Below are 112,239 nucleotides of genomic sequence, written 5' to 3'. Positions count from 1 at the left end.
CACACACGTGATCATTAGGGCACAAAGGCCTGAATAGAATATTCCCATAATGCTGGTTGTCAGGTTGCATGCTTCATTCCGGCATGGATTGTCTGCGCAGTATCTTGTGTATTATCATTAGAGCCCGATGGGTCCGATGCTGATTTTAGGGAGCCAAAAGTCACCGATTAGCGATATATCTGCCAATATGTTGTTTTTATAAAGGTTGAATGAAAATCATACCTATTATTTTTTTTACACAAGAATGAACAAATATTCTTAATGATGATTTATCAAAATATTAAACTGAACATTATTTTTAAATATTTTATTTGTTGTTTACAGGATTTTCACCGAAAAGCAACTATATATCCTCTATAAATACGACAGTAAATACAAAACTTGTTTAGTTGACCATTATTTTACCTTTATTTAACTAGGCAAGTCAGTTAAGAACACATTCTTACCCCGCTGGGCCGCCATACTTAGACACGTCTTTAAGTTGTACCTATCTATGGCAGTGGAGAAGAAGTATGCAAAGGAAGGTTTTTGTGCTAAACCACCACAAGGGGTGGCTGGTTGAATTAAATCAAATTAGTCTCAGTCAATCTGAAACTGCACTGTTCACAAATTCACAAATAAGCGTTGACAAGTTCACAAATGCCATTCGTAATGTCACCACAAGGTGCCATCATCAGCATTTGTCTTGAGTAGATTTACTAGTGTTTAGAAAAGGTCATGTAAACAAACACTTAATGCCATTACTAATGGCAACCTATGAAGGGCATAAGCTAGCTGTTCATTACAACAATGTTTTCTGACAGTAACCATCAATACTAAATGTATTGGCTATACACTAACTCCAAATGGCATGTGCTGATGGCTGAAAACTTTATGCAGGGAAATGCTTGGCACTGGTTTTAGGCACACCTAATTTAGCTTGCTAACGTTAACTTAGCTCACACCATGAACGCAAGCACATGGCCTGAAATGATAGATCTGCGCCAAATGTCTTGCTTTTTGCCGATTGCATATTTCGGAAAACTAAACAAATAAGCCCACTAGCAAACATAATAGGCCGAGACAATAACAGCGTTATTTTTGTATCGAGGAGCGTTCACTTTGGCAGTGTTAACACATAAGTAGCGCAGACTGCTAGCTAGCGAGCTAAGGTAACAACTATCTTCCTGGCTAGATAGCTAAGCTAACTATCTTGCTGGCCAGCTAACGTTAACTAAGTGAAAATGTGATGAGGACAGGGCTGCTTGCTTGGTTAAGTCGACTTTTGATTATTTACTTATTCAAATACGCTCGCTACGGCAAGTTACTCACCTGTCAAACCAATCATGTTGTGACCTAGGGCTGGATGATGTTCAAAGTTCTTCAGGCAACCATTGAAAATGTCAAAAAATTAACGCAAAAGAGCAGAGGTATTTGTTTATTATATGTATATAATATCGGCGCTTTATCTGTGGAATAAAGACCGATACAAATATTTATGTGAAAGGCTAGTATCAGTCAATCGATGCATCGGGCGGGCTCTAGTTTTCTTTATGCTATGCTTTATCCCTCTCCTTTTGCATTATATGCACTTTGAAAAACGGGGCTTTATGGATTTGTATATCTTGCGCTCTAGGTGGGAGAATGTTGCCCCACTTACATAATTAGAGTTTGAACAATCCCCTTTGAAATACTCAAATACTCAATACCCCTTTGAAATACAGGTTTGTTTTACAGTGAGAAAACATGAATTATAGAATAGATCTAGAGATCAAATAAACTACTCTAGGCCAAAACCAAAACTGTTCTTGGAATGAACCTGGTGTTGTCACAAGGCTGCTCTCTGCTGGTTGAAGGTTGACATAACAGAGCAGAGGGTGGAGATGGGGGAGGTGCACCTGTCCGAATCCAAAGGGGCAGAACTTGTCCCATACAACCCAAATAGGTGATCGATGCAACTGTAACTTGAACATTTCGTTTTCAGACTCACAATAATAGTAAACTTGTCAATCTACATATTTCATTCGAGGAGTCTTTGTAACACTTTTTGAAAGTCTTTGTGTTATTATGCTTTTATAGACTAAGGTATGCACGTGGTGAAAGTTATCACCTTTACTATAGCCCATCATTCATCGCGTATTTGAACATTTTCCTGTGTGTTTTGGAATAGTTTGGCGGCCAAAGGGATTTTCAAGGCGTTTATTCGAAAACTTCCCTGGCCAATCCCATTCAAGCTTTGGTACGTTACCTCCTCGGCTCCTCCCCATGGACACATTTTTCTTGATCCAATGTAACGTTATTTACAGCATTGTTACGTCGGGTCTATCGTGAACATCATTTGCATGAAGTACTGAATGGTCGGACACAATTGGGTGATCATAATACGAAACCAAAATTGAGGATTAAGATGGAATATGGTTTGATCATCTCTTTAGTGTCATACATTTGACTCTTTAGTCAACGTGCTTCAATGTAATATGGCTTAGATTTAATTAAGTAAGCTAGGCTATTTTGCCAACGAATCATTGGTTTAACTGAGCGGGAGGATACAATGTTACTATATTGTCGATCGTGAGAACCATATGTTGCACTGACTTTAGCTGGACCGTAGCCCATTGTCATTGAGACTGAGCTCCTAGTCTAAAGCGCCCCGGAATCAGCCTCTACAATGCCTGGCCGCCGCAGTTGTGTGAATTCGCTCTGGTCTGGCACGGAGCGGGTTCGGATTGGCGAGCGGCTGAAAGCGACCCTGGCTGGAATCCTTGAGCTGGATTTGCTCCGGGGCCAACATCTGGACATGATCGATGCGGCGCTGGACCTCAAAGACACCAGTAGCACCGGTACCACGGTGACTGTCATCACCGATCAACAGGAGGAAAACCTCGAGAGCGCAGTCTCGGATGGCTCTGCGACATCCCGCAGGCAACAGGTCAGTGCGTAGCCCCAGATCTCTTGACAAGATTGGTTGCTATTAAATATGAATGCATTCAGATCTGCCAGTAGGGCATTTTTATCCCGTTGCATCAAACAGACTGCTGCGCTTCAATAGCCTCGATTGAGCGATGGAGTCATAAGCACGGAGCTATAGCTACTGATTACACAATGGTGTTTGACCTGTCTAATAGAATTGACAGTAATCCATCCGCCTCCACTGCTTCTAATTCCGTTTTGTATCAGTCAAGGTTATGTAGAATACAAAGGGTGTTATGGTTCTGTCCCCTTTATGGATCTCATATGATGAGATTGTCAACATCCACATCTTTTCACAGTCCAGTTTTCCCCAAGGACGTGACATAGAATGTATCTGTGTAAAGAATGTACACTTGGTACACACCCTGTAGATACAAGCATACACCTAGGTCAGGTCATACTGTAGATGACAGATGCCTACAGAGTTCTATATTCTGTATTGGCCAAAAATCTTCTGTGTAAATAGGCTACTGTAGTATGTGAATACATTGATCTTTTTGTGTGAGATAAGATCATTTGATTGGGAAAGTCCCATAGTAAGACAACTTGGTACACACATTGAAGTAGACCTATTGAATAAAGACCCTATTCATTTTAACTCTCACCATGGATGCAGCCTTCAGCTTTCATTGTTACCATTTGGACAACTGTTAGGCCTAGTTGGTACAATACTAAGAATAGAATTCAGAAGGCCACAGAGCTCTAGATTTCCTCATAATGGATTTGGAAGTCTGAAGCTTAACCTGAGTGTGAACACTGTCGGGTAGGTTAACATACTGGTTTGTTGTTACAGTGTTTGGTGAACAGTCACTTAGCTCCAGTAATAGGGACAACTCAAGTCATTCCCTTTTTATTAATCAATTAGAGAATGGTCAAATGATCCCGAGGTAAGGAACCAGCACAACATTCTACTTACTGCTTTTTCCTTCTCAGAAACACTGCACCAATTTATTCTCTATAGATTCCCTGTGACGTTCAGCAGCTATGCTATGTTAAATGGTATTAGTCATCACAAACACCATAGAGAGTAGCTCTACTTGCCCTTCCATCCGCCAACGCAGACCCTATTAGCATATTAAACAACAGATTGAGAGACAAGTTGCTTCTGCTGTTGTTGTTTCCAACGTGACCAATGTTATCACCGACCCAATTCTGCCCACTGGGAAGAGGGGAGAGGAGAGAGGAGAGAGGGAAAAGGTGATATGGAAGGTGGTAGAGAGGGAAGAGGAGAGAGGGGAGAGGGAAAAAGTGATATGGAAGGTGGTAGAGAGGGAAGAGGGAAAAGGTGAGATGGAAGATGGTAGAGAGGGAAAAGGTGAGATGGAAGGTGGTAAAGAGGGAAGAGGGAAAAGGTGAGATGGAAGATGGTAGGAAGGGGAGATGGTAGGAAGGGGAGAGGGAAAAGGTGAGATGGAAGATGGTAGAGAGGGAAGAGGGAAAAGGTGAGATGGTAGAGAGGGAAGAGGGAAAAGGTGAGATGGAAGATGGAAGAGGGGAAAGATGACTGGAGATAAGACTGCAGTGTGTCTCTCTCTCTCTCTCTCTGGCTATTTTAACTATCACAGTGGGGTAACAGTAGGACAGTACTGTTGTACCCCATCAACACTTGATTTGCTGCCAAAGCCCACACTGTGATCACCCTCACCAGCATTCTTCTATGTACATTTGGACCATGACATGTATTGCTGGCCCTATATCAACCCCAGGCCCATACAGAGAAACATGATGTCAGAGGGCATTATCTTGGATTGAAACGTCAGTCTCCTCTGCTTCTTCAGTTAAAGTAAACAGAATTAATCAATAATGCATAGTGCGCAATGCATAAGCATATGTTTATCAATAACCAATGTTTGCCTGCTGGTGCTGTTGATAATGTAGCTTACCTTTCCCAACATGACATCTCAAAGTATTTAGCGTTATCACAATGATGCGCCCCATTCTGAAAATAACAACTTAAAGGCTTTATAGAGCATTCGTAAAGTGTTCGTAAGCCCTACATACTGTAGATACCTAATGAAAGTACGTCACAAAAGGATGTTATGTACATTCATATTATATAGTCCTTCATTCTAATTGGAGTATTTGCTGTGATTTGTCTGTGCATTGTGTAGATATATTGTTTCTTTAGGGTAAATGTCTGTGTCTCTCTGTCTCACATAGAGGGATATCATATTACAGAGCTCTTAGCGCTGAGGGCCTCCACCTCTCTCTCCTCCTGATTTGATCACAACCATCTCACTGTAACATTACACTGGGGTAACATGGTTCACATTATGTCCATGGAAGAGTGTGGGGGGTGAACATGGCCCTGACGGTTATCAGTGTGTTTGTGTGCTTGCGCAAGCTAGTGTTAGTCTTAGTATTATTTGCTATTTGTGTTTTAGTATGTGGCAAGCAGGCTCTGGGTGAGTTAGATATACTTCTGCTACGTCTGTTGTGTGGGTGGAGTGAGCAGGAACCAGAGAGCAGCTGTAGCTATGGTGAGGAGGGGGTGGCTTTAACTTATTATGGAGTGGGGTTGGGGGTTGGTGGGGTTAAGATGCCACTCTCTGCCTCTCACAGGCAACCCCCTCCCCCACTACCTCTTTCATATACTTGCTCTTTCACTCCACTTTTCACTCACCATTACCTCTCCCACTCTCAAGCACCCACTCACTTCCCCTTAGAAAATACCTTTTCTAACTTCATCAAATGTGGAAAAAGTAGCGAGAGACAGAGAAAACTAAACATGGCTGGTAAGCAGGATCAAGGTCTAACTTTTTTCCCTGCACCCACCCCCCCTGTCCTCCCCCTCTGTCATCCCCCCTTATCCCTCTCTCCTTCTGCTCTTTGTTACATCATCTGTCTTCCCCTATTCTTCCTTTAAGTCCCCCTCTGAGTGAGAATGTGTCCTAAATGGCACCCTATTCCCTATGTAGTGCACTACTTTTGACCATCGCCCTGTGGGTCCTGGTCAAAAATAGTGCACTACATAGGGAATAGGGTGCCATTTGGGACACCTTCCCTTCTCAGTTAGGCAGTATGAGTCACCTGTATTGTCTCCTGTTTATCTCCGTAGTAACGGAGGATTGATCAGGCCTGGCAGTGAACAAAGCCCCCTGTTGTCCCCCCCACCCCTATCACCCAATCAGGCTAATATTAGGGCATCACCGCAGAGGTCATGAGTAATCACGTTCATCTAAGTAAGAAGAAAGTCATGAATTGGCTATTGAGGAGAAAGAATACGTCATATTCTGTTTTTGTGTCTGAGTCTTGAAACACGAGTGTTCCAGAACTTCCAGTAAGGCTGATGACATCAGTGTTTGGTAAATAAGAACATTAGAGATCCATTCTACACCACTCTCTAATTATCATCTCTTTAAAGACATGTTGTGACTCGAACACCCATTTTTCTGTTTTTCAGGTTCCCTCTCCCCCTTCAGAAACAGTGTTGCCATGCCACACCAGCACGTTGGACAAGGACCGTGTGGGGAACTCTGGTGGAGATGGGCTGGTTCATTCCAGAGGTGATGGGGTTGGTGGGGATGACTCACGCTGGTCCACCCTCTCTTGGGATGCCCCGTCTGACCTGCTCTCCCCCCCGGACCTTGATGGTGCAGTCCAGGTGGACTATGACTCCAGGCCCAGCTCAGGTACTGGAGTGTGTGATCCTACCATGGGGGGTCTTTTGGGGGTGGTCTGTGACACTCATACGGCTTTGGCCAGGGCTGGACTATCACATCTGGAGCCCTGGGATACCTACCTCCAGGGCCCCCCCCCCCCCCCCCCCCCCCCCCCCCCCCCACCCGAATAAACAATGGCTTGTGACGTGTTCATATGCTATCTGGGGGGGCCCCGACCGCCATGTTCGTAATAGGCTATCTGGGGGGGCCCTGCGTGCTCGTTCGGTAATCTGGCCCTGGCTTTGCCCAACAACACTTCTCACCTCAAGTTTTGTTTACTTTGTGAGATACCGTGTTGCAAAGCCGTATTAAATATTAACCTTCAACTTTTCTGTCCATGTTCCTTTATTTACCCTCTCATGTTATCTTTTCAACACCACTTACTCACTCCTTTCTTGCAAATCACTCTTTCTCTGGACCTACACTCCCTCCTTTCTTTCTTTCTTTCTTTCTTTCTTTCTTTCTATTTATCTTTCTCTCTCCCCCTCACTTTATTTCTTCCACCCTTGTAGGCTTTTATTCGGTCAGTGGCAGCTCCCTATCAGACTCCTGCTACTCTGTGTCCAGTGAGGCAGTCCTGGCCCAGGGGGGTCCAGTACCAGGTGGGCAAGTCCGGGCCGGACCAGGAGCACCCTCAGGGGGAGCCTTCAGGCTGTGGGAACAACGGCCCCTCTCTGCAGACCACAGTGACATCCAGTGGCCGGAGGCCACGCAGCAGCCAAGAACTCAGCGCATTGAGGAGACCACAGAGATCAGTGATAGGAGACCAGTATCTACGGGTCAGATATAACATGCATATGGACATTCAAATGCACTCACATAAACACACTTACACTTCAGTACAGTTCATCTGTATTTAACCAGTAGTTTTCCAGAGAGTCCTGGACCATAGTCCTAGATAAATGTCACTGCTTTCCAGAGAGTCCTGGGACCATAGTCCTAGATAAATGTCACTGTTTTCCAGAGAGTCCTGGGACCATAGTCCTAGATAAATGTCACTGCTTTCCAGAGAGTCCTGGGACCATGGTCCTAGATAAATGTCACTGTTTTCCAGAGAGTCCTGGACCATAGTCCTAGATAAATGTCACTGTTTTCCAGAGAGTCCTGGGACCATAGTCCTAGATAAATGTCACTGTTTTCCAGAGAGTCCTGGGACCGTGGTCCTAGATAAATGTCACTGTTTTCCAGAGAGTCCTGGGACCATAGTCCTAGATAAATGTCACTGTTTTCCAGAGAGTCCTGGGACCATAGTCCTAGATATATGTCACTGTTTTCCAGAGAGTCCTGGGACCATAGTCCTAGATAAATGTCACTGTTTTCCAGAGAGTCCTGGACCATAGTCCTAGATAAATGTCACTGTTTTCCAGAGAGTCCTGGGACCATGGGCCTAGATAAATGTCACTGTTTTCCAGAGAGTCCTGGGACCATAGTCCTAGATAAATGTCACTGTTTTCCAGAGAGTCCTGGACCATAGTCCGAGATAAATGTCACTGCTTTCCAGAGAGTCCTGGGACCATAGTCCTAGATAAATGTCACTGTTTTCCAGAGAGTCCTGGGACCATAGTCCTAGATAAATGTCACTGTTTTCCAGAGAGTCCTGGGACCATAGTCCTAGATAAATGTCACTGTTTTCCAGAGAGTCCTGGACCATAGTCCTAGATAAATGTCACTGTTTTCCAGAGAGTCCTGGGACCATGGTCCTAGATAAATGTCACTGTTTTCCAGAGAGTCCTGGGACCATGGTCCTAGATAAATGTCACTCTTTTCCAGAGAGTCCTGGACCATAGTCCGAGATAAATGTCACTGCTTTCCAGAGAGTCCTGGACCATAGTCCTAGATAAATGTCACTGCTTTCCAGAGAGTCCTGGGACCATAGTCCTAGATAAATGTCACTGCTTTCCAGAGAGTCCTGGACCATAGTCCTAGATAAATGTCACTGTTTTCCAGAGAGTCCTTGACCATAGTCCTAGATAAATGTCACTGCTTTCCAGAGAGTCCTGGGACCATGGTCCTAGATAAATGTCACTGTTTTCCAGAGAGTCCTGGGACCATAGTCCTAGATAAATGTCACTGTTTTCCAGAGAGTCCTGGGACCATAGTCCTAGATAAATGTCACTGTTTTCCAGAGAGTCCTGGGACCATAGTCCTAGATAAATGTCACTGTTTTCCAGAGAGTCCTGGGACCATAGTCCTAGATAAATGTCACTGTTTTCCAGAGAGTCCTGGGACCATAGTCCTAGATAAATGTCACTGTTTTCCAGAGAGTCCTGGACCATAGTCCTAGATAAATGTCACTGTTTTCCAGAGAGTCCTGGGACCATAGTCCTAGATAAATGTCACTGTTTTCCAGAGAGTCCTGGACCATAGTCCGAGATAAATGTCACTGCTTTCCAGAGAGTCCTGGGACCATAGTCCTAGATAAATGTCACTGTTTTCCAGAGAGTCCTGGGACCATAGTCCTAGATAAATGTCACTGTTTTCCAGAGAGTCCTGGGACCATAGTCCTAGATAAATGTCACTGTTTTCCAGAGAGTCCTGGACCATAGTCCTAGATAAATGTCACTGTTTTCCAGAGAGTCCTGGGACCATGGTCCTAGATAAATGTCACTGTTTTCCAGAGAGTCCTGGGACCATAGTCCTAGATAAATGTCACTGTTTTCCAGAGAGTCCTGGACCATAGTCCTAGATAAATGTCACTGTTTTCCAGAGAGTCCTAGGACCATAGTCCTAGATAAATGTCACTGTTTTCCAGAGAGTCCTGGACCATAGTCCGAGATAAATGTCACTGCTTTCCAGAGAGTCCTGGGACCATAGTCCTAGATAAATGTCACTGTTTTCCAGAGAGTCCTGGGACCATAGTCCTAGATAAATGTCACTGTTTTCCAGAGAGTCCTGGGACCATAGTCCTAGATAAATGTCACTGTTTTCCAGAGAGTCCTGGGACCATGGTCCTAGATAAATGTCACTGTTTTCCAGAGAGTCCTGGGACCATGGTCCTAGATAAATGTCACTGTTTTCCAGAGAGTCCTGGGACCATAGTCCTAGATAAATGTCACTGTTTTCCAGAGAGTCCTGGACCATAGTCCGAGATAAATGTCACTGTTTTCCAGAGAGTCCTGGACCATAGTCCGAGATAAATGTCACTGCTTTCCAGAGAGTCCTGGACCATAGTCCTAGATAAATGTCACTGCTTTCCAGAGAGTCCTGGGACCATAGTCCTAGATAAATGTCACTGCTTTCCAGAGAGTCCTGGACCATAGTCCTAGATAAATGTCACTGTTTTCCAGAGAGTCCTGGACCATAGTCCTAGATAAATGTCACTTCTTTCCAGAGAGTCCTGGGACCATGGTCCTAGATAAATGTCACTGCTTTCCAGAGAGTCCTAGGACCATAGTCCTAGATAAATGTCACTGTTTTCCAGGGAGTCCTGGACCATAGTCCTAGATAAATGTCACTGCTTTCCAGAGAGTCCTGGGACCATAGTCCTAGATAAATGTCACTGCTTTCCAGAGAGTCCTGGGACCATAGTCCTAGATAAATGTCACTGCTTTCCAGAGAGTCCTGGGACCATGGTCCTAGATAAATGTCACTGCTTTCCAGAGAGTCCTGGGACCATGGTCCTAGATAAATGCTTTTGCTTCTTTATAAGCTGACTGACATTCATAAACTTTCACTCTCGTCCTTTGAACCCAGGTGACCTGGAAATGAACAGTCTCTTCTTCCTGTCTGACCTGTGCTCCAGCCTGGGTGACCCCCATCCCGGCTCCCTCCTCCCACTCGCTGACCCCCGACCCCAACTCGACCCCAGGTTCTGTTCTGATCTGGTGTCCCGGAGGACCAAGGAGGTGTACCATTACCCCAGCCCCCTCCATGCCGTGGCCCTCCAGAGCCCCCTCTTCACCTCCAGTCAGGACCCCTCACCCTCCTCTCGCCTCTCCCCGAGTCCGGACTCCTCTGCCCAGGCTGAGGAATCTCAGTCCACCCCCCTCTTCCGGCACCCCCAGCCTCCTCACCCCTCCACCTTCACCCAGCTGGAGCAGTACATCACCAGGCTGGCTCGTCAGTACCGCAGCCGGGTTTCCCCCTCTGACACCACCCCTACTGCCACCCCTGGGCCAGGTTGCCACAGGGGGCCCAGAACCCCTGGCCACGGCTCCACTCAGTCGCTGTTGGCCTTCGAGAGCCGCAGTACCCCCTCCAACCTGACAGGGGGCAGTGTGACGCCCTGCAAGTCTTTTCTGGGTAACTCTGCGCGGGTCAGCCTCAGCAATATCGGTAAGAAGGCCAGTAGGAACTCCATCAACCTGGGCCACCTGCCCTCTGTGACAGGAGAGGACCTCAAAATCAACCTCCACCTCAACCTCAGTCTCAACCTCAGCCCCAATCTGAACAAAAACCTGGGTTTAGACTCAAACTCCAAGGAAGGTATTAGCACTAGTGGTGTATTAAGGAGTGACCATGCTATCCCCACTGCCTCCCCCTCTCCTTCCACCTCCCTCTCCACCGCCGCCACTCCCACCCCTGCCCTGAGGTCTCGGCCACGCATCTCAACATGTCCCTCCAACCTCAATCACCGGAGCTCTCTGGAGGTCACCGGGTCAGGGGCTGGGTCAGGGCTAGGGTTCTCCCGCTCGCTGGACTGGAGTGGACTGGATTCTTCACCAGGGAAAGTGACAAGGAGTCAACCCAGCGTCAATGCCCCGGACGCCAGCCCTAGTAAGCTCAGCGAGGACTCGGCGATGGTGGGGGAGATCTCCCGTCTCTCTGGCCTGCCCCGGGCTGTGGTGGTGGGCCTGATGGAGCAGGGCGTAGAGCTGGATGTCGACTGCTTCCAGAGCGACGCCGAGAGAAGAGGTCAGGGGTCAGAGTTTAAAGCCCAAAGCTCCTCCCCTTCCTCCCACCAGACAGCCCAGAATGACCACCAGTCTCATCATCATGATTATTCCAGCGTCCATCACCTCCACGCTAGTAACAAGACTGACCTTGACCCCCAGAGGCCGATCCAGCTGTCCCTCAGTGTCACCCACTCCCCACAGTCCCACTCCGGCCTCACACCTCCCAACTCCTCCAGTCCACATTCCAGTAGCCCCAATCACCCTTACCAGTCCACCTCAACTCACCCACCTACCCATCATCATGTCACCCACCACCACACACACACCTTCCACTGCCAACAAACCCCTTCCACATCTGACCCTGCCTCTTCCCCCTCGTCCCGTGACCGCCCCAGGGTACGCTCCCCACCCCGCCCTCTCCAGCCCTCCCCTCTTGCCAATACTCCATTCTCTGTGTTCCGGCGGGATGACCCATTCCAGTGCTCCCTGCCTCGCGTCAGGGACAGCAGCTCACCACAAAGGGGCAGCATCCAGCCCAGAGGGGGGTCACTACGGCAGGGTGCAGGGGGTAGATGGAGGGTAGATGGGGAGGGAGAAGGATGGAAGAGGGTGGATGGGGAGGGGCTCTACCAGGGGAAGCATGCGTCCAAGGAGTTGGTGAGGGCATCGACAGTGAGCAGCTTCCACAGGAAACAGAGGTGCTACAGCAGCAACTGGGGAGAGGAACGCAGTCACGACACGGCCCAGACGCCAAAGAAGGGGGCAGCCAAACTCTGGAAGGGCTTCGAAGGACGTTCATGGGGGAAAGAGGCTGAAGAAGAGGAGAACAAGGAGAGGTGGAAGAGAGAGGGGATCAGGAGAAAGGAGAAAGATGACCAAAAGGAGAAGCATGCCAAGGCAGAGAGGCGAGAGAAAGAGAGCAGTGCCTCAAAACGCAAAGGGAAGGGTGGTGGTGGTGGTGGCTGGGACAAGCGTAGCTCCAGCCTGAGGCTGTCCAGACGGGCTCTGTTCCGCAGTGAGTCCCAGGGGGACGTGCTGGAGCCTCGAGCCCAGAAAGAGGAGCGTCTGAGGGGGACACAGTGGACCTCCTCCCTGGAGCTCAGCATGGAGCGGGTTCGTCCGTTGGCGTTGGGAAGAAGAGGGGAAGAAGACAAGCGCCTGTCCTCTACTGCCAGCCTCTTCCATCTCTCTCGCTCTCAGAGTCTGGAGGGAAGCTGTCCCTCCCTCTCTCCTCCTCTCTCCTCCCCATCTTTCTCGCCATCCCCCCCTCCTTCTCGGGCAACCCTCACACGTTCGCGCTCACTGAGGGACCTGAGTAGAAGGGTGTTTAGCTCAGTGAGGTCTCTGAGTTTGAAACACAAGACGTCTAGAAAGTGAGATGATCACAATAAATGAAATAGTGTTTTTGCCACTAAATCAAATGTATTTATAAAGCCCTTCTTACATCAGCTGATATCTCAAAGTGCTGTACAGAAACCCAGCCTAAAACCCCAAACCACTATACTATATCAATATTTCAGTCGGTTGTATTTTGGTTGATAAGGCGGTGCCAATGTTATGAATCTGTTGAACTTGACTCTCAGTAGTGTGTGACTGTGAGTGGTCCCCTCTGCATGCAACTCTGTGACTTATCTCTGTGCGCTATCATGGCTATCGTAAGCTTGTTCTCCTCTCTTGAGTGTATATCAAATCAAACCTTATATACTGTATGTTGCCTTTGAAGTACAATCATATTGGCCATAAAGACCAAAATCAACAAACAAATTGTGCTATAAATTGATATTGTGCTCAGGATTTTGAAATGGATCTCAATAAAGTAATACTAAGAATAAAATGTTATTTGAAACAAATGTGTGTATCTTGGATTATTATTAATAAAGAAAACTTCTCATTAAACTTTTGACTCTGTGAATACATCCATCTCCAACACTTCTACACTGAGGTATAAAACATTATGAACAGCTGCTATTTCCATGACATAGACTGACCAGGTGAAAGCTATGATCCCTTATTGATGTCACTTGTTAAATCCACTTCAATCAGTAGATGGAGGGGAGGAGACATGTTAAATAAGGATTTTTAAGCCTTGAGACAATTGAGACATGGATTGTTTATGAGTTCCATTCAGAAGGTGAATGGGCAAGACAAGTGCCTATGAACGGGGTATGGTTGTAAGTGCCAGGCGCACCGGTTTGTGTCAAGAGCTGCAACGCTGCTGGGTTTTTCACGCTCAAGTTTACCGTGTGTATCAAGAATGGTCCACCACGCAAAGGACATCCAGCCAACTTAACAACTGTGGGAAGCATTGGAGTCAACATGGGCCAGCACCCGTAGAATGCTTGACACCTTGTAGAGTCCATGCCGCAATGAATTTAGGCTGTTCTGAGGGAAAAACTCAATATTAGGAAGGTGTTCCTAATGTTTGGTATATTGCTGTAGTAAAGGCTGTAATTTCTAAATATATTTCTTAAGTTTAATCAAAACATTTTGTACACAAAAAGGAACATGACTGATTATGTGACCAGAAACAACCACTTTCAGAAGTCATAATAGGACTGAGTTTGAACAGTGCACAAATAGTCTCTCTTTAAGCACCCTTGCTTTGACCTTCAACCCTTATGCTGAACCTCCAACAATTTAGCTCCATCTCCTTGTTGGTCATCAGGCAAAAATATTCTCTATAGCATAACAGGATCTTCAATAGGATCAGCCTGATCAAGGCTCTGCACAGAATCAATGATCTATGTGTCCAGTCCAGGCTTGGTTCCTCTTCTCTTCTCAATCTTCAGGGTCAGAACAACAGAACATCCCTCCTGATGGGAACTTAATTCTGGGTGACTCCTCCGCTGGCCCCCTCCCCGGCTCTCTAACTGGAGGAGAACATGCCCCGGTACAGAGCCTTCTCCTTCTGGTACTCCGTGTTCAGCCTTTCCTCTGCTCGCTGCAGGTGCCTCCTCACATTAGTGTCTGTCAAAGAGAGACAGTCACAAATACAGTGATTTCAATTTCAATCAACATTAGGGGAATGGGAATAGCATAGAGACAATAATACAATATATTGTGTTCTACTTCATTCTGTTGGGGAATTGTACCGTATGCCTAGGCTTATAACACGCCCTCACAAAATCATCAATAATCTGTTTTGTTTTACTGAAAGGCTGTGGTAGGGACAGCAGCCCCTAAACAGGAAGATAGTAACCAAAAAGCTGAGCTACCATTGGGTTGTCCCTTGCTGGCCTGAGTGAGGTATTGCTTGGCGCTCTGTGCGTCTCCCAGCTCCAGAGTGGCCACTCCTGCTCTGTACAGGGCCTTGATGTCATCTGGCCGCAACTGCAACACCCGCAAGCTGTACTCCTGGACACGCGTGTAGTCGACACACTGCCTCTGCAGCAGACAGGCTGAGAGAGGGGGAGACCAAGTGACAGAAAAGAGAAGATAAAGGTAAGTCCAGAAAGAGGCGGATTGTGCATTATGCTTCGTATTATCCTCCTTTAAGTGGATAATTTGAAACAACTCATCTACTGCATGAAACATGTCAAGGCATGTAATACCTGCTAAATTGTTGTAGCAGTCGACCTGTGTGTTCCTAAGTAGTTCTTCCTGTCCTGGGGTGAGTACAGGAGCCTCAGGACCAAACCCCTTCACTGCCGCAGTGACATCAGAGTCTAAACTACGCAGAATGAGCAACGAACGGTGGTAACGTCCAATTGCAGACCGAAGCTTTTTCTCTTTGTAGAATTTGTTCCCCTCCGTTTTTAAGTGGACGGCATCTTGTAGCTGGGAGTCTACGTTGGCACCTGAGGGGCCAAGCTTTGTAGGCGTTCCTGAACAGCTTACCCCTGCAGCTCCGGACCTCCGCTCCATACTCTCATCTCCTGGTGTCTCTGGACTTGCCATGGAACTTGATGGCCGGTAGTGATGGGATAATAAGTACATGAGAAGACATGATATTAGATGACTGAACACATTATATTACATGGGTGGTCCACACCAACACTAAATGTTAAGACAAGACTAGATTATGATTAAAGACATGATGCTCTAAACCCGAAATCTGAGACCCCCCATCACGATTGCTTTTAAAAGAAGAACTAGCTAGTCATTTCAACTCATTCACTAACTGAAAAAGGGTTTTACTGGTGCTAGCTCTTGCGTGAACAAAATGCAAAGTAACTGCAATTGACATGGCCATATGTTAACCGTTATAAATAAAAGTGTAATGGCGGCTTACCTTACAGTCTATTGATCTTTACACAAAATACAAATACTTGAACTTGCCCACCTACTTACTGTAGCTAGTAAATAATGAACATGCAAACAACCACAGCACAGGCAGGCACTTCCTGCTTTTTCTTCTTCTGTGGTGAGAGGAACCCAACCCATTTCACTGCAACGGAACTTATTTTTAGTTTAGCGCTACATGCCTTAGTAACATGGACATAACTCTGTGACGCATTCATCAATGAAACTAAATTAATCAATACTGAAAAATAAAATTGTGTTGTCTATGTTTATCACTTTGGTGAATTGATGAAGAGCGTTCGAAGGTTGTAGAGGTTTGTTTGGTACAAATGCAATAGTTCATACATTGTGGATATCATAGGCTGCAGTATTTCTTATTTATAGGACAGCCTTCAATAGTTCCAAGGAAAAAGTGCAAATGAGCCTTTTGCAATTTGCAATGCCTTTTCCATTGTTAGGGGAGTCGACCCCGCCCTACATTCTATCTCATGCATCTTATACTGCATAATAAACAAAACAACTGGGAACTGTGAATTGGGAACTCGGGCATCTCTGAATAAAAAAAAATCGTTTGGACCGATCATCTAACTCGGAATACCAAGTTAGAAACTCGGGCATCTTTCTAGAGCTCCGACTGTCCGACCTGAAGATGATATGACCTCGTTTTTTTCAAGTTCCCAGTTGTCTCGAAAGCACCAATATCTAGGCCAGTTGGCCAGTGCTCCGGTATGTGTTGATTGCTAGTGCGTCACTGGCACATTTGTTAGGGGAGAATTGTATAACGGATTGCCAGCCATCATGCAGGCTGTGCTTTAAATATCCTGTGATTTCTTTTGGAAGTTTGACAGATGGTGGTTTAATCATTCCAGATAACACCGAATAAACGGGTAGGCACTGCCTGAAGATATCCTGTATTTAGTTAGTTCTGATCGATCTTTTGGACTATGGAACTTGATCGGCGACTGTTGGTGGCTCACTGCGCAACCCACACACCCTGTCAGTCCTGTTCGGGTTGATGGTGGTTGTCCCGCTTGCGCTCAACGGCTCAGTTTGTGCGCATTTCACCACGGGTTCATGGAGGACGGAGAATTGAACCGAAGTTATTGGGAACCGGGTGAGATTTCACACTTGGTGGTACAACAATGGGGCCCACCGGCTGCTAGCCAGTTCGCTACTTTTGTCGGGTTTTCACGGTGATGTACGGCGCAGTTCAGGGCTGGCGAAGCATCATCTATCTCCAGGGACGGCATGACAAGTGAATGCACTTTACATGGGCTTTGAAATAGTTCATCAATAGCACATAAAGTAGGCGTATTATATTTATTATTATTTCAAAAAACAATTATACAAATAAACATAAATTACATAAACAACCTGATAATAATAATCATGACCATTATGAAATATAAAATGGGTCAATGCATTCTATGTGTTATGGGCTAACTACTATTACATAGTTATAACAGTTTATGTCAAATGACAATGTTTCCACTTGTTCACTGTCACCTATGCTATTATTGTATTCCTTTTCCAGCACCTTGTTCTCTGCCTTCCTGACCCTGAGCCTGTATCTGGAGGGGTCATTGTCACCCTCTCCCTTAGGCTGGCCTCCTGGTGCAACACTGTCACTGATGACAACACTAGAACCTACAGGTCATGTTTATACACTGAGGCCTACATATCAACAGGAAATACTTTAGGGTATTCCATGTCATTTGGTCAGGAAAAGCTCTGGTCCCTAGTACTGTGCATCGACCATCAAGAAAAACTCTGGGCCCTAGTACTGTGCATGGACCATCAGGAAAAACTCTGGTCCCTAGTACTTTGCATCGGTCATCAGGAAAAACTCTGGCCCTACCACTGTGCATGAACCATCAATGAAAAACTCTGGGCCCTAGTAATGTGCATGGACCATCAAGGGAAAACTCTGGGCCCTAGTAGCATGAATGGACCATCAGGGAAAACTATGGGCCCTAGTACTGTGTATTGACCGGTGTGTTGCATACATTGTAGGGAGTGTGAGGGTCAAGCTGCAGGGGTGTGGCTGTAGCGTTGTTTAGTGTTGACAGTTTCCTGTCTCTCTGTCTTTGTGCAGCTGTGCAGAATCCCAGTCCGTCCCCATGTACCTGGATGTAGAGACGTCGTCCTTTTACACTGAGCTCCCCCTGGCAGAGGTAGTCCGCCATAGCTGGCCCATCTCATGCCAGTGGACTTCCCACACTCAAAATATAAATCTTCTGCATTGCCTTAACATCATCGGTGGAAAAACGATCCAATTGTCATATTTGAGTAAAAGAAAAGATACCTTAATAGAAAATGACTCAAGTAAAAGTGAATGTGAAAGTCAGTAAAAGTCTAAAACTATTTGGTTTTAAATATACTAAAGTATCAAAAGTAAATGTAATTCCTTTATTAAGCAATCCAGACATCACCATTTTCTTGCATTTTTAATTGACTGATAGCCAGGGGCACACTCCAACACTCAGACATCATTTACAAACAAAGCATTTGTGTTTAGTGAGTCCGAGGCAACAGGGATGATCAGGGATGTTCTCTTGATAAATGTGTGAATTTGGCCATTATCCTGTCCTGCTAAGCATTAACAATGTAACGAGTACTTTGGCTGTCAGGGAAAATGTATGGAGTAAAAAGTACATTATTTTCTTTAGGAATGTAGTGAAGTAAAATTAAAAGTTGTCAAAAATATAAATAGTTAAGTACAGATACCCCAAAAAACTACTTAAATAGTACTTTAAAGCATTTTTACTGAAATACTTTACACCACTGCTAAACATGAGTGAGTCAGAGTGTTCTTGTGATTCAGTTTCACTCTCTCTCTCCCACTCGGTGCTCTCTCTCCTCTCTCTCTATTTCTCTCTACCCCCTCCCTCCCTCCCTCTCTCAATTCAATTCAATTCAAGGGGCTTTATTGGCATGGGAAACACATGTTTACATTGCCAAATTAATTAATTAATTTATTTATTTTACCTTTATTTAACCAGGTAGGCAAGTTGAGAACAAGTTCTCATTTACAATTGCGACCTGGCCAAGATAAAGCAAAGCAGTTCGACAGATAAAACGACACAGAGTTACACATGGAGTAAAACAAACATACAGTCAATAATACAGTATAAACAAGTCTATATACAATGTGAGCAAATGTGGTGAGAAGGGAGGTAAAGGCAAAAAAGGCCAGAGCAAGTGAAATGGATAAACAAAGTATTTATGTAACCTTTATTTAACTGGGATAGTCAGTTAAGAACAAATTCTTATTTACAATGACGGCCTACCAAAAGGCAAAAGCCCTCAGGCCTTAAAAATACAAATAATATAAAAGGTTGTCTAAAAAGGATGAATTTGTTGTTGCCTAATTCTTTTTCGGGTGATTTCTACACTACTTTCCTTGCATCTATAGCATTTCTTAATATTATGTAGTTCCTTTAGCATTGATGTCTCATGATTGAGTATTGCTCTGTTCAGGAAGACTGTGATTTTGCTGTGATCTGATAGGCGTGTTAGTGGGCTGACTGTGAACGCTCTGAGAGACTCTGGGTTGAGGTGATAATGTAATCTACAGTACTACTGTCAATGGATGAACTATAGGTGTACCTACCATAGGAGTCAACTTGAAGCATTGACTATGTACAGACCCAGCGTGTGACAGAGCGGCAGGAGTTGTAACCCATTTTTGTTGGTTGTTTTGTCATAGTTGTGTTTAGGGGGCCATATGGGGGAGGGAATGTTGTCACCTCCAGGTAGGTGTTTGTTCCCCTGTGTGCTGAGGGTGTCAGGTTCTTGTCCAGTTCTGACATTTAGATCGCCACAGACTAATACATGTCCCTATGTCATGAACCCCGCTTCCTGAGTCTGTGTTTGCCTGTGTTTCTGTCCTGGAGTGTGTTTCCGGTGTCCTGGAACGCACCCTGTCTGGTTGCCGGGCAGATTAGCTTGTTGGGAGATCGATGTTCACCCGCACCTGTATCCCATCAGTAATCTGCACACCTGTCCTGATCATCACCTCTCCCCTTCAAAAGCTCTGACCTGACATCCATTCCCTGCCGGATCGTTAGCCATGAACAGTATGTTGTGCCATAGTATCAGCCTCAAGTTGGATAGAATTTGTTTTGTTGTTTTGTACGTCTTGCTTGCCTTCAACTTACCTCCGTTTGTTCTGTCTTCAGTTACTCACCCGGATCATTTACCCCATTCCCGCCTGGTCATCGGAGGATTCCGCTTCCCCATTGGATCCACCTATTTACTCCCATCAACTCACCACCGCTGCCCGCTACGCCACCTGGATGTATCTACCCACTCACATTCACTTGTAAATAAATACTCACCTTCTTCCTACTCTCCTTGTCCTGGTCTGCTTCTGGGTTCGATTTTGAAGAAACGTGACACCCTAGGCCTGGAAATTGTTGATCTCCCCCTCTAGGATAGAGAAGCTGTCATTGTTAAAGTATGGGGATTCTATTGAGGGGATATACTGTAGGTAGCACACATGAGGACATTTTTCTCTGTTGAGATCATTTCCTTATTAATTTCTAGCCAGATGTAAAATGTTCCTGTTTTGACAAATTTAATAGTGGGCTAGGTCTGCTCTATACCAAATTAGCATACCCCCTGAGTCTCTTCCCTGTTTCACACCTGGTAGTTTGGTGGATGGGACTACCAGCTCTCTGTAATCTAGAGGGCAACCAGTGGGTCTTTCTCCTCTATACCATGTTTCTTGTAGGATGACAATGTCTGTATTTCCAATTTCTTTGAAGTCTGCGTTCCTGCTCTTTAGGCCAAAGGTAGATGACCTAAGACCTTGTATATTCCAGGATGAGATGGTAAGAGCTTTGTGTTCCATAGTGTCTAGTGTTTTTTTTGTGTGGTTTAGGCCTGGACCATCACAGTAGGTGTGAGCAAAGCATGTTGAGCATCTGATACATAACTCTTAGGTCACAGGATGGAGCTTGGGGGGGTGCATTAGTGGGGATTGGGCCTGTTGCTATGCTCACGGCCTGAGCATATGTGCAGCTGTCATGCTGAGGTCCTTGCTGCAGGGACGAGGGACATGGGGGGCAGAAGGGGCATGGGTCTGATCTGGGAGGGCCTATATAGGGTGTGACCGGGGTTTGTTTGGGTTGGACTCAGCTGGTCGGGGTGTGGTTGGTGAAGCTCTGGTCTGGGTGCAGGTCCTCTTGGCGAGGGGTCTCTCAGTGCAGATCCTTCGGGAGGGGGTCTTGCAGGTCTGGGAGGGTGTCTCGCTGGTCTGGGCGGGGTGTCTGTTGCTCCTGTGTGAGGTGCTGGGGCTGTGGTTGAGGGTGACGTCCTTTAGGGTCCTGACAAAAGTTGGGAGGCTGTTCAAGTCCAGGGTGGAGTGGTGGGCCAGGTAGACATTAGGTTTTGAGGCACAGTCCCAGGAAATGCTTGCACTCACCCGCTGTATAGTGGCAAGGTGAATGTATTTTCAAATCAAATCAAACTTTATTTGTCACCTGCTCAACAAGTGTAGACCTTACCGTGAAATGCTTACTTACAAGCCCTTAACCAACAGTGCAGTTCAAGAAGAGTTAAGAAAATATTTGCCAAATAAACTAAAGTAAAAAATAATAAAAGGTAACCTAATAACATGACAATAACGAGGCTATATACAGGGGTACCGATACCGAGTCAGTGTGTGGGGGTACAGATTAGAGGTAATTTGTACATGTAGGTGAAGTGACCATGCATAGATAATAAACAGCGAGTAGCAGCAGTGTACAAAACAAATAAATAGTTGGTCAATGTAATAGTCCGGTGGCCATTTTTATTAATTGTTCAGCAGTCTTATGGCTTGGCGGTAGAAGCTGTTAAGGAGCCTTTTGGTTATAGACCTGGTACAGAGAAAACAGTCAATGACTTGGGGGACTGGAGTCTCTGACAATTTCATGGGCTTTCCTCTGACACGCCTATTATATAGGTCCTGGATAGCAGGAAGCTTGGCCCCAGTGATGTACTGGGCCGTACGCACTACCCTCTGTAGCGCCTTACGTCAGATGCCGAGCAGTTGTCATACCAGGCAGTGATGCAACCGGTCAGGATGCTCCCGATGGTGCATCTGTATAACCTTTTGAGGATCTGGGGACCCATGCCAAATCTGTTCAGTCTCCTGAGGGGGAAAATGATTTGTAGTGCCCTCTTCACGTCTGTCTTGGTGTGTTTGGACCATGATAGATCGTTGGTGATTTGGACACCAAGGAACTTGAAACTCTCGACCCGCTCCACTACAGCCCCGTTGATGTTAATGGGGGCCTTAATGTTCGGCCCGCCTTTTCCTATAGTCCACGATCAGCTCCTTTGTCTTGCTCACATAGAGGGAGAGGTTGTTGTCCTGGCACCACACTGCCAGTTCTCTGACCTCCTCCCTAAAGTCTGTCTCATCGTTGTCGGTGATCAGGCCTACCACTGTTGTGTTGTCACAAATTTAGTGATGGTGTTTGGAGTGACGTTTGACTACGCAGTCGTGGATGAACAGGGATTACAGGAGGCGACTAAGTACACACCCCTGAGGGGCCCCAGTATTGAGGATGAGGTGTGACAGACGATTTGTTGCCTACCCTGCTGGCACTGGTGGTACTGGGCCGAGGACACGCACAGGAAGCCTGGTGCGGGGAGCTGCCACCGGAGGGCTGGTGCGTGGAGGTGGTACTGGATAGACCGGACCGTGCAGGCACACTGGAGCTCTTGAGCACCGAGCCTGCCCAACCTTACCTGGCTCGATGCCCACTCTAGCCCGGACGATACGAGGAGCTGGTATGTACCGAACCGGGCTATGCACCCGCACTGGAGACAGCGTGCACACCACAGCATAACACGGTGCCTGCCCGGTCTCTCTAGCCCCCCGGTAAGCACAGGAAGTTTGCGCAGGTCTCCTACCTGGCGTAGCCATACTCCCTGTGAGCCCCCCCCCCCCCAAGACATTTTTGGGGCTGACTCTCGGGCTTCCATCCGTGTCGCCGTGCTGCCTCCTCATCCGCTTTCACCGCCTCCAGTTCTTCTTTGGGGCGGCGATATTCTCCAGGCTGTGCCCAGGGTCCCTTTCCGTCCAATATCTCCTCCCAAGTCCAGAAGTCCTGTGATCGCTGCTCCTCCTGCCGCTGCCTGTCACCACGCCGCTTGGTCCTGTTGTGGTGGGTGATTCTGTTACGGTTTTCTTCCGTCGAAAGAGAGTCGGACCAAAATGCAGCGTGGTATTCTTGATACATATTTAATAACGATGAAAAACGAACAATACAAAAACAACAAACGGAACATGAAAACCTATACAGCCTATCTGGTGACAACAAACACAGAGAAAGGAACAATCACCCACGAAACACTCAAAGAATATGGCTGCCTAAATATGGTTCCCAATCAGAGACAACAAACCAATTGAGAACCAAATCAGACAGCCATAGACTATGCTAGAAAACCCCACTAAGCCACAATCCCAAATCCTACGAAAAACCCCAATACTAAAACACACCACAAAATAAACCCATGTCACACCCTGGCCTGACCAAAATAATAAAGAAAACACAGAATACTAAGACCAGGGTTTGACACTGGTCTTTATGTTAGATCTTTTATCCAATCCTATTCAGCCATCATGTGTTGCCAGGGGTCTAAAATCTGCCCCCAGGCCTTCAGAATCAACAGTGCGGGCGCTTGTAGCTTAAAGTGAATGGAAATGAAAATTTAGTGTCAACCAATCAGCTTTAGAGTTGGCTATTGTACGCCTGCTGGCTGGCTCCAGTGTTACACAGGAGCCAGCTAGCAGGCGTAGTGCGTGTACGTCTTTTGATTGGATTACCAATATTGAGAGGCAGGTCTATGCAGAACCTCAGAACTAGGAAATTGAATTTGATAAATGAATTAATTTGCGTACTACTAAGCTGTTTTTTCAACCCACAATGGCGGAAGGAGGAGAAGATATCGATTTGGTCGAGGATATAATTATAACGCCATTCTCAAGACGAACTTTTCAAGAAAATTTAGACATTGTAAGGAGAGGTCGCCCGACACAGACGCTACAAAGCCTGTCACAGGCGGGAAAGGGGTTTGTTCGCCACTTTCAAAGTTCCAACTACGAGCGCTATCAATGGCTCACAGGCTCCGAGAAGCACTGCAAACTGTACTGCGGGAATGCCTATTATTACAATTGAGCGAGAGAGGCGCAGGTTCAGTCAAATCTATGATGACACAGCGCGCATCTCAAGTTCACCCAGGGCACGCAGAGGCCCAGCACAAGGAGACCCTCGCACATACTACCAACAACTCCACAGCAATATTCTGGACAACATTCTTTGCCAGATACGACACAGGTTTCAAGACCACGAAAAATGAATGTTTCTCTCCCTCCTGGACCCCCAGCACTTTCAGAAAAATCCCACAAACAGCCTTCTCCAGCTTAACAGAGAGTCACGGAACACTGTTCGACCTATCCAAGCTAAAAACAGAACTGACTATAATGTATGCTATGACTGATTTTGAAGGGAAAAGTCCCTCTGATCTCCTTGATTTCCTTAAGCAGAAAAATCTGAATGAGGACATGGGGTAACTTTACACATTGGCATGTGACTATCCCTGTGTCCACGGCTTCTGTCGAGCGGCCATTCTCGGCCTTAAAGCGAATCAAAACGTATTCCAGAAATGCTACTGGACAGACTCGGCTTTCAGCATTAGCCTCCATGTCGATAGAAAAGGACTTATTGGTGGAATAGTGTCCAGAGCCATGGCATCATAATGATGGTAATAAGAGGTGGATTAATTCGGGTGGGACTGTGTAGGACCTCACTGAAGGCCCAGGCCCCAGGCCCACGGCACGCCACTGGTTGCCTGTGTCTGCAATTGTTTATATATAGCGTCACGTTCGTTTTGTATAGTTTGTTTAGTGTTTCTTCGTTAATAAATTGAAGAATGTATTCACATCACGCTGCGCCTTGGTCTCCTCCATTCAACGAACGTGACACACAAACAAATATGAGAAAAGTATAATACAATATGCTAAAACAAGATGTAGATTTATCAATAATGGCTGTTGATGCCAAAAGGGCTTTCGAACCTCTTGAATGGCCTTTTCTATTCAAAACTTTGGAAGCAATCAACTTTCCATCTGAAATATGTTATATAAATATCTTAAAACAAAAATATACACTAATTATACATTATCTGATGAAATTGCTTTAGAAAGAGGCACAAGACAGGGATGTCCTCTCTCCCCCATTCTGTTTGCACTGGCAATTGAACCACTTGCAGAAAGAATTAACAGGACCCAAACATAACAGGTCAACAACGTTGAGGAAATTAGTATTGGTAAACAAGAATATAAACAACATTTATTTGCAGACGGATATTATTATTATTATATCTGATATTAAACCCTACTAATATTAAACTCAATGACCCCCTCGTTCAAAAATATTGTTGGAATACTCTAAAATTCCAGGATATAAAATTAACATGGAAAAAAATGAAATAATGGCATTTGGTAATAGGAAAAATAATAACTCATGATCTACAGCAATCCTTTAAGTGGACCACAAAAAATATGAAATACTTAGGATGCTTAACAACTGACAACAAACAACAAATATATAAAGATAACATCATCCCATTACTCAACATAAGAGCAGATCTAATTAAATGGAACAATCTTCCCATAAATCTTACAGGTAGAATAAACCTCTACATATCCCTAAGTCTTAGGTTGGTTTTAACCTTCCAGACTTGTAATTGTATCAACTTGCCACCCAGGGCTTTTATTTTTGAAATATTGTTAAATGCACCAGAGAGGAACAATGGGTGAAGATGTGCATTCTCATCCCCATAATCTTTTCATGTGTCTGTTTTCAAAGGATAAAGCTGAGAACATTAGCAATTTCATAGTTAAGAACATGGAAAAACATGAAACAGATTCTACAAGAACCAATATCACTCCCAAAAAACACTCCCCTATGGAACAATCCTTGGATAGCTTTTCAGAATTCACAGATAAATTGTCCCACATGGAAAACTAAAGGAATAGAAACCGTAAATGACTTGCTAATAGGAAATAAAATGATTTCCATGACTGAAATAAAAAGGTATTTTGGACTGACCGATGTAAACATTTTCAAATACACGCAACTTAAAAGTTTTATATCATGACTCCTGAAATCTTTTGTACATCAGAACAAAGTTGAGAATTATATTTGAGTCAGAAAAGGATACTCATATGATAGGTAAGATATTTATAACCTTGCAGAAAGCTGACTCAAATACTGACAATGTCTTAGAAAAAACGATTGGATCCAAGATCTAAAAATAAGTGAAATTGGCACAAGATGGAGGGAGTGTTGGAACATAATAACTGACAAAATTATAGTTGACAAAAATGTACTCTTAATCCAGTATGAAGTAATGTACAGAATGTATTATACAAGAGACAAAATTCACAAATTCTACAGCATAGTGGCAGAGTCATGTCTTAAGTGTAATGATTCATGTCTTCTGGGAGTGCTATAAAGTCCAAAAGGTATGGGTAGAGTTAGAAAGTTGTCTGTCAGAAATGCTACAATATAAATGTACTTTTAATCCATATACCTGCATATTTCAGACATGGAATATGAGGGTGCTGTGAGATACCCAATGGGGTCGCTGGACCGTACTTTCCTTGTCCATTATTTTGAAAAAATTTGTAAAAACTGGAAATCAAATGACCCTCTTTCATTTAAAGTGGATGACTCAAATGCATTATTGGGCTACAGAGAGAAACAAAATAGTACAATTTGAAGCCATATGGCATAAAATATTAGAAGCCCTGGAGATATTCAAAGGATGAGGAAGGAGAAAAAAAATATTATTTTGAGACGGGCAGGATGGGTGTGGATACAGTGGGAATATGTGGATGGCGGCGGAGCAGAAGTCAGATGTTTTACGTGCCCCCAACCAGTTGTGTTTTTTTGTTTGATTATCTGGCTGGTTATACGATGTACCGGCAGGACAGAACAGTGGCGTCTGGTAAGACAAGGGGTGGTGGACTATGTATTTTTGTAAATAACAGCAGGTGCACTATATCTAAGGAAGTCTCGAGCTATTGCTCGCCTGAGGTTGAGTATATCATGATAAGCTGTAGACCACACTACCTACCGAGAGAGTTCTCATCTGTATTCTTCGTAGCTGTTTACATACCACCTCAGTCAGAGGTTGGCACTAAGATAGCACTGAAAGAGCTGTATTCCGCCATAAGCAAACAAGAAAATGCTCACCCAGAGGCGGCGCTCTTAGTCAAATCAAATCAAATCAAATTTATTTATATAGCCCTTCGTACATCAGCTGATATCTCAAAGTGCTGTACAGAAACCCAGCCTAAAACCCCAAACAGCAAGCAATGCAGGTGGAGAAGCACGGTGGCTAGGAAAAACTCCCTAGAAAGGCCAATACCTAGGAAGAAACCTAGAGAGGAACCAGGCTATGTGGGGTGGCCAGTCCTCTTCTGGCTGTGCCGGGTGGAGATTATAACAGAACATGGTCAAGATGTTCAATGTTCATAAATGACCAGCATGGTCGAATAATAATAAGGCAGAACAGTTGAAACTAGAGCAGCAGCACAGTCAGGTGGAAGTTGAAACTGGAGCAGCAGCATGGCCAGGTAGACTGGGGACAGCAAGGAGTCATCATGTCAGGTAGTCCTGGGGCATGGTCCTAGGGCTCAGGTCAGTTGAAACTGGAACAGCAGCATGGCCAGGTGGACTGGGGACAGCAAGGAGTCATCATGTCAGGTAGTCCTGGGGCATGGTCCTAGGGCTCAGGTCCTCCGAGAGAGAGAAAGAAAGAGAGAAGGAGAGAATTAGAGAACACACACTTAGATTCACACAGGACACCGAATAGGACAGGAGAAGTACTCCAGATATAACAAACTGACCCCAGCCCCCCGACACATAAACTACTGCAGCATAAATACTGGAGGCTGAGACAGGAGGGGTCAGGAGACACTGTAGCCTTAGACTTTAATGCAGGGAAACTTAAATCAGTTTTACCAAATTTCTATCAGCATGTTAAATGTGCAACCAGAGGGAAAAGATCTCCACACACAGAGACGCATACAAAGCTCTCCCTCGCACTCCATTTGGCAAATCTGACCATTCCTGCTTACAAGCAAAAATTAAAGCAGGAAGCACCAGTGTCTAGATCAATAGAAAAATGGTCAGATAAAGCAGATGCTAAGCTACAGGATTGTTTTGCTAGCACAGCCTGGAATATGTTCCGGGATTCCTCCAATGGCATTGAAGAGTACACCACATCTATCATTGGCTTCATCAATAAGTTAATCGATGACGTCGTCCTCACAGTGACTCTGCATACATACCCCAACCAGAAGCCATGGATTACAGGCAGAATCCGCACTGAGCTAAAGGCTAGAGCTGCTGCTTTCAAGGAAGCTTATAAGAAATCCCGCTATGCCCTCCGACAAACCATCAAACAGGCAAAGCGTCAATACAGGACTAAGATCAAGTCGTACTACACCGGATCTGACACTCGTCGGATGTTGCAGGGTTTGCAAACCATTACAGACTACAAAGGGAAGCACAGCCGAGAGCTGCCCAGTAACACGAGCCTACCAGACGAGCTAAACTACTTCTATGCTCGCTTCGAGGCAAATAACACTGACACATGCATGAGAGCACCAGCTGTACCGGAAGACTGTGTGATCATGCTCTCCGCAGCCGATATGAGTAAGACCTTTAGACAGGTCAACATTCACAAGGCTGCAGGGCAAGACAGATTACCGGGACGTGTCCTGCGAGCATGCACTGACCGACTAGCAAGTGTCTTCACTGACATATTCATCTCCCTGTCCGAGTCTGTACTACCAACATGTTTTAAGCAGACCACCATAGTACCTGTGCCCAAGAACCCTAAGGTAACCTGCCTAAATGACAACCGACCCGTAGTACTCATGACTGTAGCCATGAAGTGCTTTGAAAGGTTGGTCATGGCTCACATCAACACCATCATCTCAGAAACCCTAGACCTACTCCAATTCGCATACCGCCCAACAGATCCACAGATGATGCAATCTCTATTGCACTCCACACTGCCGTTTCCCACCTGGAGAAAAGGAACACCTATGTGAGAATGCTATTCGTTGACTACAGCTCAGCGTTCAACACCATAGTGCCCTCAAAGCTCATCAGTAAGCTAAGGACCCTGGGACTAAACACCTCCATCTACAACTGGATCCTGGACTTCCTGACGGGTCACCCCCAGGTGGTGAGGGTAGGTAACAACACATCCGCCACACTGATCCTCAACACAGGAGCCCTTCAGTGGTGCATGCTCAGCCCTCTCCTGTACTCCCTGTTCACTCATGACTGCACGGCCAGGCACGACTCCAACACCATCATTAAGTTTGCCGATGATACAACAGCAGTAAGCCTGATCACCGACAACAACGAGACGGCCTATAGGGAGGAGGTCAGAGACCTGGCCGTGTGATGCCAAGACAACAACCTCTCCCTCAACGTGATCAAGACAAAGGAGATGATTGTGAACTACAGGAAAAAGAGGACTGAGTGCGTCCCCATTCTCATCGACAGGGCTGCAGTGGAGCAGGTTGAGAGCTTCAAGTTCCTTGGTGTCCACATCACCAACAAACTAACATGGTTCAAGCACACCAAGACAGTCGTGAAGTGGGCATGACAAAACCTATTCTCCCTATTCTCCCTCGGGAGATTGAAAAGATTTGGGTCCTCAGATCCTCAAAAGGTTCTACAGCTGCACCATGGAGAGCACTGCCTGTTATGGCAACTGCTCGGCCTCCGACGGCAAGGCACTACAGAGGGCAGTGCGAACGGTCCAGTACATGACTGGGGCCAAGCTTCCTGCCATCCAGGACCTCTATACCAGGCTGTGTCAGAGGAAGGCCCTAAAAATTGTCAAAGACTCCAGCCACCCTAGTCATATACTGTTCTCTCTGCTACCGCCCGGCAAGCGGTACCGGAGCGCCAAGTCTAGGTCCAAGAGGCTTCTAAACAAATCAAATCCAATCAAAGTTCATTTGTCACATGCGCCGAATACAACAGGTGTAGACCTTACAGTGAAATGCTTACTTACAGGCTCTAACCAATGGTGTGGAAAAAAAGGTGTGTGTGTGTGTGTAGGTAAGTAAAGAAATAAAAACAACAGTATAAAGACATTTGAAAAAAGAGTAGCAAGGCTATATACAGACACCTGTTAGTCAGGCTTATTGAGGTAGTATGTGCATGTAGGTATCGTTAAAGTGACTATGCATATATGATGAACAGAGAGTATCAGAAGCGTAAAAAGTGGGGTTGGCGGGTGGTGGGACACAATAGCCCGCACTGGTTGGTCGGGCCAATTTAGGAAGTATGTACATGAATGTATAGTTAAAGTGACTATGCATATAAGATAAACAACTTCTATCCCCAAACCATAAGACTCCTGAACATCTAGTCAAATGGCTACCCAGACTATTTGCATGGCCTCCCTCCCCTCTCCACACCACTGCCACTCTCTGTTGTCATCTATGCATTGTCACTTTAATAGCTATCTACATGTACATACTACCTCAACTATCCGGTGCCTCTGCACATTGACTTTGTACTGGCAACCCCCTGTATATATTGTTATTTTTTACTGCTGCTCTTTGATTACTTGTTACTTTTATCTCTTATTCTTATCCATATTTTTTTTAAATAAACTGCACATTTGGTTAGGGGCTCATAAGTAAGCATTTCACTGTAAGGTCTACTACACCTGTTGTATTCAGCACAACATTTGATTTGTTCTGAGCAAGTGTGATGTCATCAATGTTTGTAGAAATTAATTTACGTAAATATTAAGTTGTCTATTGTCTTTGTTTAAGTATGTTTTTTTAAGAAAACTCAAATAAAATTGTACAAAAAAAGGAGGTTGATGCAAGCCACCACTGACATATTTTCGCTTCTGACCAGCACAAGCCAGCCTGACAAAAACAGGGGGAAGTGCCTGAGTGCCAGATACTTGGGGTAATTGACATCAGTGTCCCTACCCCCTGAATCGAGTTACCATTGTACAGCAAACCCCACCCTCCGTGGGGATAGAAACGTGTGATAAGCGAGTGAGTCTAGCTAAAGACTCAGAAACAGAATGCGCTGAGATGGAGTCAGACAGCTTTTTTTCTGGTTTCTTATGAAACCTAGAGACTAAAAACGGGACAGTAGCATGGTTGTGTGCAACACTGCTTTCCCCTTGACTCCCCCGCCACCAGCCAATCGCTGTAATAGCATTCTGAATTTGTAGACTCCGAGGTGCTTGTAGGCCTAGAATGGGACGCAAAGTCCCGTCCCTTTTCGTAACCAGGAATATCAGCTGTACCAGCAGTCCTGGATCTTTGACATAGCAACCACTCGGACTGCTTGCTTCTGGAAAAAGGAGGACATTTCCTCCCTCAAAACGAGCACTGAGGCCTCGGGAACTGTAGATGTGATGAAGCTGTAGTAGCCTCACTCGGTTTAGGTGGTAAGATGTGTTCCGGTAACCAGCTGGCACCCAGCGCTGGGCTGCACACATAAAAAATAGCACACATTAAAAATAGACACAGGGAACTTATCATGGAGGTTAACCTACCGACCAGTCATAGGTACTGGCGACAAAGCACTTTGTAAAATAGCTGGGAATGGGACAGACAGCTCTGAAAAACTGACACCTTCGGTTGTAACAGAAAGGGCCGATTTGTGAATTAATCTAATTCCCAGGGACGAAAAGTGTTAAACTGGAGACAGACGGCTCATTCGGAGGTTAATATGAACCATAGAGACTGCGTGTGGGATAATAGCGAGGGCATGTCCAACCCTGCTCGTTCCCTCAAATCCACTACCAACAACTAATCGCCTATGGAGCCCATAACCTGTACCATTAGACACTTCATAGGGACTAGTGAGCTACAGGCAGGAATTAGCAATGAATTCCAGTAATAAGCCATTTATGTGAGAAGAGTTCATGTTGATTGGGGCACTGTTCACTCAGACCCGTGTCAAGGACCCTCGCTCCGGGAGTCACCCCAGCCAAGTACTGGGGGGGGGGGGCTGCTTCTTCATCAGAGGTGCACTCAAACCCTGTTTCCTTCACTCCCCCCAACTCCAGGAACTGAAAATAAGAATGGCGTTGCCATAAAGCCAGGTGAAAGCTAGCAGGTTTCACTCCCGGAAGTTAAGCATGCTAGCTAGCCTCTTTGGCCACAGCATGTTCCGTTTAGAATAACCAAGCGACTTAATACAACGTATACTCGACAAGACAGCTACCCAAGCAACTCCACCATGGGGAGGCAGGAATAGCTATTAATAGCTAGCTTGCCTATGTGAGTTATCCAGCCTGGTTAGCACGCTATGCAGTACTCAACGATCTCAGTGATCAATGCCTCATTGCCTGCGTCCGTAATGGGTCTGCGGTAAAACGACCACCCCTCATCACTGTCAAACGCTCCCTAAAACACTTCAGCGAGCAGGCCTTTCTGATCGGCCTGCCTCGGGTATCCTGGAAGGATATTGACCTCATTCCGTCAGTAAAGAATGCCTGGTTATTCTTTAAAAGTGCTTTCCTCACCATCTTAAATAAGCATGCCCCGTTCAAAAAATGTATAACCGGGAACAGATATAGCCCTTGGTTCACTCCAGACTTGACTGCCCTTGACCAGCACAAAAATCCTGTGGCGTACTGCATTAGCATCGAATAGCCCCCGTGATATGCAACTTTTCAGGGAACCAATATACACAGGCAGTTAGGAAAGCAAAGGCTAGCTTTTTCAAACAGAAATTTGCATCCTGTAGCACAAACTCCAAAAACTTCTGGGACACTGTAAAGTCCATGGAGAATAAGAGCACCTCCTCCCAGCAGCCCACTGCACTGAGGCTAGGAATCACTGTCACCACCAATACATTCACGATAATTGAGAATTTCAATAAGCATTTTTCTACGGCTGGCCATGCTTTCCACCTGGCTACCCCTACCCCGGTCAACAGCCCTGCACCCCCAACAGCAACTTTCCCAAGCCTCCCCATTTCTCCTTCACCCAAATCCAGATAGCTGATGTTCTGAAAGAGCTACAAAATCTGGACCCCTACAAATCAGCCGGGCAAGACAATCTGGACCCTCTCTTTCTAAAATTATCCACTGCAATTGTTGCAACCCCTATTATTAACCTGTTCAACCTCTCTTTCGTATCGTCTGAGATCCCCAAAGATTGGAAAGCTGCTGCGGTGATCCCCCTCTTCAAAGGGGGGCACACTCTTGACCCAAACTGCTACAGACCTATATCTATCCTACCCTGCCTTTCTAAGGTCGTTGAAAGCCAAGTTAACAAACAGATCACCGACCATTTCGAATCCCACCGTACCTTCTGGCAGTCTCTATGGGGGTGCCACAGGGTTCAATTCTCAGGCCGACTCTTTTCTCTGTATACATCAATGATGTCGCTCTTGCTGCTGGTGATTCTCTGATCCAGACGACACCATTCTGCATACTTCTGGCCCTGTGTTATCTAACCTCCAGACGAGCTTCAATGCCATACAACACTCCTTCCGTGGCCTCCAATTGCTCATAAATGCAAGTAAAACTAAATACATGCTCTTCAACCGATCACTGCCCGCACCTGCCCACTCGTCTAGCATCACTACTCTGGACGGTTCTGACTTAGAATATGTGGACTTCTACAAATACCTAGGTGTCTGGTTAGACTGTAAACTCTCCTTCCAGACTCACTTTAAGCATCTCTAATCCAAAATTAAATCTAGAATCGGCTTCCTATTTTGCAACAAAGCATCCTTCACTCATGCTGCAAAACATACCCTCGTAAAACTGACTATCCTACCGATCCTTGACTTCGGCGATGTCATTTACAAAATAGCCTCCAATACCCTACTCAGCAAATTGGATGCAGTCTATCACAGTGCCATCCGTTTTGTCACCAAAGCCCCATATACTACCCAACACTGCGACCTTTATGCTCTCGTTGGCTGGCCCTCGCTTCATATTCGTCGCCAAACTCACTGGCTCCAAGCCATCTGTAAGTCTAGGCTAGGAAAAGCCCCGCCTTATCTCAGCTCACTGGTCACCATAGCAGCACCCACCCGTAGCACGCGCACCAGCAGGTATATTTCACTGGTCACCCCCAATTCCTCATTTGGCCGCCTTTCCTTCCAGTTCTCTGCTGCCAATGACTGGAGCGAATTGTAAAAAACACTGAAGCTGGAGACTCATATGTCCCTCACTAACTTTAAACACCAGCTGTCAGAGCAGCTCACAGATCATTGCACCTGTACATAGCCCATCTGTAAATAGTCCAAATAACTCTGTGTTTTTCTTTGTGTCGCACTGCTTTGCTTTATCTTGGCCAGGTTGCATTCCACGTAAAACCGAATCACCAAGTTGGGACCGGACCCTTCATCAAAAAGTCTGGGAAGAGAGGCATGTGGTGCTTGACCGAGGCAGACAAAGGCGGTGGGGGGGTACCCACCGAATCTGACCGCCCTCTCTCTTCTAGTAGCCTCCCGTAACTGGCAACAGTGAGCAGTCACCGCATACCCCATAGCCAGGCAGACAAGACATTTGCTCTGACCATGGTCCCAACCGAGGTACTGGAAAGTTGCCATCTGAAATTCCTAGCTTTCCCAAGATTGCTACATGTCTTTCCAGGGAGTGTGTATGTAGTACGTGGCAATATGCACACGGACTGGTTCAAGGGAGGGCAGTTTCAACGCACTCCAAACTAAGAGAAACTACATATAGATTGTGAGTATCTTTCAGAGAAATGCTATAACCACATGACTGGAGGCATGATCTCGTCCCCAAACCCGGCTTAGTGTCACGGCCGTCCTCCTCTTCATCTGAAGAGGAGAGGCGAGAAGGATCGGACCAAAATGCGGCGTCGTAAGTGTCCATGGTAAATCTTTAATACCGAAAGTACTGACACTGTATACAAAACAATAAACAAATGACGACCGTGAAGCTACAACATAGACAATCACCCACAAACAAACAGTGCAACCCAGGCTACCTAAGTATGATTCTCAATCAGAGACAACTAATGACACCTGCCTCTGATTGAGAACCATACTAGGCCGAAACATAGAAATACCCAAATCATAGAAAAACAAACATAGACTGCCCACCCAACTCACGCCCTGACCATACTAAATAAATACAAAACAAAGGAAATAAAGGTCAGAACGTGACAGTACCCCCCCCCCCAAAGATGCGGACTCCGGCCGTAAAACCTTGACCTATAGGGGAGGGTCTGGGTGGGCGTCTGTCCGCGGTGGCGGCTCTGGCGCGGGACGCGGACCCCACTTAACCATTGTCTTTGTCCGCCTTATTGTCCGCCTCCATGGCTTTCTAACCATGACCACCCCTCTCAATGACCCCACTGGACAGAGGGGCGGAAGCTCTGGACAGAGGGGCGGAAGCTCTGGACAGAGGGGCGGAAGCTCTGGCGCCTCTGGGCTGAGGGGATCTGGCGCCTCAGACTCCGGCAGCAGCGCCGGACAGGCGGGAGACTCCGGCAGCAGCGCCGGACAGGCGGGAGACTCCGGCAGCAGCGCCGGACAGGCGGGAGGCTCCGGACAGGCGGGAGGCTCCGGCAGCAGCGCCGGACAGGCGGGAGACTCCGGCAGCGGCGCCGGACAGGCGGGAGGCTCCGGCAGCGGCGCCGGACAGGCGGGAGGCTCCGGCAGCGGCGCCGGACAGGCGGGAGGCTCCGGCAGCGGCGCCGGACAGGCGGGAGGCTCCGGCAGGGGAGGCTCCGGCAGCGGCGCCGGACAGGCGGGAGGCTCCGGCAGCGGCGCCGGACAGGCGGGAGGCTCCGGCAGCGGCGCCGGACAGGCGGGAGGCTCCGGCAGTGGCGCCGGACAGGCGGGAGACTCCGGCAGCGGCGCCGGACAGGCGGGACCACCTGCAGGGAGGAGACGGACAGACAGCCTGGTGCGTGGGGCTGCCACAGGAACCACCAGGCTGGGGAGACCTTCAGGAGGCTTGGTGTTAGGAGGCACCTGAAGGACCGGGCTGTGGGGGAGCACTGGAGCTCTGGTGCGCAACCTTGGCACCACTTCCCCAGGCTGGACAACTACTCTAGCCCGGACCCTCCAGAGTGCAGGCACAGGTTGAACCGGGCTGTGGGTAAGCACGGGAGATCTAGTGCTTACTACACGCACCTCTCCCTTAGGCTCCACTCCCACATTCGCCCGGCACGAGCGGAGCGCAGGCAGAGGACGCACTGCACCCTCCCAGCGCCCCGGAGACACAGCACACAGAGCCGGCGCAGGATAACCTGGACCAAAACTGCGTACCGGCGACCAGACCCGCTGAGCAGGCACCATACGCCCTGGCTCGATGCCCACACTCTCACGGCACTTTCGGGGGGCTGCCCTATAGCGCACCGGGCTATGGGCACGCACTGGCGACACCGTGCGCTTAACCGCATAACACGGTGCCTGACCAGTAATGCGCTGCTTATAATAAGCACGAGGAGTGAGCTCAGGTCTGCTACCTGGCTTACTACCACACCTCGTCTGCCCCCCCCCAAAACATTTTTGGGGCTGCCTCTCGTACCTGTCGCACTGCCGTGCTGCCTCCTCATATCGCCGCCGCTCAGCTTTCGCTGCCTCCAGCTCTGCTTTGGGGCGGCGATATTCCCCAGCCTGTGCCCAGGGTCCTTTCCCGTCTAGAATCTCCTCCCATGTCCAGGAGTCCTGTGATGCTGGCCGCTGTTTTTGCTGTTGCTGCTGCTGTCGTCGCTGCTGTTTACCACGCCGCTTGGTCCTTGGTTGGTGGGTGATTCTGTCACGGCCGTCCTCCTCTTCATCTGAAGAGGAGAGGCGAGAAGGATCGGACCAAAATGCGGCGTCGTAAGTGTCCATGGTAAATCTTTAATACCGAAAGTACTGACACTGTATACAAAACAATAAACAAATGACGACCGTGAAGCTACAACATAGACAATCACCCACAAACAAACAGTGCAACCCAGGCTACCTAAGTATGATTCTCAATCAGAGACAACTAATGACACCTGCCTCTGATTGAGAACCATACTAGGCCGAAACATAGAAATACCCAAATCATAGAAAAACAAACATAGACTGCCCACCCAACTCACGCCCTGACCATACTAAATAAATACAAAACAAAGGAAATAAAGGTCAGAACGTGACACTTAGCCATCGTCGTCTCGCTTGTTTTCTTAGTCCTTTTACTAATTACAACAGTAAATTGAAGAATAACAAATGGTTTGAGGTTAGAAAATTAGGAGAACAAGTACAACCTTCAGCACACAATGTCCAGGGGGTGAGCACGCTCTACCACTAGGGGAAAGTTTTGTTGGCGCAACGTAACACAGTCTTGTTTTCCAATTGTTTGCTTAATAGTGTGAATCATTCTTGTTCACACCGAGGTGAAGAGCGGAATAATTGAAGGAATAAATCCCAGCCTCACATTTTTCACTTGTGGAAGGTGGGGCTTCCAGCGAGGCACTGATTTCATCGGGCTCGTCAGGCGTGATTGTAGATCCTTCAACCAAAGTCGCAGGAGTACCGAAGTTGACTGACTGAAATGTGATGCTTTTTATGGCATTCCGATTCCGAAGTGACTTTTTCATAGCAGGTTAGGAGACTAATGTTAGGAAAATGGTTAGCGAAAATGCTCTCCCAACCTGCTACAAAAATCACGTTTCAAAGTGTTGTGGAAACAGTGTGTCCCATGCAGGAAAAGTATTTGAATTAATTTTCGGGCTGAATCGGTTTATAAAATGTTCCCGAAATTACAAGAGTCCAATATTGGGAGAAAACTGTAGCTAAGGAGCTGCTTTAAACTGAATAGCTAGTAAACTGGCTTGGTAGTAGCCCTTCATCATGACTCTCAGTTCCATTAGATTTCACATACAGTGCATTCAGAAAGTATTCAGACCCCTTGACCTTTTCCACATGTTGATAAGTTACAGGCTCATTCTAAAATGGATTACATTAAAAATGTTCTTCATCAATCTACAATGTGAGTATTCAGACCCTTTGCTATGAGACTTGAAATTGAGCTCAGGTACATCCTGTTTCCATTGATCATCCTTGAGATGTTTCTACAACTTGATTGGATTCCACCTGTGGTAAATTAAATTGCTTGGACATGATTTGGAAAGGCACACACCTGTCTATATAAGGTCCCACAGTTGACAGTGCATGTCAGATCAAAAACCAAGCCATGAGGTCGAAGGAATTGTCAGTGGAGCTCTGGGACAGGATTGTGTGAGGCAAAGATCTGGGGAAGGGTACCAAAAAAACAACTGCAGCTTTGAAGATCCCGAAGAACAAAGTGGCCTGATCATTCTTAAATGTAAGAATTTTGGAAACACCAAGACTCGCCAAACTGATTGATCGGGAGAGAACGGTCTTGTTCAGGGAAGTGACCAAGAACCCGATGGTCACTCTGACAGAGCTCCAGAGTTCCTCTATGGAGATGTTAAATCAGTTTCTCGTCAATATTCGTGTAACTGTTTGAAATAAACAACACCTTGTCCTGACAAGGTAACGTACACAAAAATAGATCTAGTTATAAAGATGCTTACCACATACGGTTCCCTCCACCGCTCTAGCATAAACAAGTAAAGTCAAGCCTGAATAACGAACATGTTTCGTTACAATTTCTGGAGTCGGCGCTGACTGAACTAAAGCCTCGAGCGTTTGGTAAAGTCATAAACATGTCAAAAACAGTCGGTGAGAGACACAAATGTGTGGTCTCAAGTTTCAACAAAAGTAAGTCCAGGAAGTGGTTTTGGGGATAGAGGGTCATAACAATCAGGTCAGCCTCGCCCACTCTCACAGCAGAGTTGTGTTCAGTTCGCTTGAACATTTACTACGTTGCGTAACAGTTTGTACTGAACAACACGTTTCCCCAATATGTTATTGAAAAGACTTTTGATTTAATGTAGATAATTGCTGTTAGCAAGAAAAAACAATCCACTTGATGCATCTCTTGTCGAGAATGGAAAGGCATGAAAGGGGTAACCTTCAAAATAAAAAACGTTTATGGTCGTGCTCAGTATGGAAAAAACGTTTAGAAAGGGAATGAAACTGGGCACTATCGTCCTGAATTTGTCAAATAGGAACACATGTGTTTTCCGTTGTAAAACATTTTTCCTACAGCGTCCCCTACTGAAAACTACCCTACCCAGACAACAATGTTGCAGACAGCAGCACTGCACTCTGTAAAAGACACTTATGTAACAACCCGTTCCCATTATTTTTTTTGGTTATGAAACGAAGAAAATGTCGTTTTTTGGTACGTCTGTGCTTCTTTACCCTTGATTCTGTCTTTTGTTAAAATACTAGTGTGTTTTTGCCACATGAAATCATAGGTCAACAGTCTCTTTAGTTGATTTAGCTAGCTAACGTCAGCTACTACTGGCTAAATTCTACCTAGTTAGCTAGCTAGCCATGCTAACTAGAGTACACTGTGTGTTTGACTGTACAATTTCGACCGATAATAACTAAATATATATGCATAAAGTAAGTTAACTGGGTCGCCAGTTATGTCCACAAGTGTATAGCTACAGATACTATCAAGTTTGTTTAATGCTTCTCCACACTAGCTAACGTTAACTAACCAGGACAGCTAACAAATGTTCAAAACATAATCAATTGAGTAACTAGTTAGTTGATTTGCAAGGGACAGGACAACGTGTAACTTGCTGTGAATTACTGTAGATAATGACTGAACTGTTGTTGTATTCATGCTGTGACTACAGTATCTTCAAACTCTACAAATTTTAAATTGGCCAGCGTCAATCTCAGTGGAAAGATTCAAGGGACTAGCTATGTTGACTATATTTATCAAGTAAAAAAAAAGACTAGCTATGTTGACAATATTTATCAAGTAAAAAAAAGACTGGCTATGTTGACTATATTTATCAAGTAAAAAAAAGACTGGCTATGTTGACTATGCTCAAAGCCTGCAAAATATATGATGCCCTCTTTGCTCTTGTTGTGTTGCAGTGACTGAGTGGACTCTCCTCTTTGTCCTGTTGCTGACCACTATCTTTTCAATGACATCCTACTGACTGAACGGTATATGTGACAACGGCACCCTATTATCACATTATATGGGGAAAGTATTTGTAACTGTCTTTGATGTAATAGGCATGTGATTGATAACTCATCCCTATATATATTTTTTATACTTGCCACTACTGATATTGTCCTATGTCTTTTCTCCTCCGTAGGTAATTTGTTTTGTAAACTCTATAGGCAACAATACTTCCCACCATGCAGTTGGAGGCCCAGTTGCGTCTTTGTCAGAGCTGTCTATGGTGCTGCAAGAGCGGACTGCGCCTGCTCTTTCAGAGCTCTGTGCACAGGTATGCTCTCTCCTTCGACAGTATTTACCTTTGTGCACAGCTATACAATGTGCATGGTAGTGTGCTTGTGTGCATTTGACACTTGTCTAGTGTCACTTGTCTTACACTAGTATGCTGATGATTGTGGTCTGTTAGGCATTGTTGAGTCCAAGGTCCCAATACTGTACTGTATGTGGTCCCAGTACTGTGTGTTGTTATCCTGTATAATTAGCATTCATTGTGTCTCATTGCAGAGCGGCATTTAACCACTACGACCTTCTTGGTGTAAAACCTGATGCCACACTGGAGCAAATCAAGAATGCATTTTTCGATAAATCAAAAAAGGTACGACAATCTCCTAACCTATCAACTAAAAGCTTTAAATACTTAGTAAATTCATAAAAGGCACATGATTTAAGCAGCACATATTTAGGGTTTATTGTTGCATGCAATTATGGTTTATAAGGAATTGCAGCTTCTCTCACCGACCACACGAGTGCACTCTTCCACAGTATTTTTCTATCTTCCAACATCACATTCCCACTGTTTTCATGAATAAATATACAGGGAGCTCCAAAAGTATTGGGACAGTGACATGTTTTGTTTTGGCACTGTAGTCCAACACTTTGAATTTAAAATGATACAGTGACTATGAGGTTAATGTGCATTTTCATCCATATTGGTTGAACCTTTTAGAAATTACAGCATGTATTGTACATAGTAACCCCATTTTAGGGGCCCAAAAATATTGGGACAAATTCACTTATGTCTTTTAAAGTTGTCAAATTTAGTATTTGGTCCCATATTCCAAGCACATGATTACATCAAGTTTGTGACTCTACAAACTTGTTGGATGCTATTGCTGTTTGTTTTGGTTGTGTTTCAGATCATTTTGTGCCCAATCGAAATTAATGGTAAATAATGTATTGTCATTTTGGAGTCACTTTTATTGTAAATAGGAATAGAATATGTTTCTAAACACTATATTAATGTGGTTGCTACCATGATTATCCTGAATGAATCATGAGTAATGATGAGTGAGAAAGTTAGACACACAAATATCATACCTCCAAGACATGCTAACCTCTCACCATTAAAATAACAGGGAATGTTAGCATTTTTGGGGGGTGTTATGATATTTGTGTATCTAACTTTCTCACTAATCATTATTCACGATTCATTCAGGACCGCCTGTAATCATGGTAACATCCACATTAATGTAGAAGAGACACTCTGTTCTTACAAAATGATAGTCACAAGCGAGATGTAATCATTGCGCGCTAGGAATATGGGACCAAATACTAAACTTTTGATTACTTTAAGAAACAAATAAGTGAATTTGTCCCAATACTTTTGGTCCCCTAATATGGGGGGGACTATGTATAAAAAGTGCTGTAATTTCTAAGCGGTTCACCCGATATGGATGAAAATACCCTCAAATTAAAGCTGACGGTCTCATACTCATGTGTCATTTCAAATCCAAAGTGCTGGAGTACAGAGCCAAAACAACAAATGTGTCACTGTCCCAATACTTTTGGAGCTCACTGTTGTACTGTTTGTTTTGGTGTTGTGAGGATCTCTATGTTAACTGGGATGTACAGTATATTTACCGGTACATATTTGTATTGTGTGTGTGTGTTGTATTATGTCAGTACATGAGTTTTCTGCAGTTTGTAACACAGTAAGTTTATATCTATCTGTATGTATGCATGTACAGTAGTAACCCTGGTTTGTCCAAATCCTCATCCTGACTGCTCAAATGTAGTGTACACAAATCCATTTAGCACCGACTGAAACAGCGGGACCATTCAACAGTGTGATGGTATCTACTGCTTTTTCATCACTAATCCTCACTGCCCCCTGTCTCTCTACCAGATGCACCCAGACAGTGACCCGTCTAACCCGGGGCTGCATGGCCAGTTTGTGGAGCTGAACGAGGCCTACAGAGTGCTGAGTAAGGAGGTGTCCAGGAGAGAGTACGACCTGCGGCAACGGCACCCTTACACCGGGGGACAGGCCTTCAGACCCACCTCCACATACAACCCCAGGTACATAAACAAATGTGCACACACTCAAGCAAGCAGGAACTAACCCATGCATACACACACGTGTCCCATTATGGCTGGTGAAAACCAAACACTGCATTCCACAGTAAGAAGCTCATACAAATGGTCAAGCATGGTGTTGGTGGTAGTGTGATGGTTTGATGCTTTCCTGCCTCAGGACCTGGACGACTTGCCTTAATAGAAGGAACCATACATTCTGCTCTGTATCAGAGAATTCTACAGGAGAATGTCAGGCCAGAATGTCAGGCCATCTGTCTGTGAGCTGAAACTGAAGGACAGCTGGGTCATGCAGCAAGACAATGGTTCTACATAAAAATGGCTAAAAAATAAACACATTTGAAGTTTGGGAATTGCCTATTCAAAGTCCAGACCTAATCCCAATTGAGAATTTGTGGCAGGACTTGAAACGAGCAGTTCATGCTTGAAAACCCACATATGTCATTGAGTTAAAGCAGTTCTGCATGCAAGAGTGGGCTAATATTCCTCCACAGCGATGTTAGAGACTGATCAACAACTATGGGAAGTATTTGGTTGGAGTCATTGCAGCTGAAGGTGGGGGAAATTACTTTTTCACACAGGGGAATCAGGTGTTGCACAACTTTTTAAAGTAAATAAATAAAACAAGTATCACTTTTGTTTATTTGTAAACTCAGGTTCCCTTTATCTAAATTAGGTTTTGGTTGAAAAACTGATAACATTCAGTATCAAAAATATACAAAAGTAGAGAAAATTAGAAAGGGTGCAAATACCTTTTCGCGGCGCTGTATATACTGTATTTGTATTTATTATGGATCCCCATTAGGTCCTGCCAAGGCAGCAGCTGCTCTTCCTGAAGTCCAGCAAAATTAAGGCAGTTTATACCATTTTAAAAACATTACAATACATTCACAGATGCTATCTTCTGTATACCACCCCTACCTTGTCACAGCACAACTGATTGGCTCAAATGCATTAAGAAGGAAAGAAATTCCAGAAATGAACTTTTAACAAGGCACACCTATTAATTGAAATGCATTTCAGATGACTACCTCATGAAGCTGGTTGAGAGAATGCCAAGAGTGTGCAAAGCTGTCATCAAGGCAAAGGGTGGCTACTTTGAAGAATTTCAAATATAAAATATATTTTGATTTGTTTAACACTTTTCTGGTTACTACAGGATTCCATATGTGTTATTTCATAGTTTTTACGTCTTCACTATTATTCTACAATGTAGAAAATAGTACAAACAATGAAAAAACGTTGAATGAGATTGTGTGTCCAAACTTTTGACTTGATTTGATTTACTGTATATATAATCTGGACTGTGAAATTGCTCGACCTAATATTTCTTAGTTCCATTCTTTTACTTTTTAGGTTTGTGTGTATTGTTAGATATTACTGCAGTGTTGGAGCTAGGAACACATGCATTTCGCTACACCCACAATAACATCTGCTAAATATATGTATGTGACCAATAGAATTATATTTTATTTGACACACGCACAAACAGCCCTGTGTGAGTTCATACACAAATCTCAAGAGTTTTTCACCTTTTCTCTCTCTCTGTCTACCTCTCTCAGGGCGGAAGCTCAGGAGAGTATGCGCTACTGGGATCAGTTCAAACACTCTCAGCCTCAGGAGACCACAGCAGAGGAGTGGGAGAGGAAGAGGAAGAGGAACTTTAGAATAGTTAGCTACTGTATGCTCATCATGGGCCTGAGCATCAGCGCTCACGTTCTCTTCTTTAGGTAACATCATGGGCCTGAGCATCAGCGCTCACGTTCTCTTCTTTAGGTAACATCATGGGCCTGAGCATCAGCGCTCACGTTCTCTTCTTTAGGTAACATCATGGGCCTGAGCATCAGCGCTCACGTTCTCTTCTTTAGGTAACATCATGGGCCTGAGCATCAGTGCTCACGTTCTCTTCTTTAGGTAACATCATGGGCCTGGGCATCAGCGCTCACGTTCTTTTAGGTAACATCATGGGCCTGAGCATCAGCGCTCACGTTCTCTTCTTTAGGTAACATCATGGGACTGAGCATCAGCGCTCACGTTCTCTTCTTTAGGTAACATCATGGGACTGAGCATCAGCGCTCACGTTCTCTTCTTTAGGTAACATCATGGGCCTGAGCATCAGCGCTCACGTTCTCTTCTTTAGGTAACATCATGGGACTGAGCATCAGCGCTCACGTTCTCTTTAGGTAACATCATGGGCCTGAGCATCAGCGCTCACGTTCTCTACTTTAGGTAACATCATGGGACTGAGCATCAGCGCTCACGTTCTCTTTAGGTAACATCATGGCCTGAGCATAAGCGCTCACGTTCTCTTTAGGTAACATCATGGGACTGAGCATCAGCGCTCACATTCAGTATCAGTGAAACTGATACTTGGACATTAAAACTGTATGTATGTATGTATGTACACTCAGCACATAATTAAATACGAAATGCAGGACTTCTGTCACGTTCAAGGAAAGGAATCACACTTCTGTTACTCAAATGCATTTCTGAGTAATGTGCCAAAATGTGACATTTGACTATTACTGCTATTACTATGTTTTTACTCATTCATAGTCTAGACTAAATGGTCTGTAGACTCCAATAACTGTCTGTTTTGTAGGCACAGGTGCCCCTGGCTCAGACCCAGGTTGTGCTGTCATATATCTAGTAATCTGTGTTTTGGCACGATGACTTGAAAGCACTTTTATTGTTTGTAGAGATTAAACTTTTCCTGGTATGACTATTTGTACTAGTACGGAATAATAAAACATGAATAATAATCAAAATACCAATTGAACTGGCAACGATATTCCACTGTGTGCAAGTCTGTTGTCTGACAGGTCTCTCTGTCTTCCGGTCACACAGAAAGTTGGAGTCAGTCCATAACAACTTCATGGATGAAAAGGACAGGGTCATCACACAGATCTACAACGAGTCCAAAGAAAGGGCAAGGTGTGTGAGAATTCAAACGTGTTATAAGTCTTTATTACATGTGTTACTACACTGTTCTAGTTACGGTAGTATCAACCGTGCATCGAGTATGTATTAATATGATTTGTTTGTAGGATATACCTGAGACTGGACCTGATTTCTTCATTTTGATTTGCAGAGTGAACGGGTTTAAGAAGCAGACAGAGATTCTCAGACAGAAACATGCAGACTTCCTGGAGAAATACAAAATCACTCGCAACAGTGGAGAGGACAAGTAGGAGTTTCGTAGAATAAGAGTACACCTTAAAACAAGGTGGATTGAGTTGGCGGAAGGCCAATGAAGAGGAATGGAGTCAGTCAGGAAGGGGAGTGAACGGTTGAGTGTGATAGGAGTAGTTAGCTTTCCAAGAAAATAACATTGGGGCAAACGTTGATGATGTGCACAGCTGATGTTTGCTTGGACCTCGGATACTAAGCTGAGGAGTAAAAAAATATATATGTGTATTAACAACAGTATGTAATGCCTGGTTGGAACTGGAACGGCATATGGGGTACATGTCTTTGTCACAGTAGAAAGTCGACCCCAGACGTTCTAGGTTTCTTCAGAAGGAGAATGTTTGTGGAGGTTTGGTCCGGTATCAGAAGACTAACAGCAGTAGGACCTGGTCGTTAGCAACACATCTCTTCCTCTGTTGGATGGAACCAAGACTCCTGTTAGCCAGTTGCTAATTGGTTCACAGTGACATGCTGTTCTCCCCCATGCCCGTTCAGAGGAAGTCTGATTGGGGTTCATATGACAGTGTGAATTTGCACACTGGAGATCCAATACAGTGTTGCGTACTGAAGACAAATCAAAGGTAAAACTCCCTTCATGACAGATAGGGGGTGCTGTGTACAGCTTCCCTTGAACCAATGGAATTCAGTCATTGTGCCTCTCTGTGAGTCAATGATATCATGGAACTCTTGACATCGCTACTGGGCCCATGGTGATCCCAAATACAGTCATAAAGAGTTTTCCCTGACAATGATGCATTCGGAAAGTATTCAGACCCCTTGACTTTTTCCAAATGTTGTTACATTACAGCCTTATTCTAAAATTGATTAAATATTTCTCACCCCCCTCATCAATCTACACACAATACCCCATAACTACAAAGTATAAACAGGTTTTTAGAAATTATTGCAAATGTATAAAAAGCAAAAAACTGATATCACATTTACATAAGTATTCAGACCCTTTACCCAGTACTTTGTTAAAGTACCTTTGGCATTTTTCTCTGCAGTTATTCTCAAGCTCTGTCAGGTTGGATGGGGAGTGTTGCTGCACAGCTATTTTCAGGTCTCTCCAGAGATGTTTGATCGAGTTCATGTCCGGGCTCTGGCTGGGCCACTCCTGCGTTGTCTTGGCTGTGTGCTTAGGGTCGTTGTCCTGTTGGAAGGTGAACATTCACCCCAGTCTGAGGTCCTGAGTGCTCTGGAGCAGGTTTTCATCAAGGATCTCTTTGTACTTTGCTCTGTTCATCTTTCCCTCAATCTCGACCAGTCTCCCAGTCCCTGCTGCTGAAAAACATCCCACAGCATGATACTGCCACCACCATGCTTCACCGTAGGGATGGTGCCAGGATTTCTCCAGACGTGACACTTAGCATTCAGGCCAAAGAGTTCAGTCTTGGTTTCATCAGACCAGAGAATCTTGTTTCTCATGGTCTGAGAGTCCTTTAAGTACCTTTTGGTCACTCTACCATAAAGGCCTGAATGGTGGAGTGCTGCAGAGATAGTTGTCCTTCTGGAAGTTTCTCCCATCTCTACAGAGGAACTCTGGAGCTCTGTCAGATTGACCATCGTGTTGTTGGTCACCTCCCTGACCAAGTCTCTTCTACCCCGATTGCTCGGTTTGGCCGGGTGGCCAGGTCTAGGAACCGTCTTGGTGGTCCCAAACTTCTTCCAATTTAGAATGATGCAGGCCACTGTCTTCTCCGGGACCTTCAATGCTGCAGAAATGTTTTGGTACCCTTCAACATGATCTGTGCCTCGACATAATTCCGTCTCTGAGCTCTACGGACTATTCCTTCGATCTCATGGCTTTGTTTTTGTCTGACATGCACTGTCAACTGTGGGACCTTATATAGGCAGGTGTGTGTGCCTTTCCAAATCATATCTAATCAATTGAATTTACCACAGGTGGAATCCATGTTGTCAAAACATCTCAAGGATGATCAATGGAAACAGGATGCATCTGAGTTCAATTTCGAGTCTCATAGCAAAGGGTCTGAATACTTGTGTAAATAAATAAGGTCTTTCTTTTTTAAATGTATAGATTTGCAAACATTTCTAAACACCTGTTTTCACTTTGTCATTATGGCATGTTATTTGTAGATTGAAAAAAAAGTATTTAATCCATTTTAGATTAAGGCTGTAACATAACAAAATGTTGAAAAGGGGAAGGGGTCTGAATACTTTCTGAATGCACTGTATAATGTATTTTTTTATTGAAAGGACATGGAATCAAGAAAAACTTGAAAATGAAGTCATATTATGACTTTCTAAAATTTTATTTAATTGTACCCTTGTCTGATGTTGACAAATTAATTTTAGGAATGTTAATTATAAAAGGGAAATATTTGATTTATTGCCGTGTGGGCAACCTCAATCTCTGAGATGAGGATATTGTATTTAATTTATTGCTATGTTGACTGCCAACTGACACTTACCATAATGCCTTGTTTCAGTGTCTTATTAGTCACAGATTGTGTTTCAGAGTGATTTTTTTATGACCGCATTTAACTCTTCCCAGTGTCATTATAGATTCATTCAATGATAAATAAACACTGTTCCTCTGGTCTCAACCCAAATCATCCAATGTTTATTTTTGAGTTTGTTTTTCACTGATTCCACTATTGCGTGTCGTGTCAAGTTTGAGAGTGAGTGAGGGGTGCTGAAAAACATGGGGTGCAGAGTGTGTTAATGACTCTCTGGCCTCATGTTGTTTCGCAAGCCCTTAGCTGAAACCACAGGGGAGATAACAGGTCCTGGCATACCCACATCCCCCATCTGGTGTATGAGTGCCCCCTCATAACCCAAACACACCACACTGACAGACTCTTCTTTCAATGTAAAGACAAACTGATGGAAGACAGGGTTCACTGTAGTCTGTGCTGCTGACAGAGGTTTTATAACTGTGACTTAAAGTAGTTGGGGCAAATGTGTTATTCTTTTCAAATAAATTCACTGGGGGTGATCAGTTATTGCTTGGGGTGTTTTGTGTCCTGTCAGAGAGATCTTGGAGGAGGATTTGAATGAATGATAAAGGGATTTTAATGCAATACAATACCCCTTTAATTGTGTTCTTAGAAAAAAAAATTATCGTGTGGCTGAGAAAGTGAAGTGGTAAATGATTGACCGGCTGAATGATGAATTGAAGGACGACGTTCATCTGTATCCATTGCGCGGGTGCGTCAGTGTCATTTTGAAAAAGTTGGCAGTGCAACGGTTACGCGGAATTCGGAGTGCGTCGAGTGGAGTGCGCCTTCTAATTGTGATCTGAAGGGCAAAGGATATGAGGAACCGATCATGACAAACCAAGAAACGCTGTCAAGGACATTTTCTCTTTATGGACTGCTTTGGCACGACGAACTTCAATATCTTATTCTCAAAAGAGGACATATTGCTTAAGCGAAACGTCATCTATAGGCTCTTTCTCAGAGACACGGCTCTGTATTGGCTACGCAGTGTCATGAAATGTGCGTGTGGCACCGTACCTTATGTGATTCAAGACAGTCGTGTTGGAACTTAAATACGGGATATTTGTCCTATTTTAACGTTCCTTAAGACAAGGATGCAATATTGAACATTTTCTACTCAAGACTATAAATGGACCTGCAGTCACGCCACCCCTGACGCTCACCCACAGACGGTTTCATGGGTTCCCGACCAACAATGGGCGAACCTAACCGGATTACATGCCCAGACCTCCGGCTTTAGAATATGGGGGGCATCATTCAAAGTTCACACAACTCTTAGTAAAATAGAGGCAACCAAATTGTATTGCATTGAAAGTGATCGACTGAGATTTATCAAATTAGGCTATTTGTAAGAGGCATCATATCTGTGCGCTTGATTGCCAAGAATGATTATCGATGACGATAGATTATACGTTGTTACATTGTAGCTAATTACATTGTGTAATTGTTCATTAATTAATCAAGTTACAGTTTCAAGTCTATCATTGGAGTGTTTGCCTACTCATTTGCTCATGATTTTTCACGTTCATGCGTAACGGTATGGGAATGCCACCAGCGCTGTCATTTCATAGGATGGAACCTAAGGACAACAGATGGAATATTGATTGAGTGGAGAGAAAAGCAAAACACCAATTAATTGACCAACATTTGGCGTGACTTTTGGTGTACTGCACAATGGGGGTTTTGCTTCAAGTTATTCTAGGAATGTTCCTCTTGCTCTCAAGAATACGCACGTCCCATGCCAAGGTATGTCAAATAACTAACTACACGCTGGTAGACTATTGTCTGCATGGGAATCTACAGAATTTAGATTGTTGTATTCCTCTGCACTGTGTTATGCTACAAAGCATTTGGTTTAGTTGAAGGGAAAGTAGAGATAGGAATACAATGAATTTAGTAGCAGTAAAAAAAAAAATCTAATAAAAGTCTATTTTGAACTGATTCTTGTGTATACATTTCCCACTTTTGGAGATTACCCCCATGGTCATTGATGGTCTTGTATGGAGATTACCCCCATGGTCATTGACGGTCTTGTATGGAGATTACCCCCATGGTCATTGACTGTCTGAGTTTACAAAGGTTGATAGAATTGTGTGTAGCACCACTCGCTCAACTCTGCCATACTGACGGGTTGTACTTTGTAACACAAGGCAGATGTAGGCTACTGTACATGAGTTACATATGGGGACAGATAATAATTTGCCAACACAGTAGTCTCCATAAACTTTCAGACACACAATTCTTCACATGGCAGATTGGTTTTATTTATGTCTGGAGTCTTCATATCAAGAACATGTAGTGCCCTGAAGCTGCCCGCACTGATAGAGCTGTGTGGACGTGGGATATATCAGGTTGGAGGTCCTGGGAATCATCCTGGAAATCATGTTGCACTGGGGCCCCCATATCACTCACACACACACACACAGTGTTAGTGGTCACAATGGCTTTTTCTACTCGTCCCCCTGGGAAAGGCTGGGTTAATGGTGGCAGTTAGAGGGTAGAAGCCTCTGATGCTGCAGCTAGCATTGTGTGGTCTGTTGCAAGAGCTTGGCTGGCACTGTTTAGATTACTTGTGTGTGTTTTGAGAAAGCGCAAGTGTGTGTGTCAGAGAGGGAGACAGAGTGAAAGTGTGCCAATGCCTGTGTCGGACAGGATCAGATATAACCAGACTGGGAGGGGAATTACAAGGAACAATTACAAGGAACACACACTTGGGGTGACAGTATCAAATTCTTCTAGGGGCCAGTATGTGGAGTTATAGCTCGTTCTACTCCTTCTAGGGGCCAGTATGTGGAGTTGTAGCCCGTTCTACTCCTTCTAGGGGCCAGTCTGTGGAGTTATAGCCCGTTCTACTCCTTCTAGGGGCTAGTCTGTGGAGTTATAGCCCGTTCTACTCCTTCTAGGGGCTAGTCTGTGGAGTTATAGCCCGTTCTACTCCTTCTAGGGGCCAGTCTGTGGAGTTATAGCCCACCCTACTCCTTCTAGGGGCCAGTCTGTGGAGCTATAGCCCACCCTACTCATTCTAGGGGCCAGTCTGTGGAGCTATAACCCACCCTACTCCTTCTAGGGGCCAGTCTGTGGAGCTATAACCCACCCTACTCCTTCCAGGGGCTAGTCTGTGGAGCTATAGCCCACCCTACTCATTCTAGGGGTCAGTCTGTGAAGTTTTAGCCCATTCTACTCCTTCTAGGGGCCAGTCTGTGGAGCTATAACCCACCCTACTCATTCTAGGGGCCAGTCTGTGGAGTTATAGCCCACCCTACTCATTCTAGGGGTTAGTCTGTGGAGCTATAGACCACCCTACTCATTCTAGGGGCTAGTCTGTGGAGTTATAGCCCATTCTACTCCTTCTAGGGGCCAGTCTGTGGAGCTATAGCCCACCCTACTCCTTCTAGGGGCCAGTCTGTGGAGTTATAGCCCACCCTACTCCTTCTAGGGGCCAGTCTGTGGAGTTATAGCCCACCCTACTCCTTCTAGGGGCCAGTCTGTGGAGCTATAGCCCACCCTACCCCTTCTAGGGGCTAGTCTGTGGAGCTATAGCCCACCCTACTCATTCTAGGGGCCAGTCTGTGGAGCTATAACCCACCCTACTCCTTCTAGGGGCCAGTCTGTGGAGCTATAGCCCACCCTACTCCTTCCAGGGGCTAGTCTGTGGAGCTATAGCCCACCCTACTCATTCTAGGGGTCAGTCTGTGAAGTTTTAGCCCATTCTACTCCTTCTAGGGGGCAGTCTGTGGAGCTATAACCCACCCTACTCATTCTAGGGGCCAGTCTGTGGAGTTATAGCCCACCCTACTCATTCTAGGGGCCAGTCTGTGGAGCTATAACCCACCCTACTCATTCTAGGGGCCAGTCTGTGGAGTTATAGCCCGTTCTACTCCTTCTAGGGGCTAGTCTGTGGAGTTATAGCCCGTTCTACTCCTTCTAGGGGCTAGTCTGTGGAGTTATAGCCCGTTCTACTCCTTCTAGGGGCCAGTCTGTGGAGTTATAGCCCACCCTACTCCTTCTAGGGGCCAGTCTGTGGAGCTATAGCCCACCCTACTCATTCTAGGGGCCAGTCTGTGGAGCTATAACCCACCCTACTCCTTCTAGGGGCCAGTCTGTGGAGCTATAACCCACCCTACTCCTTCCAGGGGCTAGTCTGTGGAGCTATAGCCCACCCTACTCATTCTAGGGGTCAGTCTGTGAAGTTTTAGCCCATTCTACTCCTTCTAGGGGCCAGTCTGTGGAGCTATAACCCACCCTACTCATTCTAGGGGCCAGTCTGTGGAGTTATAGCCCACCCTACTCATTCTAGGGGTTAGTCTGTGGAGCTATAGACCACCCTACTCATTCTAGGGGCCAGTCTGTGGAGTTATAGCCCATTCTACTCCTTCTAGGGGCCAGTCTGTGGAGCTATAGCCCACCCTACTCCTTCTAGGGGCCAGTCTGTGGAGTTATAGCCCACCCTACTCCTTCTAGGGGCCAGTCTGTGGAGTTATAGCCCACCCTACTCCTTCTAGGGGCCAGTCTGTGGAGCTATAGCCACCCTACCCCTTCTAGGGGCTAGTCTGTGGAGCTATAGCCCACCCTACTCATTCTAGGGGCCAGTCTGTGGAGCTATAACCCACCCTACTCCTTCTAGGGGCCAGTCTGTGGAGCTATAGCCCACCCTACTCCTTCCAGGGGCTAGTCTGTGGAGCTATAGCCCACCCTACTCATTCTAGGGGTCAGTCTGTGAAGTTTTAGCCCATTCTACTCCTTCTAGGGGGCAGTCTGTGGAGCTATAACCCACCCTACTCATTCTAGGGGCCAGTCTGTGGAGTTATAGCCCACCCTACTCATTCTAGGGGCCAGTCTGTGGAGCTATAACCCACCCTACTCATTCTAGGGGCCAGTCTGTGGAGCTATAACCCACCCTACTCCTTCTAGGGGCCAGTCTGTGGAGTTATAGCCCACCCTACTCATTCTAGGGGTTAGTCTGTGGAGCTATAGACCACCCTACTCATTCTAGGGGCCAGTCTGTGGAGTTATAGCCCATTCTACTCCTTCTAGGGGCCAGTCTGTGGAGCTATAGCCCACCCTACTCCTTCTAGGGGCCAGTCTGTGGAGTTATAGCCCACCCTACTCCTTCTAGGGGCCAGTCTGTGGAGTTATAGCCCACCCTACTCCTTCTAGGGGCCAGTCTGTGGAGCTATAGCCCACCCTACCCCTTCTAGGGGCTAGTCTGTGGAGCTATAGCCCACCCTACTCATTCTAGGGGCCAGTCTGTGGAGCTATAACCCACCCTACTCCTTCTAGGGGCCAGTCTGTGGAGCTATAGCCCACCCTACTCCTTCCAGGGGCTAGTCTGTGGAGCTATAGCCCACCCTACTCATTCTAGGGGTCAGTCTGTGAAGTTTTAGCCCATTCTACTCCTTCTAGGGGGCAGTCTGTGGAGCTATAACCCACCCTACTCATTCTAGGGGCCAGTCTGTGGAGTTATAGCCCACCCTACTCATTCTAGGGGCCAGTCTGTGGAGCTATAACCCACCCTACTCATTCTAGGGGCCAGTCTGTGGAGCTATAACCCACCCTACTCCTTCTAGGGGCCAGTCTGTGGAGTTATAGCCCACCCTACTCATTCTAGGGGTTAGTCTGTGGAGCTATAGACCACCCTACTCATTCTAGGGGCCAGTCTGTGGAGTTATAGCCCATTCTACTCCTTCTAGGGGCCAGTCTGTGGAGCTATAGCCCACCCTACTCCTTCTAGGGGCCAGTCTGTGGAGTTATAGCCCACCCTACTCCTTCTAGGGGCCAGTCTGTGGAGTTATAGCCCACCCTACTCCTTCTAGGGGCCAGTCTGTGGAGCTATAGCCCACCCTACCCCTTCTAGGGGCTAGTCTGTGGAGCTATAGCCCACCCTACTCATTCTAGGGGCCAGTCTGTGGAGCTATAACCCACCCTACTCCTTCTAGGGGCCAGTCTGTGGAGCTATAGCCCACCCTACTCCTTCCAGGGGCTAGTCTGTGGAGCTATAGCCCACCCTACTCATTCTAGGGGTCAGTCTGTGAAGTTTTAGCCCATTCTACTCCTTCTAGGGGGCAGTCTGTGGAGCTATAACCCACCCTACTCATTCTAGGGGCCAGTCTGTGGAGTTATAGCCCACCCTACTCATTCTAGGGGCCAGTCTGTGGAGCTATAACCCACCCTACTCATTCTAGGGGCCAGTCTGTGGAGTTATAGCCCGTTCTACTCCTTCTAGGGGCTAGTCTGTGGAGTTATAGCCCGTTCTACTCCTTCTAGGGGCTAGTCTGTGGAGTTATAGCCCGTTCTACTCCTTCTAGGGGCCAGTCTGTGGAGTTATAGCCCACCCTACTCCTTCTAGGGGCCAGTCTGTGGAGCTATAGCCCACCCTACTCATTCTAGGGGCCAGTCTGTGGAGCTATAACCCACCCTACTCCTTCTAGGGGCCAGTCTGTGGAGCTATAACCCACCCTACTCCTTCCAGGGGCTAGTCTGTGGAGCTATAGCCCACCCTACTCATTCTAGGGGTCAGTCTGTGAAGTTTTAGCCCATTCTACTCCTTCTAGGGGCCAGTCTGTGGAGCTATAACCCACCCTACTCATTCTAGGGGCCAGTCTGTGGAGTTATAGCCCACCCTACTCATTCTAGGGGTTAGTCTGTGGAGCTATAGACCACCCTACTCATTCTAGGGGCCAGTCTGTGGAGTTATAGCCCATTCTACTCCTTCTAGGGGCCAGTCTGTGGAGCTATAGCCCACCCTACTCCTTCTAGGGGCCAGTCTGTGGAGTTATAGCCCACCCTACTCCTTCTAGGGGCCAGTCTGTGGAGTTATAGCCCACCCTACTCCTTCTAGGGGCCAGTCTGTGGAGCTATAGCCACCCTACCCCTTCTAGGGGCTAGTCTGTGGAGCTATAGCCCACCCTACTCATTCTAGGGGCCAGTCTGTGGAGCTATAACCCACCCTACTCCTTCTAGGGGCCAGTCTGTGGAGCTATAGCCCACCCTACTCCTTCCAGGGGCTAGTCTGTGGAGCTATAGCCCACCCTACTCATTCTAGGGGTCAGTCTGTGAAGTTTTAGCCCATTCTACTCCTTCTAGGGGGCAGTCTGTGGAGCTATAACCCACCCTACTCATTCTAGGGGCCAGTCTGTGGAGTTATAGCCCACCCTACTCATTCTAGGGGCCAGTCTGTGGAGCTATAACCCACCCTACTCATTCTAGGGGCCAGTCTGTGGAGCTATAACCCACCCTACTCCTTCTAGGGGCCAGTCTGTGGAGCTATAGCCCACCCTACTCCATCCAGGGGCTAGTCTGTGGAGCTATAGCCCACCCTACTCATTCTAGGGGTCAGTCTGTGAAGTTTTAGCCCATTCTACTCATTCTAGGGGTTAGTCTGTGGAGCTATAGACCACCCTTCTCATTCTAGGGGCCAGTCTGTGGAGCTATAGCCTGCCCTACTCCTGGAGATGTTGTGTACTGATTGATTTGTGATATGAATGAAACACCAGTGTGATCTGACATGTTTCTTGTTGCTCAGACACTTACGACAGTAAAATGGCCACACACACATCGGTAAACTCAGAATCAAACTGTGCCAAACCAGAAACTGTGGAGAAAGCACGTGGGTGGTGGGGTAGGGGGGTGTGGCGATTGAAATGGGGGCAATTGGGCAAAGTCTACATTCCCTCAGCAGTGGCCTTGGTCTACTCAGACCTAAAAACAACATTGTGTGTGTGTGTGTGTGTGCGTTCTTCCATGCTTGTGAGAGTGTGTGTGTAAACTACATAGTATGTATTTTGTGTGTTATTCACCTGGCTAAGGTATTTGATGTCAGTGTAGAGCGTGACAGTGTAGTAGGGGCTGTGAGGTACTAGGGGTCCTCACTGTATATAGGGTTATAAACACATTGACACCAGGGATGTAGTGCTGTCGTAGCGCGGTTCAGTGGTGTTCCCTCATGTTTTTCAATTTGAAAATACACAGAGCTGGTAGAAATATTTCTGGAAAATTTATTTGGATAAATTATATTAAATTACCACTGAAATTCCATGAAAACAATAGAAAGACAAACTATATAAATACTGTATATAGGCTATGGCAGCCTATAGGTAGGAAAATGTTCTTCCCAGTCTTAGCTGTGGTGCAAATGATGAATAACTGTAGCATGTGCAGAGGGTGGCGGGCCTTTGGTTGGAAGCTGGACCACTTTGAGTGGAATAAAGCCAAATCCGATGTAACAAGAACTGCCACAGACAGAAAACTCCAGGGATTGCTAAAACGACTGTCGTCAAAACAGTTTGTTATGCATTTGGGCTCATGTACGACGCACTTCAACTTGCCTTACTGTCCAGATGCCTAGCTTACAGAAACGTACCACCTCTATTGCGCAGACAAACTGAATCCCCACTTGAACCTTATCATCACACCAATGAGATCTAGGATCCAAATTCACTGTGTGTCTGCCTTGATGTTCATAAAACTCCACAGAGCCCATCTTGTGCAGTGGAACCCAGAACGACATCTGACCACTTGTTTAGGATGCTGTCCTTTCAGCACTACTATTCGAAGGGTGCTCGAACCACTTAAAATAACCCTCATAACCAAGAGCTGTTGCCGACATCTAGTAGTCCAACTCATCACTTACTATTAGATGATCACTTCTCACAATGGTGCTTGTTTAGTAAAGCTAGATCAAAGCTGAATCAATGTCTCGCAAGATCACAATGATTCTGTAGTATTTTACATAACAGAACCAAATATCATCGCATATACTGTATCCCAGTTACACCAAAAACACCTCTTCAGTAATTTCTTATCCGAAGGCGTTCAAAACTCAATTAGGCAGGATATACAGTTGAAATCGGAAGTTTACATACACCTGAGCCAAATACATTTAAATTCAATTCCTGACATTTAATCCTAGTTAAAATGTCCTCTTTTAGGTCAGTTAGGATCACCACTTTAATTTTAAGAATGTGAAATGTCAGAATAATAGTTGAGAGAATTATTTATTTCAGCTTTTATTTCTTTCATCACATTCCCAGTGGGTCAGAAGTATACATACACTCAATTAGTATTTGGTAGCATTGCCTTTAAATTGTTTAACTTGGGTCAAACTTTTCAGGTAGCCTTCCACAAGCTTCCCACAGTAAGTTGGGTGAATTTTGTCCCATTCCTCCTGACAGAGCTGGTGTATCTGAGTCAGGTTTGTAGGCCACCCTGCTCACACACACTTTTTCAGTTCTGCCCCCAAATGTTCTATAGGATTGAGGTCAGGGCTTTGTGATGGCCACTCCAATACCTTGACTTTGTTGTCCTTAAGCCATTTTGCCACAACTTTGGAAGTATGCTTGGGGTCATTGTCCATTTGGAAGACCCATTTGCGACCAAGTTTTAACTTCCTGACTGATGTCTTGAGATGTTGCTTCAATATATCCACATAATTTCCATCCTCATGATGCCATCTATTTTGTGAAGTGCACCAGTCCCTCCTGCAGCAAAGCACCCCCACAACATGATGCTGCCACCCCCATGCTTCACGGTTGGGATGGTGTTCTTCGGCTTGCAAGCGTCCCCCTTTTTCCTCCAAACATAACAATGGTCATTATGGCCAAACAGTTCTATTTTTGTTTCATCGGACCAGAGGACATTTTCTTAAAAGTACGATCTTTGTCCCCATGTGCAGTTGCAAACCGTAGTCTGGCTTTTTTATGGCGGTTTTGGAGCAGTGGCTTCTTCCTTGCTGAGCGGCCTTTCAGGTTATGTTGGTATGTGACTTGTTTACTGTGGATATAGATACTTTGTACCGGTTTCCTCCAGCATCTTCACAATGTCCTTTGCTGTTGTTCTGGGATTGATTTGCACATTTCCTATCAAGGTACGTTAATTTCTAGGAGACAGAACGAGTCTCCTTCCTGAGCAGTATGACGGCTACATGGTCCCATGGTGTTTATACTTCGTACTATTGTTTGTACAGATGAACATGGTACCTTCAGGCGTTTGGAAATTGCTCCCAAGGATGAACCAGACTTGTGGAGGTCTACATTTTTTTTCTGAGGTCTTGGCTGATTTCTTTTGATTCTCCCATGATGTCAAGCTAAGAGGCACTGAGTTTGAAGGTAGGCCTTGAAATACATCCACAGATACACCTCCAATTGACTCAAAAGATGTCAATTAGCCTATCAGAAGCTTCTAAAGCCATGACATAATTTTCTGGATTTTATCAAGCTGTTTAAAGGCACAGTCAACTTAGTGTATGTAAACTTCTGACCCACTGGAATTGTGATACAGTGAATTATAAGTGAAATAATCTGTCTGTAAACAATTGTTGGAAAATTGACTTGTGTCATGCACGAAGTAGATGTCCTAACCGACTTGCCAAAACTATAGTTTGTTAACAAGAAATTTGTGAGTGGTTGAAAAACGAGTTTTAATGACTCCAACCTAATTGTATGTAAACTTCCGACTTCAACTGTATGCTTTGATTGAAACAAAATACAAGAAAGGCAAATTGTTTGTTCACACCATCTGCTCAAGTTCTGTCACGAGACAGGAATTAAAGAAGATCTAAATGCATATTCCCATGAAACTGATTGAGATCAAATGATTGGCATGGAGATGCAGTTTGGACATTTCACCTCTAAAACGTGAAGAATTATCATTTACTATTAACAGTGATGATGGCCTATTTTGAAACTAAGTATGCCTAACTTGGTGTTTGAGGGTATTCAAAATCTGAAGTTTACTGAGACAATATGTGTGGGCCTAGGCAGACGTAGCAATTGGAAGATGCATTTTATGTATATAATTATATAATGATATTCAATAGGCTTCCTTCGTCGGTGCAAACTTTGATTGAGAAATTATAACGTCATTTAAAAAAAGATGTGCGCTCCCTCACCTAAAAAAGTTGCACAACACCACTGCCTGACATGCCTCTTCTTCTGCCACTCTCCTCTTCCAGCTAGCCCACTGGAGACCTGCAGACACCACCCCCAAATCCAGAGAAGGTACTTCCTCTTCCCCAATGTGATAATACCAGCATATGTGAAGGCTGATGATGAGTAACTATGTGTGTATAAATAACAGATGTGAGAATTAATACTATATTGTGATGTGTAGTGACCTTGTAAAACTTATGCATCTGAAATGTAAATCTCCCTCCCTCTCTCTCTCTCTCTCTCTCTCTCTCTCTCTCTCTCTCTCTCTCTCTCTCTCTCTCTCTCTCTCTCTCTCTCCCCATCCATCCATCCAGTGCGTCGGTGGTTGGAGGTGTACTCTCGTAGTGTTTGTGAGCCCAGGGATACCCTGGTGGAGGTGTGGCAGGAGTTGCCAGGGGAGACGCATCACCTCTTCGTGCCCTCCTGTGTGTCTGTCCGCCGCTGTGGCGGGTGCTGCTCTGACGAGGCACTGGAGTGTGTGCCCTCACTTACACAAACTATCACCATGGAGGTACACACACACACACACAAACACACACACACACACACACACACACACACACACACACACACACACACACACACACACACAGAATTATTTGTAACTATAGTTTGTGTCTTTGTACTCTGCAGCTAATGAAGACCTCCTTTATGAAGCATGAGCTCATCGAGCTGGACTTCGTTGAGCACAGCCAGTGTGAGTGCAGGTGAGCACACACACACACCACACACACACACAAACCACACACACGGTATATGCATAAATATATTCTCAGTGTGTCCTCACATAACCTCTCTCCCTGTAGACTAAAACAGGATCTTCAGTCAGCCCCAACCAGGTACAGTACTGTATGTATGTGGTTATCTGTATACACTACCATTCAAAAGTGTGGGGTCACCTAGAAATGTCCTTGTTTTTTAAATAAAAGCACATTTTTCGTCCATTAAAAGAACATAAAATTGATCAGAAATACAGTGTAGACATTGTTAATGTTGTAAATGACTATTGTAGCTGGAAACTGCAGATTTTTTAATGGAATATCTACATAGGCGTACAGAGGCCCATTATCAGCAACCATCACTCCTGTATTCTCGTTGTGTTAGCTAATCCATATAATTTTAAAAGGCTAATTGATCATTAGAAAACCCTTTTGCAATTATGTTAACACAGCTGAAAACTGTTGTGCTGATTTTAAAGAAGCAATACAACTGGCCTTCTTTAGACTAGTTGAGTATCTGGAGCATCAGCATTTGTGGCTTCGATTAGAGGCTCAAAATGGCCAGAAATAAAGAACCTTCTTCTGATACTCGTCAGTCTATTCTTGTTCTGAGAAATGAAGGCTATTCATTGTGAGAAATTGCCAATAAACTGAAGATCTCGTGCAACGCTGTGTACTATTCCCTTCACAGAACAGCTCAAACTGGCTCTAACCAGAATAGAAAGAGGAGTGAGAGGCCCCGGTGCACAACTGAGCAAGAGGACAAATACATTAGAGTGTCTAGTTTGAGAAACAGACTGGCAGCTTCATTAAATAGTACCAGCAAAACACCAGTCCCAACGTCAACAGTGAGGAGGTGACTCCAGGATGCTGTCCTTCTAGGCAGAGTTCCTCTGTCCAGTGTTTGTGTTCTTTTGCCCAACTAAATCTTTTCTTTTTACTGGCCAGTCTGAGATATGGCTTTATCTTTGCAACTCTGCCTATAAGGCCAGCATCCCAGAGTCGTCTCTTCACTGTTGACGTTGGGACTGGTGTTTTGCTGGTACTATTTAATGAAGCTGCCAGTTTTATCAAATCAAATTTATTTATATAGCCCTTCGTACATCAGCTGATATCTCAAAGTGCTGTACAGAAACCCAGCATAAAAAACCCAAACAGCAAGCAATGCAGGTGTAGAAGCACGGTGGCTAGGAAAAACTCCCTAGAAAGGCCAAATCCTAGGAAGAAACCTAGAGAGGAACCAGGCTATGTGGGGTGGCCAATCTTCTTCTGGCTGTGCCGGGTGGAGATTATAACAGAACATGGCCAAGATGTTCAAATGTTCATAAATGACCAGCATGGTCGAATAATAATAAGGCAGAACAGTTGAAACTGGAGCAGCAGCACGGCCAGGTGGACTGGGGACAGCAAGGAGTCATCATGTCAGGTAGTCCTGGGGCATGGTCCTAGGGCTCAGGTCCTCCGAGAGAGAGAAAGAAAGAGAGAAGGAGAGAATTAGAGAACGCACTTAGATTCACACAGGACACCGAATAGGACAGGAGAAGTACTCCAGATATAACAAACTGACCCTAGCCCCCCGACACATAAACTACTGCAGCATAAATACTGGAGGCTGAGACAGGAGGGGTCAGGAGACATTGTGTCCCCATCCGAAGACACCCCCGGACAGGGCCAAACAGGAAGGATATAACCCCACCCACTTTGCCAAAGCACAGCCCCCACACCAGTAGAGGGATATCTTCAACCACCAACTTACCATCCTGAGACAAGGCTGAGTATAGCCCACAAAGATCTCCGCCATGGCACAACCCAAGGGGGGGGGGGCGCCAACCCAGACAGGATGACCACATCAGTGAATCAACCCACTCAGGTGACGCACCCCTTCCAGGGACGGCATGAGAGAGCCCCTGTAAGCCAGTGACTCAGCCCCTGTAATAGGGTTAGAGGCAGAGAATCCCAGTGGAAAGAGGGGAACCGGCCAGGCAGAGACAGCAAGGGTGGTTCGTTGCTCCAGAGCCTTTCCGTTCACCTTCCCACTTCTGGGCCAGACTACACTCAATCATATGACCCACTGAAGAGATGAGTCTACAGTAAAGACTTAAAGGTTGAGACCGAGTTTGCGTCTCTGACATGGGTAGGCAGACCGTTCCATAAAAATGGAGCTCTATAGGAGAAAGCCCTGCCTCCAGCTGTTTGCTTAGAAATTCTAGGGACAATTAGGAGGCCTGCGTCTTGTGACCGTAGCGTACGTGTAGGTATGTACGGAAAGACCAAATCAGAGAGATAGGTAGGAGCAAGCCCATGTAATGCTTTGTAGGTTAGCAGTAAAACCTTGAAATCAGCCCTTGCCTTGACAGGAAGCCAGTGTAGAGAGGCTAGCACTGGAGTAGTCAGGATTCTAGCAGCCGTATTTAGCACTAACTGAAGTTTATCCGGGTAGCCGGAAAGTAGAGCATTGCAGTAGTCTAACCTAGAAGTGACAAAAGCATGGATTAATTTTTCTGCATCATTTTTGGACAGAAAGTTTCTGATTTTTGCAATGTTACGTAGATGGGAAAAAAGCTGTCCTTGAAATGGTCTTGATATGTTTGTCAAAAGAGAGATCAGGGTCCAGAGTAACGCCGAGGTCCTTCACAGTTTTATTTGAGATGACTGTACAACCATTAAGATTAATTGTCAGATTCAACAGAAGATCTCTTTGTTTCTTGGGACCTAGAACAAGCATCTCTGTTTTGTCTGAGTTTAAAAGTAGAAAGTTTGCAGCCATCCACTTCCTTATGTCTGAAACACATGCTTCTAGCAAGGGCAATTTTGGGGCTTCACCATGTTTCATTGAAATGTACAGCTATTGCTTCTTTTTTATTTGATTTTATTTGACCCCCTTTGTCTCCCCAATTTCGTGGTGTCCAATTGTTAGTAATTACTATCTTGTCTCATCGCTACAACTCCCGTACGGGCTCGGGAGAGACGAAGGTCGAAAGACATGCGTCCTCCGAAACACAACCCAACCAAGCCGCATTGCTTCTTAACACAGCGTGCATCCAACCCGGAAGCCAGCCACACTAATGTGTTGGAAGAAACACTGTGCACCCAGGGACCTGGTTAGCGTGCACTGCGCATGTCCCGCCACAGGAGTTGCTAGTGCACGATGAGACAAGGATATCCCTACCGGCCAAACCCTACCTAACCCGGATGACGCTAGGCCAATTGTGCGTCGCGGCCGGCTGCGACAGAGAGTTTAATTGCTTCTTTAATCAGAACAACAGTTTTCAGCTGCGCTAACATAATTGCAAAACCGTTTTCTAATGATCAATTAGCCTTTTAAAATGATAAACTTTAACTAACTTTAACTGCCATTGGAACACAGGAGTGATGGTTGCTGATATTGGTTCTCTGTACGCCTATATAGATATTCCCATAAATAATCTGCAGTTTCCAGCTACAGTAGTCATTTACAACATTAACAATGTCTACACTGTATTTCTGATCAATTTGATGTTATTTTAATGGACAAAAAATGTGCTTTTCTTTCAAAAACAAGGACATTTCTAGGTGACCCCAAACTTTTGAACGGCAGTGTACATTTATAGATACTTGTGTAAATGTTCCTTTTATGTGTCCTAAACTGTTTATCACATCAAATTGTATGCGCCAAATACAACAGGTATTTCACCTTACCGTGAAATGCTTACTTAAAAGTTCTTAACCAACAATGCAGTTTTAAGAAAATAGAGTGAAGGAAATATTTACTAAATTAACTAAACTAAAAAATACAAAATACAGTTTTTGAAGGGTGCTGAGCTGTAGAAAGTTATGATTTGTGCAAAACTAAAGTGAGTCTAAGGCTTTTGACCATACAGAGGGAGAGCTACTTTTGCTCTGTCACAGCCCACCCCTGACCCAGTGGCAGACTGACTAGCTGGCCTTAGACCAACAGAGCTGGTCAACGCCCACAGAGAGGAAAGTTAGGGAAAGGGTGAGAACAGGAGGACAGAGGTCAACGCCCACAGAGAGAAAAGTTAGGGAAATGGTGGGAACAGGAGGACAGAGGTCAACGCCCACAGAGAGAAAAGTTAGGGAAATGGTGGGAACAGGAGGACAGAGGTCAACGCCCACAGAGAGAAAAGTTAGGGAAATGGTGGGAACAGGAGGACAGAGGTCAACGCCCACAGAGAGAAAAGTTAGGGAAATGGTGGGAACAGGAGGACAGAGGTCAACGCCCACAGAGAGGAAAGTTAGGGAAATGGTGGGAACAGGAGGACAGAGGTCAACGCCCACAGAGAGGAAAGTTAGGGAAATGGTGGGAACAGGAGGACAGAGGTCAACGCCCACAGAGAGGAAAGTTAGGCAAATGGTGGGAACAGGAGGACAGAGGTCAACGCCCACAGAGAGAAAAGTTAGGGAAATGGTGGGAACAGGAGGACAGAGGTCAACGCCCACAGAGAGGAAAGTTAGGGAAATGGTGGGAACAGGAGGACAGAGGTCAACGCCCACAGAGAGGAAAGTTAGGGAAATGGTGGGAACAGGAGGACAGAGGTCAACGCCCACAGAGAGGAAAGTTAGGGAAATGGTGGGAACAGGAGGACAGAGGTCAACGCCCACAGAGAGGAAAGTTAGGGAAATGGTGGGAACAGGAGGACAGAGGTCAACGCCCACAGAGAGGAAAGTTAGGGAAATGGTAAGAACAGGAGGACAGAGGTCAACGCCCACAGAGAGGAAAGTTAGGGAAATGGTAAGAACAGGGGGACAGAGGTCAACGCCCACAGAGAGGAAAGTTAGGGAAATGGTGGGAACAGGAGGACAGAGGTCAACGCCCACAGAGAGGAAAGTTAGGGAAATGGTGGGAACAGGAGGACTGAGGTCAACGCCCACAGAGAGGAAAGTTAGGGAAATGGTGGGAACAGGAGGACAGAGGTCAACGCCCACAGAGAGGAAAGTTAGGGAAATGGTGGGAACAGGAGGACAGAGGTCAACGCCCACAGAGAGGAAAGTTAGGGAAATGGTGGGAACAGGAGGACAGAGGTCAACGCCCACAGAGAGGAAAGTTAGGGAAATGGTGGGAACAGGAGGACAGAGGTCAACGCCCACAGAGAGAAAAGTTAGGGAAATGGTGGGAACAGGAGGACAGAGGTCAACGCCCACAGAGAGGAAAGTTAGGGAAATGGTGGGAACAGGAGGACAGAGGTCAACGCCCACAGAGAGGAAAGTTAGGGAAATGGTGGGAACAGGAGGACAGAGGTCAACGCCCACAGAGAGGAAAGTTAGGGAAATGGTGGGAACAGGAGGACAGAGGTCAACGCCCACAGAGAGGAAAGTTAGGGAAATGGTGGGAACAGGAGGACAGAGGTCAACGCCCACAGAGAGGAAAGTTAGGGAAATGGTAAGAACAGGAGGACAGAGGTCAACGCCCACAGAGAGGAAAGTTAGGGAAATGGTAAGAACAGGGGGACAGAGGTCAACGCCCACAGAGAGGAAAGTTAGGGAAATGGTGGGAACAGGAGGACAGAGGTCAACGCCCACAGAGAGGAAAGTTAGGGAAATGGTGGGAACAGGAGGACAGAGGTCAACGCCCACAGAGAGGAAAGTTAGGGAAACGGTAAGAACAGGAGGACAGAGGTCAACGCCCACAGAGAGGAAAGTTAGGGAAACGGTAAGAACAGGAGGACAGAGGTCAACGCCCACAGAGAGTAAAGTTAGGGAAACGGTAAGAACAGGGGGACAGAGGTCAACTCCCACAGAGAGGAAAGTTAGGGAAATGGTGGGAACAGGAGGACAGAGGTCAACTCCCACAGAGAGGAAAGTTAGGGAAACGGTAAGAACAGGGGGACAGAGGTCAACGCCCACAGAGAGGAAAGTTAGGGAAATGGTGGGAACAGGAGGACAGAGGTCAACGCCCACAGAGAGGAAAGTTATGGAAATGGTGGGAACAGGAGGACAGAGGTCAACGCCCACAGAGAGGAAAGTTAGGGAAATGGTGGGAACAGGAGGACAGAGGTCAACGCCCACAGAGAGGAAAGTTAGGGAAATGGTGAGAACAGGGGGACAGAGGGAAAGAGTGAAAGCTAGAAATGGAGACGGAGGCAGACATTTTCTTTTCTAATAAGGCTGTTGGACTCTAAGGGAATCCCCCAAAAATTTAATTTGAGGCAATAACTCAAACAATCTATAACATATCTATTTAGATTTTGATCTTCTATGGTGATAAATTGTTGTTTGACACTGATTTATGTCTTTGAGTAACAGACCTGCAAAGCCTCTGAGGAAAGGCAGGGAAAGGGTCAGAGGAAAATCCAAAAGAAAGAAAATTGGAACTATCAAAACCACGTAAGTTCAACTAAACATGCAACTCATACAGGTGCCTCAAAATAATAACCGCTAAGTTGTAGCTTCTTTCTCCATTTATAACACTATCATTTAAAAGCTTTATCACAAGTCTAAGCAAGTGTCTGTTTCTCTGCGGGTATGTGTGTTTCTGCCCACAAACATAATTCCTAGAAAATTGTTCTACCCAGAGAGCAGAAAGAGAGAATTCAGTCCTTCTCCTTTTTCATCCCTTTTCATCAATTCTCCACTCATCATGCTGTTGTCAGTTATTTGCTGTTATAGGGGTCAGAGTTCACTCAGTGTCTCTCAGGCGCATCCATCACTCAGATCAGAAAGCAAACAGTGTCTGTTTAAAGGTTCTGTATTTATTCTATTCATAAATAGACTATTCTCTTTACCACCCCAGACCCTCCAATCCCCCCACTACCCCATTTCCTCTCCCTACCACCCTGTCTTCCTTGCCAGGCTCTCGATGTACCCCCTGTCCTGGGAGGAAGTGGACGCTGGATTTACAGTCTTGTCTGTGTCGCTGCAACGTGACCACAGAGAGCTGCAGTCAGAAAGGGAGGAGACTCAACCAGCACCTCTGCAGGTCAGTGCTGCAAACCGCCATCAGAACCAGAGCCGTAGAAGGAGAGGTCTGACCACTACCACATACACAGTACCAACCGTGACCATGCATCACAACCACATTCAACATGGCTGAACCACAACCAAACATTAGGCATTTGATCAATCTGATCTGAACTCTCTCTTATTTCTTTTTGTTTTAGATGTGAGGCCATGAGGCGGTGATGATCTCTCTCCCCCCCCTCTCTCTCTCTCTCCACTCTCTGTCTCTCCACTGGTTCCAATGTCACTCCCTGCCATGCTTAGCGCAATCCTGGGTACCTCTCTGTCAGGGGTGGGGTGGGGAAGCATATTCCTACGTACTCCCTTCTGTGTCCCTCCTTGTCCTCCAGAAACACCTTTGGGAAGTTTTCAGACCCCTTGACTTTTTCCACATTTTGTAAGGTTACAGCCTTACTCTAAAATTGATTTTTTTTTTAATGTTTCTTCATCATCAATCTATACACAGTACCCCAAAGCAAAAACAGGTTTGTAGAATATTTTGCTAATTTATTAAAAATGTAAAACTGAAATATCACATTTATATAAGTATTCAGACCTTTTACTCAGTATTTTGTTTGAAGCACCTTTGGCAGCGAGTCTTCTTGGGTATGACGCTACAAGCTTGGCACACCTGTATTTAGGGAATTTCTCCCATTCTTCTTTGAAGATTCTCTCAAGCTCTGTCAGGTTGGATGAGGAGCATTGCTGCACAGCTGTTTTAAGTTATCTTCAGAGATGTTCGATCGGGTTCAAGCTATTCCTATGTTGTCTTGGCTGTGTGCTTAGGGTTGTTGTCCTGTTGGAAGGTAAACTTTTGCCCCAGTCTGAGGTCCTGAGCACTCTGGAGCAGGTTTTCATCACGGATCGTTCTGTAGTTTGCTCCGTTCATCTTTGCCTTGATCCTGACTCGTCTCCCAGTCCCTGCTGTTGAAAAACATCCCCAAAGCATGATGCTGCCACCACCATGCTTCACTGTAGGGATGGTGCCAGGTTTCCTCCAGACGTGACGCTTGGCATTCATGCCAAAGAGTTCAATCTCGGTTTCATCAGACCAGAGAATCTTGTTTCTCAAGGTCTGAGAGTCTTTAGGTGCCTTTTGGCAAACTCCAAGGGGAATGTCATGTGCCTTTTACTGAGGAGTGGCTTCTGTCTGGCCACTCTACCACAAAGGCCTGATTGGTGGTGCTGCAGAGATGGTTGTCCTTCTGGAAGGTTCTCCCATCTCCACAGAGGAACTCTGGAGCTCTGTCAGAGTGACCATCGGGTTCTTGGTCACCTCCCTGACAAAGGCCCTTCTCCCCCGACTGCTCAGTTTGGCCAGGCTGCCACCTCTAGGAAGAGTCTTGGTGGTTCCAAACTTCTTCCATGTAAGAATGATGCAGGTCACTGTGTTCTTGGAGACCTTTAATGCTTCAGAAATGTTTTTGGTACCCTTCCCCAGATCTGTGCCTCAACACAATCCTGTCTTGTAGCTCTACTGACAATTCCTTTGACCTCATAGCTTTGTTTTTGCTCTGACATGCATTGTCAACTGTGGGACCTTATACAGACAGATGTCCAATCAATTTAATTTACCACAGGTGGACTCAATCAAGTTGTAGAAACATCTCAAGGATGATCAATGGAAACAAGATGCACTTGAGCTGAATTTTGAGTCCCATAGGAAAGGGTCTGAATTCTTATGTAAACAAGGTATTTCTATTTTTTATATATTTTTAATAGATTCTAAAAACCTGTTCTTGCTTTGTCATCATGGGGTATTGTGTTTACATTGCTGAGGATATTTTTTTTTTAATCGATTCTAGAATAAGGCTGTAACTTAACAAAATGTGGAAAAAGTCAAAGGGTCTGAATACTTTCCGAAACCACTGTATATACACATGTGCACCAACTGTGTCTAGATCTGTATATGTGCAGTCAGTCAGTCTCATCATCACACAGCTTCTTCAGGCACTTAGTCAACATGTTTAGAAACGCCGTCTCCTTCACAAGGGACAATGATGGGACCAAATGTAAAGCACAGTATTGATGTCCGGTATCATGATGGCAATGTGAGGCAGTGGGTGGCCAGGACGTCAGTTGTGGACCGGACACAATTCAACACTCACACCTCCGCTTCTGTATGAGACATTTGGACATGAAGAGGATTTAGAGACTGATCACAGATTAGATATAACAGACATGTTCATGTTGAGTTTTGTTTGTCTTCATAGACACGGTGGGTCAGTGTTGCCCATGAACTGCAGTTGGACTTTTTTTGCAGAAAGACAATGGCAACAGTGATGATGATCCTGGTCTTGAAACACGTGTTATATTTTCTACAGGGAGACTCCGATAGGAGAATGATTCCAGGGTCAAGTCATTAAAGTGCAGTAAAGATATAGAATAGTGAATGGACACACACACACATGGACAAACACATGCACACACACACCAGCTATGTGTATAAAGCCGTCAGGCTGCACCCCCATAGACCAATAGCTAAATGAGTTGAATAGCTGCATAGACTGTATTTGTGTGGTCTACACACTGATTGGCACAGATGGGTTACCCTGCTGTCTCTCATTCACAGTGTATGGTCACAGGCTGAATCACTGAAGGGTTTTCTGTCATTTGTTTGATTTGGTTTTTGTCTCCATCTTTCTGCTCCAGAGTGAAAGGGCTGTTCACGCCGACAGGGCAGTGAGGGGAATGACAATGATGAAGCCTGGCTATGGTCCAGGGGTTCACACACACACACACACACACACACACACACACACACACACACACACACACACTTCTAAATAGAAATGAATGCAGGTATCTTATAAGCTTTTGTTTTACATGCAATATAAAGAGTGGAAATAAGTATAACATTTTTAAATCTAAATGTTTTTTATACTTCATTTTATTGTATTTGTATAAGTTGTTATATTTTGGCATAATTTTGTCCTGTTGACTTAAAAGATGATCTATATTGTGAAATGTTTCTTTGTTTTTGTTTGTTCTTATTCCGTGTACATAAAGAGTTCCTCTGTCTGGCCGACTAATACCACTATGTAGACATGAGTCGTCTAAACATATGGACAACTGTGTAGCATTTAAACAGGGAGAGAGTTCTCAATGGGCAAAAAATCGGACACAATATACATTATAATGTGCAACAAAAATATTCACCAGGGAAATGTTGTCTCGTAAAAAGAAAACATGTAGTATTATACATCATTATCTGGTGTTTGTATTGTTTTGTGGAACTGAGATGGGATGGGTGTCTGGAACATAACAGATTTATTTACTGATAGAGTTTCTCCTACCCCCATATAGCATATCACTGGTGTAACAGGATTTGGTCCATAACTATGGTCCATGGCTGTGTCAGAATTGATCAGTGTTTGAACAACTTGGCCATTGGCATGGTAAGCAAGCTACAGATACAGTTACGGGTCTATTTACTTTGGGTAGCCATCAATCTGAATCAGGGTGGCAGGCTTTCTGTCTGTGAGGGATGCTTTGAGCTGTGTGGGTAAGGATACAGCTACAATATAATATTGGTTAGCAAGTATCTCATTCAACAAACAAACAAATGATCTCTCTTCTTTCTCATCAAGTTTCCATACCTGTTAGCAGTTCTAGAACCCTCCTAATGTAAAACATATTGCAATTCCAGAACCTGAGTGTCACATTCCAAGTGTTATTCTACTGACATTCCTTTTATATTGTCCTTTTATTTTGAACTCGGTCTGAAATGTTTATTTTCACTAAGCAATAAGTATGGCCTCTGATTCAGAGACTGGGATGAGCATACAAGTATTTTAGCTGAAGTAGCAGATTCCTCTCCAAAAATAATGAGATAAAACTCTGACAACATATCAATGATTCTCCTGAAGTCTGCCTGTTAACAGATATAGCTGAGGGATTTGTGAGCTGTATGTGAAAAGTGTGTTTGAATTCAGGCTCTGAGATTGGTCCTGTGATGGCAGTCAGACCAGACACTATGCAGCTCTACTGAGTATGTCTCCCCTCCCCTCTCTATACATTGAAGCATCTGTGAGCTCCTCTCCTCTTAATGGTGGCCTGTGAATGCCAAAACAACCCCCCTGCTGTTTAGTTTGCAAAGCGTCATTGTCAAACTTTGTGAGGGTCCACAGGAAACTGTCCGTGAGCCCACTCTCTGAGGGTGTCTCAGGGAGAGTTGGGATATGCAAAAAACACATTTACAATTTACACATGCATATAATACACGCTTGTGTATGTGTGAAACAGGACAGATATAACCACCCCACATTATCATTATGAAACTTGCCAGTTACAGAAAGACTTGGAGAAGGGACTATATTCTCCATTCATACAGTAATATACTACAAATGTCCATTACATATCCGACATGAATGTGCTGGTTGCTCCTCTTTTCTGCACGCACCTAGTCTTCCCTCAGTCACTGTGTTGTAGACACATGAGTTTGGCAAAGCAAGTCTAGAACATACCCTATCTACTGTCTAGGTAGACCTATTCAAGCCCCAACTGTCTTATACTCCGCTATAGCAGGCAGACCCTGACTAAATGTAGATCATAATAATAATACTATATAATGTCTTATATCCAACCACCATCATGTGTATGACCTAGATCATACTTTAGAATGTCTTGTAATTCATTCCAGCTATACTCCCATGTTACAGAATCTACAATTACAAATGCATTGTAATGTGTATAACACTGATATTGCTGCTACACCATTTATGCCCTATTTGATGTGTGTGTGCCGCTGTACCATGCCGTTTTTGTGTCACAGTATATTATGACGATTAATCAGTTCAATGTCTATGTAAACAAAGAAGCATACTGTACTGCTGAGGATGTTAGTACTACTAGGAAATGTTCAAAACAAAACAACCATGATACAGTGTTCCAGATATTATTAAAGGAAATGTCTTATTTTTGGTAAAATGTTTTGTTATTGGTAGTCTCTCCAATGCTTCCACTGCCCTTCCTGTAATCTCTTTGATGTCATCCCTCTTTTACCACCATCCCTCCTCCATCTCTTCTTTTTCATCCCTCTCAGCAGTAATGAAAGATAAACAGGCTGATGATTGAAGTGACACCCTGGGAGTGAGGGATGGAGGGATAGTGACACCCTAGGAGTGAGGGATGGAGGGATAGAGAGCGTGTGAGTGACGTGATGATATGAGAAATAATATTGACTCTCCTCCTGAACTGTGCTGAGTCAGCCGTGTGTGTGTGTGTGTGTGTGTGTGTGTGTGTGTGTGTGTGTGTGTGTGTGTGTGTGTGTGTGTGTGTGTGTGTGTGTGTGTGTTGCTGAGTGGCAATTATTTTCATCTTCGAACAAGTGATGATAGTATGATTTTATGGGAATATACTCAATCGTCCTCATATTGACTTCACATGTCAGAGGCTGTGAGAGGCAGTGACAGTGCCATTTCCGATAGCAGATTATATCTTGAAACAGGCTTCTGAGAGGAGTAATTCTTTCTCATCCAGTCTCTATATCTCTCTCAGTGATGCAGTTCATCTTTTGGGGCCCTCCCCACCCTGAGATAGCCATCTTTCTCTCTCTCTCTCTCTCTCTCTCTCTCTCTCTCTCTCTCTCTCTCTCTCTCTCTCTCAATGTCTGTCTGTCTGTCTCTTCCTCCCCTTCTAGCTCTTTCAGTGATGCAGTTTGTCTTCCTCCCCACCCTGAGAGAGAGCCAGTCAGCTCCAGTGAGAGTGAGCTCAAGGCTGATGCTGCCTGGCCTACCTGTCATGGAGGGCATCCTGCCAGTGACTAAATATAGAAGCCTGCACAAGATTAGGGAGACAGAGGGAGGGAGGGAGAGACAGTGACTCATCCATCAGAAGACATGGATGTATTTTCAACCTTTAATCCTATTCCCCTTTTTGTAAAAAGGTTTTCTACTCTCTGAAAAAGTCCCAGAACCTTGTCATGTTAGTGCAGAATAATATTGGAACTGTCTAACTGTCTCTGATTCGATGGTGGTGCCCCTGAGAACCAGTGACTCGTTGTGTGTCCCTGAAACTCCTCATCTCTCACCCTCTCTCTCTTTATCCTTCACTCCCTATCTGTGGAAGTGATTTCCTGTATTTTTCCACCGTTCTCTGTATGTATTAGTGCTATAACCCTAGAGACGTGTTTTCCTCTGCTTTTGTAGCAGCAGCTGTTTGTGAGAGAGAGAGAGAGAGAGAGAAAAAAACTGCAGACTCGTACATTTCCTCAGTGAAAACAATGTTCTGAGCAAATGTAAAATTGGCTTTTTACCAAATTACCATACCACAGACCACGTATTCACCCTGCACACCCTAATTGACAAATAAACCAAAACAAAGGCAAAATCTTCTCATGCTTTGTTGATTTAAAAACAATCCTTTGACTAAACTTGGCATGAGGGTCTGCTGTACAAATTGATGGAAAGTGAGGTTGGGGAAAAACATACAACATTATAAAATCCATGTACACAAACAAGTGTGCGGTTAAAATAGCCAAAAACACACATTTCTTTCCACAGGGCCGTGGGGTGAGACAGGGATGCAGCTTAAGCCCCAACCTCTTCAATATATATATATATATATATATATATATATATATATATATATATAAACGAATTGGTGAGGGCACTAGAACTGTCCGCAGCGCCCGACTAGATTCTGAAGTCAAATGTCTACTGTTTGCTGATGATCTGGTGCGTCTGCCGCCAACCAAGGAGGGCCTACAGTAGCATCTAGATATTCTGCACAGATTCAGCCAGACCTGGGTCCTGACAGTAAATCTAAATAAGACAAAAATAATGGTGTTCCAAAAAAGGTCCAGTCGCCAGGACCACAAATACAAATTCCATCTAGAAACCGTTGCCCTAGAGCACACAAAAAACTATACATACTTCAGCCTAAACATCAGCGCCACAGGTAACTTCAACAAAGCTGTGAACGAGCTGAGAGACTAGGCAAGAAGGGCCTTCTATGCCATTAAAAGGAACATAAAATTCAACATACCAATTAGGATCTGGAAAAAAGACTTGAATCAGTTATAGAACCCATTGTCCTTTATGGTTGTGAGGTCAGGGTCCGCTCACCAACCAAGAATTCACAAAATGGGACAAACACCAAATTGAGACTGCATACAGAATTCTGCAAAAATATCCTCTGTGTACAACGTAAAACACCAAATCATGCACGCAGAGCAGAATTAGGCCGATACCCGCTAATTATCAAAATCCAGAAAAGAGCTGTTAAATTCTACAACAACCTAAAAGGAAGCAATTCCCAACCCTTCCATAACAAAGCCATCACCTACAGAGAGATGAACCTGGAGAAGAGTCCCCTAAGCAAGCTGGTCCTGGGGCTCTGTTCACAAACACAAACAGACCCCACAGAGCCCCAGGACAGCAACACAATTAGACCCAACCAAATCATGAGAAAACAAAAAGATATTTACTTGACACATCGGAAATAATTAACAAAAAAATAGAGCAAACTAGAATGCTTTTTGGCCCTAAACAGAGAATACACAGTGGCAGAATACCTGACTACTGTGACTGACCCAAACTTAAGGAAAGGTTTGACTTAAGCTGCACTTCCAAACCTCCTGCCAAATGTATGACCATATTAAAGACACACATTTCCCTCAGATTACACAGATCCACAAAAAAATTGAAAACCCCCCCACATTTTTGATGAACTCCCATATCTACTGGGTGAAATACCACAGTGTGACATCACAGCAGCAAGATGTGTGACCTGTTGACACAAGAAAAGGGCAACCAGTGAATAACAAACACCATTGTAAATACAACCCATATTTATGTTTATTTATTTTCCCTTTTGTACTTTAACTATTTGCACATTGTTTCTACACTGTATATATACATAATATGACATTTGAAATGTCTTTATTCTTTTGGAACTTCTGTGGGTGGAATGTTGACTGCTCATTTTTTTTGTTCTTCACTTTTGTTTATTACCTACTTCACTTGCTTTGGCTGAACGTTGACATATGTTTCCCATGCCAATAAAGCCCTTGAATTGAACAATTGAATTGAGAGAGAGAGAGAGAGAGAGAGAGAGAGAGAGGGAGAGAGAGAGAGAGAGAGAGAGAGAGAGAGAGAGAGAGAGAGAGAGAGAGAGAGAGAGAGAGAAATGTGTGTGTGTTGACTATGGCCAGCCATGTCTCTCTCTGACAGGAAAATGAATGTTGTTTAAAGTCCCCTGTGACGCATGAAAAAACAAGCTGTTATCTGTTACGGAAACATGCATCTCTGTGGTGCTTTGATAATTCTCTATCATTTCAGACTACATAGAAGCCATTGAATGATTTATGGCAATGGCATCAATTTGAGACATTGTAAAATGCAAATGCCCTCAAATGCACAGATATTGTTAATTTATGCATTATCAGAGAACATATGTTGTTTTTTCACAGAAGTGGTGTTCAGGTGGAAAGAGAATAGGCTATAGGAAGACCGATTGAGTGGGAATAGAAAGGTGAGAATTGAAGATAGGTGAGGGCATAGTTGTGCTCTGAACATGCCAGCTCTTGTTGAGGTAAGGATGTGGGAGCCAGTAGGTATAGAATGAGATCTGAGCAAGTCCTGGATGTTATCTCTCTACCTGTATTCATTTGTGTAGCTTACCTTCGCTCTGTCTCTCTACCTCCCTTTCCCTCTCACAGTCTGGAGTTTGGTAATCACGGTTATCTCCACTATACTCTGATGCAGGTTAGCGTTTTTGGTTATGAATCTTGTTCTGGAGGCAGCTCTGCAGAGTTGTCAGTTGCTGGCACAGCCACAAAATCTAACCACGCTGCTAATCCTAATGCCTAAACAACATTTTTGTTTTCAGGAATTTTTACAATATAACCAATTTTGACTTTGCAGCTGACCTATGTAATGGGAAATCGCTTCTTTCTGCCTCCAGGACACGACTCGTGACAATAAACATCAACCTTCTACTCTGTATGCGCTTCACTATCCACGCATAATTGAATAGAGTCCAGTTGATTTGAATGCTGCACAAGTTGACATATATGTTAGAAAACATAAGATATGGCGACATCTGGTGGTATGTGGTGGCTCCTTTTCCGAATATATCAAATTTAAGCAGTGGTGGACGTGGCGATGACGTCAGTATCCGGAAATGACCCGGATTCAAACTTTCATTCCCGGCTTGCTAAAAACAGAACGATCTGTGAATTCTTGTGGAATTTTGCTAATAGTAAGTTGAAACTGATCACGTTTATCGAGGGAACCTATATATATATACACATTTGATTGATGTTGTGATGAGAGAGTTTTCTTTATTCAAACAAAACATTCAAGCCACATCTCTAGGGTAAACAAAAAATCAGCTGTGATGGAGTCGGCTCTTTAAAACTAGCTAACGTTAGTTAGTCAACGGTAGCTTGGCATAACTAAATAGCTCAGTACCTTAGAACATTTAAATGACAACAGATATCTAGCTAGCTATAATTTTATATTTCATCACTCAGATAAGCTGTATGGTAGCATTTCGTTTGTGTTGCCGTGGTAATGATGGATTTGCTAACATTAGCTTACTTATTACTAGCTAGGCACATAAATGGCGGTGGGGAGGCTTGATTGCTAAACAAATTGGCCAAGCTCCGATTTGTTGGGAGAAACTGAGACAACGTATTGGTAACTAGATGGGTAGCCCGGGGCCCGACAACCTAGCAAACTGTCACTTGAAATGATTTGGTTATGTTACTCCTATCATATTACAGATACATTGAGAATGCCCGTGTGCATCATTGGACACGGATTGACGCCTCGCAGTTAGGAGTTGACATCAGGAGGTGTAGTGACTGTTTCTACGGAGCACGGACCGGTCTATAGTACACTACCGATATCTTTCAGAAGTCAGACCCTTCCTCCTTGGCGTGCCCAGTGCAGGCTGGTGATATACAGGCGGCAGGATGACGTGCAGGGATCGAACCAACGAGTTTCAGTCCGCCTGCAAATCCCTACAGAGCAGACAGGTATGTAGGTATGGGAGAGGCAGTGGCGATTTTAGCATGTACATCTTGGGGGGGGGGGGCTGGCTCCGGGTTATAGTTGTCAACTGGTCTACCTGAGTAAATAAAGGTGAAGAAACATTTTTTTGATGATGATGTAGGCCCTAACAGTTTGTGGGCACCGTTTGTCACCGTTATAGTGCAGTTAATGTATTGTTTAGTGTTGTGGCTTTGCTGGCATGCAACTGCTCTTAAACGCAAATACAACTAAATGCATGCTATTCAAACGATCATTGCCCGCACCTGACCGCCCATCCAGCATCACTACTCTGGACGGCTCTGACTTAGAATACGTGGATAACTACAAATACCTAGGTGTCTGGTTAGACTGTAAACTCTCCTTCCAGACTCACTTTAAGCATCTCCAATCAAAAATTAAATCTAGAATCGGCTCCCTATTTTGCAACAAAGCTTCCTTCACTCATGCTGCCAAACATACCCTCGTAAAACTGACCATCCTACCGATCCTTGACTTCGGCGATGTCATCTATAAAATAGCCTACAACACTCTGCTCAGCAAACTGGATGTAGTCTACCACCACTGCGACCTGTACGCTCTCGTTGGCTGGCCCTCGCTTCATACTCGTCGCCAAACCCACTGGCTACAGGTTATCTACAAGTCTCTGCTAGGTAAAGCCCCGCCTTATCTCAGCTCGCTGGTCACCATAGCAGCACCCACTCGTAGCACACGCTCCAGCAGGTATATCTCACTGGTCACCCCCCAAAGCCAATTCCTCCTTTGGTCGCCTTTCCTTCCAGTTCTCTGCTGCCACTGACTGGAACAAACTGCAAAAATCACTGAAGCTGGAGATTCCCATCTCCCTCACTAGCTTTAAGAATCAGCTGTCAAAGCAGCTCACAGATCACTGTACCTGTTCATAGCCCATCTCTATACAGCCCATCTATCTACCTCATCCCCATACTGTGTTTATTTATTTTGCTCCTGTTGCACCACAGTATCTCTACTTGCACATCTACCATTCCAGTGTTTAATTGGCATATTGTAATTACCTCACCACCATGGCCTATTTATTGCCTTAACTCCCTTATTTGACCTTATTTGCACTCACTGTATATAGACTTTGTTTATTTTTTTTCTACTGTATTATTGACTGTATGTTTTGTTCATTCCATGTGTAACTCTGTTGTTGTATGTGTCGAACTGCTATGCTTTATCTTGGCCAGGTCGCAGTTGCAAATGAGAACTTGTTCTCAACTAGCCTACCTGGTTAAATAAAGGTGAAATAAAAAATACACTTAGTATTACTTTATTAGCTACAGAATACATATCTCTCTGGTATCCTATATCATTTATGAAGCAGATTAAGACATTTTTGGTCTCACGTTGTTGTGATGTGCTTGAACAGGAAAGTGGTGCGGCGGTCCTTCATGGGCAAATTTTGTCATCAAAGAGAAAGATGCTGAATCACCGTTCAAAACGAGTTCCCAGTTGTCTTGAACTCAGCCACTGATTCCTTCCCAAACCACTCATTGTTGAATTAGCGACTTCCAACTGTTTGTGTAATGTTTATGTTCAATGGCCGATGAGCACCGAGATGTTTTATCTGTCATTTCTTTTCATATGACAAGGATGGAAAAGGATTTGATTGTCGACTTGATTCATGGTGATGACTGCTAGCTAAGATTTTGAAAGTATGATGTTGACAGTCCAAGCAAAGCTACTGTTGATTTAAAGATGTCATTCTATCTGTGGCAAATGACCTTGAGCCTTCATGGATGGGCACTTCTTTTTTCTATTTGTTACTTTTACCCCTTTTTCTCACCAATTTCATGGTTTCCAATTGGTAGTTAGTCTGATCTCATCGCTGCAACTCCCGTACGGACTTGAGACAGGCGACGGTCGAGAGCCATACATCCTCTAAACCCAGTCAAGCCGCACTGCTTCTTGACACAATGCCTGCTTAGCCCGGAAGCCAGCCACACCAATGTGTCGGAGGAAACACAGTACTCCTGGCGACCATGTCAGCATGCATTGCGCCCGGCCCTCCACGAGTTGCTAGAGCGTGATGGGACAAGAACATCCCTGCCGGCCAAACACTCCCCATAACCCGGACGATGCTGGGACAATTTTGCGCCCCCCATGGGTCTCCCGGTCATGGCTGGCTGAGACAGAGACTGGACTCGAACCAGGATTTCTAGTGGCACAGCCTTAGACCACTGCGCCACTGCGGAGGCCGGATGGGCACTTCTAATATAACTCTAATCTTAGAATTGGCGATGACGTACTGTTCCATGAGTGACACACTTTTTTTTTTTTACCTAAAAATGCGGGGCTGAAAACTCTGCACTAAATGACGGGTCGCCACTGGGGAGAGGCAAGGGCAGTGATGTTGAAATAGCCATCTAATCAAGGCTGGGGGATACTAAACATAACCTATGGGAGATAGAGGAACCTATTCATTCCCCCTCTTGTAATCTGTCACAGATGATGTCTCTTTTAATCACTCTTTCTCATTCTGTCTCTCTACAGAATGGTGTTCAGCACACCAAGCCAGCCCTCAGTGCTCTCAAGCAACGCAGTGACTTCACCCTCATGGCCAAGTGAGTCCCACTGCCAGCCAACTTGCTCACATTACACAGTTAATCCACTCAGGGGTGTAGTTGGCACCTGTGTCTGATTTGAAGTTTAGTAAATAGCCAGTTGTTGCTGTTAGTTTCTCCATGGTGTTTTAATCACATTGTAGCTCTGCATGATGTCTTTGGAATGTAGGCTGTTCTTTTCTCTTTACCGAAGGACATACTTTACATTCCACGTATGTACATGCACTAGCAGTTTCTTTTCACTGTGTTCATGTTTAGGCCTATCACTGTGATACCAATCTTGTGTTGTTTTGAACCTCTCCAGGAGAATAGGGAAGGACTTGAGTAATACATTTGCTAAACTAGAGAAACTCACTATATGTAAGTATATGTCAATATTTATGTTTCAATATTTATGAGTCAAATAGCTATTTGGAAAAACTCTGCGTTTTTTCTATAGTTCTGGATATGTCTGTTTTGACCTTTTCAGTAGCTAAAAGAAGATCTCTATTTGATGACAAGGCAGTGGAGATTGAAGAGTTAACCTACATCATCAAGCAGGTGAGATTTTTTTTTTCTTCTTTTGAATTGACACCGATACAGGAAAAGCAGTCGGCTGTTTCTCGTTATGAACTATAAATCGCAAACACGATGACCAGTCAGTCTCTATGCAAGTGACAAACCTAGCTGTTTTAGTGGACGCAGTCTGTGTGACACTGCTGTGCCCTGTTTGACTCCCTCCGCCTGTCTCCCACTATTCCCCTCGCAGGACATTAACAGCCTGAACAAGCAGATAGCCCAGCTGCAGGATCTGATCCGTTCACGTGGAGCTCCCAGCGGCAGACACATCCAGACCCATTCCAACACCATCGTCATCTCCCTGCAGGTCTGACTGCCAGTGCCTCTCTACTGCGTTATGTAACTGATGTGGATGAGTAAAATGGTGTAGCCATATGAAACCTGAGGCTTTAAATCAAATCAAATCAAATTTATTTATATAGCCCTTCGTACATCAGCTGATATCTCAAAGTGCTGTACAGAAACCCAGCCTAAAACCCCAAACAGCAAGCAATGCAGGTGTAGAAGCACGGTGGCTAGGAAAAACTCCCTAGAAAGGCCAATACCTAGGAAGAAACCTAGAGAGGAACCAGGCTATGTGGGGTCAACAACAAAATCAACAACTCCTTGTTTTGTTGCAGTCCAAACTGGCGTCTATGTCCAATGACTTCAAGTCGGTTCTAGAAGTAAGAACGGAGGTAAGATTCACTGGAACGTTCTGTCCCTCTGGAACTTTCTGTCATTAAGCCTCATATAATCCTCATAATTGTAGGTTGCCTACATCGTTCTCATTTTCTCTTTCTCTAGAACCTGAAGCAGCAGAAGAACAGGAGAGAACAGTTCTCTCAGCGTCACGTCTCTTCTCCTCTCCACGCCAACAACTTCAGTAAGAAAACACACCACGTTTACTTCACCTTCAGCCTCTAATTCCTACACCAGATCACTTCACAAATGTCTCTGTGAATTCCAATCACAGAACTTTATTTTCTCTTCCTTCTAACTGACTATCGTTTCTCTCTCCTCTGCCAGAGAGTTCAGTGTTGATGCAGGATGAGTCAAGGAGTATGGGGGCTGAGGTCGCCATCAACATGGACAACCAGTCGAACCCTCTACAGCTCCAGCTCATTGATGAGCAGGTACAAACACTTTATTATCACCTGTATTGTGTCTGTCAGTGTTACTATAATGCTGTTTCTCTGTGGTGCAGGACTCATACATCCAGAGCCGTGCAGACACCATGCAGAACATTGAGAGCACCATCGTAGAGTTGGGCTCTATCTTTCAGCAGCTGGCTCACATGGTGAAGGAGCAGGAGGAGACAGTACAGAGGTGAGGGAGGGGGAGGAGAGCAGTATGATGGGGAAGCAGGGAAACAAGGTGGATGAGGGAAAGAGGAGTTGAGGGAGAAAGAGATGTGGTGTAGAGGGGAGGAGGAGGGGAGAAATTGAGATGCTCGAGCACCGCCCGGTGTGTGTCACAAGCCCTATGTTTGTTTCCTCTCCCATGTAGGATTGATGCTAACGTGGAGGACACTCAGCTCAACGTGGACATGGCTCACACGGAGATCCTCAAGTACTTCCAGTCTGTGTCCTCCAACCGCTGGCTCATGGTCAAGATCTTCCTCGTCCTCATCGTGTTCTTCATCGTCTTTGTGGTCTTCCTCGCCTGAGCAGGGAGAAATGATAGATAAAGAAGTGGAGGTTGAAGAAGAGGGAGATGGAAAAGTTAATTGTCTTTTGACAGGTTGCGTCACTCCTATGAAACGCTAGTCGCTTGACCAATAGTTCAGACGGAGTCATGCTATCTGACATAAGACAATGGGAAAGGTTGGGCTGAGACGAGGGGAAAGGTTGGGCTGAGACGAGGGGTTGCCACAGCAACAGGACAATGGGAAAGGTTGGGCTGAGACGAGGGGTTGCCATAGCAACAGGACAATGGGACAGGTGGAGTGTTATTGAACGGTCTGGGACTTGAGGTCCAGCAGCCCAAGAAATGATAGTAGTCTGCTGCCTAAAGCCTTGGAGAGAGTTTCTGGAGTGACCCTAGCAGATCTATTCTGTTCCTACAGACATTGATGAAATACCCCTAATGAAAAGGATATGCTATCGGAACACGCTTTGTATAGTATAAACAGAATACTTGTCATTCTGTTCTTTGTTACTTTAGAGAATAATTCATCTTACACATTTAATCAAAAATGACTTATTTAATGGTTTGATTCTGCAAACCTAGTTTTGTTTCTTGGTAGATTTTCTTTTACCCCTCATGTAGCTTATTGTTGATTGGTTGTAAGACGGGGTGTCATCAACTTTCTCTCTGACATGAGGGCCAACACAACAGACTGGAGTTTTCTTGAATTGTAATCATTTCTTTCGATTTTTGTTCCTCATTATTCTAGTTTTATTAAAGAGAGACTTGAACAATTCTCCCTCACTATCATTCACGCCACGTATGATTGGAAACTATTGTTGATTTACTTTCTCTTTTTCAATGTTTCTTATTTGCCAAAAGGGTACTTTCAGTTTCAAAGAAATGTGACAAGACACCTGTGGTCTAAACTGTTTTATGACAGTACAGGATTAAAGGTGGTTTAAACTGAAGAGGACATTCCCTTCATAGCCCCAGTCATAAACACAATGTGACGAGTCACACCCGAACAGTTTGTAACAAGTTACTTAACACTGTTATTGCAGATCTAACAGTTTAGATTGCCTGGTTTACCTGCCAGCAAGTCAGCTGGGGTCAGTCTGAATACTGTTGCCAATGGTTTGCATCCCAAATGGCACTCTATTTCCTATATAGTGCACTACTTTAAACAGAGCCCAAGGGCCCTGGGCAAAAGTAGTACACTAAATAGGAAATGGGTTGCTATTTGGGACCCTAATTAACAGGTTGTTATTAACCCTGTCATAACCAATGACATGTCACCTGTTATGTAGAGCTGAAAGTACCCTAGTGAAGTCTTTCTCAACCAAACTTCCCTGCAACTTGTCCGTTTGGACCTCACTGCTTTATTGGGGACTGTCCTCTTCTCTTCATCTCCTCTCATTCTCACTGAGGACAGATGTTTATGTACAGGCTATTATTTAATGACCGACCAGAACTTTTTTAATAAGAAAACACTCCTATTTCTTCCCTCTTTTTTTTTGCCAAATGCCTTGACTTCTACAGTGTAAAGTGAAAATAGTGCTAATGTATTGGATAGAAGTGCATATTAAAAAAGAACAATGGGGAAGTTGTGCAAAGGACTGTAATTCTTTACTGAGTAAGAGGATTATAGAATATTGATATAATGAATTGTTATAGAGCAACCATGCCAACCAAAGGACTGGATCTAAGCTATGCAGTAATGGCCCCACAATAATCCACACAAACGAATTTATTATCAAGGATCTGTTGGAAAATAAGACCTGTATTGTATTTTCTAGTTCATTTTACATGCATTTCAAGTGTTAACGCATTCGGAAAATGTATTTCACAATAAAAAAACAAAATAGTATTGTATATCTGCTGGCTAAGCTTGCAATTCTACTCTTGCATATGTAACTGCATTATGTCTAAACAGTCAGTGGAAATCTGCTGAGGTGTGAGCTGTCCTCATGTTGCATCTCATCTTGACCTTCTCCCCTATCAATCTCATCTCCTATTCTCTTTCTCCATCCCTCCCTCAGCCAAGTGCACTCTGTTCGATGGGGGTGATATCAGGCATGCTCATGCTCCTCCCCTTCCTGGCCGCTCTCGCCACGTTTGCTGCTCCCTCCTGCTGCTCCACCTCGTCTTCCTCGTACCAGCTCGACTCCTCCTGCAGGTTGCCACGTGACCCGCCCAGGCCCCCACCCCTGAAGGGAGCAGGGCGGAACTTGGAGCGGAAGGTTACAAAGGAGAGGCTCTTGCTGCGTTGTTTGTCCCAGCCGGCTGACCTCATCCTCATCTCCTCGTTCTCCTCTTCTCCCTCCACACAGTCACGTAGAACCGTGCGGAACAGACGAGCCACCTCGTGAACCTCCGGCTCAATCTCCGTCACCAGATTTCTGAACCTGGGGTAGAGGGCAAAGGTCAAAATGAGTTTGCGTGATACTGACAAAGGGATAAAAGGTGGCACCAAGTTCACTTTGGAGACATCAGAACCTGTTGAGAATGATCATGAATCCATTTCCATGATCTACCGGAGACATTCAGGATATGTGTTGTGTACATACACCTCTGACACGGATAAGGTACAAAATCCCACCTAACAATGACAGGGCCACACTGAGACGGTGGCACCCTGGCACACAGGTCCTGCAGTTCTATCAGGTCTCGGGGGGTCAGCTCATAGGGTTGGTGGGTGGGGGCAGTGGCCAGCCAGCTGTAGTCAGCGGAGGAAGAGCTGCGCCGGCGCCGGCCCTCTTTTGTCACCCTTTCCAGGCGGATACGTTCGGTGCGTTTCACCATGGCACCCAGCTCCAGCATCAGGGTGTTGGTGACTAGTTCTTCTGCCGTACGCTGTCCAGGCACTTTCGGCTCCAGAGAAAACACTGCTGACCAGGGGAACATCTAGGGAGGGACAGAATTTAATCAACTTGATTTATTCCAGATGGGCAATTATTGTGAGGAGAGAGGAATCAGCCATGGGGATGGGACCAATAAAAGTTATTGAAACTGTTTTCATGCTGCAAACTCATGCTATTAATTTAAACACACTTAAAGTAAATGTTGTGTAATGTATCTTAATTGTTCAACTTCTTTGTTTTAAAATCTTAATCAAATAATTGCTTCATTAGGTAGATAAACACACCTGGGGATGTTACTTGATTGATAGAACTGTAAATACAGGTAATTAGATTCACTGAATCGCTTTCTGCTTTAGGTGACCTGCCTTTTTCACGACACAATGTAAAAGTTAATTTACCTGTAGTCAAACAAAAGCTTGATAGCTTACCTTTTACAAAAGTCAATTATTGAGTAGTCTCCTTGTTGGTTAGAAATCCTCTTATCAAGATGCAGACAATGCCTTCATTTCACAGTTCCTTTTTGTTGTTTCTGTTGTCTTTGGTGTGCAGCTGCAAAATATAAACAGTTAAAAAGAAAATGTCGACTTAAACTCCTACACACCACTAACTGACCACCTTGCTACCTCGAAGGTCCGTGGCAGATAGGTATGTGTTCCTTCGTGATTGACAATGAATGTAATCCTGTATTAATATACAGAGTGATTGACAGGTCTTTTACCGGACTAACCTCATAAGCACACCTGGAGGTGTTGCTAGATGTGTCAGCCTGTACATATCTAGTCAGCCAACTAGAGCAGCGTAGCAGCAGGGGGTACCAGCAGTTTTGTTCAGTAAGCATCTGTCATCTGTGAATCAAAACAGAGACACTGGACCTAAAATATACAGTAAAATACGAACAATATCCTCAGTGATGACAATGAGCATTTTCATGGAAGGAGGACATAGGCCTACCGTTTCATCACTGATCTGTGGCATTTAGACAGCACTCCAGAATGTTTTTGCTCAGATAATGGGTGAGAATAATGGCTCTGCTTGGATGCTGGTTGGTAAAGGAATGGTGTTGGCTTTGTCAATGATACTTGCATTTGATGAAGTTGAAATTGTAAACTTCAGATCGATTTGTATAGAAACCCTAGACTTATATTAGGCTGAGTGTGACATTGGCAAGGCATTTCTGCTCTTCCTGGAAGACCAAGGCACATACAGTGCATTCAGACAGTATTCAGACAAATCCAAATCAAATTCTATTGGTCACATACACATGCTTAGCAGATGTTATTGCGGGTGTGGCGAAATGCTTGTGTTTTTGCTCCGACAGTTCAGTAATATCTTACAATTTATATCTAACAAATTACACAACATATACCCAATACACAGAAATCTAGGTTGGAATGAATTAAGACTATATACATATGGACGAGCGAGGTCAGAGTGGAACGGACTAAGATACAGTAGAATAGTATGGAATACAGTATATACATATGAGATGAGTAATGCACGATATGTAAACATTAAGTGAATGAGATACCGTAGAATAGTATAGAAAACAGTATATACATATACAGCCTCTAATGTGCTAGTGATGGCTGTGTAGCAGTCTGATGGCCTTGAGATAGAAGCTGTTTTTCAGTCTCTTGTTCCCAGCTTTGATGCACCTGTACTGACCTCGCCTTCTGGATGATAGCGGGGTGAACAGACAGTGGCTCGGGTGGTTGATGTCCTTGATGATCTTTTTGGCCTCCCTGTGACATCGGGTTCTGTAGGTGTCCTGGAGGACGCGTAGTTTGCCCCAGGTAATGCGTTGAGCAGACCGCACCATCCTCTGGAGAACCTTGCGGTTGCGGGCGGTGCAGTTGCCATACCAGGCAGTGATACAGCCCGACAGAATGCTTCAATTGTGCTTCTGTAAACATTTGTGAGGGTTTTAGGTGACAGGCCAAATTTCTTTAGCCTCCTGGGGTTCTGTTGCACCTTTTCACCACACTGTCTGTGTGGGTGGTCCAATTCAGTTTGTCAGTGATGTGTGCGTCAAGGAACTTGAAGCTTTCCACTTTCTTCACTGCGGTCCCGTCGATGTAGATAGGGGGGTGCACCCTCTGCCAATGTGATGAAACGGTATTCAGACCCTTTACACAATGCTTTTTTGAAGTACCTTTGGCGATTACAGCCTCAAGTCTTCTTGGGTATGACGCTACAAGCTTGGCACCTGTATTTGAGGAGATTCTCCCATTCTTCTCTGCATATCCTCTTAAGCTCTGTCAGGTTGGATGGGGAGCATTGCTGCACAGCTATTTTCAGGTCTCTCCAGAGATGTTCAATCAGGTTCAAGTCTGGCCTCTGGCTGGGCCACTCAAGGACATTCAGAGACTTGTCCCGAAGCCACTCCTGCATTGTCTTGGCTGTGTGCTTATGGTCATTGTCCTTTTGGTAGGTGACCCTTTGCCCCAGTCTGAGGTCCTGAGCACTCTGGAGCAATCCTGACTAGTCTCCCAGTCCCTGCTGCTGAAAAACATCCTACAGCATGATGCTGCCACCACCATGTTTCACAGTAGGGATGGTGCAAGGTTTCCTCCAGACGTGATGCTTGGCATTCAGACCAAATAGTTCAATCTTGTTTTCATCAGACCAGATAATCTTGTTCCTCATGGTCTGAGAGTCCTGTAGGGGCCTTTTGGCAAACTCTAAGAGAGCTGTCATGTCCCTTTTACTGAGGAGTGGCTTCCGTCTGGCCACTCTACCATAAAGGCCTGATTGGTAGAGTGCTACAGAGATGATTGTCCTTCTTGAAGTTTCTCCCATCTCCACAGAGGAACTCTAGAACTCTGTCAGAGTGACTATCGGGTTCTTGGTCACCTCCCTGACCAAGGTCCTTCTCCCCAGACTGCTCAGTTTGGCAGGGTGGCTAGCTCTAGGAAGAGTCTTGGTGGTTCCAAACTTCTTCCATTTATCAATGATGGGAGGCCACTGTGTTCTTGGGGACCTTCACTGCTACAGAAATGTTTAGATCTGTGCCTCGACACCATCCTGTCTCAGAGCTCTACAGACATTATGGAGTATTTGTGTGTAGATTGTTGAGGGAGAAAAAATGTAAAACATTTAGAATAAAGCTGTATCTTAACAAAATGTTGAATAAGGGAAGGGATCTGAACACTTCCAGAATGCACTGTATAAGACAACTGTCTCATTAGTGACATAAATAGTAACATCAACAACTATATTTAGATCATAATCATCGTCCTAATAACTCATACTAATAACGCCGACGCTGTTCCAGGTATCGTCGTCTGGATTTGAGCGTAATCTGAGATTAGGTCTATACATGAGGTAAAGCCGCCTCAATGCTGAGTGAAGTGGAAACCCAGCGGGGTTAGAGGAGTAACCACGTCTTCAGGCTACCCCATATAGACAGAAAGAGAGAGAAAGAGAGCAAGAGAGAGAGAGAAAAAAAAGTGAAAAAGAGAGCGAGAGAAATTTGTAGAGAGGAGAGAAAAAGAGAGAGAGAGAAAGAGACAGCTGGTGGGTGAGATTGCTGTAGCCTACTAATGAGAGAGACAGTTGGATGGGTGGGTGGATGGGAGTAGTCACTCAGATGGCTTATAATGGATGACACACTCATGTTATGTAATCTGAACATAAGCGTTATAACATAATACTCCGGGGCATTATAATCATCTTTCAGATGCTTGTGTTTTCATATACAATGTAAAAAACAATGGGTTGTCCTTGAAGTTGGCAATGTCGGCAATTTATCAATTTGTATCTGTTTCACAAACTAGTCAGTTGGCCTAATGTGATAATATGGACATAACATGGACAAAGTTTGTATCCAGAGAAAAAATTATCTTCCTATTTTTTTAAATGATTGTAATTTCTGCAATGATTGATAATGGAATAACTTGTCTCAGGCTAAACAAAAGCTAAAGACCCCCTTTAGAAAATCTTTCTCTCTTAGATACCAACTGCAGACCTCATACTTCACATGCAACATCCGTTCTGCCAGTCACATTCTGTTAAAGGTCCCCAAAGCACACACATCCCTAGGTCGCTCCTCATTTCAGTTCGCTGCAGCTAGCGAATGGAACGAGTTGCAAAAAAACCTCAAACTGAACAGTTTTATCTCCATCTCTTCGTTCAAAGACTCAATCATGGACACTCTTACTGACAGTTATGGCTACTTTGTGCGAAGCTTCCAGAAAAGAGGTGTTAAATTCTACAACCACCTAAAAGGAAGCGATTCCCAAACCTTCAACAACAAAGCCATCACCTACAGAGAGATTAACCTACAGAAGAGTCCCCTAAGCCAGCTGGTCCTGGGGCTCTGTTCACAAACACAAGGCCCCAGAGAGCTCCAGGACAGCAACACAAAAAGACCCAAACAAATCATGAGAAAACTAAAATATAATTACTTGACACATTGGAAAAAATTAACCAACAGAGCAAACTGGAATGCTATTTGGCCCTCTTCTGACCATGTTTGTACCATGTTGGGTTGATACCATGCTGTGTTGTTGCCATACTATGTTGTCTTAGGTCTCACTTTATGTAGTGTTGTGGTGTCTCTCGTCCTGATGCATGTTTTGTCCTATATTTTAAATTTTTAAACCCCGTCCCCGCAGGAGGACTTTTGCCTTTTGGTAGGCCGTCATTGTAAATAAGAATTTGTTCTTAACTGACTAGCCTAGTTAAGTAAAGGTTAAATAAATACATTTAAAAAATAGTTTAATCATAGAGAATCGTCTTTCATCGCTAGGTGTCATCAAAGAGGTCTTCCTATGTCCCCCCTCTCTTCTGGCCATACCCCACCGACCCCCTCTCTTCTGGCCATACCCCACCGACCCCCTCTCTTCTGGACATACCCCACCGACCCCCTCTTCTGGCCATACCTCACCGACCCCCTCTTCTGGCCATACCTCACCGACCCCTCTCTTCTGGCCATGCCTCACCGACCCCTCTCTTCTGGCCATACCTCACCGACCCCTCTCTTCTGGCCATACCTCACCAACCCCCTCTTCTGACCATACCTCACCGACCCCTCTCTTCTGGCAATACCTCACCGAACCCTCTCTTCTGGCAATACCTCACCGAACCCGCTCTTCTGGCAATACCTCACCGACCCCTCTCTTCTGGCAATACCTCACCGACCCCTCTCTTCTGGCCATACCTCACCGAACCCCTCCCTCTCACGACACATCGTTTTATTGTTGGCTCGTCAGGCGGCACGAGACTCGCGGGTTTTAGCGTGCAGTTGTTGAAATGAAATGCTAACACATTTTGAAACCATCATTAGACACGCGGCTGCTGAAACATTTACATTAAACTTGTAATCCACCACATGTGAAGGAACAAATCGAAGTGTATCTGAAGTTGTCGCGTTGGAGCATTTGGATTTCACATCAATATAAACAGGATTGCGACATAAATGGTAAGTCATCATAGCGAGCTAGCTGGCTAACGGCTAGTCTGGTTTGGCTAATTCAACTAGTTAGTTACATTGCTTGCATAATAATGCATGTGTAGAACTGTCAATACTGGCTAGGTGGCTAGCCGTCTTTACTCCACTCTGCTGTGATTACATTTCTAGCTACAGTAAAGACAAGTTGATTCACAACTAGCTAGCTTATTTGAATATTCAAAACAATGCCATTGCGTGTTGCATGGTGTGTTCTTCAGCGAATCAAACAGACAATATTGGCTTCCTCCACTTTCCTGATTTCATCCAAGTTGTTGAAGACTAGTGACAATCCTGGCAAGAGACCGATTCTAAATATTTTGTCTGTCTTGCTGGTTTGAACAACGTTGCCACAGCTGTCTCCTAAGCACATAATTATTTATTGTCAAACAGTACTTCCTAGGAATGGCCACATCATGGTTCTTTTAGTTTCAGCAACTCTGCTGCTATGATTTGCTGTAGCTAAATACTATTAAGATTTTCAGAACGTTGAGCTGTGAATTGCACTATGGCCTCTACCTAGCATGTGGTACGGTTTAAAAGCAGCAGGCCAACTTTACGTTCTCACCACAATGTGATTGTCACACTAGATAGAGAGACTGAAACAATAGTATTGCAGTGCCAGCCATACATTGCCATTCTCAACGCTATCACTGTCAGTGCAGGTGACTCATGTCGTCATTGTGTAGGATTCTACCGTTATTTTAAATAAGAATTTGTTCTTAACTGACTTGCCTAGTTAAATAAACAGAATGTCTGACCTGCTGTCAGTTCAGTTCAAACCAGCGTCCTTTTATTTATTTGGCGTTTCATTGACTCGTTCTTTACAGACAGAAACTGTACGTAAACAATGACATAACATTGAGCAATGACAACCAGGAAATTCTCTTCTCTCTTCAAGGACATGCCTCCTTCTCTCGCTCTCTCTGTGTCCAAAATGGCATCCTATTCTCTATATAGTCTAGTAGTTTTGTGTGTCCAAAATGGCATCCTATTCTCTATATAGTCTAGTAGTTTTGGGCACCCTGGTCAGAAGTATTGCACTACATGGGGAATAGGATGCATTGGGACGCAGACTCTGTTTGTAGCCTGAGGTGCAGGGTGCATAGCTACACACCTTTGCATGGAGGGACTTGATTGAGCCATGATGGGTTTGGTTAGATCATGATCTTCAATCAGGATTTTCTTCATTCCTCGGCTCAAACCGTCTCTGTGTATCTCATTGCCTCTGTGTTATTGTCACGGCTATAAACCAGAGGAGCTGGCAAACCCGTAGGCTACTGCAAAAGTGAAAACATGCGCACAGTGTTACAGGAAATATGTTGTTTAGACAAACAAATATAAGACTAAACATTCAAATAAGATGTATTTGAATCATCCTTCCTGAAAAGTGGCCTATCCCTGAAGGAGGCGGTCTGCACTGGTGGAAACTGGCAAGTTCTGTCTCCTAGGAAAACACTGAGTCACACTCCCCAGTCCCCACAGCTCTACTGTAAAAAGGAGATCTAGCCTTGGTTACACGGTTCAAACTAAGGCAAGCTCCATGATAGATTGAAGCTTGTTCAGACACACACTTTCTTTTTAATTCTTATTTGTTTCTTCATCTCTTATCTACTTCTTATTGTTCTTCTACTTTATTGAAGTCACTGTGTTTCTATTCCAGCCTTAACTTCCTGGGGCGTATTGGTCTTACCAGACTGGTTCTCCAGTGTACCAACTCTGGTGTCTGAGACATCTACCCTGATCGGGAGGAGATGAGCTGGGCAGAGGAGGACTGGACGGTGGGCCTGTCTGGCCGGGCCCTGCAGAAGGTCAAGGAGCTGCAGGTCCAGCAAGAGAGGCTGAACAGAGAGAGACAGCAGAAACAGCTGCAGCTGGACAGCACACAGACCTCCCTCAACAAACAGACTGTCAAGGTACTGTACAATAAAGATATTGAGCTGTAAGAAGAACTATAGCAATGCAGCACTTTGCTCTGCTGCTTTAATACTAATTCAACATGCTTCTCTCATTCTTTCCTTATGCTGTGAAAACCCTTTTGCTTTAGTCATGTTTGTCGTTAGTAGCCTAAACACCAGTCTGTTGTTGCTTTTATCAAATTGCTATGTTGTTGTCATGCCAAGATGGCGAAAGCAGAAACAGACTGGCACCCAGACTAGTGTCTGTGTACTACTTGTATGTCAGGAAGTAAATAGTTTTTCCTGGTATTCTTTAAATGGTTATTTCCTGGTATTATTGAGTTATCTATCCTCTGTCTGCCCTTCTCTCTCCTCCAGTATGAGGAGGTGCGCGGGGAGCTGCAGTGTGTACAGAGGGAGTTACAGGGGGCTCGTGAGGAGGTGCAGGCAGGTGCGTGTGCGCGGGAGCGTCTGTCTCAGGATCTCCAAGTGAAACAGGCCCAGGTGTGTTCACTGGAGGGACAGCTGGGCTCAGCACGAACCCTCACACACACCCTCGAAAAGGAGGTCAAAAGGTTAGTAGCAGCAGCTACGTGTGTGTGTGTGTGTGTTGAGTTAATGTGTGTAGGAAAGTAGAACATGTCTTGGAATGTTTGAGATTAAGAACTGCTGAGTGGCATACATGTTTATTATTTTTATGCACAGAAGGAGGGTGTGTGTGTGCAGTTCAAAGGCTGTCTTTAAAACATATTTCTGTCCTTTGTTTTCCATGTTCTCTCTCTCTCGCAGGTTGGAGGCAGAGCTAGAGAAGTTACAGATCACTAACAGCTCTGGAGATTCCATGTTGTTTTCCACCCCATGCTGGAGTATGACATCACCATGGGACCACAATGGTACAGCACTCTACTCACTCCCTTGATGTCCTCCCGCTCTCTTTTGGTATCTTCCTTCTATTTTCTCCCATGGCACTCCTAGTCTTCTCTCCCTTTGGTCCTGGTCTCAGGCTGTGGAAGACAGGAGAGCTCTTTCTTAGCTGAATCTGAGTGCGGCTGAGTAACTGAACTATGGGTGTTGTATCCCTGTAGGTGGGAGACAGGAGGAAAGGCAGGGACACAGAGGCGAGGGGGACAATAAAGCACCACACGTCAGAGTGAGTTCAATACCTAAAACCTGAGGCCTTCTCAGCCACATATGTACACCCTGTATTCTCTGTCATCCTGCCATATGTGCTATAACCCAGTGCTCTAGCTGCACTTGTTTTCATCCCTCCCTATTTTTTTTCCTCCCACTTTCAGCAACAGCTCAAATTCTCTGAACCTGGATTCTCACCCACGCCCATGTTCCCACAACAACAAGCCAAGGGCACGTCCCACCGGCGCCTGTCACACCAATCAGACTCCTCCACTCCCTCAGCTGTGTTTCCATGGGAACGAGAAGACCCAAAGCCTTCCACCAGGGGACGACCCGCTCCTCCTCTCCCCTCCTCCAGCAATGTCAGACGAGGCCAGGAAGCTGAGGATTGTGGGATGGTGGAGGAATTCAGGAGAGAGACAGACAGTATGTGTCACTTTGTCACCACACCACTCTGTGTTATCACTTGTTGACAGATAATTGATGTGCTCTGATGTCGAACTCCACTCCAAACACCTTGGTTTATCATAGTGTCACAACAGTACAGGCTGATCATAGGCCAGCGATTCACTAACATTTTGATGACTTTGTTTTTTTATGTAACTAAATGACCGATGTGGGTTCAATTATTTGAATTCCATTTCATTTGTTTTTTAGCTCAATGTGCAGTTTCTCTAGAAATAAATAAGATCAAGTCCAACCTGTACGACGTAAAGTGCATTCGGAAAGTATTCAAACCACTTGACTTTTTCAACGTTTTGTTACATTACAGCCTTATTCTAAAATATATTTAATTGTATTTTTTCCTCATCAATCTACACACAATACCCCATAATGACAAAGCAAGTATTCAGACCCTTTACTCAGTATTTTGTTGAAGCAACTTTGGTAGCAATTAAAGCCTTGAGACTTCTTGGGTATTTGGGGAATTACTCACATTCTTCTCTGCAGATCCTCTCAAGCTCTCAGGTTGGATGGGGAGTGTCGCTGCACAGCTATTTTCAGGTTTCTCCAGAGATGTTTGATCTGGTTCAAGTCCGGGCTCTGGCTGGGCCACTCAAGGACATTCAGAGACTTGTCCCAAAGCCACTACTGCATTGCCCTGGCTGTGTGTCAGTGGGGCCTTATATAGGGGCCTTATATAGACAGGTGTGTTCTTTTCCAAATCATGTCCAATCAATTGAATTTACCGCAGGTGGACTCCAATCAAGTTGTAGAAACATCTCAAGGATGATCAATGGAAACAGGATGCACCAGAGCTCAATTTCTAGTATTATAGTAAATGGTTTGAGTACTTATGAAAATAAGGTATTTCTGTTTTTTAATTTGAAAGAATTTTTAAAAACCTGTTTGTACCTTGTCATTATGGTGTATTGTGTGTCGATTGAGGAAATGTTTTATTTAATCCATTTTAGAGTAAGGCTGTAACATAACAACATGTGGAAAAAGTCTAGGGGTCTGAGTACTTTCCGAGTGCACTGTAGTAGCGAGGCCATTATTCTACATCAGTGGAGTCGTCAAACTCTACAATAATAATGGGGGAAGAAAATGTAAGAGTACAGATTATTGTATGGGACAATATACACATGTTTTTGAGAAGGCTAAAGATGCAGTTTTATTGTGCAGATGTATTTATTGGTTTATCTTCATTTTGATGAGATAAAAATGCAATAGATTTAAGTTTATTTGTTGATGTAAAAATCGAAATTCAGATTTGACTGTTGCCGTTAGATTTAGGGTGTGGTGGGGTCAGAAGAAATTCTTGGGAAAAAATGGTGTCCCTGCTGAAAAAGTTAAAATACCACTGTTTTACATAGTTTAGTGCAGGAAACATGGTAATTAACTACAATGACCATAATCCATGTCGCGCCAAATTGTCCGGTCTGTATTTCGTTTACAGCTGCTGCGAGAAGAGATGGAAAAATGTGTGATCGACAGGTATAGCAGTTTCTTTGAGGTATCTAGCTGAAAATACATGATCTAAGTGATTGCTAGTTGTTATTCAGCAGTCATAAAAGTATGCCTTATTTACCTTGAAGAACTTCTGAAATGGTGATAAAGAAATATATATGCATAACTGTTCAAAAGTTTGGGGTCACTTAGAAATGCCCTTGTTTTTGAAAGAAAAGAAAACAAATAGTCTATTTAAAATAACATCAGTGTCGACATTAATGTTGTAAATGACTATTGTAGCTGGAAACGACATAGGCGTACAGAGGCCCATTATCAGCAACCATCGCTCCTGTGTTCCAATGGCACATTGTGCTAGCTAATCCAAGTTTATAATTTTAAAAGGCTAATTGATCACTGAAAACCCTTTTGCAATTATGTTAGCACAGCTGAAAACTGTTGTTCTTATTAAAGAATCAATAAAACTGGTCTTTAGACAAGTTGATTATCAGCATTTGTGGGTTCGATTACAGGCTCAAAATTGCCAGAAACAAAGAATTGTCTTCTGAAACTCGTCAGTCTATTCTTGTTCTGACCAAATGAAGGCAATTCCATGTGAGAAATTGCCAAGAAACTGAAGATCTCGTACAACGCTGTGTACTATTCCCTTCACAGAACAGCACAGACTGTCTCTAATCAGAATAGAAAGAGGAGAGGGAGGCCCCGGTGCACAACTGAGCAAGAGGACAAGTACATTAGATTGTTTCTCAAACTAGACAGACGCCTCACAAGTCCTCAACTGGCAGCTTCATTAAATAGTACCCGCAAAACACATCTCAACGTCAACAGTGAAGAGGCGACTCCGGGATACTGGCCTTCTAGGCATATCTCGGACCGGCCAATAAAAGATTAAGATGGGAAAAAGAACAGACACTGGACAGAGGCACTCTGCCTAGAAGGCCAGCATACGTTGTGACTGGTGTTTTGCGGGTACTATTTAACTATGATAAACTTGGATTAGCTAACGTAACGTGCCATTGGAACACAGGAGTGATGGTTGCTGATAATGGGCCTCTGTACACCTATGTAGATATTCCATAAAAAAATCTAATGTTTCCAGATACAATAGTAATTTACAACAAGCGCATTTCTAAGTGACCCCAAACTTTTGAACGGTAGTGTATATATACACAAAACTCTACCGAAACGGTACCGAATTCAAAAAGGACTTATTGCTCAGTACTAGAGACCATATTTGATCAATTCTGATGTGTCTGGTCTCATCTCTAGTATTTCCAAAAATCTGAGGATTTGTTTTCCAGTAGGAGGCCAATAATACAGTTGAAGTCAGAAGTTTACATACACCAAATACATTTAAACTCAGTTTTTCACAATTCCTGACATTTAATCCCAGTAAAAAAAATGTCTTTGGTCAATTAGGATCACCACTTGATTTTAAGAATATGAAATGTCAGAATAATAGTAGAGAGAATGATTTATTTCAGATTTGATTACTTTCATCACATTCCCAGTGGGTCAGAAGTTTACATTCACTCAATTAGTATTTGGTAGCATTGCCTTTAAATTGTTTAACTTGGGTCAAACGTTTCGGGTAGCCTTCCACAAGCTTCCCACAATAAGTTGGGTGAATTTTGGCCCATTCCTCCTGACAAAGCTGGTGAAACTGAGTCAGGTTTGTAGGCCTCCTTGCTCGCACACGCTTTTTCAGTTCTGCTCACAAATTTTCTTTAGGATTGAGGTCAGGGCTTTGTGATGGCCACTCCAATACCTTGACTTTGTTGTCCTTAAGCCATCTTGCCACAACTTTGGAAGTATGCTTGGGGTCATTGTCCATTTGGAAGACCCATTTGCGACCAAGCTTTAACTGATTTCTTGAGATGTTGCTTCAATTTTTATTTTATTTAAAATTTAAAAAATTTACCTTTATTTTACTAGGCAAGTCAGTTAAGAACAAATTCTTATTTTCAATGACGGCCTAGGAACAGTGGGTTAACTGCCTGTTCAGTGGCAATCAATCCACATACTTTTGCATCCTCATGACGTCATCTATTTTGTGAAGTGCACCAGTCCCTCCGGCAGCAAAGCACCCCCACAACATGATGCTGCCACCCCTGTGCTTCTCGGGATGGGATGGTGTTCTTCGGCTTGCAAGCGTCCCCCTTTTTCCTCCAAACATAACAATGGTCATTCTGGCCAAACAGTTCTATTTTTCTTTCATTAGACCCGAGGACATTTCTCCAAAAAGTACGATCTTGCAGTTGCAAACTGTAGTCTGTCTTTTTTATGGCGGTTTTTGGAGCAGTGGCTTCTTCCTTGCTGAGTGACCTTTTTTGGTTATGTCGATATAGGACTTGTTTTACTGTGGATATAGATACCTGTTTCCTCCAGCATCTTCACAAGGTCCTTTGCTGTTGCACTTTTCGCACCAAAGTACCTTAATCTCTAGGAGACGGAACGCGTCTCCTTCCTGAGCGGTATGACGTCTGCGTGGTTCCCATGGTGTTTATACTTGCGTTCTATTTTTTGTACCGTTGATCGTAGTATCTTCAGGCTTGTGGAGGTCTCCAATTTTTTTGAGGTCTTGGCTGATTTCTTTTGATTTTCCCAAGATGTCAAGCAAAGAGGCACTGAGTTTGAAGGTACGCCTTGAAATACATCCACAGATACACCTCCAATTGACTCAAATGATGCCAATTGACTCAAATGATGTCAATCAGAAGCTTCTAAAGCCATGACATCATTTTCTGTAATTCTCCAAGCTGTTTAAAGGCACAGTCAACTTAGTGTATGTAAACTTCTGACCCACTGGAATTGTGATGCATTGAATTATAAGTGAAATCTGTCTGTAAACAATTGTTAGAAAAATGACTTGTGTCATGCACAAAGTAGATGTCCTAACCGACTTGCCAAGACTAGTTTGTTAAGAAGAAATTTGTGGTGTGGTTGAAAAACGAGTTTTAATGACTCCAACCTATGTATATGTAAACTTCCGACTTCAACTGTACATGGGTTAAATTTGTTTTCCATTAGTTGTCCAATAATATATGGGTTGTATTTGTTTCCATTAGACGGCCAATAATATATGGGTTGTATTTGTTTCCATTAGACGGCCAATAATATATGGGTTGTATTTGTTTCCATTAGACGGCCAATAATATATGGGCTGTTTTTGTTTTCCATTAGTCGGCCAATAATATATGGGTTGTATTTGTTTCCATTAGACGGCCAATAATATATGGGCTGTTTTTGTTTTCCATTAGACGGCCAATAATATATGGGTTGTATTTGTTTCCATTAGACGGCCAATAATATATGGGTTGTTTTTGTTTTCCATTAGTCGGCCAATAATATATGGGTTGTATTTGTTTTCCATTAGACGGCCAATAATATATGGGTTGTTTTTGTTTTCCATTAGTCGGCCAATAATATATGGGTTGTATTTGTTTTCCATTAGTCGGCCAATAATATATGGATTGTGTATTTGTTTTTCGAGTGCTGGTTGGAGCAGGAAGGATGCAGTTCAAATTAAATCAGTAAAAACTGCTAGCTTCCTTTGACAGCAGGAGGGGCAGAGAGAGAGGCAATGTTTACTTTAGGTGTGAGTCAGACAGTGTGTAATCAGAGACATCGGGGAGTGCGTTCAGCCTGAATACCCCCCCCCCATTGTCTTCCCTGCTGGTCGGTAGATGCTGGCTGCAGTAATGGGCTTTGTGTCATCCTGTATGGCTCCAGACACATTGAATTACTGGCCTTTCAGTACAGACACTGCGTTCCTCAACAGAGGAGACAAGACTGCTCAAATGTACTTTGAAATGAGCTCAAAATGGATTTCACGACTTAGAATCTGTTGAAATTGTGGAACTCAAAACTAGAGTAAAGGGCATTGGGGAAACAGAGCTGATAGTGCCTTGACAGTTGACTGACTCCCATGAGTCATTCTGGATGGATTGTCCTACTTTCACAATATTCAATAGTCGCCACAGCTACAGTGTTAATCGTTCTGACAATCAATCTGACAGCTATGTGATAAATCAGTCACTTCCCTGTTTACATTCTAAACATGTTACAGCAAAACACTACGTATTGACTGAATCCCGAACACCCTCTCAACTTATATTAATTCACAACCCTTTGTTGACATGAAATGTGTAAGAAAGGCACAGTCACATTGCCTAAATGTCAAAGCAAACGGGGAACACTCTCACTCCACCTCTCCCAGAGTCGGGGTGTGTAGCAGAGCTGCAGGGGCGTATGCGTGGCCTACAAGGGGAGCTGAAGGCTGAGTGTGAGCGGTTCAGACAAACCCAGGATGCTCTAGCCAACGCCAGGAAAGACCTGACCACCAGAGAACAAAGTCTACAGAGGGCCAAGGATGAACTGAGCCTCGCTCACACGCGCATCTCACAGGAGAGCGATCGGGTACGGATGCACACACACTAACACTGTATGAAACACAAAAGACGTGAGTGACTGCCAAACACAGACTGCACTTAAGAGTGTGACTGGCAAGGCAGAGGGACACAGTCATACCTGTCGCATTGTTATACTGTGTCTCCTCTCCAGGCCCAGTCGTTGGAGCAGCGAGTGAAGCAGCTGCAGGAGGAACTGAAGTGTCAGAGACAGAACACTGAGAGCAGCCGCCTGCAGCACCAGCAACGCACCAGAGACCTGGACAAGCAACACCAGAGGGTGAGGAGAGGGGAGAGAGGCTGTGTGTGCGTCTGAGGGTCTCATACGCCCCTGCAGCTACACACCCAGGTGTGACTGTGTGGAAGGTGATGTGGAAAAAAGTCTAGTGTCCGTTTCGTGCGTGTATTGTGAGTTCAAAGTGTCAAAGCATCCGGTTATTAAAATAGTATCCAGGTATGTGTCCCAAATGGCTCTCTCTTCCCTATGTAGTGCACTACTTTTGACCTGAGCCCATAGGGTAGTGCACTACATAGTAGAGAATAGTGTGCCATTTGGGACAGAGTTCGGTATCCTGTCTACTCTACTGATGATGCCCATGATGTTGGGTGTATTGCAGGACTTGTTGGAGCTGCAGAAAGAGTGTCAGTCTGTGGAGAAACAGCACCAGCTGGATGTTAACAAACTGAACCAGGAGGTCCAGCAGGCCAGAACACTACACAACACACTACAGGCCCAGTCTGAGAAGGTAGAGACACACTTTCTTTACTTCACTGTTTTCATATCTCTGGGTTTCAAAATGTCTACTTTCTTGCCTCTTGTTCTCGCTCTCTCTCTCTTTCTCTCTCTCACAATGGAGTTCAGCTATGTGCTGCTCTCAAGGTCAATGAACTAATGTTTCTCTTTTCTTTCTTGACCTTGCTTGTTTTCTTTTTTGCTTCCTCTCTTCTCTCTCTGTCTCTCTCTGTGTATTTTCCTCCCCTCTTGGTTTGTCCCAGTGGAGTGTTGAGCGGGGAAGGTAATACTGGTGTGACTGACTGACTGTTCAGAACCTTTGACTTGATGTGCTGTTGTCTTCTGGGAAACATAACTCGCCTTGACGTAGTCATCATTCTCATCCAAGGAGGGTTTGTGGGAGTGGGTGGAGGCATGAGGGATACTTCCACTAGAGGCTGGAAGAGCATGTGGAGGTGCATGAATGGTGTGATGTTATTGGTGTGCATTTCAAAATGGTTGCACTTTACAGTAAAAGAGATGCTGGTTATATCAGGCTCACAGGTGCTACTTAATATTTCCCATCCCCACCTCTACACATGTTTAGCTTTTCAAGCTCTAGTTCATGAATGATGAATAATAAATCACTTTCAGTTCCTTCTGTCGGTCACCACAGTCTAGTAAAGGCAGGCCTGACCGCAGTAATATATCTAATCTAGTTCAATCTGATACGGCATTCATTGGTTTCGTACCAAATGTCACCCCATTCCCCTTAATAGTGCACTTCTTTTAACCAGGGCACATAGATGGGGAATAGGCTGCCATTTGGGGACACAACCATTCTCTTCCTCACTCTCCAATCCACACTGAACACAATAGAGCTACAGTTCATATGGTTTAGCTAGCTGCCTCAAATCAGATTGACATAATATTGAATTACTGATAAGCTTTTTAATCTGCTCACGTGTTGCTTTTCAAGTGATTATGCGAGTTAAACGGACCAATGGTTGTAGGGCTTTGTCTGAGCATGGGGAATATAAGCATGTGTATTCCAGACCAGTGAATTCCACAACAATGACATTGCACAAATTGATAAACCTCAAATTGGTTGATCAATTTGTAGGGGTATTCATTAGTTGTTTTTATCCATGGCATGGAAGTGTATCCAATGTTTTGAGTGTTACATCATGTAAGCAAGAAACATGTGATCATGTTTACATGTAGTTTGCTATGTATCTGATGGATTTGATAGTTTCCCCATCTCTCTGCCTGGTGTGTAGCTTACTGCACTTTGTGCGGCTGTCCTTTAGACCGATACAACACGACCCGTCCTTTAGGCGGATACAACACGACCCGTCCTTTAGACGGACACCACACCACCCGTCCTTTAGACGGACACCACACGACCCGTCCTTTAGACGGACACCACACGACCCATCCTTTAGACGGACACCACGCGACCCGTCCTTTAGACGGACACCACGCGACCCGTCCTTTAGACGGACACCACACGACCCGTCCTTTAGACAGACACCACGCGACCCGTCCTTTAGACGGACACCACACGACCCGTCCTTTAGACAGACACCACGCGACCCGACCTTTAGACGGACACCACACGACCCGTCCTTTAGGCGGACACCACGCGACCCGTCCTTTAGACGGACACCACACGACCCGTCCTTTAGGCGGACACCACGCGACCCGTCCTTTAGACGGACACCACACGACCCGTCCTTTAGGCGGACACCACGCGACCCGTCCTTTAGGCGGACACCACGCGACCCGTCCTTTAGGGGGACACCACGCGACCCGTCCTTTAGGGGGACACCACGCGACCCGTCCTTTAGGCGGACACCACGCGACCCGTCCTTTAGGCGGACACCACACGACCCGTCCTTTAGGCGGACACCACACAACCCGTCCTTTAGGCGGACACCACGCGACCCGTCCTTTAGACGGACACCACACGACCCGTCCTTTAGACGGACACCACACGACCCGTCCTCTAGGCGGACACCACACGACCCGTCCTTTAGGCGGACACCACACGACCCGTCCTTTAGGCGGACACCACGCGACCCGTCCTCTAGGCGGACACCACGCGACCCGTCCTCTAGGCGGACACCACGCGACCCGTCCTCTAGGCGGACACCACGCGACCCGTCCTCTAGGCGGACACCACGCGACCCGTCCTCTAGGCAGACAGGACGGGCCCTCTTTTTTCCCAGCTCCTCTCCTCTCCAACCCGTCCTTCCATTGTTTCCTCTCCGCTGGCCTCCTGCCCTTTCCTCAAGAGTTCCTAGTTCTACTACCTTTTTATATGTGACCTTCTCATAGCCCTCCCCAGTCCCCACCTTTTCCTTAGTACTTCCTTCCTCCATGATGGAGTAATATTCTTGTCCCTCATGTCTCTCCCAGGTGACCCTTCAGAAGCAGGCGTTGGAGAGGGATGTAGACATTCTGAAAGAGAAAGTCAAATGGACTGAGGGGGAACTGAAGGAGAGCCAGAAGAAAGAGGCCCAAACACAAACCAAACTAACGGTATACACACATAAAATTATGAACAGACTCTTGTGTCCTTAGTCTAGACATGTCAATCTATTATGCATGAACTAAGCAGTGGCCGTGTTATGAAATAATTGAATCATTTAGCACTATCTGTTTAAGTCTATATGTTATTGCTATAGAATTGGGTTCTGTTACAGAAAGAATATGTTGGTTATTAAAAGTTGTTTATATAGTTGATATTGCATAGTTCTTACATAGTTATTGACTGTATGCATGTGAATGTGTTGCTCTCTGATAGGAGACGGTGCTTGAGAGGGAGGGGTTGAATGTTACTCTGGAGCAGAACAGGAGGAGAGAGAGGGGACTGGAGGAGGAGGTGAAGAATCTGACTGATGATCTGGCTGAGGCCCTCCGACGTGTCAAAGAACTAGAAGGTGAGGAGGGTGGGAGGAGGAGGAGGAGAGAGGGCTGTTGTTGATAATGGGGTGTTTACCCTTTATGAAAAGAGACTCTAGACAATGCTGTTGTCTTAAGGTTAAGAAATTTGAACTGGACGTGTTTGAGTTAACAAAAGAGTGAAATCCTACACCAGACTGTTCATGACTTTCAAAAACACTTTTTCCCCCTCACTAACTTCCTTTTGAGCTGTACAAGCTAGCCGTTTGTTACTGCTGCCACCTGCTGACCCTCAGCGGTATTACACCCTGACTCATGATATTTGGTTGATTATCCAAATTTTGGTCTCTGGTAACATTTTGCTGAATTAACATGACAGTTTGAATGATAATAAGTCATTTAGTTTATATTTTTCTCCCTCGTTTCTTTCCCTATTCCCCTTTCCAGACCAGAAGACAGTCCAGCCCTCTGTTGCTCCAGCTCCAGTTCCGTTTAGCCCTGCAGGACAGAGCTTTTCCCCAGTCTCACCACCACGACATGGCCGCCACGCCCCACACACACCCTCGGCTCAGACCAACAGACCTGCCAGAGAGGAGCGAGCGAGGGAGGGAGAGGAGAGAGGGAATGAGGAACAGAGAGCAAAGTACCCCACAGAGAGAGAACCTGGAGAGGGCATTGACTCAGAACACATCACTGCGTTTGGATCCACAGACTCTGAAAAACGACAGAGGGCAGGAGGGAGGGGGGAGGAGAGGAAACGAGAGAATGAGAGAAAAGACGAGGCAGAGTCCGTAGTAGATGGCTGCATCCCTGGAAAGGAAGCATCTACCAAGGACAAAAACACACTCGACACACCGAGCTCTCTTTCTCCAACAGACCAAAGTCCCCACCTCACCAGCTCCGCTGGCTCCGACACAGACTACGAGAGCGAGACCCTGTCCAGCCACTCCAAAGCCCGAGCCCAGACCACCAGGGCTGAGGGAGACCTACAGAGGGAGAACAGAGAGCTGCGGTCAGAGCTGCAGGACGTTAAGGATGAGTTACAAAGGAGACTGGAGGATCTGGAGACCCAGCGCAGAGCGGAGGCCGAGGCCAGGACCAGGCTCAAGCAGCTCAGCCGCAAACACGCCTCCCAAACCAAGACCTCCAGAGAGACGGAGGAGGAGGAGGAGGAGAGGGCCGAGATGGGGAGGTTGAAGGAGGCACTGGCTGAACTTGAGATACAGGTCAGGATAGATGCAGAGGACAGGGAGAGAGTGGAGGAAAGGAAAGGGAGGGAGAGAGACGACCGGGAGTCTGAAAGCATGCTGCTGAATCTCCAGCTAAAGAAGCAGCTGGTTGAGTTGAAGACTGAGCTCTTGATAGAACAGGAGGAGAGAGAAAGGGAAAAGGAGGAGGAGAGGAAGAGATTGAAAAACAAAGGGATCGAAGGAACGATTGAACTTACTGTGAAGCTGGAAGAGCTCCAGGCAGAGTTGGAGGAGCTGAAGAACCGTGGAGGTCTTGAAAGGAAGAACATGGTAGATAAAAACACCCCTCTGACATATCTCACCATGCACCGTGACATCCCCTCTAACTCCAACAAGCTACTACCATCTCCAGACCAGCACCATCTCCTGTGTGAGTCGACCACTGTTGTCCCGCAGGCAACAACAGCAGATCTGATCCGGGAAGAAGGAACTCTGAACAAAGCACCAGAACTCTCCAGACCTATTGGTGAGGGAGAGGCCATTGTGGAGGCTCAGAGGGGTATGTCTGCCTCTGAGCTGGGTGAAACCACTGTGGAAGCTGAGAAAGGGATATCTTCCTCAGACCAGGGAGAGACCAATAAAGACACTCTGAGAGGTGTATCTCCCTCGGACATGGAGAAAACCCCACTGGCACTCCAGAGTGCAGGCTTCTCAGCCTCAGAGCTAGCCCAAGAGGTGGAGCGTCTGCGGGGGGAGAGTGCCAGGGAGGCTGGGCGAGCTATACACTCCCAGGCAAAGCTGGAGGCTTTACAGAGCCAGGTGACCAGGCAGACCCAGCAGCTGACCCTGGCCTTCGACCACCAGAGCAGACACATCCAGGACCTGCTGGCAGAGCTGCAGGAGAAGGAGGGCGGCCTTCTCAGGCAGGGAAAGGAACTGCAGCACTGCAGAGATGAACTGGCCACGCTCAGACAGGGGATGGAGAAAGAGAGAGAGACACGAGAGGAAGAGAGACAGGAGGAGGAGATAAAGAGCACTAGGGTAACTATAACCCCTCAGCAGGCTGACCATTACACAGATATACATCAGATGACACATAGCACTCAGAATGAGTCTGCCTCCGGGATAGAAGAGACTACAGACATAACAATCAACCCACTGAACACTACCCAGGCTTCCTCTACACTTTGTGATGAGGGAGGTCAGCTGACCACTCCACAGAAAAACTGTGTCACTGAATGGCATGATGTAACAGATAGCAGTACCACTCTGGGCGGCCATCCTGCTGAACATAATACAGAGAAGATGGTGGATTCTAAGGCTTCTGCCCAGCCAGGCAGGAGTGAAGACACGAGAAACAAAGAGAAATTCAAATCTGACAGTTTAACTGTAGTATGTTCCAAAGGGCAGATGGAACCGTCTGAGAGTTCTGAGATGAAACGCATCCGTAGTGAAGAACAACATTCAACGAAGGAGTTACAGCTATCCCAGAGAGACCCGAGTCTAACCAGGACTGAGAACGCATGTCTTACTGCAGAGCTGGAGAAAGCTTCTGGTCCTATCAACAGACCAGAAGACACCAGGGGACAGGAGAGACAAGATAGCGGAGGAGAGAGTTTGGCTGTAGAGCTGCAGTCTCTAAAACAGAAGAATGAACTGCTGAAACTGACACTTCCAGATGTGGCAAACACAGACCAAGAAACTAGTTCTGTCAGTAACACAACACTACCAGCGACTTGTGAAGAACCGGCTGAAAGAAAAGCAAAGAGAAGGAAAAGAAAGAAGCAGAGAGGAGGACAGGAAGTTAATTCCACCTCTGGAGAGCTAAAGCAAATCAGTGACATTATCACCTCGGGACGTGAGGCCACACTGCATGATGGAGGGAAACCTGTAGACGAGGAGAGAGGGGGAGTAGAGTCTGAAGGAGTGAAGGAGATGGGGAGAGGGGGAGTAGAGTTGGACAGAGGGAGGGAGACGGGAGCTGGGGATGAGGGGAGAGGGGGAGTAGAGTTGGACAGAGGGAGTGAGACGGGAGCTGGGGATGAGGGGAGAGGGGGAGTAGAGTTGGACAGAGGGAGGGAGACGGGAGCTGGGGATGAGGGGAGAGGGGGAGTAGAGTTGGACAGAGGGAGGGAGACGGGAGCTGGGGATGAGGGGAGAGGGGGAGTAGAGTTGGACGGAGGGAGTGAGGCGGGAGCTGGGGATGAGGGGAGAGGGGGAGTAGAGTTGGACGGAGGGAGGGAGACGGGAGCTGGGGATGAGGGGAGAGGGGGAGTAGAGTCTGAAGGAGTGAAGGAGATGGAGGCAGGGGATGAGGGGAGAGGGGCAGTAGAGTCTGAAGGAGTGAAGGAGATGGAGGCAGGGGATGAGGGGAGAGGGGCAGTAGAGTCTGAAGGAGTGAAGGAGATGGAGGCAGGGGATGAGGGGAGAGGGGCAGTAGAGTCTGAAGGAGTGAAGGAGATGGAGGCAGGGGATGAGGGGAGAGGGGCAGTAGAGTCTGAAGGAGTGAAGGAGATGGAGGCAGGGGATGAGACTCTACTAGACACTACTCCACTGGCTCCACTCCAGATCACCTGCCTAGAGAAGCAGGTAGGTTTCTGTACTCTAACTCTTACTGTGAACATAGTTATCAATGTAAGTTACCGTAAATACTTTAATAATTTCCCCCCATAGCTTAAGCATGTGGTTGTAAACATCCACTACAGAATGCTACTACTACAGAATGCTATATACAAGCCAGCTATTTTAAATAAATCTGTATTTTATTATTTTGAACATCTCCTGAATGTTATTCTCTCTCTCCTCCTGTCCAGGTGGTGATGCTGCAGGCTGAACTGCAGTCTCTCTCTGAGGAGAACCAGAGGCAGGCTGAGGAGCTGACAGTGTGGAGGCTAATGGCCCAGCCCCTCTGTCTAGACCCAGAGGACCTCACCTCTGCTACCCTCAGCCCTGGCCACAACACTGCTACCCTCAGCCCTGGCCACAACACTGCTACCCTCAGCCCTGGCCACAACACTGCTACCCTCAGCCCTGGCCACAACACTGCTGGACACAACACTGCTACCCTCAGCCCTGGCCACAACACTGCTACCCTCAGCCCTGGCCACAACACTGCTACCCTCAGCCCTGGCCACAACACTGCTGGACACAACACTGCTACCCTCAGCCCTGGCCACAACACTGCTACCCTCAGCCCTGGCCACAACACTACTACCCTCAGCCCTGGCCACAACACTGCTACCCTCAGCCCTGGCCACAACACTGCTACCCTCAGCCCTGGCCACAACACTGCTACCCTCAGCCCTGGCCACAACACTGCTACCCTCAGCCCTGGCCACAACACTGCTACCCTCAGCCCTGGCCACAACACTGCTACCCTCAGCCCTGGCCACAACACTGCTACCCTCAGCCCTGGCCAACACAGCAGTGTGATGGTGATCAGAGAGGATGAGCTGCTTCTCTCCTGTACCTCCAGTAGACTGTATGGGAGGACCCTGGCCTCAAGGTAACACACAGGGGTTACGCACAAATTCTTGATTGACAATTGCAATGACCGGTTTTTGTTATTATGAATTGGTTGTAACAGTTTCTGTGATGAGCAGTTTTCATGTTCTGTCTATGGCGATTTCAAAGTTTGAATTTAAATTTGATTTATCTTTTTTTATTGGTCTAGACTGCATCACTGCAATTCTCCTGAAGCAAAGAGTCTCCAAAACCCATCCAGAAAGAACAAATCAACACATCCCCAAGAGACAGAAAAACAGACCAATGAACATGGGGAAGATGGTGAAGAAGCAGACATCACCAAAGATGTTTACCAAATCTCAGAGCTCCAGACCAAGGCAACAGAGCACACTAACCAAGATGATTCAGAAAACAAGACCAATCCAAACACTCCGAGAGCAACAGATGAGACCCAGGCCAAAGAAATAGTCTCAAGGCACAATCTAGACGTCATAGAACTAGATAACAAAGAGTTCCCCACTCTGTCTCTCGCTGAGGCTCAATCCACTGAAGCACAGTTCTCTGAAACAAACCATTCCAGTCACCATCAAGAGGTACCAATCTCCACTGGTGTTGAGAATAAAAGTCACTCCTCGGTCCGTAGAAAAGTCACCACTACATCAGAGTGGCGAACTGAGAGAACGATGGTGGAGACCAAGGTTCTGAGTTCAAAGGTCATACCAGCAGGATGGACAGGTCAAGAGAGATTGAGCTCTGTAGAGGTGAGTAGTACCAGCTCTCAGACAGAGGAGGGGAGAGAAACAGGCGCCCTACCAGAAACACACCACGTATACACACAGACGGAGGAGGAGGAGAATGATGAAGAACCCACAGAATCACCCCCTGTGTCACCAGTCCAGATGTCTGAGGCCGAGGGGGTCAGGATGTTGTTTTCTGGGTCCTTCCCGATCCCTGCTGACCCAGCCCGTCTTGCGGAGCGGATCCGTCGTAACCGGACTCAGATGTCTGCAGCGTACGATGATACGGAATACGAACCCTACGGCCTGCCTGAGGTGGTCATGAAAGGTGAGGAGAGGGGACACGGGTGCTGTTTTGTTAATGCTGTGTATTTGAATATCACAACGAAGGGGGGTTGTTATTATTGGCCAGAGGTGAAGCCTATATACTATTAAAATCAGCTCACCATTCTTTACCACTGTTGGTTATCAAAAGATCTGTGTTTATATTTTCAGCCTGTCAAATCATCAACCACTCTAACCAAACCAACTCTCCATCAGACCTTACAGACAACAGATATGAGCTTAACCTGTGGGATGGTATCAAACTATGTCTAATTGAAATGCATTCCAGGTGACTACCTCATGAAGCTGGTTGAGAGAATGCAAAGGGTGTGCAAAGCTGTCATCAAGGCAAAGGATGGCTAGTTTGAAGAATCTCAAATCTCCAATTTTTGGTTACTACATGATTACATTTGTGTTATTTAATTGTTTAGAAGTCTTCACTATTATTCTACAATGTAGAAAATAGTCCAATAAAGAACAACCTTTGAGTAGGTGTTAACTTTTGACTGGTTCTGTATGTCTTCCTCCTACCACCTCCCACTAGCATTATATAAACAGTACTAAATGTTCACATTGCTCCTTCTCCCATCTTCTCCAGGTTTTGCTGACATTCCCAGTGGTCTAGGCTGTCCGTACATTGTGAGGAGGGGGCTCCTGGGTACTGCTGCTATGCCCCGCCCCCAGAGAGATCTCGGCCAGAGGGAGGGGGGGCAGGAGGACCCTGATTAACCCCCAACAGGTGAAGCGTTTAGCCCCTTAGAACCTAATATCTGCACCGGTCACACAAATAACAGCTCCATCATCACACAGTTTACGTATTTCAGCACGTATTTCACAATTATCACACGGTTTGTGTAGTCGTAATGTAAACCACTATGTGATCGTGATAGATTATACAAAGTCTGTAGTTGCATAATGTTGTCTTTAGAAAGGACGTTTCATGTGGAGATGACATTAACTAGTTCCACATATGACTGACATAATCGTCTGGTCCTCCTTGGGAGAGTAGGGTGTCCCCCATGGCAATCCACCTCTCTCCTGTGTGGGTTCACAAGTTCCACATATGGTTGAGTGTGTTTGTTTATGCCGTGTGTCAGAGTGTTTGTACAGATCCACTGGAAGACCGTCAGAGGAGGAGTTAATTTCACTGGACCTGCTGTGTACTGACCCCCACCTCCTGCCCTGATGTACTGACCCGAATAAAACCTGTTTCATCTCTTGTGTACTGAAACACCTGAAGAGGGACAACTGTCCCCTGCTGACGTTTAAGACCTTTCATTGAGTTATACAGAGGCTCATTGGTTTCGATGCACCTACTACAGTACTGTTCTTTACAAATCTACTGGTTCAGATTTCCTTGTTGTGGTTCAAATGAGAAATGGTGCCTTGTTTTTATTTAATTTTTATAAGCTACTTTAGGCCATGGTCCATTGCCTGTTGTGAAAACTTGAATTTTCATTTGAATAGTCTTATTTATAGACTGTTGAATGTTTTAGTGTGTGTGTGTTAATATTGGTTTTTATAAGCAGTGGGTGTACATTTGAGGGAGCGTGTGTCGGTTTGTACAAAACTGTACATGGATGAGTACGTACTGCATGTGTAGGATGATGTCTGGTCGTTATGTTTTCTCAATATTAGCCTGTGCCTGTGTATGACTCAACCTAACCTGAGCGTGTTTCCTCTCCTTGTATGGTGATCCACTGGGAACGCTCCTTCTCTTCCCCTCCCTCGTCCCCTCTTTCTGTTCTTTCCCTATTCATTTCTCTCTTTCTTTACACTCAAACCTTTTTAAAAATGGCACCCTCTGTGCTCTTGAATTTACACAAGTGCTAAACACACGAGTGAGGTAGTTTATTTTTATTTTTTTAGATACACTATTTAAATTGTGCAGGTTTTAGTCTGCTTTTTTGGACTTTTTTAGTTTTTCCTAGATTTAATATATTACATTTTTGGGGGGATAGATTTTTCGTGCACGTTAGTGATTGTGCCTTAGTTTTCTAGATTTTCAGTTGCATCAATAAACTGCCCTGGTTTGAAACAATATTCACTTAAGAGATTGTATATCAAATGAATTTATAGCATCTTAAATGTAATCTTGGTACTGCCACCCTCATTGGTGTGCTTTGAGGAAGTGTGTGCACTTGTATACAAAACATGAAGAACTCTTTCCATGACAGACTGACCAGGTGACTACAGGTGGAAGCTATGATCCATTATTGATGTCTCTTGTTATATCCACTTCAATCAGCGTAGATGAAGGGGAGGAGACAGGTTGAAGAAGGATTTCTGGTAGAGCATGGCACTTGCAACGCCAGGTTTGTGGGTTCGATTCCCACGTGGGACCAGTACAAACGAAATATGAAAATGTATGCACTCACCACTACATGTCGCTCTGGATAAAAGCATCTGCTAAATGACTCAAATGTAAACGTGTGTGTGTGCCATTCAGAGGGTGAATGGGCAAGATAACATATTTAAGTGCCTTTGAACAGGGTATGGTAATAGGTGCCAGACTCACCGGTTTGTGTCAAGAACTGCGACACTGCTGGGTTTTTCACACTCAAGTTTTTCCGTGTGTATCAAGAATGGTCCACCACCCAAAGGACATCCAGACAACTTGACACAACTGTGGGAAGCAACTGCCCCAATGAAGTGAGGCTGTTCTGAGGTCAAAGGGGAGTGCAACTCAATATTAGCAAGGGTTCTTAATGTTTTGTACACTGTGTTTTGTTAACGAAACCTTCCTCCATTCCAAATCCGCTCCGACCTTCTTTCAGAGCTGAGGTTTATTACAGCGTTACTGCATGGTACTAAGATGAATGTGAGTTGTTATTGGTTTTGTTGTGGTCTAAATAATCTCTCAAAACACCTATTTGTTTTTAACACACAACTAAATAAGTTAACAGCCATTGGATCTGATAGAAATTACAGGTTTAATACATTGTGGAGTGATTTTAACTTGATATACATAGTTAGCTACACTTGCTTTCTGTCACTACTGACATGATGCATGTAGCCACTAGCAACAACCATGTCTTCTCTAGATTCTAGAAGCCTGGCGTGTGTTCTAGAACACGTATGGGCTGTTACAGTACCATTCACTAGCCTTCTGAACACGCCCCTAGCTGAGTTATCTGTGGGATCTCTGGGTGGTGGGACTAGTCCAAGGAGTCCAGCAGAACGCACTGGATTCTTTCCCCTGTATGTGACACTTTTGTGTGAATGTATCGCTGTTGATGCTTTGTGTCGCTGTTGAAGAAGATAGATTAAAAAGGTTGATCTAAATTTATCTTGTCAATTTCTCTTTCTACCTCCTAAGGTCTGTGTGTCAGTTGTTTGTTTCTGTCTTGTCTATGCTAGCTTTATTTGGTAGCTGTATTTCTTTCCATCTCTCTTTATTCTCTCTAGGTTAGAGTCACATTCCAAATAACGCCCTCTAGTTTAGAGGTCACTAATGAGGTACCTAGTAAGGCAACTGGCAAGACATCAGTCCGGTGTACAACTGAAATCATTTTTTCCATTCACGGTTGACTTGAAAGTAGCCTGCTGTCAGATCTGTTTGTGCTCTTGCCAACTCTTGCTCATTGTCAAGCAAGACATGTTTGGCTTGACAATGAGTGGCATGATGGCACATACAGACTGGTACCCAGATGTATACCCATCTTAAGGATATCCTGTTTCTGCTACACCACAGTCTACCTTCCAGTCACCTCGAGAGACTTGAGTTTGACTGGATAAATATGAGTGGATTACACTGTGATAACTTAACGTTGCTCAAGACACCTCTGTCCGTGTTCTCATCCAAACTCACTGTAGTTAGGAATGTATGGGTTTAAAAAGCTAAACCCCTCTAAATGGACATCAGGAAGCGGACAGGGGTTCTGCTCTTACCCCATAGCTTTGTCATGCTTACAGTAATGACTAGGATTTCCCTAACTCGGTCCTCGGGGTCCCACTGGGTGCACTTTGTGTTTTTTTTGCCATAGCACTACACAGCTGATTCAAATGATCAACTCATCATCAAGCTTTGATAATTTGAATATGCTGTGTAGTGTTAGGGCAAAAACCAAAATGTGTGTGTTTGTGTGTATATATATGTATATATATATATGTGTATATATATATATATATATATATATAT

At 45.1% G+C, this 112,239-nt stretch overlaps 6 protein-coding genes and 1 long non-coding RNA gene across 13 annotated transcripts; 4 read left to right on the top strand and 3 right to left on the bottom strand.

The window, feature by feature from the left end:
- Window positions 1-2,264: 2,264 nt before the first annotated feature.
- LOC109910192 (uncharacterized) lies at window positions 2,265-13,338 on the top strand. The gene is made up of 4 exons (XM_020509327.2): window positions 2,265-2,908; window positions 6,353-6,581; window positions 7,124-7,390; window positions 10,305-13,338. Exons 1-4 carry the CDS (start codon window positions 2,648-2,650, stop codon window positions 12,821-12,823), a joined length of 3,276 nt encoding a protein of 1,091 aa, XP_020364916.2. The 5' UTR covers window positions 2,265-2,647; the 3' UTR covers window positions 12,824-13,338.
- A 559-nt stretch (window positions 13,339-13,897) lies between these two features.
- LOC109864975 (tetratricopeptide repeat protein 9C-like) lies at window positions 13,898-15,833 on the bottom strand. 2 transcript variants are annotated; one of them, XM_020453075.2, is made up of 4 exons: window positions 15,737-15,833; window positions 14,998-15,347; window positions 14,662-14,844; window positions 13,898-14,413 (listed from the first exon to the last, which is right to left on the bottom strand). In XM_020453075.2, the coding sequence occupies exons 2-4, from the start codon at window positions 15,341-15,343 to the stop codon at window positions 14,313-14,315; spliced, it is 630 nt and encodes a 209-aa protein (XP_020308664.1). In that variant the 5' UTR covers window positions 15,344-15,347; window positions 15,737-15,833; the 3' UTR covers window positions 13,898-14,312. The 2 variants fall into 2 exon arrangements, with proteins under 2 accessions (XP_020308664.1, XP_020308662.1); XM_020453073.2 differs by having other exon boundaries at window positions 15,678-15,812.
- Window positions 15,834-26,057: 10,224 nt separating this feature from the next.
- LOC116354990 (uncharacterized) lies at window positions 26,058-38,707 on the bottom strand. Its single transcript, XR_004204187.1, has 2 exons — window positions 38,289-38,707; window positions 26,058-27,492 (listed from the first exon to the last, which is right to left on the bottom strand). It is a non-coding gene; the product is annotated as an uncharacterized LOC116354990 (long non-coding RNA).
- Window positions 37,903-71,269, top strand: LOC109864979 (dnaJ homolog subfamily C member 4). 3 transcript variants are annotated; one of them, XM_020509229.2, is made up of 13 exons: window positions 38,888-39,001; window positions 39,715-39,786; window positions 39,942-40,076; window positions 40,310-40,400; window positions 41,931-45,052; window positions 45,210-49,518; window positions 58,721-58,766; window positions 59,012-59,208; window positions 59,331-59,404; window positions 59,504-59,536; window positions 65,660-65,740; window positions 66,147-66,332; window positions 66,514-71,269. In XM_020509229.2, exons 6-13 carry the CDS (start codon window positions 49,447-49,449, stop codon window positions 66,533-66,535), a joined length of 711 nt encoding a protein of 236 aa, XP_020364818.1. In that variant the 5' UTR covers window positions 38,888-39,001; window positions 39,715-39,786; window positions 39,942-40,076; window positions 40,310-40,400; window positions 41,931-45,052; window positions 45,210-49,446; the 3' UTR covers window positions 66,536-71,269. The 3 variants fall into 3 exon arrangements, with proteins under 3 accessions (XP_031653278.1, XP_020364818.1, XP_031653277.1); XM_031797418.1 differs by lacking the exons at window positions 38,888-39,001; window positions 58,721-58,766; window positions 59,012-59,208; ... (3 more) ...; window positions 66,147-66,332; window positions 66,514-71,269 and adding an exon at window positions 37,903-38,056 and having other exon boundaries at window positions 41,931-42,103; window positions 43,681-43,848; window positions 44,966-45,052; window positions 45,210-47,886; XM_031797417.1 differs by lacking the exons at window positions 58,721-58,766; window positions 59,012-59,208; window positions 59,331-59,404; ... (2 more) ...; window positions 66,147-66,332; window positions 66,514-71,269 and having other exon boundaries at window positions 41,931-42,103; window positions 43,681-43,848; window positions 44,966-45,052; window positions 45,210-47,886.
- Window positions 71,270-75,003: 3,734 nt separating this feature from the next.
- Window positions 75,004-82,976, top strand: LOC109864980 (syntaxin-5-like). Of its 2 annotated transcripts, XM_020453083.2 has the most exons (11): window positions 75,004-75,556; window positions 76,083-76,337; window positions 78,865-78,935; window positions 79,240-79,295; window positions 79,405-79,475; window positions 79,684-79,800; window positions 80,114-80,170; window positions 80,280-80,358; window positions 80,502-80,608; window positions 80,680-80,801; window positions 80,982-82,707. In XM_020453083.2, the coding sequence occupies exons 2-11, from the start codon at window positions 76,275-76,277 to the stop codon at window positions 81,139-81,141; spliced, it is 903 nt and encodes a 300-aa protein (XP_020308672.1). In that variant the 5' UTR covers window positions 75,004-75,556; window positions 76,083-76,274; the 3' UTR covers window positions 81,142-82,707. The 2 variants fall into 2 exon arrangements, with proteins under 2 accessions (XP_020308672.1, XP_020308671.1); XM_020453082.2 differs by lacking the exon at window positions 76,083-76,337 and having other exon boundaries at window positions 75,464-75,556; window positions 80,982-82,976.
- On the bottom strand, window positions 82,709-91,220 carry LOC109864982 (protein RD3-like). 3 transcript variants are annotated; one of them, XM_031797416.1, is made up of 6 exons: window positions 91,108-91,220; window positions 90,532-90,694; window positions 84,693-84,810; window positions 84,394-84,514; window positions 83,704-84,008; window positions 82,709-83,509 (listed from the first exon to the last, which is right to left on the bottom strand). In XM_031797416.1, exons 5-6 carry the CDS (start codon window positions 84,006-84,008, stop codon window positions 83,140-83,142), a joined length of 675 nt encoding a protein of 224 aa, XP_031653276.1. In that variant the 5' UTR covers window positions 84,394-84,514; window positions 84,693-84,810; window positions 90,532-90,694; window positions 91,108-91,220; the 3' UTR covers window positions 82,709-83,139. The 3 variants fall into 3 exon arrangements, with proteins under 3 accessions (XP_031653276.1, XP_020308674.1, XP_031653275.1); XM_020453085.2 differs by lacking the exons at window positions 90,532-90,694; window positions 91,108-91,220 and adding an exon at window positions 90,176-90,287; XM_031797415.1 differs by lacking the exons at window positions 90,532-90,694; window positions 91,108-91,220 and having other exon boundaries at window positions 84,394-85,328.
- si:dkeyp-115e12.6 (centrosome-associated protein CEP250) lies at window positions 88,878-111,383 on the top strand. The gene is made up of 16 exons (XM_031797253.1): window positions 88,878-89,387; window positions 91,078-91,330; window positions 91,691-91,887; window positions 92,102-92,205; window positions 92,398-92,462; window positions 92,608-92,869; window positions 98,574-98,773; window positions 98,918-99,043; window positions 99,381-99,509; window positions 101,897-102,019; window positions 102,285-102,420; window positions 102,830-105,595; window positions 105,743-106,161; window positions 106,386-107,077; window positions 107,246-108,102; window positions 108,697-111,383. Exons 2-16 carry the CDS (start codon window positions 91,169-91,171, stop codon window positions 108,825-108,827), a joined length of 6,369 nt encoding a protein of 2,122 aa, XP_031653113.1. The 5' UTR covers window positions 88,878-89,387; window positions 91,078-91,168; the 3' UTR covers window positions 108,828-111,383.
- The last annotated feature ends 856 nt before the right edge of the window (window positions 111,384-112,239 follow it).

This window comes from Oncorhynchus kisutch, linkage group LG19 (genome assembly GCF_002021735.2).
Source record: "Oncorhynchus kisutch isolate 150728-3 linkage group LG19, Okis_V2, whole genome shotgun sequence".
Classification (NCBI taxonomy): domain Eukaryota; kingdom Metazoa; phylum Chordata; class Actinopteri; order Salmoniformes; family Salmonidae; genus Oncorhynchus; species Oncorhynchus kisutch.
This window is presented reverse-complemented; position numbering and strand designations above follow the sequence as displayed.

Excerpts from the sequence above, each read along its gene's own strand:
- LOC109910192 (XM_020509327.2), top strand. The coding sequence starts at position 2,648 with ATGCCTGGCCGCCGCAGTTGTGTGAATTCGCTCTGGTCTGGCACGGAG. Across the intron at positions 6,582-7,123 it reads TGACTCCAGGCCCAGCTCAG|GCTTTTATTCGGTCAGTGGC; the intron begins GTACTGGAGTGT and ends CCACCCTTGTAG. Across the intron at positions 7,391-10,304 it reads TAGGAGACCAGTATCTACGG|GTGACCTGGAAATGAACAGT; the intron begins GTCAGATATAAC and ends CTTTGAACCCAG.
- LOC109864975 (XM_020453075.2), bottom strand. The coding sequence starts at position 15,343 with ATGGCAAGTCCAGAGACACCAGGAGATGAGAGTATGGAGCGGAGGTCC. Across the intron at positions 14,845-14,997 it reads CTGCTACAACAATTTAGCAG|CCTGTCTGCTGCAGAGGCAG; the intron begins GTATTACATGCC and ends CCCCTCTCTCAG. Across the intron at positions 14,414-14,661 it reads CAGCAAGGGACAACCCAATG|ACACTAATGTGAGGAGGCAC; the intron begins GTAGCTCAGCTT and ends TCTCTTTGACAG.
- LOC109864979 (XM_020509229.2), top strand. The coding sequence starts at position 49,447 with ATGGGGGTTTTGCTTCAAGTTATTCTAGGAATGTTCCTCTTGCTCTCA. Across the intron at positions 59,405-59,503 it reads CACAGCCAGTGTGAGTGCAG|ACTAAAACAGGATCTTCAGT; the intron begins GTGAGCACACAC and ends CTCTCCCTGTAG. Across the intron at positions 59,537-65,659 it reads CTTCAGTCAGCCCCAACCAG|ACCTGCAAAGCCTCTGAGGA; the intron begins GTACAGTACTGT and ends TTTGAGTAACAG.
- LOC109864980 (XM_020453082.2), top strand. The coding sequence starts at position 75,479 with ATGACCCGGATTCAAACTTTCATTCCCGGCTTGCTAAAAACAGAACGA. Across the intron at positions 79,296-79,404 it reads ACTAGAGAAACTCACTATAT|TAGCTAAAAGAAGATCTCTA; the intron begins GTAAGTATATGT and ends TGACCTTTTCAG. Across the intron at positions 80,171-80,279 it reads TTCTAGAAGTAAGAACGGAG|AACCTGAAGCAGCAGAAGAA; the intron begins GTAAGATTCACT and ends CTCTTTCTCTAG.
- LOC109864982 (XM_031797416.1), bottom strand. The coding sequence starts at position 84,008 with ATGTTCCCCTGGTCAGCAGTGTTTTCTCTGGAGCCGAAAGTGCCTGGA. Across the intron at positions 83,510-83,703 it reads TGTGGCCCTGTCATTGTTAG|GTTCAGAAATCTGGTGACGG; the intron begins GTGGGATTTTGT and ends CCTCTACCCCAG.
- si:dkeyp-115e12.6 (XM_031797253.1), top strand. The coding sequence starts at position 91,169 with ATGAGCTGGGCAGAGGAGGACTGGACGGTGGGCCTGTCTGGCCGGGCC. Across the intron at positions 92,463-92,607 it reads ATAAAGCACCACACGTCAGA|CAACAGCTCAAATTCTCTGA; the intron begins GTGAGTTCAATA and ends TCCCACTTTCAG. Across the intron at positions 108,103-108,696 it reads GCCTGAGGTGGTCATGAAAG|GTTTTGCTGACATTCCCAGT; the intron begins GTGAGGAGAGGG and ends CATCTTCTCCAG.